This window comes from Lolium perenne, chromosome 1 (genome assembly GCF_019359855.2).
Source record: "Lolium perenne isolate Kyuss_39 chromosome 1, Kyuss_2.0, whole genome shotgun sequence".
NCBI classification, from domain to species: Eukaryota; Viridiplantae; Streptophyta; class Magnoliopsida; order Poales; family Poaceae; genus Lolium; species Lolium perenne.
This window is the reverse complement of record NC_067244.2, coordinates 41,029,575-41,173,753: the sequence shown is the minus strand read 5'-3', so window position 1 is coordinate 41,173,753 and position 144,179 is coordinate 41,029,575. Positions and strand designations below refer to the sequence as shown.

The 144,179-nt window shown below is 45.0% G+C and overlaps 2 protein-coding genes and 1 long non-coding RNA gene across 3 annotated transcripts; all 3 read left to right on the top strand.

Annotated features, from left to right (window-relative positions):
• Positions 1-67,023: 67,023 nt before the first annotated feature.
• LOC127347660 (uncharacterized) lies at positions 67,024-69,423 on the top strand. Its single transcript, XR_007879646.1, has 5 exons — positions 67,024-68,472; positions 68,562-68,654; positions 68,769-68,846; positions 68,951-69,038; positions 69,226-69,423. It is a non-coding gene; the product is annotated as an uncharacterized lncRNA (long non-coding RNA).
• A 3,141-nt stretch (positions 69,424-72,564) lies between these two features.
• LOC127347651 (pentatricopeptide repeat-containing protein At4g35850, mitochondrial) lies at positions 72,565-77,670 on the top strand. Its single transcript, XM_051373822.2, has 13 exons — positions 72,565-72,716; positions 72,794-72,953; positions 73,130-73,292; positions 73,390-73,455; positions 73,559-73,656; positions 74,461-74,578; positions 74,666-74,875; positions 75,034-75,110; positions 75,568-75,658; positions 76,335-76,400; positions 76,480-76,557; positions 76,710-76,811; positions 77,100-77,670. The coding sequence occupies exons 1-13, from the start codon at positions 72,683-72,685 to the stop codon at positions 77,208-77,210; spliced, it is 1,374 nt and encodes a 457-aa protein (XP_051229782.1). The 5' UTR covers positions 72,565-72,682; the 3' UTR covers positions 77,211-77,670.
• A 3,208-nt stretch (positions 77,671-80,878) lies between these two features.
• LOC127330461 (uncharacterized) lies at positions 80,879-136,691 on the top strand. The gene is made up of 5 exons (XM_071821414.1): positions 80,879-81,608; positions 134,033-135,111; positions 135,269-135,430; positions 135,518-135,671; positions 136,390-136,691. The coding sequence occupies exons 1-5, from the start codon at positions 80,879-80,881 to the stop codon at positions 136,401-136,403; spliced, it is 2,139 nt and encodes a 712-aa protein (XP_071677515.1). The 3' UTR covers positions 136,404-136,691.
• The last annotated feature ends 7,488 nt before the right edge of the window (positions 136,692-144,179 follow it).

Genomic DNA, 144,179 nt, shown 5'->3' with positions numbered 1-144,179 from the left:
CTAAGATAAGGAGAGGTTGCTACAGTAGTAAACAACTTCCAAGACACAAAATAAAAACAAAGTACTGTAGGTAAAAAAAACATGGGTTGTCTCCCATAAGCGATTTTCTTTAACGCCTTTCAGCTAGGCGTAGAAAGTGTGTATCAAGTATTATCAAGAGATGGTGCATTGTTATCATAAGCTCCTCCATCTGTAGTGGTACTAAGGGCTTTGTCAATTTTAGGCCTATAATAATATTTCTTTGGTTTGGGCACTTTAGAGGCATACATAAACTTTTGCTCCTTACCCACATAAGCTTTCTCCTTATATTTAAGAGAAGAAAATGTTGAACTCAAGGTTCCCATAGCTTTTTCAAGTTCGCCAATCCTATTGGTTTGATCATCATGGACAACACAAGTTCCTAGGACACTAATTCTTTCATCAATTCCTCCTAAGGATTTATCAAGTTCATCAGTTTTATCAAGTAACATTTCCAATTTAGTTTCAATACTTGGAAAAATTTTCTCTAAGGTTTCCAATTTTTTCATAACATCTTCAAGAGAGATTTCAATTTTAACTTCATCAACAGGTGGTATTCCAAATAGACTCTCAATAATGCAGCTAGCTTCTAATGCAGGAGTACTTAGGAAGTTACCTCCCGCGAGACAATCAAGAACATACCTATTCCAGCTAGAGATACCAACACAAAAATTCCTGAGTAAAATAGTGGTGGAGTGTTTCTTAGTGCACCTATTATGGGCAGTACTAATTCTATACCAAGCATCTCTTAAACATTCTCCCCCTTGTTGCTTAAACGAACGAACTTCAACTTCAGGATTACTCATTTTAGCAGTAGTAAATAATGCAAACTAGATAAAGTAAATGCAAGTAACTAATTTTTTGTGTTTTTGATATAGCAAACAAGATAGCAAATAAAGTAAAACTAGCAACTAATTTTTTTGTATTTTGATTTAGTGCAGCAAACAAAGTAGTAAATAAAACTAAGCAAGACAAAAACAAAGTAAAGAGATTGAGAAGTGGAGACTCCCCTTGCAACGTGTCTTGATCTCCCCGGCAACGGCGCCAGAAAAAGAGCTTGATGGCGTGTAACTCACACGTTCGTTGGGAACCCCAAGAGGAAGGTATGATGCGCACAGCAGCAAGTTTTCCCTCAGAAAGAAACCAAGGTTTATCGAACCAGGAGGAGCCAAGAAGCACGTTGAAGGTTGATGGCGGCGGGATGTAGTGCGGCGCAACACCAGGGATTCCGGCGCCAACGTGGAACCTGCACAACACAACCAAAGTACTTTGCCCCAACGAAACAGTGAGGTTGTCAATCTCACCGGCTTGCTGTAACAAAGGATTAACCGTATTGTGTGGAAGATGATTGTTTGCGTAAAAACAAGAGAACAGTATTGCAGTAGATTGTATTTCAGTATAGAGAATTGGACCGGGGTCCACAGTTCACTAGAGGTGTCTCTCCCATAAGATAAACAGCATGTTGGGTGAACAAATTACAGTTGGGCAATTGACAAATAAACAGGGCATGACCATGCACATACATATTATGATGAGTATAGTGAGATTTAATTGGGCATTACGACAAAGTACATAGACCGCCATCCAGCATGCATCTATGCCTAAAAAGTCCACCTTCGTGTTATCATCCGAACCCTCCGTATTAAGTTGCTAACAACGAGACAATTGCATTAAGTATTGCGCGTAATGTAACTAGTAACTACATCCTTGAACATAGCACTAATGTTTTATCCCTAGTGGCAACAAGACATCCACAACCTTAGAACTTTCTCACATCCTTGTCCCAGATATCAATGGAGGCATGAACCCACTATCGAGCATAAATACTCCCTCTTGGAGTTACAAGCATCTACTTGGCCAGAGCATCTACTAGTAACGGAGAGCATGCAAGATCATAAACAACACATAGACATAACTTTGATAATCAACATAACAAGTATTCTCTATTCATCGGATCCCAACAAACGCAACATATAGAATTACAGATAGATGATCTTGATCATGTTAGGCAGCTCACAAGATCCGACAATGAAGCACAATGGGGAGAAGACAACCATCTAGCTACTGCTATGGACCCATAGTCCAGGGGTAGACTACTCACACATCACTCCGGAGGCGACCATGGCGGCGTAGAGTCCTCCGGGAGATGATTCCCCTCTCCGGCAGGGTGCCGGAGGCGATCTCCTGGATCCCCCGAGATGGGATCGGCGGCGGCGGCGTCTCTGGAAGGTTTTCCGTATCGTGGCTCTCGGTACTGGGGGTTTCGCAACGGAGGCTTTAAGTAGGCGGAAGGGCAGGTCAAGAGGCGGCACGAGGGCCCCACACCACAGGGCCGCGCGGCCAAGGGGGGGGGCACGCCGCCCTAGGGTCTGGGCACCTCGTGGCCCCACTTCGTCTCCTCTTCGGACTTCTGGAAGCTTCGTGGAAAAATAGGACCCTGGGCGTTGATTTCGTCCAATTCCGAGAATATTTCGTTACTAGGATTTCTGAAACCAAAAACAGCAGAAAACAAGAATCGGCACTTCGGCATCTTGTTAATAGGTTAGTTCCAGAAAATGCACGAATATGACATAAAGTGTGCATAAAACATGTAGATAACATCAATAATGTGGCATGGAACATAAGAAATTATCGATACGTCGGAGACGTATCACACCTCCAATGGTAAATACATACCCACTAGTGGCGTAGAGATCAGCTACATCAGAAATCCAATTCGAATCACTATATCTTTCAAGCACAGCTGGATGCCCTGAATAGTGAATTCCATAACTCATTGTACCACATAGGTAGCGCATGACCCTATCAAGTGCATGTCAATGATATCAGTAACCGGGTTTGACATGAACCTACTCAACTTGCTAACAACAAAAGAGATATCTGGTCTAGTCGCGCTCGCTAAGTACATGAGTGAGCCAACAATATGAGAATATCTCAATTGATCTATGGCAATTCTCCGGTTCTTGCGTAATGTCACACTGGGATCATAAGATGTTGGAGAAGACTTGCTATCAATATAGCCGAACCGGCTCAAGATCTTCTCAACATAATGGGATTGCGTTAAAGTAATCCCACTCTCATTCTTAATCAACTTGATGTTAAGAATCACATCAGCTTCTTCTAGATCTTTCATATCAAAGCTCTTTGACAAGAAAGTCTTGATCTCGTTCACTAATTTCATGTTTGTACTAAAGATGAGCATATCATCCACATACAAACACAGTATAATACCTTCACCCCCACCATGGCGATAGTAAACGGACTTGTCTGCGTCATTGACGATGCCAAGCTTGAGCGCCGCCTCCCGCAGCTCGGGCACGATAGATTCGCACCCGGTGACTTCGTCGAAGAGCGCGACCTCGCCACCGTGGTCAGCCTCGTTGAGCGTTCGAGCGCGCGACGCAGACAAGGTCGCCGAATGGAAGCGCATCACCGAGGAGCAGGGTCACGTCTTCGTCGACCTCGGCAGCGACACGAAGTGATGACGATGATCCAACGCGCCGCCGCCACGGCGCATGGCTCCGGTGAGTATCTCGGAGCCGATTTTGCTATTTTAGGTTGCCGTGGCGATGGATTTCAACTCGAATTTAGCTAATTCGATTCTTTTTGCTGTAATGTAGTCGAATCTAGGGTCAATGTACATATGAACTATCCGGATGAATTGCAATTCCGTGTTGCACGCTTTTTAAAAAAAAATTGCAGTTCTATATACCGTAGCTAAACAGTGGTGTGTTTTTTAAACCCAAATCAGTGTTGGGATGTCCCGGATATGCGGATTTGGGATTTGGGTGCTAAGGGCATCTCCAGCGCGGAGACCCAAACCCAAAAACGGAGACCACTTTCGTCCGTTAGGGTAAAAACGCGTCCCAACGCGCAGACCCAAATGCAAAACGGACGGCCATTAAAGTCCGGGGCGACCCAAACCTGACTTAAATTTGGGCGGACTTTGCGTCTGTCCGGCTGGCTCGGGACAGCTCCGCACGTCCGTTTTTATCCGCATGGCCCCACATGTTCTCTCTCCCGTGTCTTCTTTTTCCCACGAATCTGGCCGGAATAGCCACCGGAGTTCGGCTGGCCTGGCCAACTGCAGCCACCGCCCACACATGGAGCACCCTGGTGCCGAGTTCTTCTTTTTTTCATCCCTACCAGAAGTTGCCGCTGCCAAAACGAGCTCCGGCGGAAAAGCACGTCGACGGCGACGCGTAGAGCGACGGGCAAGGGCGCGTGCACGGGCGCCGGTGGCGTCTGCTGCAAGGGGCCGCTGCCAGCTTGAAGTCTGCTGCAAGGGGCCGCGCCCGCGGCGAGGAGCAGGGTCGCGCCCGCGGCGGCGGATGGCCCACGGCGGAAAGGGGCACCGCACCCGCGGACAGGAATCGGGACGCGCCGCGTCGGCAAGGGGCAGCGCCTGCGAAGGTGCGGCGCCCGCGACGACGAACGGGCCGCGCCCGGGCGGCGAACGGCTGCGGGCGAGAGGCCGAGCGGCTGTCCGAGGTGCGGCAGCGAGGCAGAGCTCGCCGGGCGAGCCGTGGCGGGGCGGAGCTCGCCGAGCCGTGGCGGGGTGGGGCGGAGGTCGCCGGGACCGGGGCACGACAGGGCTTGCCGGGCCGTGGCGTGGCGGGCGGAGGTCGCCGGGCCGTGGCTGGGTGGAGGCGGAGGTCGACGGGGCTTGCCGGGGACGTGGCGCGGCGGGGCGGAGGTCGCCAGGGCCGTGGCGCGGCGAGGCGGGGACGGAGGCTGATACGCGTGAAGCACACGTCCGTTGGAAACCCCAAGAGGAAGGTGTGATGCGTACAACAGCAAGTTTTCCCTCAGTAAGAAACCAAGGTTATCAAACCAGTAGGAGTGAAGGACCACGTGAAGGTTGTTAGCGGAGGAGTGTAGTGCGGCGCAACACCAGGGATTCCGGCGCCAACGTGGAACCTGCACAACACAATCAAAATACTTTGCCCCAACTTAACAGTGAGGTTGTCAATCTCACCGGCTTGCTGTAAACAAAGGATTAAATGTATGGTGTGGAAAATGATGTTTGTTTGCGAAGAACAGTAGAGAACAATGTTTGCAGTAGATTGTATTCAGATGTAAAAGAATGGACCGGGGTCCACAGTTCACTAGTGGTGTCTCTCCAATAAGATAAATAGCATGTTGGGTGAACAAATTACAGTTGGGCAATTGACACATAGAGAGGGCATAACAATGCACATACATATCATGATGACTACTATGAGATTTAATTAGGGGATTACGACAAAGTACATAGACCGCTATCCAACATGCATCTATGCCTAAAAAGTCCACCTTCGGGTTAGCATCCGCACCCCTTCCAGTATTAAGTTGCAAACAACAGACAATTGCATTAAGTATGGTGCGTAATGTAATCATCACAAATATCCTTAGACAAAGCATCGATGTTTTATCCCTAGTGGCAACAGCACATCCACAACCTTAGAACTTTCTATCACTGTCCCAGGTTCAATGGAGGCATGAACCCACTATCGAGCATAAATACTCCCTCTTGGAGTTACAAGTATCAACTTGGCCAGAGCCTCTACTAGCAACGGAGATCATGCAAGATCATAAACAACACATATATGATAGATTGATAATCAACTTGACATAGTATTCCATATTCATCGGATCCCAACAAACACAACATGTAGCATTACAAATAGATGATCTTGATCATGATAGGCAGCTCACAAGATCTAAACATGATGACACAAGAGGAGAAGACAACCATCAAGCTACTGCTATGGACCCATAGTCCAAGGATGAACTACTCACACATCAGTCCGGAGGCGATCATGGTGATGAAGAGTCCTCCGGGAGATGATTCCCCTCTCCCGCAGGGTGCCGGAGGCGATCTCCTGAATCCCCCGAGATGGGATTGGCGGCGGCGGCGTCTCTGGAACTATTTCCGTATCGTGGCTCTCAGTAATAGGGTTTTCGCGACGGAGGGTATAAGTAGGCGGAAGGGCAGAGTTGGAGGCGGCGCAGGGGCCCCACACCATAGGTCAGCGCGGGGCCCATACCGGCCGGGCCACCCTATGGTTACGGCCCCTCGTGGCCCCACTTCATATGCTCTTCGGTCTTCTGGAAGCTCCGTGGAAAAATAAGACCCTGGGCGTTGATTTCGTCCAATTCCGAGAATATTTCCTTTGTAGGATTTCTGAAACCAAAAACAGCAGAAAACAGGAACTGGCGCTTCGGCAGCTCGTTAATAGGTTAGTGCCGGAAAATTCATAATAATGACATAAAGTGTGTATAAAACATGTGAGTATCATCATAAAAGTAGCATGGAACATAAGAAATTATAGATACATTTGAGACGTATCAAGCATCCCCAAGCTTAGTTCCTACTCGCCCTCGAGTAGGTAAACGATAACAAGGATAATTTCTGAAGTGACATGCTATCATAATCTTGATCAATACTATTGTAAAGCATGTGAGATGAATGAAGTGATTCGAAGCAATGGTAAAGACAATGATTAAACAGCTGAATCATATAGCAAAGACTTTTCATGAATAATACTTTCAAGACAAGCATCAATAAGACTTGCATGGGAGTAAACTCATGAAGCAATAGATTCTTAGTAGAAAGTTTTGAAGCAGCACAAAGGAAGATATAAGTTTCAGCAGTTGCTTTCAACTTCAACATGTATATCTCATGGATAATTGTCAACACAAAGTAATATGATGAATGCAAATAAGCAAGTATGTAGGAATCAATGCACACAGTTGACACAAGTGTTTGCTTCTAAGATAGAAAGAAGTAGGTAAACTGACTCAACATAAAGTAAAATAAAGGCCCTTCGCATAGGGAAGCAGGGATAAAATCATATGCTAGAGCTTTTCAAGTTTTGAAATCATAAAGAGAGCATAAAAGTAAAGTTTTGAGAAGTGTTTGTTGTTGTCAACGAATGGTAGTGGGCACTCTAACCCCCTCATCAAACAGACTTTCAAAGAGCGGCTCCCATGAAGGACGTTATCTCTACCAGCAAGGTAGATCATCCCTCTTCTCTTTTGTTTACACATGCATTTTAGTTTTTTTATTTATTTATTTATGGATGACACTCCTCCCAACATTTTGCTTTCACAAGCCATGGCTAACCGAATCCTCGGGTGCCTTCCAATCATTCACATACCATGAAGGAGTGTCTATTTGTTTACACATGTATTTTAGTTTTATTTAGATATGACACTCCTCCCAACCTTTTACTTTCACAAGCCATGACTAACCGAATCCTCGGGTGCCTTCCAACATTCACATACCATGGAGGAGTGTCTATTTGCAAAATTAAGTTGCTTACTGATGAATCAGAGCAAAACATGTGAAGAGAATTATTAATGAAAGTTAATTAATTGGGGCTGGGAACCCCATTGTCAGCTCTTTTTGCAAAATTATTGGATAGGCGGATGAAGCCACTAGTTCATTGGTGAAAGTCTGCCCAACAAGATTGAAAGATAAAACACCACATACTTACTCATGAGCTATAAAACATTAACACAAATAAGAGATAATAACTTTTGATTTTTTTAAAGGTAGCACATGAAGTATTTACTTGGAATGGCAGAAAAATACCATGTAGTAGGTAGGTATGGTGGACACAATAGGCATAGGTTTTGGCTCAAGGATTTGGATGCACGAGAAGTATTCCCTCTCAATACAAAGCTTTGGCTAGCAAGGTTGTTTGAAGCAAACACAAGTATGAACCGGTACAGCAAGACTTACATAAGAACATATTGCAAGCATTATAAGAATCTACACTGTCTTCCTTGTTAATCAAACACCTCACCAGAAAATATCTAGACTTTAGAGAGACCAATCATGCAAACCAAATGTCAACAAGCTCTATGGTAGTTCTTCATTAATAGGTGCAAAGTACATGATGCAAGACCTTAAACATGATCTATTTGAGCACAACAATTGCCAAGTATCAAATTATTCAAGACATTATACCAATTACCACATGAAGCATTTTCTGTTTCCAACCATATAACAATGAACGAAGCAGTTTCAACCTTCGCCATGAACATTAAAAGTAAAGCTAAGAACACCAGTGTTCATATGAAACAGCGGAGCGTGTCTCTCTCCCAAACAAGGAATGCTAGTATCCGATTTTATTCAAACAAAAACAAAAATAAAAACATACAGACGCTCCAAGTAAAGCACATAAGATGTGACGGAAAAAAAATATAGTTTCACTAGAGGTGACCTGATAAGTTGTCGATGAAGAAGGGATGCCTTGGGAATCCCAAGATTAGATGCTTGAGTCTTCTTGAAATATGCAGGGATGAACCACGGGGGCATCCCCAAGCTTAGACTTTTCACTCTTCTTGATCATATTGTATCATCCTCCTCTCTTGATCCTTGAAAACTTCCTCCACACTAAACTCAAAATAAACTCATTAGAGGGTTAGTGCATAATCAAAAATTCACATATTCAGAGGTGACATAATGATTCTTAACACTTCTGGACATTGCACAAAGCTACTGAAAGTTAATGGAACAAAGGAATCCATCCAACATAGCAAAACAGGCAATGCGAAATAAAAGGCAGAATCTGTCAAAACAGAATAGTCCGTAAAGACGGATTTTTCTGGGGCCCTTAACTTGCTCAGATGAAAAAGCTCAAATTGAATGAAAGTTGCGTACATATCTGAGGATCACGCACGTAAATTGGCAGATTTTTCTGAGTTACCTACAGACGGGGCTACTCAATTTTGTGACAGCAAGAAATCTGTTTCTGCGCAGTAATCCAAATCTAGTATCAACCCTACTATCAAAGACTTTACTTGGCACAACAATGCAATAAAATAAATATAAGGAGAGGTTGCTACAGTAGTAACAACTTCCAAGACTCAAATATAAAACAAAAGTGCAGAAGTAAAATAATGGGTTGTCTCCATAAGCGTTTTTCTTTAATGTCTTTCAGCTAGGCGCAAAAAGTGTGAATCAAGTAACATCAAGAGATGAAGCATCAACATCATTACCAGGGGCGTTGGGAGTTTTCTCAACTATGCATTGTATCTTATCTATGTAAGTTTCAGAGGCTCCTCTTTCATTACTCTTAGGCTTGCTATTCTCATCAAACAAATTTTCAGGAACAATCCAATCAAAATTCTTTTCTGGTGCCTCGCACATTCCTAAGAGCTTGCAAGGTATTGATGTTTTAATCTCCCCCTCACAATTAACTTTATTAGTGTACTTTAATCTATCTTTTTCCATCTTTTCAATGGTATTTGCAAAATTTGTATAAAAGCCAAGCATCTTATGTTGAATAAAGACTTTTCTAGCTTCTCTTGCTACATCACCAAATTCTTTAAGAAGGGTTTCTAAGACAAAATCTTTCTTTTCTCCTTCTTCCATATCACAGAGGGTAAGAAACATATGTTGCATTACGGGGTTGAGATTAACAAATCTAGCTTCCAACATGTGTACTAAAGCAGCAGTAGCAATTTTACATGGCTATAAAGAAAGAGCTTTATGGGAGACAACCCAATATGTTTATATTTTTGTTATTTACTGCTTTGTTGAGTCTTGGAAGTTATTACTACTGTAATGATCTCTTCTTATCATGTTTGTTTTGTTTTTGTGCCAAGAATTGCCTCTAATGGTAAAAAAGTGGTATTTGGGAGATTTGCAATCTTGTTTACTGTTTCTGGTTTGTCACGAGAAAAATCGCCAAAAATCACCAGAACGTAAGTTTGAGCTGCCAATTTACGAGCATCTTCCCCAGGTATTTATCTAACTTTCATTAGTTCAGAGTTTTTCGAGTTATTCAGCGTAACTATTTTTCAAAAATCAATTTTTACGAACTGTTCTGTTTTGACAGATTCTTGCACTGTTTTGCATTTGCATCTTTTTGCCCACCTTTTTGAGTTCTCTTGATCAAAGAACCTTATTGAAGTTGTGCTACAGTACCTAATGCTTATTAAAATGTTTTTCATATGTGATAACCCACAAGTATAGGCGATCGCAACAGTCTTCGAGGGAAGTAAAACTCAAATTTATTTATTCGACAGAAGGGGAGGTAAAGAATACTTATAAGCCTTAACAACTGAGTTGTCAATTCAGCTGCACCTGGAAAAGCACTAGTAACAGGGGTGATATGAAAGCAGCAGTAATATGAGAGCAATAGTAACAGTAACACAGAAGCAGTAGCAATAACACAGAGGCGATGGCACCAGAAAATAGTTGATACTACTTCCAATGACATATAGAACGAGTATATGATGATGAGATATGGACCGGGGTTCCCAGCGATCTACACTAGTGGTAACTCTCCAATAATAAGTGACAAGTGTTGGGTGAACAAATTACAGTTGGGCAATTGATAGGATTGAAATAGCATTAAGACAGAACATCAAGATTATTAATTATGTAGGCATGTTTTCCATATATAGTCATACGTGCTCGCAATGAGAAACTTGTACAACATCTTTTGTCCTACCAGCCGGTGGCAACCGGACCTCAAGGGAATCTACTGGCTATTAAGGTACTCCTTTTAATAGAGCACCGGAGCAAAGCATTAACACTTGGTGAAAACATGTGATCCTCATATCACAGCCTTCCCCTCCGGTTGTCCCAATTTCTGTCACTTTGGGGCCTCGGGTTCCGGACAGCAATATGTGCAAACAACTTGTAGATACAATCTAAGCAGTAATTATAGAGCTTAAATCTAAGATCATGCCACTCGGGCCCTAGTGACAAGCATTAAGTATAACAAGATTGCAGCAACAATAACTTCACAAACTTTATAGATCCATCGGATCCCAACAAACACAACACCGATTACGTCAGATGGATCTCAATCATGTAAGGCAGCTCATGAGATCATTGTATTGAAGTACATGGGATAGAGAGTACCAACTAGCTACTGCTAGAACCCGTAGTCCATGGGGGAACTACTCACGGAGCATGATGGAGGCGGTGGCGTCGATGGAGATGGCTTCCGGGGGCACTTCCCAGTCCCGGCGGAGTGCCGGAACAGAGATTATGTCCCCCGAATTGGAGTTTCGCGATGGCGACGGCGCCCCTGGAGTCTTTCTGGAGTTTCGTCAATTCGTATCGCGTTTTTAGGTCGAAAGGGGTCTTATAGGCGAAGAGGCAGCGCAGGAGGGGCACCAGGGCGCCCTCCCCATAGGCCGGCGCGGCCCTATGGTGTGGGGGCCCCAGGCCTCCCCTCTGACTCCCCTTCGGTGTCCTGGTCCGTCTCGGTGAATTATGATGTTTGGTCTTTGTTTCGTCGAATTCCGAGAATATTGCCCGAACAGCCTTTCTGGAACCAAAAACAGCAGAAAACAGGAACTGGCACTTCGGCATCTTGTTAATAGGTTAGTTCCGGAAAACGCATAAAAACATTATAAAATGTGAGCAAAACATGTAGGTATTGCCATAAAACAAGCATGGAACATCAGAAATTATAGATACGTTGGAGACGTATCAGCATCCCCAAGCTTAGTTCCTACTCGTCCTCGAGTAGGTAAACGATAAAAAAGAATAATTTCTGTAGTGACATGCTACTTACATAACCTTGATCATACTATTGTAAAGCATATGAGATGAATGCAGTGACTCAAGGCAATGATCTATAGTTGCTAACAAATAGATAACATATATCAAAACTTTTCATGAATAGTACTTTCAAGACAAGCATCAAAAGTCTTGCATAAGAGTTAACTCATAAAGCAATAAATTCAAAGTAAAGGCATTGAAGCAACACAAAGGAAGATTTAAGTTTCATCAATTGCTTTCAACTTTCAACATGTATATCTCATGGATAATTGTCAACACAAAGTAATATAATAAGTGCAAATAAGCAAGTATGTAAGAATCAATGCACAGTTGACACAAGTGTTTGCTTCTAAGATGGAAGGAAGTAGGTAAACTGACTCAACATAAAGTAAAAGAAAGGCCCTTTGCAGAGGGAAGCAGGGATTAAATTGTAGGATAACGTTGCATAGAAAACAAAAAAATTCCTACCGCGAACACGCAATCCAAGCCAAGATGCAATCTAGAAGACGGTAGCAACGAGGGGGTATCGAGTCTCACCCTTTAAGAGATTCCAAAGCCTACAAGATGAGGCTCTTGTTTCTGCGGTAGACGTTCACTTGCCGCTTGCAAAAGCGCGTAGAAGATCTTGATCACGATCGCTTCCGGCGCCATGAACGGGCAGCACCTCCGTACTCGGTCACACGTTCGGTTGTTGATGAAGACGACGTCCACCTCCCGTTCCAGCGGGCAGCGGAAGTAGTAGCTCCTCTTGAATCCGAAAGCACGACGGCGTGGTGTCGGTGGCGGTGGAGAATTCCGGCAGAGCTTCACTATAGCTACGCGGGAGATATGGAGGAGAGGGGGGCGGCTAGGGTTTGGGAGGGGGTGGCCGGCCACTTCAATGGGGCGGCCAGCTTGTGGTCTTGGGGTGGCCGGCCCCCTCCCTTGGCCCCTCATTATATAGGTGGAACCCCAAGTGTTGGACTCCAAATCTTCGAATAAGACCCGAAACCAAAACCTTCCATATGAAAAGGAAACCTACCTAGGGTGGGAATCCCACTTGGGGTGGGATTCCCCCCTTCCATATGGGGGGGTGGCCGGCCCCCTAAGGGGGAGTCCACTTGGGACTCCTCCCCCACTAGGGTTGGCCGGCCATGGAGGTGGAGTCCCACCGGGACTCCACCTTCCTTGGTGGTTTCTTCCGGACTTTTCTAGAACCTTCTAGAACCTTCCATAGAACCTTCCGCATCATTTTAATTCACATAAAATGACATCCTATATATGAATCTTATTCTCCGGACCATTCCGGAACTCCTCGTGATGTCCGGGATCTCATCCGGGACTCCGAACAAATATTCGAACTCCATTCCATATTCAAGTTCTACCATTTCAACATCCAACTTTAAGTGTGTCACCCTACGGTTCGTGAACTATGCGGACATGGTTGAGTACTCACTCCGACCAATAACCAATAGCGGGATCTGGAGATCCATAATGGCTCCCACATATTCAACGATGACTTTAGTGATCGAATGAACCATTCACATACAATACCAATTCCCTTTGTCACGCGATATTTTACTTGTCCGAGGTTTGATCTTCGGTATCACTCTATACCTTGTTCAACCTCGTCTCCTGACAAGTACACTTTACTCGTACCGTGGTATGTGGTCTCTTATGAACTCATTCATGTGCTTGCAAGACATTAGACGACATTCCACCGAGAGGGCCCAGAGTATATCTATCCGTCATCGGGATGGACAAATCCCACTGTTGATCCATATGCCTCAACTCATACTTTCCGGATACTTAATCCCACCTTTATAACCACTCATTTACGCAGTGGCGTTTGGTGTAATCAAAGTACCTTTCCGGTATAAGTGATTTACATGATCTCATGGTCATAAGGACTAGGTAACTATGTATCGAAAGCTTATAGCAAATAACTTAATGACGAGATCTTATGCTACGCTTAATTGGGTGTGTCCATTACATCATTCATACAATGATATAACCTTGTTATTAATAACATCCAGTGTTCATGATTATGAAACTAATCATCCATTAATCAACAAGCTAGTTAAGAGGCATACTAGGGACTTCTTTGTTTGTCTACATATCACACATGTACTAATGTTTCGGTTAATACAATTATAGCATGATATATAAACATTTATCATAAACATAAAGATATAAATAATAACCACTTTATTATTGCCTCTAGGGCATATCTCCTTCAGTCTCCCACTTGCACTAGAGTCAATAATCTAGTTTACTGTAACACCCCAAATTTCAATAAAAAGAAAGTTAGAGGATTCCAGAAATACAAAATTTCAAACCAACAAAAACTTTTCTTTTGCATATAGTACCATGCATAGGACTTGTGCATTTGAGTGATATGCCATGATGATTGTTATTACTGGTATTTGATTGGCTCTAAAACCCTAGGGTGATCATATGAAGATCACCAACCAAATAAATCAAAAAGGAAGAAATTCCCATAATTGAAAAACCCTAAAAACCCTCACATATGCCCTATGGCATTTTTATAAATTTTGACCCTAGACCTATTGAGTCTTCACCATTAGTTGAATAATGTTACTAAACACTTATTACAACTTTTGGAAGCAAGGGTTCACAATTCAAATGAATTTCAAACACTTTTCCCACTCACATGTGATGATGACCAAATCTGCCAATTTTAGCCTGATCACCACTTTGAGCCCCTGCAATTCAATTTTCTCAAACCAATTCTTGCTAACTCTTTGCACCATTTCAAAGTCAACATCAAGGTGAACAACTTTGATGAAGACCACCCTGCCAAATTCATCTTTGATCATTAGCTATGCTCATCCAAAGTTGCAACTTTATAACAAGTTCAACAATCTTCACTTAGCCATTTTGGCCAAATTTTGAAATCTAATTTTTCCACCACCACCTCAATTCATCTCTGGTCATTTACAACTTATCTCCACCTTCACATATCACAAACTTTTCCCTTTTGAATTATTTCCAATTTGGATAATTTTGTATTTTCCAAATTTGAACACTATTCACACACTATAGCAAATAGTGATCTACTCAAACTAACCTACCCCAAATTGCACCAAATGGTTCCCCTGCCCCCTCTAACCCTAAAGGAAACATAGTGGAGCTAAGGAGGAGGAGCTAGATTGCATGGCATGGCCATGCCGGCCATGGCATCACCATGCCGAGCCTCCCCCTCTCCCTTGCTTGCCAACCCCTGGCCCCCTCGCCACAAAGCACGCCACCCCACTGCCTAGCCTCGCCTAGCACAGCCCTGGTCGAGGATGAGCTCGACCGTCGCCGGAACACACGCACCCAGTGGTGGCCGCGCCATGCCGAGGACGTCGCGAGCGAGCGCCGCGGACGCGCCCTGGACACGCGCTGCCTGGCCACCTCGAGCACGCCCTGGACCACCTAGCCGCGAGTTGAGCATCGCCGTGTCGCCACGCAGCCACCAGACACGCCCAAGACCACGACCCGTGCCCGCCGTCGCCGTAGACGACGACGCGATCCCGCGACCAGCACGGCAGACACGGAAGCAATGCGTCGCCTACAGACGCCGCCCGACCACGCCATTGCCACCTACAGATTCGCCTGGACGAGGAGAACGTCGTAGCACCCTTGCCTAGCCCAACACCTCGCCGGAACCGCCGCACCTCGGTCGACTTCTTCACGGCCACGCAGCACCCTTGGCCATCTATAAATACGGCGTTCCCTGGACGAAGTTGAGCACACCGTCTCGTTCACCATCCTCCACTGCTTCTCCTCCACCCAACCACTCGCTCGATTGTCGCCGGAGCTGCCCCAATTTGAGGATCGGAGCCCGCCAGTACCGCACCTCGCCGCCGTCGATTGGAGCCGCCCCAGGACGAGCCGCCGGTGCCAGGAGCTTCGCCGTCGTCCACATCTACATCACGCACACTGCCAGCCACCGCGGGAGCCCTGGTTAGCACTCCCACCCCCTACCCGAGCCGCCGGCGAACCTCTCTCTCGCCGGCGAGACGATGCACCTCAGCCGTTAGATCCCTCTCTAATCCTACGCTCCACGTCGCCTCGTACCGTTTCGGGTTTTAAAGGAGGCTGACAGGCGGACCCCACCCTGTCAGCAGGCCCGTGCGCACTGGATGCGCTGCTGGGCCGTTTTCCTCTATTTAAACCGTTTCGGCCCACGTTGGTTTCCCGCCGGCCTGTTTAATTCAAATTCGATTTAAACTTTTCCAAACATTTTCCAATACTGCACAAACTTTGAAATTCAACCATTTCAAATTGGCTAAACCAAATTTAGTGAATTTTATATTGTTAGAAAGCCACTGAAATTCTCTATCCAATGCCACTGGCCTCATGGTCAAATTCCTTGTAGAATTAATGTGACAAAAATAACAAAGCAGGGACTTTTCCCTATTCAAATAGTTATTAAAAATCAACCAAAATAGATATTAAGTTAATTCCAACTCTAATAGCTCACATTTGCCTTACACTAATTAGTTATGCAATAAAATGGTGTGGTCACTTTGCATGATCATGCCATGGTTTAATGAATGGATATTTTGACTAGTTTAACTAGTTGATATTATCCAAAACTATTAGAATTAAATTGTGTGAAGTATTACACTTCATTTAAACTTGTCTCACATGAATTCATGGGATGTTTGGACCCCTGGTCCCAAACTCTCTTATATGAATTACTTGAGAATTAAATCAAAGGTAGAGTTATTTAAATGGTATGAGGTGATCCACCTCATTTAAATCATTCTCCCAAATGATGATGAAGATGAACATTTGACTTAGGTCAAGATGAGTTCATCCATGATTGTTGGAGAAATTAACTCTTAAGAAGATTTCAATGAGAGGAAATTATTTCTCAAGAACCCTTTGGAAACTATCATTTACATATGGAATACACATTCTATTTAAATCCCACAACCCATGCACCCTAGTTTATTTATGTGTGTGCATAGAGTAGTTTGTGTGTTTATTTGTGATGTGTGGAATAGCCATTGAATTAGTGAGTAATTATACTCGTATTCAAATTTAGACGGTAGCACCGGAGAGTACGCCGAAGAAGAAGGTTGCTACCAGGAGGAGGAAGAGGAACAGTTTGAGAACTACCAAGGCAAGCTAAATTACTATGCAAGCTAACATTCTTGCAAAGTGCAAAGCCTTTGGGCAAGGCACCATGTTCTTACCTTTTCTTATGTGAACCCATCCCAAGTTTTACTTTACAAGTTGTACTTGTTTTCTAAAAGAGTTACTTTTATAGTTAACTTTGGTCAAAGTACAAGTTGGTTAGTAGAGTAGTGAGTTAGTCTTTTCCAAGCAAAGCAAGGTAGCACCCTCATGAATTAGAGCTAGTGCTAATGAACTAAACTTGACTACTCTAGATGGGAACAACATGTTTTTGAAAGGATTTTGAAACCTTGGAATGAAGATGCATTCCATTGAATGATTTTTGAAGGTGAATATGACCAAGAGAAGATGGTGATTTTTGATAAAACATGATGTTGGTTTGAATGCGATACCTTTCCAATTAGTAAGTACCCCCACAATACCTGATTATGGGTAGGGCTTAACTGGAAGTTTATGCGTCTTAGTATGGGTTCCCTCTAAACAAGCGTCATCGGGGTTATGCCGAAAGCTGCCTCTACCACAAAAGAAACGATACGATATGATGCGAAACGAGGTGAATGTCCGGCCCAAGCCTCGTGCGCTCCTGTGCCGACCGACCGTCTTCACTGGGAGGCCAAGCTCATGGGGAGAGGTGCTCATACTAGGGTTCGTAAGTGAAAGGTTATGGTTGATGATCCGCGTCTTCGTGTTACGATTATTCGGGAAATCCCGACGGATGAAATCAAATGTTGTGGCACAAGTGTGCAACCTCTGCAGAGTGTAAACCTATTCGAATAGCCGCGTCCACGGTTACGGACGGTTGGAAAGGCCATACAGTTTCCGATGTCATATCTTTGAAAATGATGTTGAAAAGGTTGATGGTGAAATGACTTGTGGTGAATTGAATTGAAATCACCACTTGAATGGTGGGAATGACACTAATGTTCCCCCTTGAGTTAGTTAGTTCTTGGGTAAGCTTTTTTTTCTCAAAACTTTGTGAACTAAAACTAGCTTTATGCAAAGAAACTAGAGCTTAGCAAACCATACTAGAATGTCTAGCACTTACATTAGTATTAGTTTGCGAGTACTCAACATACTCACGGCTTTGTCCCTGGCTATTCAAATGGCCAGAGTATGAAGATGACCAAGGAGATGACCAGCAGGACGCCTACGACAACTAAGCGCCTTCCGACGTCAAGCGTTGGCCTGTGGACTAGAGAGTCCTTGTATCTTACGCTTCCGCTATGTTGAACTATGAACTTGTGTTGTTCGTTGATCGATAGATCAACTATTCGTGTAAAATGGATCATGTGATTCCAATTTGTAAGACTTATGGTTTGTAATGAATGATGACTGTGATACTTAACTATTATGCCTCGCAACAACAATATTCCTGGGATTGCGATGTATGACATAATAGGCATTCGGACTTAAAAATCCGGGTGTTGACAAGTTGGTATCAGAGCCATTGTTTGACCTTAGAAGACCTTAGTTAGAATGGGCGTTCTGAAAAATTTAACTTTGAAATCAAATGGAAGAAATTATTTGTGAAAATTTACTACATTCTTGCCTTTGAGACTTTGCCAAAATTTGAGGAATCATGTTCGATCTTATTTGAATCAACTTAAAACTTTGCCACACTTTGCACTCTCTAACTTACTCCTCCAATTCTCTTTCAGATGGAGCCGAATGAACCCCTCAACACCAAGTTTTATCAGCTTGGAAACGGAGGAAGCTTGATCTTCGAGCATGACCTCGACTCCCTGTCGGATCACCTTGGCCGCCCACACCCCGAGTTTCACGGGATTCAGGTGGACGACCAGCCGGGAGGGGAACTGCAGTGGATTATCACTGCCGACTTGAGGGGCAAGCTGGAGCCTCCCACCTCGGAGAGGATCCTTTTCTCTTTCAGGAAAGCAACTGCTCGACGGGCTTGCACGTGCTCTTCAGAAGCACTTGCTCGTACGTGTGGACAGAATGCGGAAGCACTTCGTGAGGAACGCTGCGCATCTCGCGAGGCGCAACTACGACGGAAGACCCATGGATGTGCCACTGCACCCCCAGTTGAGGCACCATGTGGATCACTTGGACTTCATGCTCTACCAGACTCAGAGGGACCTCGACGCCTCTCGCGCTTACGCGAACCAGACCCATGCTCACATCATCGAGCAGGGCGAGGCGATCAAGCTACTCAACAACGACCGCAGAAGCCTTCGCCAGCAGCGTGCCAAGAAGGACGCTACGATTCGCCGCCTTCGCGACCGGATCGCGTCACTTGAGGCCACTGTCAAGGCCCAGGAGGATCAGATTCTTCAGCTGGAGGATGACGATGGAGGCATCGATATTCAGGGAGGAGACGCCTTTCTGAGCGATGACGACGACTTTGAGGAGGACGAGAACACCGAGGAGGAGGACTACGAGTTCGTGGAGGCAGGAACTGATGACTACGTCCCGATCGATATAGATGATGAGGAGTAGTTGCACTAATTTCACTTATAGTAGGTGTGAGTTGTATCCCGTCCTTTGTATCGTATCATGAGAATGGTTCTTAAAACCATTGGAGTATGTGTGTAGTGTGTACTATGTGTTGCATGAATGAATGAATGTTATGTTTGTCATGAAAAGTTTGCAAGTTTTCAAGTGTTTTTCAAACTTAACCCAAAATGAACCATAGAATGTTCCCTCTTATCTCATGATCTTCTATATCTTCATATGGCCCCTCCGAATCGCACCAACGACGCGATGATGCAACTTCTGCAAACCCCGCTGCGTGCACCGGGAAACCGAGAGAGCCGAGCGCCAAGCCAACATCATCGCCTTGCAGAACATCGCCAACCAAGGCCATGGAAATCATGACCACCCCGGATCCAAGCTCAAGAACTTCCAGAACACCAACCCTCCGGTGTTTAGCAAGACCGAGGAGCCCCTCGACGCCGATGATTGGCTCCAGACTATGGAGAACAATCTGGAAGTAGCTGGAGTGGAAGCCAACGAGAAGGTGTTGTTCGCCACTCACTATCTCGCTGGACCAGCTCGCGCTTGGTGGACAAGTACCCGTGCCATGAACGGAGGTCAATTCATGACTTGGGAGGATTTCAAACTCAAGTTCAGCAAGTACCATGTACCCCCGGGTCTTATCAAGAAGATGAGGGATGAATTCCGTGAACTGAAACAAGGTCGCATGACGGTGGTTGAGTACCGCGACAAGTTTCTCACCTTGTCAAGGTATGCACCTGATGAGACTGACACCGTTGAGAAGAGGAAGGAGAGATTCCTGAACGGACTGCATGATGAGATGCAGACTGTCCTCATCAACATCCCCTTCGCCGACCTCGAAGCCCTTGTTGACTCCGCCATCCAGATGGAGGGCAAGTTGAACCAAGCCAATGAGAACCGCAAGCGCCGCATGGCGAATCAGAGTGGATCAAGCCACCCCCAAAAGTTTCGCCCTAGCTCAAGCGGAGGATTCACTCCGAGACACAACAAACCCCCGATGCAGAACTCTCGCCCCGGTTATCAGAACCGGAGTGGAGGAAACCCCAAGCCAGGAGGCTACAACACCAACTACAACAACAACAACAATTACAACCGCGCTCCACCCCGAGCCCCTAACACCAACAACACCAACCCCAACACCAACCCCAGAACCGGGAGCAATGCCATTCCCGTTGCGAACAAGCAGACAAGAGCACTATCACTTGTTATGAGTGTGGTGTAGTGGGGCACTACTCCAACGAGTGTCCCAAGCGTCTTGCCAAGCTCGCCGGCAACACCGCTGCCCCTGCTCAGCAGCAACGCCGTGTCTCCACCGGCAAGAAGTTCGTCCCCAACAACCCCAACAACCGCAACGGCCGCCTCTACCACATGAACGCCGAAGACGCCCAGAAGCACCAGATGTTGTGCTGGGTATGTTTTCTGTCAACCACACCCCTGCTAGAGTGTTGTTTGATTTGAGCATCGCATTCCTTTGTCACCGAAGATTTTGCATCAACAAGTAAAATTCAACCCCTCGATTTGAAGCATGTTATGATAGTTCAAATCCCCGGATCAACCACCAAAGCCAGAAAATTTTGCAAAAATGTGCCAATCAAAATCCATGATGTAGATTTCTTTGCAAATCTAATCATACTTGGAACCAAAGGTTTGGAAGTTGTCCTAGGAATGGACTGGATGTCCAAGCACAATGGATTAATAGATCGCGCCAAGAAAGCCATAACCATGACTAGCAGCACCGGTATCGTAGTTGAGCACGTCTCTGAAAAACTACCCGGAAAATTTACCCGCAACCAAAGTGTATCCAAGCCAACTCGGATCAAATCAGGGTCGTTTGTCGCTACCCTGATGTGTTTCCGGATGATCTACCCGGTATGCCCCCGGACCGGGATATCGAGTTTATCATCGAGTTAATCCCCGGAACTGGACCCATCGCCCAGAGAGCCTACAGCATGAACGCAGCCGAACTTGTGGAGCTGAAGAAGCAAATAGATGACATGTTAGCCAAAGGTTTGATTAGACCAAGTGCATCCCCCTGGAGATCCCCAGTCCTGTTTGTCGACAAGAAGGATGGTGCAAATCGTTTATGCACGGACTATCGTAAGCTTAACGATGTCACCATCAAAAACAAATACCCCTTACCCAAGATCGAAGACTTGTTTGACCAACTCACCGGATCCCGAAGTTTTCTCGAAGATTGATCTTAGAACTGGATACCACCAATCAAGATCCGAGCCACCGACATTCCAAAACTGCCTTCACCACCAGATATGGGTTGTATGAGTACAACGTCATGTCGTTTGGATTGACCAATGCCCCTGCTTATTTCATGAATCTCATGAATAAGATCTTCATGAACTTCTTGGACAAATTTGTCGTTGTTTTCATCGATGACATTCTGGTCTACTCCAAGTCCGAAGAGGAACATGAACAGCATTTGGAGATTGTCCTCGAAACCCTTAGACAGCACCAGTTGTACGCCAAGTTTAGCAAGTGTGAGTTTTGGCTGGAAGAAGTTGGATTCCTCGGACACATCTTGTCTGCAGGGGGAATTGCCGTAGATCCCGCCAAGATCAAAACTGTTATGGAATGGAAAGCCCCAACCACACAAACTGAGGTCCGCGCTTTTCTTGGATTAGCCGGATATTACCGCAGATTTGTAGAAGGTTTCTCGAGCATCGCTCGACCAATGACCCAACTGCTGAAAAAGGACAGAAAGTTTGAGTGGACCGACAAGTGCGAAGAGAGTTTTCAACAGCTCAAGAGTAGACTGACAACAGCCCCAATCCTGATCATGCCGTATATCGCAAAGCCCTTTGACGTATATTGCGACGCCTCCAAGATCGGACTTGGATGCGTGCTTATGCAAGAAGGCAAGGTTGTGTCCTATCTTTCAAGACAACTCAAGCAACATGAACAGAATTACCCAACCCACGACCTCGAGCTTGCAGCCGTGGTCTTGGCCCCGAAAGTCCAAGCGTCATTACCTCATGGGTAATCGATGCGAGATCTACTCCGACCACAAAAGCCTCAAATATATTTTCACCCAGAAGGAGTTGAACATGAGACAACGCCGATGGATCGAATTGATCAAGGATTACGACATGGAGATTCACTACCACCCCGGCAAGGCCAATGTGGTAGCGGATGCTTTAAGTCGATCGCCGTGCCGCTTGAACTCCATGCTCGCAACCGAACAGCCCGCTTGCACCAAGAGTTTGAACAGCTTCAGACTTGAACTCGTGAGTGAAGGATTCCTAGCCAAATGCATAGAACCGCAACCCACCTTGGTTAGTCGGATCAAGGAAGCCCGTAAGGACAACGCTAGCATTGACGGAATCAAGAAACAGATAGTCGCAGAAAAGCCCCGGATTCACCATAGACGAAGCCGGAGTGCTTTGGTACAAGGAACGTCTCTGCGTACCATCGGACTCTGACTTGAAACAAGTCATTCTGCAAGAAGCCCATGACACCCTTTACTCAATCCACCCCGGAGGTACCAAGATGTACCAGGACCTGAAAGAACAATTTTGGTGGCACGGAATGAAGAGAGAGATCGGTAGCTATATCGCTAAGTGTGACATCCGTCGTAGAGTCAAGGCAGAGCACCAAAGACCCGCCGGATCGTTGCAACCCCTTCAGATTCCGTAATGGAAATGGGACTCCGTAGGAATGGACTTTATCACCGGACTGCCTAAATCCAGCAAAGGCAATGATTCCATATGGGTAGTGGTCGATAGAATGACCAAAGTCGCCCATTTCATCGCCGTCAAAACCACCTATCAAGGCCCCAAGTTAGCTGAACTCTACATCTCAATAATAGTCTCTTTGCACGGAAACCACAAATCGATAGTGTCGATGCAGAGGATCACGGTTCACCTCAATGTTCTCGCGTAAGGTGCATGAAGGACTAGGCACTCGCCTAAATTTCAGCACCGCCTATCACCCTCGTGACCGACGGACAGATCGAGAGAGTAAACCAGATACTGGAAGACATGCTTAGGGCATGCGTACTGGAATACGGATCCAAGTGGGAAGACTGCCTACCTTACGCCGAATTCTCGTACAACAATAGTTATCAAGCCAGCCTACAGATGGCCCCCTTTGAAGCCTTGTACGGAAGGAAGTGCCGTACCCCCCTGAACTGGTCAGAAGTCGGAGAGAGTCAAGTTTTCGGGCCCAGACGTTCTTCGTGAAGCCGAAGAGAAGGTTCACAAGATCCGCGAGTACCTCAAGACCGCGCAATCCAGACGTAAGAGCTACGCCGACAAGAGACGTCGGGAGATGACCTTGAGATCGGAGATTACGTCTATCTCAAAGTATCCCCCTTGAAAGGGATGCAAAGGTTTCAGCTGAAAGGAAAGCTTGCACCGCGCTATGTGGGACCTTTCCAAGTCCTCAGCCGCCGAGGTGAAGTATCTTATCAACTGGAGTTGCCTGAAGAAATGTCGGCTGTGCACGACGTTTTTCACATCTCACTCCTCCGAAATGTCTTGAAGTCCCCGAGAAGACCGAAGTGTTCAAGAACATCGATCACCGATCGGTAGATATCAACCAGGATCTGACTTACCGCGAAGTGCCGATTCGCATCCTAGAAGAAGCTTACAGAACCACCCGCACCCGAAGCATCAAATTTTTGAAGGTCCAATGGAGCAATCATACCGAGGATGAAGCCACCTGGGAACGCGAAGACTTCATGAAGAAGGAGTACCCAGATCTCTTTAGTACCTAACTTTCGTTTCGATCTCGGGACGAGATCTTTTGTAAGGGGGAAGGGTTTGTAACACCCCAAATTTCAATAAAAAGAAAGTTAGAGGATTCCAGAAATACAAAATTTCAAACCAACAAAAACTTTTCTTTTGCATATAGTACCATGCATAGGACTTGTGCATTTGAGTGATATGCCATGATGATTGTTATTACTGGTATTTGATTGGCTCTAAAACCCTAGGGTGATCATATGAAGATCACCAACCAAATAAATCAAAAAGGAAGAAATTCCCATAATTGAAAAACCCTAAAAACCCTCACATATGCCCTATGGCATTTTTATAAATTTTGACCCTAGACCTATTGAGTCTTCACCATTAGTTGAATAATGTTACTAAACACTTATTACAACTTTTGGAAGCAAGGGTTCACAATTCAAATGAATTTCAAACACTTTTCCCACTCACATGTGATGATGACCAAATCTGCCAATTTTAGCCTGATCACCACTTTGAGCCCCTGCAATTCAATTTTCTCAAACCAATTCTTCTAACTCTTTGCACCATTTCAAAGTCAACATCAAGGTGAACAACTTTGATGAAGACCACCCTGCCAAATTCATCTTTGATCATTAGCTATGCTCATCCAAAGTTGCAACTTTATAACAAGTTCAACAATCTTCACTTAGCCATTTTGGCCAAATTTTGAAATCTAATTTTTCCACCACCACCTCAATTCATCTCTGGTCATTTACAACTTATCTCCACCTTCACATATCACAAACTTTTCCCTTTTGAATTATTTCCAATTTGGATAATTTTGTATTTTCCAAATTTGAACACTATTCACACACTATAGCAAATAGTGATCTACTCAAACTAACCTACCCCAAATTGCACCAAATGGTTCCCCTGCCCCCTCTAACCCTAAAGGAAACATAGTGGAGCTAAGGAGGAGGAGCTAGATTGCATGGCATGGCCATGCCGGCCATGGCATCACCATGCCGAGCCTCCCCCTCTCTCCCTTGCTTGCCAACCCTGGCCCCCTCGCCACAAAGACGCCACCACACCGCCTAGCCTCGCCTAGCACAGCCCTGGTCGAGGATGAGCTCGACCGTCGCCGGAACACACGCGCCCCGTGGTGGCCGCGCCATGCCGAGGACGTCGCGAGCGAGCGCCGCGGACGCGCCCTGGACACGCGCTGCCTGGCCACCTCGAGCACGCCCTGGACCACCTAGCCGCGAGTTGAGCATCGCCGTGTCGCCACGCAGCCACCAGACACGCCCAAGACCACGACCCGTGCCCGCCGTCGCCGTAGACGACGACGCGATCCCGCGACCAGCACGGCAGACACGGAAGCAATGCGTCGCCTACGTACGCCGCCCGACCGCGCCATTGCCACCTGCTGTATTCGACCGGACGAGGAGAACGTCGTAGCACCCTTGCCTAGCCCAACACCTCGCCGGAACCGCCGCACCTCGGTCGACTTCTTCACGGCCACGCAAAGCACCCTTGGCCATCTATAAATACGGCGTTCCCCGGACGGTTGAGCACACCGTCTCGTTCACCATCCTCCACCGCTTCTCCTCCACCCAACCACTCGCTCGATTGTCGCCGGAGCTGCCCCAATTTGAGGATCGGAGCCCGCCAGTACCGCACCTCGCCGCCGTCGATTGGAGCCGCCCCAGGACGAGCCGCCGGTGCCAGGAGCTTCGCCGTCGTCCACATCTACATCACGCACACTGCCAGCCACCGCGGGAGCCCTGGTTAGCACTCCCACCCCCTACCCGAGCCGCCGGCGAACCTCTCTCGCCGGCGAGACGATGCACCTCAGCCGTTAGATCCCTCTCTAATCCTACGCTCCACGTCGCCTCGCACCGCTTCGGGTTTTAAAGGAGGCCGACAGCGGACCCCACCCTGTCAGCAGGCCCGCGCGCACTGGATGCGCTGCTGGGCCGTTTTCCTCTGTTTAAACCGTTTCGGCCCACGTTGGTTTCCCGCCGGCCTGTTTAATTCAAATTCGATTTAAACTTTTCCAAACATTTTCCAATACTGCACAAACTTTGAAATTCAACCATTTCAAATTGGCTAAACCAAATTTAGTGAATTTTATATTGTTAGAAAGCCACTGAAATTCTCTATCCAATGCCACTGGCCTCATGGTCAAATTCCTTGTAGAATTAATGTGACAAAAATAACAAGGCAGGGACTTTTCCCTATTCAAATAGTTATTAAAAATCAACCAAAATAGATATTAAGTTAATTCCAACTCTAATAGCTCACATTTGCCTTACACTAATTAGTTATGCAATAAAATGGTGTGGTCACTTTGCATGATCATGCCATGGTTTAATGAATGGATATTTTGACTAGTTTAACTAGTTGATATTATCCAAAACTATTAGAATTAAATTGTGTGAAGTATTACACTTCATTTAAACTTGTCTCACATGAATTCATGGGATGTTTGGACCCCTGGTCCCAAACTCTCTTATATGAATTACTTGAGAATTAAATCAAAGGTAGAGTTATTTAAATGGTATGAGGTGATCCACCTCATTTAAATCATTCTCCCAAATGATGATGAAGATGAACATTTGACTTAGGTCAAGATGAGTTCATCCATGATTGTTGGAGAAATTAACTCTTAAGAAGATTTCAATGAGAGGAAATTATTTCTCAAGAACCCTTTGGAAACTATCATTTACATATGGAATACACATTCTATTTAAATCCCACAACCCATGCACCCTAGTTTATTTATGTGTGTGCATAGAGTAGTTTGTGTGTTTATTTGTGATGTGTGGAATAGCCATTGAATTAGTGAGTAATTATACTCGTATTCAAATTTAGACGGTAGCACCGGAGAGTACGCCGAAGAAGAAGGTTGCTACCAGGAGGAGGAAGAGGAACAGTTTGAGAACTACCAAGGCAAGCTAAATTACTATGCAAGCTAACATTCTTGCAAAGTGCAAAGCCTTTGGGCAAGGCACCATGTTCTTACCTTTTCTTATGTGAACCCATCCCAAGTTTTACTTTACAAGTTGTACTTGTTTTCTAAAAGAGTTACTTTTATAGTTAACTTTGGTCAAAGTACAAGTTGGTTAGTAGAGTAGTGAGTTAGTCTTTTCCAAGCAAAGCAAGGTAGCACCCCTCATGAATTAGAGCTAGTGCTAATGAACTAAACTTGACTACTCTAGATGGGAACAACATGTTTTTGAAAGGATTTTGAAACCTTGGAATGAAGATGCATTCCATTGAATGATTTTTGAAGGTGAATATGACCAAGAGAAGATGGTGATTTTTGATAAAACATGATGTTGGTTTGAATGCGATACCTTTCCAATTAGTAAGTACCCCCACAATACCTGATTATGGGTAGGGCTTAACTGGAAGTTTATGCGTCTTAGTATGGGTTCCCTCTAAACAAGCGTCATCGGGGTTATGCCGAAAGCTGCCTCTACCACAAAAGAAACGATACGATATGATGCGAAACGAGGTGAATGTCCGGCCCAAGCCTCGTGCAGTTCCTGTGCTGACTGACCGTCTTCACCGGGAGGCCAAGCTCATGGGGAGAGGTGCTCATACTAGGGTTCGTAAGTGAAAGGTTATGGTTGATGATCCGCGCATCGTGTTACGATTATTCGGGAAATCCCGACGGATGAAATCAAATGTTGTGGCACAAGTGTGCAACCTCTGCAGAGTGTAAACCTATTCGAATAGCCGCGTCCACGGTTACGGACGGTTGGAAAGGCCATACAGCTTTCCGATGTCATATCATTGAAAATGATGTTGAAAAGGTTGATGGTGAAATGACTTGTGGTGAATTGAATTGAAATCACCACTTGAATGGTGGGAATGACACTAATGTTCCCCCTTGAGTTAGTTAGTTCTTGGGTAAGCTTTTTTTCTCAAAACTTTGTGAACTAAAACTAGCTTTATGCAAAGAAACTAGAGCTTAGCAAACCATACTAGAATGTCTAGCACTTACATTAGTATTAGTTTGCGAGTACTCAACGTACTCACGGCTTTGTCCCTGGCTATTCAAATGGCCGTAGTATGAAGATGACCAAGGAGATGACCAGCAGGACGCCTACGACAACTAAGCGCCTTCCGACGTCAAGCGTTGGCCCGTGGACTAGAGAGTCCTTGTATCTTACGCTTCCGCTATGTTGAACTATGAACTTGTGTTGTTCGTTGATCGATAGATCAACTATTCGTGTAAAATGGATCATGTGATTCCAATTTGTAAGACTTATGGTTTGTAATGAATGATGACTGTGATACTTAACTATTATGCCTCGCAACAACAATATTCCTGGGATTGCGATGTATGACATAATAGGCATTCGGACTTAAAAATCCGGGTGTTGACAAGTTGGTATCAGAGCCATTGTTTGACCTTAGAAGACCTTAGTTAGAATGGGCGTTCTGAAAAATTTAACTTTGAAATCAAATGGAAGAAATTATTTGTGAAAATTTACTACATTCTTGCCTTTGAGACTTTGCCAAAATTTGAGGAATCATGTTCGATCTTATTTGAATCAACTTAAAACTTTGCCACACTTTGCACTCTCTAACTTACTCCTCCAATTCTCTTTCGTATGGAGCCGAATGAACCCCTCAACACCAAGTTTTATCAGCTTGGAAACGGAGGAAGCTTGATCTTCGAGCATGACCTCGACTCCCTGTCGGATCACCTTGGCCGCCCACACCCCGAGTTTCACGGGATTCAGGTGGACGACCAGCCGGGAGGGGAACTGCAGTGGATTATCACTGCCGACTTGAGGGGCAAGTCGGAGCCTCCCACCTCGGAGAGGATCCTTTTCTCTTTCAGGGAAAGCAACTGGCTCGACGGGCTTGCACGTGCTCTTCAGGAAGCACTTGCTCGTCTGTGTGGACAGAATGCGGAAGCACTTCGTGAGGAACGCTTTGCGCATCTCGCGAGGCGCAACTCTGACGGAAGACCCATGGATGTGCCACTGCACCCCGCTTGAGGCACCATGTGGATCACTTGGACTTCATGCTCTACCAGACTCAGAGGGACCTCGACGCCTCTCGCGCTTACGCGAACCAGACCCATGCTCACATCATCGAGCAGGGCGAGGCGATCAAGCTACTCAACAACGACCGCAGAAGCCTTCGCCAGCAGCGTGCCAAGAAGGACGCTACGATTCGCCGCCTTCGCGACCGGATCGCGTCACTTGAGGCCACTGTCAAGGCCCAGGAGGATCAGATTCTTCAGCTGGAGGATGACGATGGAGGCATCGATATTCAGGGAGGAGACGCCTTTCTGAGCGATGACGACGACTTTGAGGAGGACGAGAACACCGAGGAGGAGGACTACGAGTTCCCCGGAGGCAGAACCGATGACTACGTCCCGATCGATATAGATGATGAGGAGTAGTTGCACTAGTTTCACTTATAGTAGGTGTGAGTTGTATCCCGTCCTTTGTATCGTAGCATGAGAATGGTTCTTAAAACCATTGGAGTATGTGTGTAGTGTGTACTATGTGTTGCATGAATGAATGAATGTTATGTTTGTCATGAAAAGTTTGCAAGTTTTCAAGTGTTTTTCAAACTTAACCCAAAATGAACCATAGAATGTTCCCTCTTATCTCATGATCTTCTATATCTTCGTATGGCCCCTCCGAATCGCACCAACGACGCGATGATGCAACTTCGCAAACCCCCGCTTGGCACCGGGAAACCGAGAGAGCCGAGCGCCAAGCCAACATCATCGCCTTGCGTAACATCGCCAACCAAGGCCATGGAAATCATGACCACCCCGGATCCAAGCTCAAGAACTTCCAGAACACCAACCCTCCGGTGTTTAGCAAGACCGAGGAGCCCCTCGACGCCGATGATTGGCTCCAGACTATGGAGAACAATCTGGAAGTAGCTGGAGTGGAAGCCAACGAGAAGGTGTTGTTCGCCACTCACTATCTCGCCGACCAGCTCGCGCTTGGTGGACAAGTACCCGTGCCATGAACGGAGGTCAATTCATGACTTGGGAGGATTTCAAACTCAAGTTCAGCAAGTACCATGTACCCCCGGGTCTTATCAAGAAGATGAGGGATGAATTCCGTGAATCGAAACAAGGTCGCATGACGGTGGTTGAGTACCGCGACAAGTTTCTCACCTTGTCAAGGTATGCACCCGATGAGACCGACACCGTTGAGAAGAGGAAGGAGAGATTCCTGAACGGACCGCATGATGAGATGCAGACTCGTCCTCGTCAACATCCCCTTCGCCGACCTCGAAGCCCTTGTTGACTCCGCCATCCGCATGGAGGGCAAGTTGAACCAAGCCAATGAGAACCGCAAGCGCCGCATGGCGAATCGTAGTGGATCAAGCCACCCCCAAAAGTTTCGCCCTAGCTCAAGCGGAGGATTCACTCCGAGACACAACAAACCCCGATGCAGAACTCGCCCCTTATCGTAACCGGAGTGGAGGAAACCCCAAGCCAGGAGGCTACAACACCAACTAAAACAACAACAACAATTACAACCGCGCTCCACCCCGAGCCCCTAACACCAACAACACCAACCCCAACACCAACCCCGTAACCGGAGCAATGCCATTCCCATTGCGAACAAGCAGACAAGAGCACTATCACTTGTTATGAGTGTGGTGTAGTGGGGCACTACTCCAACGAGTGTCCCAAGCGTCTTGCCAAGCTCGCCGGCAACACCGCTGCCCCCTCGCTCAGCAAAGAACGCCGTGTCTCCACCGGCAAGAAGTTCGTCCCCAACAACCCCAACAACCGCAACGGCCGCCTCTACCACATGAACGCCGAAGAAGCCCAGAAGCACCAGTATGTTGTGCTGGGTATGTTTTCTGTCAACCACACCCCCGCTAGAGTGTTGTTTGATTTCGGAGCATCGCATTCCTTTGTCACCGAAGATTTTGCATCAACAAGTAAAATTCAACCCCTCGCTTTGAAGCATGTTATGATAGTTCAAATCCCGGATCAACCACCAAAGCCGTAAAATTTTGCAAAAATGTGCCAATCAAAATCCATGATGTAGATTTCTTTGCAAATCTAATCATACTTGGAACCAAAGGTTTGGAAGTTGTCCTAGGAATGGACTGGATGTCCAAGCACAATGGATTAATAGACTGCGCCAAGAAAGCCATAACCATGACTAGCAGCACCGGTATCGTAGTTGAGCACGTCTCTGAAAAACTACCCAGAAAATTTACCTGCAACCAAAGTGTATCCAAGCCAACTCTGGATCAAATCAGGGTCGTTTGTCGCTACCCCGATGTGTTTCCTGGATGATCTACCCGTATGCCCCCGGACCGGGATATCGAGTTTATCATCGAGTTAATCCCCGGAACGGGACCCATCGCCCAGAGAGCCTACAGCATGAACGCCGCCGAACTTGTGGAGCTGAAGAAACACATAGATGACAGGTTAGCCAAAGGTTTGATTAGACCAAGTGCATCCCCCGGAGATCCCCAAATTCCGTTTGTCGACAAGAAGGATGGTGCAAATCGTTTATGCACGGACTATCGTAAGCTTAACGATGTCACCATCAAAAACAAATACCCCTTACCCAAGATCGAAGACTTGTTTGACCAACTCACCGGATCCCGAGTTTTCTCGAAGATTGATCTTAGAACTGGATACCACCAACTGAAGATCCGAGCCACCGACATTCCAAAAACTGCCTTCACCACCAGATATGGGTTGTATGAGTACAACGTCATGTCGTTTGGATTGACCAATGCCCCTGCTTATTTCATGAATCTCATGAATAAGATCTTCATGAACTTCTTGGACAAATTTGTCGTTGTTTTCATCGACGACATTCTGGTCTACTCCAAGTCCGAAGAGGAACATGAACAGCATTTGGAGATTGTCCTCGAAACCCTTAGACAAAGCACCAGTTGTACGCCAAGTTTAGCAAGTGTGAGTTTTGGCTGGAAGAAGTTGGATTCCTCGGACACATCTTGTCTGCAGGGGGAATTGCCGTAGATCCCGCCAAGATCAAAACTGTTATGGAATGGAAAGCCCCAACCACACAAACTGAGGTCCGCGCTTTTCTTGGATTAGCCGGATATTACCGCAGATTTGTAGAAGGTTTCTCGAGCATCGCTCGACCAATGACCCAACTGCTGAAAAAGGACAGAAAGTTTGAGTGGACCGACAAGTGCGAAGAGAGTTTTCAACAGCTCAAGAGTAGACTGACAACAGCCCCAACTCCTGATCATGCCGTATATCGCAAAGCCCTTTGACGTATATTGCGACGCCTCCAAGACTGGACTTGGATGCGTGCTTATGCAAGAAGGCAAGGTTGTGTCCTATCTTTCAAGACAACTCAAGCAACATGAACAGAATTACCCAACCCACGACCTCGAGCTTGCAGCCGTGGTCTTGGCCCTGAAAGTCTGGCGTCATTACCTCATGGGTAATCGATGCGAGATCTACTCCGACCACAAAAGCCTCAAATATATTTTCACCCAGAAGGAGTTGAACATGAGACAACGCCGATGGATCGAATTGATCAAGGATTACGACATGGAGATTCACTACCACCCCGGCAAGGCCAATGTGGTAGCGGATGCTTTAAGTCGACTGCCGTGCCAGTTGAACTCCATGCTCGCAACCGAACAGCCCAGTTTGCACCAAGAGTTTGAACAGTTCAGACTTGAACTCGTGAGTGAAGGATTCCTAGCCAGCATAGAACTGCAACCCACCTTGGTTAGTCAGATCAAGGAAGCCCGTAAGGACAACGCTAGCATTGACGGAATCAAGAAACAGAGATAGTCGCAGGAAAAGCCCCTGATTCACCATAGACGAAGCCGGAGTGCTTTGGTACAAGGAACGTCTCTGCGTACCATCGGACTCTGACTTGAAACAAGTCATTCTGCAAGAAGCCCATGACACCCTTTACTCAATCCACCCCGGAGGTACCAAGATGTACCAGGACCTGAAAGAACAATTTTGGTGGCACGGAATGAAGAGAGAGATCGGTAGCTATATCGCTAAGTGTGACATCTGTCAGAGAGTCAAGGCAGAGCACCAAAGACCCGCCGGACTGTTGCAACCCCTTCAGATTCCGGAATGGAAATGGGACTCCGTAGGAATGGACTTTATCACCGGACTGCCTAAATCCAAAGAAAGGCAATGATTCCATATGGGTAGTGGTCGATAGATTGACCAAAGTCGCCCATTTCATCGCCGTCAAAACCACCTATCAAGGCCCCAAGTTAGCTGAACTCTACATCTCCAGAATAGTCGCTTTGCACGGAACCCCCAAATCGATAGTGTCGAGATGAGGATCACAGTTCACCTCAAGGTTCTCGCGTAAGGTGCATGAAGGACTAGGCACTCGCCTAAATTTCAGCACCGCCTATCACCCTCGGACCGACGGACAGATCGAGAGAGTAAACCAGAGCATCGGAAGACATGCTTAGGGCATGCGTACTGGAATACGGATCCAAGTGGGAAGACTGCCTACCTTACGCCGAATTCTCGTACAACAATAGTTATCAAGCCAGCCTACAGATGGCCCCCTTTGAAGCCTTGTACGGAAGGAAGTGCCGTACCCCCCTGAACTGGTCAGAAGTCGGAGAGAGTCAAGTTTTCGGCCCAGACGTTCTTCGTGAAGCCGAAGAGAAGGTTCACAAGATCCGCGAGTACCTCAAGACTGCGCAATCCAGACAGAAGAGCTACGCCGACAAGAGACGTCGGGAGATGACCTTTGAGATCGGAGATTACGTCTATCTCAAAGTATCCCCCTTGAAAGGGATGCAGCTCTTGCCATCTTTGAAGGAATTGAATCATCAACTGACTTACTTGAGGAATAAAGAAATCTGCAGCTTTCGATTCTTGTCTATCGGATTCTATTGAGAAGAAGGGACAACCATCCATCCTCCCCGAAACTAGTTTAGTGCCTGAACGAGGTTTCAGCTGAAAGGAAAGCTTGCACCGTGCTATGTGGGACCTTTCCAAGTCCTCAGCCGCCGAGGTGAAGTATCTTATCAACTGGAGTTGCCTGAAGAAATGTCGGCTGTGCACGACGTTTTTCACATCTCACTCCTCCGGAAATGTCTTGAAGTCCCTGAGAAGACCGAAGTGTTCAAGAACATCGATCACCGATCGGTAGATATCAACCAGGATCTGACTTACCGCGAAGTGCCGATTCGCATCCTAGAAGAAGCTTACAGAACCACCCGCACCCGAAGCATCAAATTTTTGAAGGTCCAATGGAGCAATCATACCGAGGATGAAGCCACCTGGGAACGCGAAGACTTCATGAAGAAGGAGTACCCAGATCTCTTTAGTACCTAACTTTCGTTTCGATCTCGGGACGAGATCTTTTGTAAGGGGGAAGGGTTTGTAACACCCCAAATTTCAATAAAAAGAAAGTTAGAGGATTCCAGAAATACAAAATTTCAAACCAACAAAAACTTTTCTTTTGCATATAGTACCATGCATAGGACTTGTGCATTTGAGTGATATGCCATGATGATTGTTATTATTGGTATTTGATTGGCTCTAAAACCCTAGGGTGATCATATGAAGATCACCAACCAAATAAATCAAAAAGGAAAAAATTCCCATAATTGAAAAACCCTAAAAACCCTCACATATGCCCTATGGCATTTTTATAAATTTTGACCCTAGACCTATTGAGTCTTCACCATTAGTTGAATAATGTTACTAAACACTTATTACAACTTTTGGAAGCAAGGGTTCACAATTCAAATGAATTTCAAACACTTTTCCCACTCACATGTGATGATGACCAAATCTGCCAATTTTAGCCTGATCACCACTTTGAGCCCCTGCAATTCAATTTTCTCAAACCAATTCTTGCTAACTCTTTGCACCATTTCAAAGTCAACATCAAGGTGAACAACTTTGATGAAGACCACCCTGCCAAATTCATCTTTGATCATTAGCTATGCTCATCCAAAGTTGCAACTTTATAACAAGTTCAACAATCTTCACTTAGCCATTTTGGCCAAATTTTGAAATCTAATTTTTCCACCACCACCTCAATTCATCTCTGGTCATTTACAACTTATCTCCACCTTCACATATCACAAACTTTTCCCTTTTGAATTATTTCCAATTTGGATAATTTTGTATTTTCCAAATTTGAACACTATTCACACACTATAGCAAATAGTGATCTACTCAAACTAACCTACCCCAAATTGCACCAAATGGTTCCCCTGCCCCCTCTAACCCTAAAGGAAACATAGTGGAGCTAAGGAGGAGGAGCTAGATTGCATGGCATGGCCATGCCGGCCATGGCATCACCATGCCGAGCCTCCCCCTCTCCCTTGCTTGCCAACCCCGCCCCTCGCCACAAAGACGCCACCACACCGCCTAGCCTCGCCTAGCACAGCCCTGGTCGAGGATGAGCTCGACCGTCGCCGGAACACACGCGCCCAGTGGTGGCCGCGCCATGCCGAGGACGTCGCGAGCGAGCGCCGCGGACGCGCCTCTCGGACACGCGCTGCCTGGCCACCTCGAGCACGCCCTGGACCACCTAGCCGCGAGTTGAGCATCGCCGTGTCGCCACGCAGCCACCAGACACGCCCAAGACCACGACCCGTGCCCGCCGTCGCCGTAGACGACGACGCGATCCCGCGACCAGCACGGCAGACACGGAAGCAATGCGTCGCCTACAGTCGCCGCCCGACCGCGCCATTGCCACCTCACGTATTCGCTGACGAGGAGAACGTCGTAGCACCCTTGCCTAGCCCAACACCTCGCCGGAACCGCCGCACCTCGGTCGACTTCTTCACGGCCACGCAGCACCCTTGGCCATCTATAAATACGGCGTTCCTCGGACGAAGTTGAGCACACCGTCTCGTTCACCATCCTCCACCGCTTCTCCTCCACCCAACCACTCGCTCGATTGTCGCCGGAGCTGCCCCAATTTGAGGATCGGAGCCCGCCGCACCGCACCTCGCCGCCGTCGATTGGAGCCGCCCAGACGAGCCGCCGGTGCCAGGAGCTTCGCCGTCGTCCACATCTACATCACGCACACTGCCAGCCACCGCGGGAGCCCTGGTTAGCACTCCCACCCCCTACCCGAGCCGCCGGCGAACCTCTCTCTCGCCGGTGAGACGATGCACCTCAGCCGTTAGATCCCTCTCTAATCCTACGCTCCACGTCGCCTCGTACCGTTTCGGGTTTTAAAGGAGGCTGACAGGCGGACCCCACCCTGTCAGCAGGCCCGCGCACCGGATGCGCTGCTGGGCCATTTTCCTCTGTTTAAACCGTTTCGGCCCACGTTGGTTTCCCGCCGGCCTGTTTAATTCAAATTCGATTTAAACTTTTCCAAACATTTTCCAATACTGCACAAACTTTGAAATTCAACCATTTCAAATTGGCTAAACCAAATTTAGTGAATGTTATATTGTTAGAAAGCCACTGAAATTCTCTATCCAATGCCACTGGCCTCATGGTCAAATTCCTTGTAGAATTAATGTGACAAAAATAACAAGGCAGGGACTTTTCCCTATTCAAATAGTTATTAAAAATCAACCAAAATAGATATTAAGTTAATTCCAACTCTAATAGCTCACATTTGCCTTACACTAATTAGTTATGCAATAAAATGGTGTGGTCACTTTGCATGATCATGCCATGGTTTAATGAATGGATATTTTGACTAGTTTAACTAGTTGATATTATCCAAAACTATTAGAATTAAATTGTGTGAAGTATTACACTTCATTTAAACTTGTCTCACATGAATTCATGGGATGTTTGGACCCCTGGTCCCAAACTCTCTTATATGAATTACTTGAGAATTAAATCAAAGGTAGAGTTATTTAAATGGTATGAGGTGATCCACCTCATTTAAATCATTCTCCCAAATGATGATGAAGATGAACATTTGACTTAGGTCAAGATGAGTTCATCCATGATTGTTGGAGAAATTAACTCTTAAGAAGATTTCAATGAGAGGAAATTATTTCTCAAGAACCCTTTGGAAACTATCATTTACATATGGAATACACATTCTATTTAAATCCCACAACCCATGCACCCTAGTTTATTTATGTGTGTGCATAGAGTAGTTTGTGTGTTTATTTGTGATGTGTGGAATAGCCATTGAATTAGTGAGTAATTATACTCGTATTCAAATTTAGACGGTAGCACCGGAGAGTACGCCGAAGAAGAAGGTTGCTACCAGGAGGAGGAAGAGGAACAGTTTGAGAACTACCAAGGCAAGCTAAATTACTATGCAAGCTAACATTCTTGCAAAGTGCAAAGCCTTTGGGCAAGGCACCATGTTCTTACCTTTTCTTATGTGAACCCATCCCAAGTTTTACTTTACAAGTTGTACTTGTTTTCTAAAAGAGTTACTTTTATAGTTAACTTTGGTCAAAGTACAAGTTGGTTAGTAGAGTAGTGAGTTAGTCTTTTCCAAGCAAAGCAAGGTAGCACCCCTCATGAATTAGAGCTAGTGCTAATGAACTAAACTTGACTACTCTAGATGGGAACAACATGTTTTTGAAAGGATTTTGAAACCTTGGAATGAAGATGCATTCCATTGAATGATTTTTGAAGGTGAATATGACCAAGAGAAGATGGTGATTTTTGATAAAACATGATGTTGGTTTGAATGCGATACCTTTCCAATTAGTAAGTACCCCCACAATACCTGATTATGGGTAGGGCTTAACTGGAAGTTTATGCGTCTTAGTATGGGTTCCCTCTAAACAAGCGTCATCGGGGTTATGCCGAAAGCTGCCTCTACCACAAAAGAAACGATACGATATGATGCGAAACGAGGTGAATGTCCGGCCCAAGCCCTGTGCAGTTCCCAGGCTGACTGACTGTCTTCACTGGGAGGCCAAGCTCATGGGGAGAGGTGCTCATACTAGGGTTCGTAAGTGAAAGGTTATGGTTGATGATCCGCGTACTGTGTTACGATTATTCGGGGAAATCCCGACGGATGAAATCAAATGTTGTGGCACAAGTGTGCAACCTCTGCAGAGTGTAAACCTATTCGAATAGCCGCGTCCACGGTTACGGACGGTTGGAAAGGCCATACAGTTTCCGATGTCATATCTTTGAAAATGATGTTGAAAAGGTTGATGGTGAAATGACTTGTGGTGAATTGAATTGAAATCACCACTTGAATGGTGGGAATGACACTAATGTTCCCCCTTGAGTTAGTTAGTTCTTGGGTAAGCTTTTTTTCTCAAAACTTTGTGAACTAAAACTAGCTTTATGCAAAGAAACTAGAGCTTAGCAAACCATACTAGAATGTCTAGCACTTACATTAGTATTAGTTTGCGAGTACTCAACGTACTCACGGCTTTGTCCCTGGCTATTCAAATGGCCAGAGTATGAAGATGACCAAGGAGATGACCAGCAGGACGCCTACGACAACTAAGCGCCTTCCGACGTCAAGCGTTGGCCTGTGGACTAGAGAGTCCTTGTATCTTACGCTTCCGCTATGTTGAACTATGAACTTGTGTTGTTCGTTGATCGATAGATCAACTATTCGTGTAAAATGGATCATGTGATTCCAATTTGTAAGACTTATGGTTTGTAATGAATGATGATCGTGATACTTAACTATTATGCCTCGCAACAACAATATTCCCGGGATTGCGATGTATGACATAATAGGCATTCGGACTTAAAAATCCGGTGTTGACAAGTTGGTATCGTAGCCATTGTTTGACCTTAGAAGACCTTAGTTAGAATGGGCGTTCTGAAAAATTTAACTTTGAAATCAAATGGAAGAAATTATTTGTGAAAATTTACTACATTCTTGCCTTTGAGACTTTGCCAAAATTTGAGGAATCATGTTCGATCTTATTTGAATCAACTTAAAACTTTGCCACACTTTGCACTCTCTAACTTACTCCTCCAATTCTCTTTCGTATGGAGCCGAATGAACCCCTCAACACCAAGTTTTATCAGCTTGGAAACGGAGGAAGCTTGATCTTCGAGCATGACCTCGACTCCTGTCGGATCACCTGGGCCGCCCACACCCCGAGTTTCACGGGATTCAGGTGGACGACCAGCCGGGAGGGGAACTGCAGTGGATTATCACTGCCGACTTGAGGGGCAAGCGGGAGCCTCCCACCTCGGAGAGGATCCTTTTCTCTTTCAGTGGAAAGCAACCGGCTCGACGGGCTTGCACGTGCTCTTCAGAAGCACTTGCTCGTCCGTGTGGACAGAATGCGGAAGCACTTCGTGAGGAACGCTGGCGCATCTCGCGAGGCGCAACTCGACGGAAGACCCATGGATGTGCCACCGCACCCCCGGTTGAGGCACCATGTGGATCACTTGGACTTCATGCTCTACTGCACTCGAGAGGGACCTCGACGCCTCGCGCTTACGCGAACCAGACCCATGCTCACATCATCGAGCAGGCGAGGCGATCAAGCTACTCAACAACGACCGCAGAAGCCTTCGCCAGCAGCGTGCCAAGAAGGACGCTACGATTCGCCGCCTTCGCGACCGGATCGCGTCACTTGAGGCCACTGTCAAGGCCCAGGAGGATCAGATTCTTCAGCTGGAGGATGACGATGGAGGCATCGATATTCGGGGAGGAGACGCCTTTACGAGCGATGACGACGACTTTGAGGAGGACGAGAACACCGAGGAGGAGGACTACGAGTTCCCGGAGGCAGGAACCGATGACTACGTCCCGATCGATATAGATGATGAGGAGTAGTTGCACTAGTTTCACTTATAGTAGGTGTGAGTTGTATCCCGTCCTTTGTATCGTAGCATGAGAATGGTTCTTAAAACCATTGGAGTATGTGTGTAGTGTGTACTATGTGTTGCATGAATGAATGAATGTTATGTTTGTCATGAAAAGTTTGCAAGTTTTCAAGTGTTTTTCAAACTTAACCCAAAATGAACCATAGAATGTTCCCTCTTATCTCATGATCTTCTATATCTTCGTATGGCCCCTCCGAATCGCACCAACGACGCGATGATGCAACTTCGCAAACCCGCTTGCACCGGAAACCGAGAGAGCCGAGCGCCAAGCCAACATCATCGCCTTGCAGAACATCGCCAACCAAGGCCATGGAAATCATGACCACCCCGGATCCAAGCTCAAGAACTTCCAGAACACCAACCCTCCGGTGTTTAGCAAGACCGAGGAGCCCCTCGACGCCGATGATTGGCTCCAGACTATGGAGAACAATCTGGAAGTAGCTGGAGTGGAAGCCAACGAGAAGGTGTTGTTCGCCACTCACTATCTCGCTGGACCAGCTCGCGCTTGGTGGACAAGTACCCGTGCCATGAACGGAGGTCAATTCATGACTTGGGAGGATTTCAAACTCAAGTTCAGCAAGTACCATGTACCCCCGGGTCTTATCAAGAAGATGAGGGATGAATTCCGTGAACTGAAACAAGGTCGCATGACGGTGGTTGAGTACCGCGACAAGTTTCTCACCTTGTCAAGGTATGCACCTGATGAGACTGACACCGTTGAGAAGAGGAAGGAGAGATTCCTGAACGGACTGCATGATGAGATGCAGACTGTCCTCGTCAACATCCCCTTCGCCGACCTCGAAGCCCTTGTTGACTCCGCCATCCAGATGGAGGGCAAGTTGAACCAAGCCAATGAGAACCGCAAGCGCCGCATGGCGAATCAGAGTGGATCAAGCCACCCCCAAAAGTTTCGCCCTAGCTCAAGCGGAGGATTCACTCCGAGACACAACAAACCCCCGATGCAGAACTCTCGCCCCGGTTATCAGAACCGGAGTGGAGGAAACCCCAAGCCAGGAGGCTACAACACCAACTAAAACAACAACAACAATTACAACCGCGCTCCACCCCGAGCCCCTAACACCAACAACACCAACCCCAACACCAACCCCAGAACCGGGAGCAATGCCATTCCCATTGCGAACAAGCAGGACAAGAGCACTATCACTTGTTATGAGTGTGGTGTAGTGGGGCACTACTCCAACGAGTGTCCCAAGCGTCTTGCCAAGCTCGCCGGCAACACCGCTGCCCCTGCTCAGCAGCAACGCCGTGTCTCCACCGGCAAGAAGTTCGTCCCCAACAACCCCAACAACCGCAACGGCCGCCTCTACCACATGAACGCCGAAGAAGCCCAGGAAGCACCAGATGTTGTGCTGGGTATGTTTTCTGTCAACCACACCCCTGCTAGAGTGTTGTTTGATTTCGGAGCATCGCATTCCTTTGTCACCGAAGATTTTGCATCAACAAGTAAAATTCAACCCCTCAGTTTGAAGCATGTTATGATAGTTCAAATCCCCGGATCAACCACCAAAGCCAGAAAATTTTGCAAAAATGTGCCAATCAAAATCCATGATGTAGATTTCTTTGCAAATCTAATCATACTTGGAACCAAAGGTTTGGAAGTTGTCCTAGGAATGGACTGGATGTCCAAGCACAATGGATTAATAGACTGCGCCAAGAAAGCCATAACCATGACTAGCAGCACCGGTATCGTAGTTGAGCACGTCTCTGAAAAACTACCCAGAAAATTTACCTGCAACCAAAGTGTATCCAAGCCAACTCGGATCAAATCAGGGTCGTTTGTCGCTACCCCGATGTGTTTCCGGATGATCTACCCAGATGCCCCCGGACCGGGATATCGAGTTTATCATCGAGTTAATCCCGGAACTGGACCCATCGCCCGTAGAGCCTACATGAACGCAGCCGAACTTGTGGAGCTGAAGAAGCAAATAGATGACATGTTAGCCAAAGGTTTGATTAGACCAAGTGCATCCCCCCGAGATCCCCACCCCGTTTGTCGACAAGAAGGATGGTGCAAATCGTTTATGCACGGACTATCGTAAGCTTAACGATGTCACCATCAAAAACAAATACCCCTTACCCAAGATCGAAGACTTGTTTGACCAACTCACCGGATCCCGAGTTTTCTCGAAGATTGATCTTAGAACTGGATACCACCAATCAAGATCCGAGCCACCGACATTCCAAAAACTGCCTTCACCACCGGATATGGGTTGTATGAGTACAACGTCATGTCGTTTGGATTGACCAATGCCCCTGCTTATTTCATGAATCTCATGAATAAGATCTTCATGAACTTCTTGGACAAATTTGTCGTTGTTTTCATCGACGACATTCTGGTCTACTCCAAGTCCGAAGAGGAACATGAACAGCATTTGGAGATTGTCCTCGAAACCCTTAGACAGCACCAGTTGTACGCCAAGTTTAGCAAGTGTGAGTTTTGGCTGGAAGAAGTTGGATTCCTCGGACACATCTTGTCTGCAGGGGGAATTGCCGTAGATCCCGCCAAGATCAAAACTGTTATGGAATGGAAAGCCCCAACCACACAAACTGAGGTCCGCGCTTTTCTTGGATTAGCCGGATATTACCGCAGATTTGTAGAAGGTTTCTCGAGCATCGCTCGACCAATGACCCAACTGCTGAAAAAGGACAGAAAGTTTGAGTGGACCGACAAGTGCGAAGAGAGTTTTCAACAGCTCAAGAGTAGACTGACAACAGCCCCAATCCTGATCATGCCAGATATCGCAAAGCCCTTTGACGTATATTGCGACGCCTCCAAGACTGGACTTGGATGCGTGCTTATGCAAGAAGGCAAGGTTGTGTCCTATCTTTCAAGACAACTCAAGCAACATGAACAGAATTACCCAACCCACGACCTCGAGCTTGCAGCCGTGGTCTTGGCCCTGAAAGTCTGGCGTCATTACCTCATGGGTAATCGATGCGAGATCTACTCCGACCACAAAAGCCTCAAATATATTTTCACCCAGAAGGAGTTGAACATGAGACAACGCCGATGGATCGAATTGATCAAGGATTACGACATGGAGATTCACTACCACCCCGGCAAGGCCAATGTGGTAGCGGATGCTTTAAGTCGATCGCCGTGCCAGTTGAACTCCATGCTCGCAACCGAACAGCCCAGTTTGCACCAAGAGTTTGAACAGTTCAGACTTGAACTCGTGAGTGAAGGATTCCTAGCCAGCATAGAACTGCAACCCACCTTGGTTAGTCAGATCAAGGAAGCCCAGAAGGACAACGCTAGCATTGACGGAATCAAGAAACAGATAGCCGCAGGAAAAGCCCCCGGATTCACCATAGACGAAGCCGGAGTGCTTTGGTACAAGGAACGTCTCTGCGTACCATCGGACTCTGACTTGAAACAAGTCATTCTGCAAGAAGCCCATGACACCCTTTACTCAATCCACCCCGGAGGTACCAAGATGTACCAGGACCTGAAAGAACAATTTTGGTGGCACGGAATGAAGAGAGAGATCGGTAGCTATATCGCTAAGTGTGACATCTGTCAGAGAGTCAAGGCAGAGCACCAAAGACCCGCCGGACTGTTGCAACCCCTTCAGATTCCGGAATGGAAATGGGACTCCGTAGGAATGGACTTTATCACCGGACTGCCTAAATCCAGCAAAGGCAATGATTCCATATGGGTAGTGGTCGATAGATTGACCAAAGTCGCCCATTTCATCGCCGTCAAAACCACCTATCAAGGCCCCAAGTTAGCTGAACTCTACATCTCCAGAATAGTCGCTTTGCACGGAACCCCCAAATCGATAGTGTCAGACAGAGGATCACAGTTCACCTCAAGGTTCTGGCAGAAGGTGCATGAAGGACTAGGCACTCGCCTAAATTTCAGCACCGCCTATCACCCTCGCATCGACGGAGACAGACTGAGAGAGTAAACCAGATACTGGAAGACATGCTTAGGGCATGCGTACTGGAATACGGATCCAAGTGGGAAGACTGCCTACCTTACGCCGAATTCTCGTACAACAATAGTTATCAAGCCAGCCTACAGATGGCCCCCTTTGAAGCCTTGTACGGAAGGAAGTGCCGTACCCCCCTGAACTGGTCGTAAGTCGAGAGAGTCAAGTTTTCGGCCCAGACGTTCTTCGTGAAGCCGAAGAGAAGGTTCACAAGATCCGCGAGTACCTCAAGACTGCGCAATCCAGACAGAAGAGCTACGCCGACAAGAGACGTCGGGAGATGACCTTTGAGATCGGAGATTACGTCTATCTCAAAGTATCCCCCTTGAAAGGGATGCAGCTCTTGCCATCTTTGAAGGAATTGAATCATCAACTGACTTACTTGAGGAATAAAGAAATCTGCAGCTTTCGATTCTTGTCTATCGGATTCTATTGAGAAGAAGGGACAACCATCCATCCTCCCCGAAACTAGTTTAGTGCCTGAACGAGGTTTCAGCTGAAAGGAAAGCTTGCACCGTGCTATGTGGGACCTTTCCAAGTCCTCAGCCGCCGAGGTGAAGTATCTTATCAACTGAGTTGCTCGAAGAAATGTCGGCTGTGCACGACGTTTTTCACATCTCACTCCTCCGGAAATGTCTTGAAGTCCCTGAGAAGACCGAAGTGTTCAAGAACATCGATCACCGATCGGTAGATATCAACCAGGATCTGACTTACCGCGAAGTGCCGATTCGCATCCTAGAAGAAGCTTACAGAACCACCCGCACCCGAAGCATCAAATTTTTGAAGGTCCAATGGAGCAATCATACCGAGGATGAAGCCACCTGGGAACGCGAAGACTTCATGAAGAAGGAGTACCCAGATCTCTTTAGTACCTAACTTTCGTTTCGATCTCGGGACGAGATCTTTTGTAAGGGGGAAGGGTTTGTAACACCCCAAATTTCAATAAAAAGAAAGTTAGAGGATTCCAGAAATACAAAATTTCAAACCAACAAAAACTTTTCTTTTGCATATAGTACCATGCATAGGACTTGTGCATTTGAGTGATATGCCATGATGATTGTTATTATTGGTATTTGATTGGCTCTAAAACCCTAGGGTGATCATATGAAGATCACCAACCAAATAAATCAAAAAGGAAAAAATTCCCATAATTGAAAAACCCTAAAAACCCTCACATATGCCCTATGGCATTTTTATAAATTTTGACCCTAGACCTATTGAGTCTTCACCATTAGTTGAATAATGTTACTAAACACTTATTACAACTTTTGGAAGCAAGGGTTCACAATTCAAATGAATTTCAAACACTTTTCCCACTCACATGTGATGATGACCAAATCTGCCAATTTTAGCCTGATCACCACTTTGAGCCCCTGCAATTCAATTTTCTCAAACCAATTCTTGCTAACTCTTTGCACCATTTCAAAGTCAACATCAAGGTGAACAACTTTGATGAAGACCACCCTGCCAAATTCATCTTTGATCATTAGCTATGCTCATCCAAAGTTGCAACTTTATAACAAGTTCAACAATCTTCACTTAGCCATTTTGGCCAAATTTTGAAATCTAATTTTTCCACCACCACCTCAATTCATCTCTGGTCATTTACAACTTATCTCCACCTTCACATATCACAAACTTTTCCCTTTTGAATTATTTCCAATTTGGATAATTTTGTATTTTCCAAATTTGAACACTATTCACACACTATAGCAAATAGTGATCTACTCAAACTAACCTACCCCAAATTGCACCAAATGGTTCCCCTGCCCCCTCTAACCCTAAAGGAAACATAGTGGAGCTAAGGAGGAGGAGCTAGATTGCATGGCATGGCCATGCCGGCCATGGCATCACCATGCCGAGCCTCCCTCTCTCCCTTGCTTGCCAACCCTGGCCCCCTCGCCACGACACGCCACCACACCGCCTAGCCTCGCCTAGCACAGCCCGGTCGAGGATGAGCTCGACCGTCGCCGGAACACACGCGCCCGGTGGTGGCCGCGCCATGCCGAGGACGTCGCGAGCGAGCGCCGCGGACGCGCCCTGGACACGCGCTGCCCGGCCACCTCGAGCACGCCCGGACCACCTAGCCGCGAGTTGAGCATCGCCGTGTCGCCACGCAGCCACCAGACACGCCCAAGACCACGACCCGTGCCCGCCGTCGCCAGTGACGACGACGCGATCCCGCGACCAGCACGGCGGAACACGGAAGCAATGCGTCGCCTACAGTCGCCGCCCGACCGCGCCATTGCCACCTACAGATTCGCCTGGACGAGGAGAACGTCGTAGCACCCTTGCCTAGCCCAACACCTCGCCGGAACCGCCGCACCTCGGTCGACTTCTTCACGGCCACGCAGCACCCTTGGCCATCTATAAATACGGCGTTCCTCGGACGAAGTTGAGCACACCGTCTCGTTCACCATCCTCCACCGCTTCTCCTCCACCCAACCACTCGCTCGATTGTCGCCGGAGCTGCCCCAATTTGAGGATCGGAGCGCGCCGGTGCCGCACCTCGCCGCCGTCGATTGGAGCCGCCCCAGACGAGCCGCCGGTGCCAGAGCTTCGCCGTCGTCCACATCTACATCACGCACACTGCCAGCCACCGCGGGAGCCCTGGTTAGCACTCCCACCCCTACCCGAGCCGCCGGCGAACCTCTCTCTCGCCGGTGAGACGATGCACCTCAGCCGTTAGATCCCTCTCTAATCCTACGCTCCACGTCGCCTCGCACCGTTTCGGGTTTTAAAGGAGGCCGACAGCGGACCCCACCCTGTCGGCAGGCCCGCGCGCACCGGATGCGCTGCTGGGCCGTTTTCCTCTGTGTAAACCGTTTCGGCCCCCGTTGGTTTCCCGCCGGCCTGATTAATTCAAATTCGATTTAAACTTTTCCAACCATTTTCCAATAATGCACAAACTTTGAAATTCAACCATTTCAAATTGGCTAAACCAAATTTAGTGAATGTTATATTGTTAGAAAGCCACTGAAATTCTCTATCCAATGCCACTGGCCTCATGGTCAAATTCCTTGTAGAATTAATGTGACAAAAATAACAAGGCAGGGACTTTTCCCTATTCAAATAGTTATTAAAAATCAACCAAAATAGATATTAAGTTAATTCCAACTCTAATAGCTCACATTTGCCTTACACTAATTAGTTATGCAATAAAATGGTGTGGTCACTTTGCATGATCATGCCATGGTTTAATGAATGGATATTTTGACTAGTTTAACTAGTTGATATTATCCAAAACTATTAGAATTAAATTGTGTGAAGTATTACACTTCATTTAAACTTGTCTCACATGAATTCATGGGATGTTTGGACCCCTGGTCCCAAACTCTCTTATATGAATTACTTGAGAATTAAATCAAAGGTAGAGTTATTTAAATGGTATGAGGTGATCCACCTCATTTAAATCATTCTCCCAAATGATGATGAAGATGAACATTTGACTTAGGTCAAGATGAGTTCATCCATGATTGTTGGAGAAATTAACTCTTAAGAAGATTTCAATGAGAGGAAATTATTTCTCAAGAACCCTTTGGAAACTATCATTTACATATGGAATACACATTCTATTTAAATCCCACAACCCATGCACCCTAGTTTATTTATGTGTGTGCATAGAGTAGTTTGTGTGTTTATTTGTGATGTGTGGAATAGCCATTGAATTAGTGAGTAATTATACTCGTATTCAAATTTAGACGGTAGCACCGGAGAGTACGCCGAAGAAGAAGGTTGCTACCAGGAGGAGGAAGAGGAACAGTTTGAGAACTACCAAGGCAAGCTAAATTACTATGCAAGCTAACATTCTTGCAAAGTGCAAAGCCTTTGGGCAAGGCACCATGTTCTTACCTTTTCTTATGTGAACCCATCCCAAGTTTTACTTTACAAGTTGTACTTGTTTTCTAAAAGAGTTACTTTTATAGTTAACTTTGGTCAAAGTACAAGTTGGTTAGTAGAGTAGTGAGTTAGTCTTTTCCAAGCAAAGCAAGGTAGCACCCCTCATGAATTAGAGCTAGTGCTAATGAACTAAACTTGACTACTCTAGATGGGAACAACATGTTTTTGAAAGGATTTTGAAACCTTGGAATGAAGATGCATTCCATTGAATGATTTTTGAAGGTGAATATGACCAAGAGAAGATGGTGATTTTTGATAAAACATGATGTTGGTTTGAATGCGATACCTTTCCAATTAGTAAGTACCCCCACAATACCTGATTATGGGTAGGGCTTAACTGGAAGTTTATGCGTCTTAGTATGGGTTCCCTCTAAACAAGCGTCATCGGGGTTATGCCGAAAGCTGCCTCTACCACAAAAGAAACGATACGATATGATGCGAAACGAGGTGAATGTCCGGCCCAAGCCACTGTGCGGTTCCCGGAGTTGGTGACCGTTGTCTTCACCGGGAGGCCAAGCTCATGGGGAGAGGTGCTCATACTAGGGTTCGTAAGTGAAAGGTTATGGTTGATGATCCGCGTACTGTGTTACGATTATTCGGGGAAATCCCGACGGATGAAATCAAATGTTGTGGCACAAGTGTGCAACCTCTGCAGAGTGTAAACCTATTCGAATAGCCGCGTCCACGGTTACGGACGGTTGGAAAGGCCATACAGTTTCCGATGTCATATCTTTGAAAATGATGTTGAAAAGGTTGATGGTGAAATGACTTGTGGTGAATTGAATTGAAATCACCACTTGAATGGTGGGAATGACACTAATGTTCCCCCTTGAGTTAGTTAGTTCTTGGGTAAGCTTTTTTTTCTCAAAACTTTGTGAACTAAAACTAGCTTTATGCAAAGAAACTAGAGCTTAGCAAACCATACTAGAATGTCTAGCACTTACATTAGTATTAGTTTGCGAGTACTCAACGTACTCACGGCTTTGTCCCTGGCTATTCAAATGGCCAGAGTATGAAGATGACCAAGGAGATGACCAGCAGGACGCCTACGACAACTAAGCGCCTTCCGACGTCAAGCGTTGGCCTGTGGACTAGAGAGTCCTTGTATCTTACGCTTCCGCTATGTTGAACTATGAACTTGTGTTGTTCGTTGATCGATAGATCAACTATTCGTGTAAAATGGATCATGTGATTCCAATTTGTAAGACTTATGGTTTGTAATGAATGATGACTGTGATACTTAACTATTATGCCTCGCAACAACAATATTCCTGGGATTGCGATGTATGACATAATAGGCATTCGGACTTAAAAATCCGGGTGTTGACATTTACATTTGTAAAGATATAACACCTTGGCCTTCCGGTGCTTTATCATGTTTTGCTCACGAGAGAGGTTTTAGTCAACGGATCTGACATGCTCAGAACCGTATGTATTTTGTAATTCATTTGCGTCTCAACGCATCACTCATTTCCAAATGAGTCGGCATTAAATATGTTTGGTCTTCTGGTGGAACCTTAATTCCGCGGTCTGAAATATGTCACTAATATTGTCACACACAATATAGCTTCAAAGTTCTGACTTTGTCGGAACTACACCAAGTTCTAAAAGAACCTCTTGACTTAACATCCTTTGTCATTGTCAAAACAACGACATACTCTGCCTTCTTTTGTAGAATCTGTTACAATATTTAGAACTCTTCTAAATCTAGCATAGACAACTTCTAGCTCATTGTACTACCTTTTAAACAACACTTAGTCTAATTTGAAATTGAAATTTTATTTTCATATGTGACAAAACAAATATCGGTGCAACACTTTACAGCGATTTGTTTATCATTTCTTCATACAAAAACTATATATATATATTCTTGGTTCTTCTTAAGTACTCAAGAATATTCTTACTGTTTTTCAATGATCATCACATGAATCATTCTGGTATATGCTCCTAACTTTTTAGAGCACAAGATATCTGATTATGTACATATTATTCATGATCTAAAATCACTCATGTGTTTTTACTCATCGAGTGTCAGATACACTCAAGTCTTGTTAAACCTTCACATGACAAGAACATTTTCTTAATATTTCTATATTGAACTACTTCAATATCCATTCTATGTACTTTGACTTAAACTTATTATGTGTTTCAATCTATCTTCATAGATCTTGACACTAAATTTGTTTCAGTCCATATCCTTTCATTGAAGTTAATTTCTCAATGAAACATTTTTTAATCAAGTATATAATTACATCATTTATAACCAACTATATGTCATCTACATAAAGTATTATAAATATGTCTCAGCGCTCCCACTTAATTTCTTGCAAATGCAAGTCTCTTCATCGTCTCTGATGAAATCAAAAACTCTTTGACTATTTCATCTGGTGAAGATTCCAACTCCATGATACTTACTTCATCCAATTGAAGTTTGTATACCTATCTAGTATTCCACGGACCAGCAAAACTCTTGGTTGTATCTTGTATACACCTTTAATACACACTTCTGATAAGTAATGTATTTTGCCATCCTACTATCATATCTCATAAAAGAAAAATGTAGTGATTACTAGAATAATCCACATAGACTATAAGCATTGCTACAGAAGATCTAATCTTATTGTATTCAACTCTTTGAACTTTGTCGCAAACAACTTTTCGACAAGTCAAGCTTCATCTATTTTATAGATCCATTTACTTTCAATAAGTATTCATCTATTTTGGATTTCATGGTGTATCACCATTTTAAACGGAGTCAAGGCCCATCATAACTTCTTTGTTTGTAGTTGGTTTATCATTGTTCAAAATCAATCCTTTGTCCACAAATCATTTATTTGATCACAAAGTAAACCATACCTACAAGGTTTAATAAGTACTTCGATCTCCATGGCTAAAACACTTTGTAGTCATGGGAGCTATGATTGTCGTGGCCGCTTCCGGAACCAATTCCGATGCTGCGCTACTCTGATCATTATGCTCAGGTTCATAAACCTTATCAAGTTCTATTGTCCTCCCACTCAAATACTTCGCTAGAAACAATTTCTTGGAAATAAGAAACATTGACAAACACTTTTGTCTTTGTCTACATAGTGGGAAGAATTCCCAATCAATTCTCTGGGATAACCAACAAAGACATTCATCCGATTTTGGTTGTAAACTTATTTACTTATGCTATGCATACCAAAATTTTAAGAAAGGACTATTAGGATTCATACCCATGCCATAACTCGTATGGTGTCATTTCAACGGATCATGATGATGCTCTATTAAGTGTAAAAGCGGTAGTCACTAAAGCATAATCCACAAAAAATATAATGGCATCAATATTTTATCTCATCATTGATCCAACAAGGTTTGGATACATCTCTCGGGTACTATATCATCATTATGATACTCCAAGAAATGTGAGTTTTAGAACAATTTCATGACTCTCTTAGATGTTCGCTAAAACTCGTAATTCAAATATTTTCCCAATGATCCAATCATAAATATTTGATTTTTCTATTACGATGATTTCCACTTAATGCTGAAATTTATTTGAATCCATTCAAATGTTTCAAACTTCTTCCTTATCGAATATATCCACATATATATACTCAATTTATTGTTGGAAGTTTTCATGAAGTAGAAGAATCTCCCGCACACAACTATGCCTAGTGAACCACATATATCATCATGTATGTTTTCACTAAGTTAGTTGCCCGTTCAACTCTTGGCCTATGAACGGTATTTTAATCATTCTCTTTAGAAAAGATTTGCAAGCGCCAAATGATTCAAAAATCAAATGACTCCAAAAATCCATTTGCATGGAGTTCCTTCATGCGTTCCTTTCTAACATGACCTAAATGGCGGTTCCACAAATAAGTGGAATTCAAATCATTTGCCTTATGGAATTTTAGCGTCAGTGTTATGTATGTGTGTTTCACCATTTATAATAACTTATCCATCGTATATGGAGTAATGTCATAATTTGAACAACTCATTGTTTTCATTTGACCAGAGCAAAATAACAATTATTAAGTTCTTTATTATAAATTCTAAGGGCTAGATAGAATGCTAATGACGAACATAATAACACTTTATTTTGTTGCAGTCGTGCATTCCTATCATATTCCTTGTCAGTCACTTAGGCCATTGTATTCTTGTATTGCGTTGTTTTCTATGACACTTCATACCAACCAATATGGTACAAATACCCAAGAATTTCATTGTGTGACCTAACTAGGAATATAACCATAACATGTATATCATTTATATACACCTGAGCTAGACATTCTAGTCTTTTCTTTCTTTCTGCCAATAATCTTTTGTAGTTTCTCTTTTAGCTTTCCTCATTATTCAGAAAAACACATCAACTTCAATAACTTCTCGGTTTGTTAGTCAAATACCAATAACCTTGAGGTTCTTACTTTGAAGTTGATCATCATATGACAAGTGTTCCGGATTTCACTATTAGTAACCTTGTAATATGATGAACAATTTCACTCATAATTTTATCCATTGTATCATGATGACTTTCTGAGACCATGTCTGTACATGCTAGGCTCATAAAGTTTTAACCTTGGTATTCGCATGTGCAAATCTGGCTTGCACCCGTTGTATGCACACGTAGAATCTATAACACCCGATCATCACGTGATGCTTCGATACGACGAGTCTTAGCAACGGTGCATAGTAAGGATGAACACTTCATGGATATGCGAATATTATTAGTGCCCCAATAGTTGGAGGATTGTGACGCCTGGCGTCTTCAACCTTCATACATTCCCATAAAACTTATGAGTTTATGTAGTCTCACCAAATTATATTCTATCATCTTGTAATAAGGTTTTAGATATCATATATATCTCATACCTTGATTATTTCTGAAAACTAAATTTTTAGCTCCTTACTTTTCAAACAGATTTGAACTTCAAGTTTCACGGAGACAAGATAGCTTTAGGTACTAATTGAAACCATAGCTTATTGAATCAACAATATGAGGTTTACTAAAAGTTTGCAATAGGACTTAATCAATTCTTGATTCTTTAACAATACGGTACCAATCCGTAAAGTTTCTTATCAGATTTTAACAGTATTTCTATCTCAATTACAAGACTAGCGCATAGTAGTAAACGGATGCCAATACTACAAAATTAATTCAAAATACTACTCAGACTAAGTTCATGATAAATAGTTCATGTTTTAATCTAATTACTAATGAACTCCTGCTTAATACAACATCCCTCATAGTTGTTAAGTGGTACACGATCCACATCCACTACACCAAAACCGATCATCACGTGAGATGATGTAGCTTCAATGGTGAACATCAACATGTTGATCATATCATCCATATGACTCGTATTCAACCTTTCGGTTTCCGTTGTCCCGAGGCCATGTCTGTACATGCTAGGCTCGTCAAGCAAACCCAAGTATTCCGCGTGTGCAACATGGCTTACACCCATTGTATGTGAACGTTGAGTCTATCACATCCGATCATCACGAGATGCTTCGAAACGACGAACTATACAACGGTGCATACGAGGGTAGAACACTTTATTATCTTGATATTAATGTGAGGGATCATCTTATAATGCTACCGTCGCGATCTAAGCAAAATAAGATGCATAAAGGATTAACATCACATGCAATTCATATGTGATATGATATGGCCCTTTTGTCTTTGCGCCTTTGATCTTCATCTCCAAAGCACGGACATGATCTCCATCATCAACGGGTATGATCTCCATCATCGTCGGCGTAGCATCAAGGTTCATGGCGCCGTCTTCATGGTTGTTCACCTCATGTAGCAACTATTACAACTACTTTGAAATACTACTCAACATGAAATTTAAAGACAACCATAAGGCTCCTGCCGGTTGCCACAATACAATAATGATCATCTCATACATATTCATCATCACATTATGGCCATATCACATCACCAAACCCTGCAAAAACAAGTTAGACGTCTCTAATTTGGTTTGCATATTTTACGTGGTTTAGGGTTTTCGAGTAAGATCTAATCTACCTACGAACATGAACCACAACGGTGATACTAGTGTTGTCAATAGAAGAGTAAATTGAATCTTCACTATAGTAGAAGAGACAGACACCCGCAAAGCCTCTTATGCAATACAAGTTGCATGTCGAACGAGGAACAAGTCTCATGGACGCGGTCATGTAAAGTTAGTCCGAGCCGCTTCATCCCACTATGCCACAAAGATGCAAAGTACTCAAACTAAAGATAACAAGAGCATCAACGCCCACAAAACCATTGTGTTCTACTCGTGCAACCATCTATGCATAGACCTAGCTCTGATACCACTGTAGGATAACGTTGCATAGAAAACAAAAAATTTCCTACCGCGAACACGCAATCCAAGCCAAGATGCAATCTAGAAGACGGTAGCAACGAGGGGGTATCGAGTCTCACCCTTGAAGAGATTCCAAAGCCTACAAGATTAGGCTCTTTTTGCTGCGGTAGACGTTCACTTGCCGCTTGCAAAAGCGCGTAGAAGATCTTGATCACGATCGCTTCCGGCGCCACGAACGGGCAGCACCTTCGTACTCGGTCACACGTTCGGTTGTTGATGAAGACGACGTCCACCTCCCGTTCCAGCGGGCAGCGGAAGTAGTAGCTCCTCTTGAATCCGACAGCACGACGGCGTGGTGTCGGTGGCGGTGGAGAATTCCGGCGGAGCTTCGCTATAGCTACGCGGGAGATATGGAGGAGAGGGTGATGTCTACTTCCCCCTCCTTTTCCTGTAGACAGTGTTGGGCCTCCAAGAGCAGAGGTTTGTAGAACAGCAGCAAGTTTTCCCTTAAGTGGATCACCCAAGGTTTATCGAACTCAGGGAGGAAGAGGTCAAAGATATCCCTCTCATGCAACCCTGCAACCACAAAGCAAGAAGTCTCTTGTGTCCCCAACACACCTAATAGGTGCACTAGTTCGGCGAAGAGATAGTGAAATACATGTGGTATGAATATATATGAGCAGTAGCAACGGTGCCAGAAAATAACTTGCTGGCGTGTAGTTGATGGTGGTAGTATTGCAGCAGTAGTAACACAGTGAAACAGTAAACAAGCAGTAGTAACGCAGCAGTATTTAGGAACAAGGCCTAGGGATTAGACTTTCACTAGTGGACACTCTCAACATTGATCACATAACAGAATAGATAAATGCATACTCTACACTCTTGTTGGATGATGAACACATTGCGTAGGATTACACGAACCCTCAATGCCGGAGTTAACAAGCTCCACAATTCAATGTTCATATTTAAGTAACCTTAGAGTGTAAGATAGATCAATACGACTAAACCAAGTACTAACGTAGCATGCACACTGTCACCTTCATGCTAAGAAAGGAGGAATAGATCACATCAATACTATCATAGCAATAGTTAACTTCGCAATCTACAAGAGATCATGATCATAGCATAAGCCAAGTACTAACACGGATGCACACACTGTCACCATTACACCGTGTAGGAGGAATAAAACTACATTAATAACATTGCTAGAGTAGCACATAGATAAATTGTGATACAAAACACATTGCAATCATAAAGAGATATAAATAAGCACTTCACTATGCCATTCATAACAGTGAATAAGTATTCTGTGAAATATAGCCTAAGAGACCCACACGGTGCACACACTGTCACCTTTACACACGTGGGACAAGGAGTCTCCGGAGATCACATAAGTAAAACTCACTTGACTAGCATAATGACATCTAGATTACAAGCATCATCATATGAATCTCAATCATGTAAGGCAGCTCATGAGATTATTGTATTGAAGTACATAGGAGAGAGATGAACCACATAGCTACCGGTACAGCCCCGAGCCTCGATGGAGAACTACTCCCTCTTCATGGGAGCAGCAGCGGTGATGAAGATGGCGGTGGAGATGGCAGCGGTGTCGATGGAGAAGCCTTCCGGGGGCACTTCCCCGTTCCGGCGGCGTGCCGGAACAGAGACTCCTGTCCCCCAGATCTTGGCTTCGCGATGGCGGCGGCTCTGGAAGGTTTCTATGGGTTTCGTCGAACGTATCAGGGTTTTCGCGACGGAGGCTTTAAATAGGCGAAGAGGCGGCGCCAGAGGGTCGAAGGGGTTCCCACACCATAGGGTGGCGCGGGCCCCCCCCTGGCCGCGCCGGCCTAGGGTTTGGAGGGCCTGTGCCCCCTCTCTGGCGGCTCTCGGGTGTTCTGGATGCTTCCGGGCAAAATAGGAACCTGGGCGTTGATTTCGTCCGATTCCGAGAATATTTCGTTACTAGGATTTCTGAAACCAAAAACAGCGTAAAACAAAGAATCGGCACTTCGGCATCTTGTTAATAGGTTAGTTCCAGAAAATGCACGAATATGACATAAAGTGTGCATAAAACATGTAGATAACATCAATAATGTGGCATGGAACACAAGAAATTATCGATACGTCGGAGACGTATCAGCATCCCCAAGCTTAGTTCTGCTCGTCCCGAGCAGGTAAAACGATAACAAAGATAATTTCTGGAGTGACATGCCATCATAACCTTGATCATACTATTTGTAAAGCATATGTAGTGAATGCAGCGATCAAAACAATGTATATGACATGAGTAAACAAGTGAATCATATAGCAAAGACTTTTCATGAATAGTACTTCAAGACAAGCATCAATAAGTCTTACATAAGAGTTAACTCATAAAGCAATAATTCATAGTAAAGGCATTGAAGCAACACAATGGAAGATTAAGTTTCAGCGGTTGCTTTCAACTTGTAACATGTATATCTCATGGATAGTTGTCAATGCAAAGCAATATAACAAATGCAATAAGCAAGTATGTAGGAATCAATGCACAGTTCACACAAGTGTTTGCTTCTTGAGGTGGAGAGAAATAGGTGAACTGACTCAACATAAAAGTAAAAGAATGGTCCTCCATAGAGGAAAGCATCGATTGCTATATTTGTGCTAGAGCTTTTATTTTGAAAACATAAAGAGAGCATAAAAATAAAGTTTTGAGAGGTGTATGTTGTTGTCAACGAATGGTAGCGGGTACTCTAACCCCCTTGCCAGACAAACCTTCAAAGAGCGGCTCCCATTTTATTTTATTTTGGGTGGCACTCCTTCCAACCTTTCTTTCACAAAACATGGCTAACCGAATCCTCGGGTGCCTGCCAACAATCTCATACCATGAAGGAGTGCCTTTTTATTTTAGTTTTATTATGATGACACTCCTCCCAACCTTTGCTTACACAAGCCATGGCTAACCGAATCCTTCGGGTGCCGTCCAACAATCACATACCATGGAGGAGTGTCTATTTTTGTTAATTAATTTGGGACTGGGAATCCCATTGCCAGCTCTTTTTGCAAAATTATTGGATAAGCGGATGAAGCCACTAGTCCATTGGTGAAAGTTGCCCAACAAGATTGAAAGATAAACACCACATACTTCCTCATGAGCTATAAAACATTGACACAAATCAGAGGTGATAAATTTTGAATTGTTTAAAGGTAGCACTCAAGCAATTTACTTTGGAATGGCGGAGAAATACCATGTAGTAGGTAGGTATGGTGGACACAAATGGCATAGTGGTTGGCTCAAGTATTTTGGATGCATGAGAAGTATTCCCTCTCGATACAAGGTTTAGGCTAGCAAGGTTATTTGAAACAAACACAAGGATGAACCGGTGCAGCAAAACTTACATAAAAGACATATTGTAAACATTATAAGACTCCACACCGTCTTCCTTGTTGTTCAAACTCAATACTAGAAATTATCTAGACCTTAGAGAGACCAAATATGCAAACCAAATTTTAGCATGCTCTATGTATTTCTTCATTAATGGGTGCAAAGTATATGATGCAAGAGCTTAAACATGAGCACAACAATTGCCAAGTATCACATTACCCAAGACATTTATAGCAATTACTACATGTATCATTTTCCAATTCCAACCATATAACAATTTAACGAAGAAGAAACTTCGCCATGAATACTATGAGTAGAAACTAAGGACATACTTGTCCATATGCTACAGCGGAGCGTGTCTCTCTCCCACACAAGTATGATGTAATCCAATTTATTCAAACACAAACAAAAATAAGAAACATACAGACGCTCCAAGCAAAGCACATAAGATGTGACCGAATAAAAATATAGTTTCAAGAGAAGGAACCTGATAAATTGTCGATGAAGAAGGGGATGCCTTGGGCATCCCCAAGCTTAGATGCTTGAGTCTTCTTGAAATATGCAGGGATGAACCACCGGGGCATCCCCAAGCTTAGACTTTTCACTCTTCTTGATCGTAGTATATCATCCTCCTCTCTTGACCCTTGAAAACTTCCTTCACACCAAACTTCTCATAAACTTCATTAGAGGGGTTAGTACATAATCAAAAACTCACATGTTCAGAGGTGACACAATCATTCTTAACACTTCTGGACATTGCTCAAAGCTACTGGAAGGTAATGGAACAAAGAAATCCACCCAACATAGCGAAAGAAGCAATGCGAAATAAAAGGCAGAATCTGTCAAAACAGAACAATCCGTAAAGAAGAATTTCTAATAAATACTTCCGTTGCTCAGATCAGAAAACTCAAAACTAATGAAAGTTGCGTACATATCTGAGGAACACGCACGTAAATTGGCATATTTTTCGGATTTTTCTACAGAGAAAACAGCCCAGATTCGTGATAGATAGAAATCTGTTTCTGCGCAGAAATCCAAATCTAGTATCAACCTTCGATTAGAGGCTTCACTTGGCACAACAAAACACAAAACTAAGATAAGGAGAGGTTGCTACAGTAGTAAACAACTTCCAAGACACAAAATAAAATAGAGGTACTGTAGCAAAATAAACACATGGGTTATCTCCCAAGAAGTTCTTTCTTTATAGCCATTAAGATGGGCTCAGCAGTTTTAATGATGCACTCGCAAGAAATTGTATTTGAAGCAAAAGAGAGCATCAAGAGGCAAATTAGAAACACATTTAAGTCTAACATGCTTCCTATGCATAGGAATCTTGTAAATAAACAAGTTCATTAAGAGCAAAGTAACAAGCATAGGAAGATAAAACAAGTGTAGCTTCAAAAATTTCAGCACATAGAGAGGCATTTTAGTAACATGAAAATTTCTACAACCATATTTTCCTCTCTCATAATAACTTTCAGTAGCATCATGAGCAAACTCAACAATATAACTATCACATAAAGCATTCTTATCATGAGTCTCATGCATAAAATTATTACTCTCCACATGAGCATAATCAATTTTATTAGTTGTAGTGGGAGCAAATTCAACAAAGTAGCTATCATTATTATTCTCATCAAGTGTAGGAGGCATAGTATAATCACAACAAAATTTACTCTCCATAGTAGGTGTCACCAAAAGACCACTATCATTATAATCATCATATATGGGAGGCAAAGTATCATCAAAGAAAATTTTCTCCTCAATGCTTGGGGGACTAAAAAGATCATGAAAACCAGCTTCCCCAAGCTTAGAACTTTCTATATCATTATCAATAATGGTGTTCAAAGCGTTCATACTAATATTACTACCAGCATGCAAATAAGATTCCATAGGTTTTTTAATTTTCGCATCAAACAATCCATGTTTTAAATCAGGAAATAGCATAAGAAGCTCATTCTTGTCCATTATGCCAAACTAGTGTAAACAAGAAACAAAAAGATGCAATTGCAGGATCTAAAGGAAATAGCTTTGAGTACTTACAACGGCGAAAATAGCTTAGTAGCCGAGGTCTGGAGTGTGAGTACCTTTTACCTTTCCTCCCCGAGCAGCGAGCGCCGAGAAAATAGCTTGATGTCTAATTCCCCCTCCTTTTCCTGTAGACAGTGTTGGGCCTCCAAGAGCAGAGGTTTGTAGAACAGCAGCAAGTTTTCCCTTAAGTGGATCACCCAAGGTTTATCGAACTCAGGGAGGAAGAGGTCAAAGATATCCCTCTCATGCAACCCTGCAACCACAAAGCAAGAAGTCTCTTGTGTCCCCAACACACCTAATAGGTGCACTAGTTCGGCGAAGAGATAGTGAAATACATGTGGTATGAATATATATGAGCAAAGAGCAACGGTGCCGTAAAATAGCTTCTTTGGCGTGTAGTTGATGGTGGTAGTATTGCAGCAGTAGTAACACAGTGAAACAGTAAACAAGTAGTAGTAACGCAGCAGTATTTAGGAACAAGGCCTAGGGATTAGACTTTCACTAGTGGACACTCTCAACATTGATCACATAACAGAATAGATAAATGCATACTCTACACTCTTGTTGGATGATGAACACATTGCGTAGGATTACACGAACCCTCAATGCCGGAGTTAACAAGCTCCACAATTCAATGTTCATATTTAAGTAACCTTAGAGTGTAAGATAGATCAATACGACTAAACCAAGTACTAACGTAGCATGCACACTGTCACCTTCATGCTAAGAAAGGAGGAATAGATCACATCAATACTATCATAGCAATAGTTAACTTCGCAATCTACAAGAGATCATGATCATAGCATAAACCAAGTACTAACACGGATGCACACACTGTCACCATTACACCGTGTAGGAGGAATAAAACTACTTTAATAACATTGCTAGAGTAGCACATAGATAAATTGTGATACAAAACACATTGCAATCATAAAGAGATATAAATAAGCACTTCACTATGCCATTCATAACAGTGAATAAGTATTCTGTGAAATATAGCCTAAGAGACCCACACGGTGCACACACTGTCACCTTTACACACGTGGGACAAGGAGTCTCCGGAGATCACATAAGTAAAACTCACTTGACTAGCATAATGATATCTAGATTACAAGCATCATCATATGAATCTCAATCATGTAAGGCAGCTCATGAGATTATTGTATTGAAGTACATAGGAGAGAGATGAACCACATAGCTACCGGTACAGCCCCGAGCCTCGATGGAGAACTACTCCCTCTTCATGGGAGCGGCGGTGATGAAGATGGCGGTGGAGATGGCAGCGGTGTCGATGGAGAAGCCTTCCGGGGGCACTTCCCCGTTCCGGCGGCGTGCCGGAACAGAGACTCCTGTCCCCCAGATCTTGGCTTCGCGATGGCGGCGGCTCTAGAAGGTTTCTGTGGGTTTCGTCAAACGTATCAGGGTTTTCGCGACGGTGGCTTTAAATAGGCGAAGAGGCGGCGCCAGAGGGTCGAAGGGGTGCCCACACCATAGGGTGGCACGGGCCCCCCTGGCCGCGCCGGCCTAGGGTTTGGTGGGCCTGTGCCCCCTCTCTGGCGGCTCTCGGGTGTTCTGGATGCTTCCGGGCAAAATAGGAACCTGGGCGTTGATTTCGTCCGATTCCGAGAATATTTCGTTACTAGGATTTCTGAAACCAAAAACAGCAGAAACAAAGAATCGGCACTTCGGCATCTTGTTAATAGGTTAGTTCCAGAAAATGCACGAATATGACATAAAGTGTGCATAAAACATGTAGATAACATCAATAATGTGGCATGGAACACAAGAAATTATCGATACGTCGGAGACGTATCAGAGGGGGGCGGCTAGGGTTTGGGAGGGGGTGGCCGGCCACTTCAATGGGGCGGCCAGCTTGTGGTCTTGGGGTGGCCGGCCCCCTCCCTTGGCCCCTCATTATATAGGTGGAACCCCAAGTGTTGGACTCCAAATCTTCGAATAAGACCCGAAACCAAAACCTTCCATATGAAAAGGAAACCTACCTAGGGTGGGAATCCCACTTGGGGTGGGATTCCCCCCTTCCATATGGGGGGTGGCCGGCCCCCTAAGGGGGAGTCCACTTGGGACTCCTCCCCCACTAGGGTTGGCCGGCCATGGAGGTGGAGTCCCACCGGGACTCCACCTTCCTTGGTGGTTTCTTCCGGACTTTTCTAGAACCTTCTAGAACCTTCCATAGAACCTTCCGCATCATTTTAATTCACATAAAATGACATCCTATATATGAATCTTATTCTCCGGACCATTCCGGAACTCCTCGTGATGTCCGGGATCTCATCCGGGACTCCGAACAAATATTCGAACTCCATTCCATATTCAAGTTCTACCATTTCAACATCCAACTTTAAGTGTGTCACCCTACGGTTCGTGAACTATGCGGACATGGTTGAGTACTCACTCCGACCAATAACCAATAGCGGGATCTGGAGATCCATAATGGCTCCCACATATTCAACGATGACTTTAGTGATCGAATGAACCATTCACATACAATACCAATTCCCTTTGTCACGCGATATTTTACTTGTCCGAGGTTTGATCTTCGGTATCACTCTATACCTTGTTCAACCTCGTCTCCTGACAAGTACTCTTTACTCGTACCGTGGTATGTGGTCTCTTATGAACTCATTCATATGCTTGCAAGACATTAGACGACATTCCACCGAGAGGGCCCAGAGTATATCTATCCGTCATCGGGATGGACAAATCCCACTGTTGATCCATATGCCTCAACTCATACTTTCCGGATACTTAATCCCACCTTTATAACCACCCATTTACGCAGTGGCATTTGGTGTAATCAAATTACCTTTCCGGTATAAGTGATTTACATGATCTCATGGTCATAAGGACTAGGTAACTATGTATCGAAAGCTTATAGCAAATAACTTAATGACGAGATCTTATGCTACGCTTAATTGGGTGTGTCCATTACATCATTCATACAATGATATAACCTTGTTATTAATAACATCCAATGTTCATGATTATGAAACTAATCATCCATTAATCAACAAGCTAGTTAAGAGGCATACTAGGGACTTCTTTGTTTGTCTACATATCACACATGTACTAATGTTTCGGTTAATACAATTATAGCATGATATATAAACATTTATCATAAACATAAAGATATAAATGATAACCACTTTATTATTGCCTCTAGGGCATATCTCCTTCATAAATCATGTGCTAGAGCTTTTTAAGTTTTGAAATCATATAGAGAGCATAAAAAGTAAAGTTTTGAGAGGTGTTTGTTGTTGTCAACGAATGGTAGTGGGCACTCTAACCCCCTTGCCAGACAGACCTTCGAAGAGCGGCTCCCATGATGTAGTTTATTTTTATTTTTGGGTGACACTCCTTCCAACCTTTGCTTTCACAAGCCATGGCTAACCGAATCCTCGGGTGCCTTCCAACAATCACATACCATGAAGGAGTATCTATTTATTTTAGTTTTATTTAGATGACACTCCTCCCCACCTTTGCTTTCTCAAGCCATGGCTAACCGAATCCTCGGGTGCCTTCCAACATTTCACATACCATGGAGGAGTGTCTATTTGTGATTAATTGGGGCTGGAACCCCGTTGCCAGCTCTTTTTTGCAAAATTATTGGATAAGCGGATGAAGCCACTGGTCCATTGGTGAAAGCTGCCCAACAAGATTGAAAGATAAAACACCACATACTTCCTCATGAGCTATAAAACATTGACACAAATTGAGAAGCATTTTGAAGATTTAAAGGTAGCACATGAAGTATTTACTTGGAATGGCAGGAAATACCACATAGTAGGTAGGTATGGTGGACACAAATGGCATAGGTTTTGGCTCAAGGTTTTGGATGTACGAGAAGCATTCCCTCTCAGTACAAGGCTTTGGCTAGCAAGGTTGTTTAAAGCAAACACAAATATGAACCGGTACACACCCAACCCCGTAAAATAACCGCTAAAATACGGGGTAGGACTCTACCCGGCCGTCTAGCAGGCCCCGTAAATTAGCCCCCCGTCTTGAATTTTTACAGTTTCGGCTATGGGGCGGCTCCTCGCCCCTTACAAGTACAGGGTGGGAGGCCAAATACAGGGCCAACCCCTCACTCGTGGCGGGCTGAAGTTTCAGAAAATCTAACCGCTTTCGCGATTCGCCTCACCGGAATCCGGCTAAATTCCGGTGAGCTGCAGCTGGGGCGGGCGGCGCGGCTGGTAGCAAGGCGGCGCGAGCACGGCCGGGGACTGGGCGGCGCGAGCATAGCCAGGAGCAGGGCGGCGCGAGCATGGCCGGAGCACGGCCGGAGCGGGGTTGGGCGAGCACGACCGGAGCACGGCCGGGCGGGGCTGGGGAGCACCGCCGGGGCCGACGCGAGCACGGCCGGAGCGGGGTGGGGCTAGCCGGAGCGAGGCGGGGCTGAGCGAGCACCGCGTGGGCCGGGGCAGCGCGGTCGGGAGCGGGGCGGGGCGAGGGCGGCCGGGGCGGGGCGAGGAGAGGGCGGTCGGGGGCGGCGCAGCCATGGCCGGGGCGGGGAGCACGGTGGCCAGGCCAGCAGTTGGCTAGAGGAGGAAGATGGGAGGAGATTTTTTTTTCATTTGGCATATTCTAGGAATATTTCATTTTACAGGGTGAGTTTACAGGTTCTGCTAGCTTGGACGCATTTTTGGCCGATGGAAAACGAATACAGGGCCCTCTACTCGCTAGATACGAGACATAAATTTAAGCGGTCTGTTAGACATGCTCTTAGAGTAACTCCATTTGGTGCCATGCTCTCTTATACAAAATCTAGTGCAGAACGATTATTCAGTCCAAATGAGATGGGTCGATCTTGAGGCATTGCTTAAATACATTGAACTATGTTAGTTTGCCGCATACAGATGAGCAAATGAAATTCCTTCTTTTATGTATGACGAATAATGGCTACCCAAAGCAGTACTGAAAATTCTTAAATTGCAAAGTGTGTCTCACTTCCAGAGGATGAAACTTGAAAGTTGAAACCCAGTACTTGTCAAATTAAGCTCACAAAGGCCGTGAGATGGGACATCATCTTTACTATTATATGCTAGTGTTATAGTTGTGATGTGTGTCACATCACTTATATCCTGACGGTCCTTTCGCAAAAAAAAAATTTATAACGTGACGGGAATACCGCAGGTGAATGGATGGAGGCCTGGGCACAACTTAAACAATTCTAGCCGTCCTGTGGGCGGGGCACCAAATTACTTAACGTTTCCACCGACTTCGACCCTCAAAAACAAAGCGCTTCTAACCTCTACACTTCGAAAAAAAAAACTCTACACTTTGTTCTTCCGGAATCCGAAGAAAACATAGACGCGCACGATGATGACCCGATCGAGAACAGGAAGGCGGCGGCCCAGGTCGCCGGAACCCCCTCCAACCCCCAGGAAGAAGACGAGCACGACCTCCGCTGCCGCATCCATGCCCACGGCTACGACGGCACAGCCCAGAGCATGCCCACGGAATCCGGCTGTAGAGGCAGCGCCATCGGATCAACCCAGTAAGCGACCTAGCACGGTATCCAAGAAAGCAAAGATGGCCTGGGTCGACGAGTGGATCAACAACGGAGATTAGGAGCAGAAGATGAACCATAACGCCTCTGAGGAGGAGGATGAGGAGCAGCTGAAGGATGACGATGTCGTCGCCGTAGATGAGGAGGAGGAGGAAGCGGTCTCCTCTGCACCCAGCTCTCCGCTCTGCGAGCCGTACATCCCCAGCGAGATCAGAGGACTTGGCTCTGACAATGAGACATACATGGCCTATAAGCAGGCCCTCGAGCCTGCAAGATCCAAATACAACGCGAAAAGAGGTTTGCTATAATCTACGAAAGTACTTAATTTATGCCCATCAATCAATTTCACCATGAGGCCATGCATCTTAGGTCTTCTAATTAATTGCAGCTCGCCAGAATAAACTACCAACGCTTGATCTTGACACACCCGGATGCGGCATGCGTCTCGGGTTTGAGGGTGGGGATAGAAAGCATATTCCCGCCTATGGGGCTGAGGCGAGGAAGGCGGTGAATGCCGCCGCTAGATTTGTACTAGGAGTTTCAGCCTCCATTGGTATAATATATATATACCACCGATCTATCTAACTTAAAAGTATGCCATAAAAATGTGGTTTTATTTGCTATTATTAATTTGCGTGAGTTTGTTTGTACTTACAGGTGTTAAGCATGGTGTTAAGCGGATAGGACGGGGCACTTGTTTCTGGATTGATTGGGATGAGCACGAAAAAACCGGTATTGTTTTGACAACGGCCCGTTTAATTCTTACAGAATCCATATTATCAATTTTCGGCACAGAAGGCCATCCCGACGATGTTGATGAGTATGCAGATGATGCCGAGGTGAGAGTTCCTAAGGACACCTCAACTGACAATTTTCGTTTATTTGGTCATTACTTTGCCAATGACAAATGAGTTATGCGAATGTAGTCTTCCCAGTTGGTTATAGGTTTGTAGCCACACTGGCAAAAAAAAAGTAACATCATTCTTTTTGAAACGATCTTTTCAGGTTATCGTTCACTTGCGGGATAAAACCACGGCAAAAGCCCAGTTGCTCTACTACCAAAAGCATTATAATCTTGCTTTATTCAGGGTTAAGGTGGACCAACCTGTTCAATTACCCTCTTTTAATGATAAAGTGCAATGGGGTCAACACATTTTTCAGCTTGGAAGAGAAAAGTATATGAGTCTAACGATACACCAAGGTAGAGTAGAATATTCAGATCCACACTTGATTGAAAAATATCATTGCTTGTCTATCACTGGCGGACAAGTAGATTTTAAGGTACACCTTTTTTGTGGCATTGCATTAGTTTTATATATTATTCTCATCTGATTTGTGTAATGATTTTTTTATTTTGCTAAGTAACTCTATATATTACTCACAAATTCTAACATAAAAAATACAACTATTTTAGGATGGCCATGGAGGTCCAGTCATTGACTTTGATGGAAATGTTGTGGGAATGGTCGATACACAGGGAACTTTTGTACCATCTGCTATTTTACTCAAGTGTTTTCATTTGTGGAGGAATTATAGGTATGTTTTTTTTCTCCTTTCGGGGTTATCTTAGTGCTGCTAAACTAATTTTCCCTACTGTTTTTGATTGTTTATGGGAGTCAAACTATGTATATTACCTGATACAAAGTAACAAAACTAGAAATAATTGTGACATCATTCTCATTTATCATGTTGATAAATTTATACGCTTGTATATTTTATTGTTTTGTAGTTAACTCATTTCATTCTCTTACCTCGGTTGATTAAATGACTACAGGGATAAATTTATTTTTTGGGGGCTCTAATTATATTTAAGTTCGTAGGCACATATTTGAGAAAAAAAGTCATAACAAGACTAAGGTTAGGGGTGGTTTGTATGCAACTTGATGGAGCCAAGGTCCACACAAGGCATGAAGCGAAACAAACATGTTGACTAAAGCCACAAAATGATTCACCATAATATTTTTATTTTTATGGGAAAATGGGTGATTAGTCTCGGTACCTCAGTTCTACTGAAAGTTGTTGTATTTGAAGAATGAAGATAGACCCATATCACATACTTCATCAGGCTTTAAAATCTTTACTCTAGCTAAAGTATATAGTATGGGTTAGTTTTTAACTTGCTACCTGAATTGGGAACATGATCATTTTTACTTTTTAGAATGCACTAGGAAACATACCCGTGCGTTGCACCGGAACAATTTTTTACAAAACCATGAGAACATCGTCAGTGGAAGGGGCTTATGTCACATGTACAGTTGTTGAACGAACGTCTACCCATCATAAAAAATATCTTGACTCATCCAGCTTGAACCCGCTTACCCTCCTATGATTAGCCGCCTTTCGACCAATGTCTTGCTTACCACCAACAAGGTTTCGGTGTCGTGCCCTCCCTTGGATCCTCCACGCGGTTGTCTCCCATGTGCCTCCATCGTGCGGGCACCTGTTCGGTAAAAATTAATTATAATTTCTAATTTTTATTTTGGTATATTGAAAATAATATTATGTTGGAAATACTCGATGCAAAATGAGGAAGAATAAATGGAACTTTCTAGTGTGGGGCATCGTGTTTAACAAAAGAAGCATGCCCCACATGTCACTAAAACGTTTTATGTGTATTTATGGAAATACTTGCTGAAAAATGAGAATGAAAAAATTTCTGTAGTGTGATGGAACATGTAAAGCAGAAGAAGCAGGTGTGAATAACACGTGCTATGGCAAATTAAAAAAGAGATCCGTATGACCTGTGGTGTAGAGGAAAGGATAAGGCTTCCTTGCAAAGGCAAAGGGGATCGATGCTCCCCATTCCATTTCTCTGAATTCTATCGCACCTGCGGCTCCCGGTGCTTTGGGCGTGTATTCTCTCCATCGCGCCGCGCGACGCTCGCACCTTTTTCCTCCTTCCTGGTAAATTTCCTTCTCTGAATTTCTAGCGCGCCGCGCGGCTCCCGGTGGTTTGGGCGTGTTCTTCTCTGCTCCATCGTTCTACTGCCCCCATCTATCGCTCAAGCGCCGCGCCTGCGCTCACCTTTTTTCTTTGGTCCTCTCCAACGGATCAATTCCCGCAGGTATATTTTTCAATCCTTCCTTTTCCTCTCTTTAATTTATGTAGGCAGCAGATTTCACAGCATTGTGAGAGCGGGAGTACTTGATTCACCTTGCTGATATTTCAAGCAAAATCCAACGTATATAAACCGGTGGCACCCATTGTAAGGAAACGATGTGGGACTATTCGAATCTGAGTATCGATGCTATGTTTGCTGGATGGATTTGATCGGATTGTTTGTGAATCTCTCTTATGGGCCTGATTTGAGAAAAAGTCGTGGTCGCATGGCCGCGCGACCCGCGTGGGTCAGCTGGTTTGTTTGGTTCGTGCGGAACCAGGGACAATCGCGGGGCATTGTAATTCCAACCGAAAAATTGGGGAAATTTCAAAGCGGTAAAGCGCCCAGGAGGAGCACCGACGGCGCGGGCCTGGCCAGTGGCGTGATGCGCGCGGCTCGTATCTTTTGGGCAGAGCAGCTCTCTCTCGGCTAGAGAAGAAGAAAAGAAAAAAACGAAACGAACCGGTACATGCCAATTTGATGTATTATGTATGTTGGTGGGAGGGTAAAACGGTCCTAAAAATTGTTGGACGAAAATTTTGGCAGAAACCTTAGCTCCTTTATTATTAGGTATAGATTAAATTCATTTTTTTTTTGTACAGATGCATACCTCGCCCCCACCTTGGATTGGAGCTTTGTGCCATCAGTCTTTTAGACATTTCTCATATTGATAAGATATTGCATAAATGTAAGATTGATACAGGTCTAATTGTGAAAGAGGTATACCATGCTTATGGCCTCTTATTAGTAGAATTGTGTTAGCTATCTTGAAGGTGTTTATGTTATGCATAACTTCAAGTGAACCTTAGGTGTCAGGAGGATCTTATGCCGAGAAAATTGGAATAAGAGTTGGAGATGTTATTGAATGCTCAAATGGAGAGGATATCCGAACCATCTTTGAGGTAAGGGTACTATTTCTTATATATTGTATTTGTTCATTTATTAAGTACCAGATTAACGTGAAAGTTTATTTCTGTATCTCTTGACTTTGTTGATTTTTTTGTTTATGTTATTAGTTGGAGAACATGTTATTGAGCATATGCAAGGAGCATTTTGACAGAGGAAATGACCTTAATTCCAAAGTGGATGTTGCGGTATGTTAATTTTGCAGAGTGTTAGCTATTGTTTTTGCCTTTATGCAAACTTTAATCGATTATTGAACTTTTGACACAAAAACTATATTGCATTGACCTTATAGATTAGGGTATTTCATACGCGCAAAGGTCTCAGAAGCATCAAGACATTGTCTGCAAACTTATCTGAACGCAAAGAAGTGGTTCAACGAGGTCTATATCCCCTTTCAACCTATTTCTGTTTAACTATAAGCCCTTTAAATCACATTTTGATTAATATTTGAGCCTCTTGTCTTGTGCTATACTAATACGTAGAGTTGTAGGTTGATCACTAGACACTACTCTAGTGCTAGTGAATACATAACATTTTTCTTAACTTAGTTATTTTTCGTTTTTGTAGCCCGTTATCCTATTACTATTGGAGAAGGGCTTTTGTATTAGGTGCCACATGACCATGCTTGACAAATGGGCCCATGCAAGTGGCATTTGATGTACTTTCACTAATTGATGCAACATATGGGGACGGTTGATGTCTTTCAAGTTGCATTTGTACAATCCATGTACTTCATGTTGCAGATTAAACGAAAATCGTATGCCACTTCATGAGCTATCGATATAGAGAAAGGGAATCATTTGTACATATACTCTGCATATGCAGTCTCGATGTACACTACCGGATGTGGTTCTGTTCTTATTTTCTATTTTATACCCGATTAAACCTTTTTTTTGCTTGGATGTTGCACTATGCCATGCAGGATCAGTGGGGCTTTGCTTTTGCCCTTGCTACATGCCATCTTTTGACAAGCCAGCACACTCACCATATGATTGAATTAATTGGATGCAATGTTAACTTAATAGTAGCCTCTCCCTTGCATGCCATAGAAGGTGTTTCATTTCATTTTGGTAGCTTAACTCTGTAGTGATTATTAATTCGGTAGCTATATCGACACTGCAAATTTGTAATTCATTCATTGATGATAATGCAAATGGGAATCTCGATCATCAAATTTTGTCACTGAAACTCGATCATTAAACTACCTTTGCTCAGCCGACGCATGGATGCATTACTGGAGTGTGAACTCCTCCACTGGTAGCTATAGACAGGACACCATGAGTTTCCTAGCCGTAATCTTGACACGGTATATAGAGGAACTCTATGTAACTTAGTGTGGACGGTCCCACTTAGAAAGCATTTTCATGTGACCCATGTGTGGACGGTGATGGGATTCGTAGCATAGAAAACAAAAAAAAATTCCTACCGCAAGAACGAAAACCAAGCCAAGATGCAATCTAGAAGATGGTAACAACGAGGGGATCACGAGACTAACCCTTGAAGATTTCCAAAGCCTACGAGATTAGATCTCGTTGTTGCTGTAGTCGATCACTTGCCGCTTTCGAAAGCGCGTAGAAGATCTTGACGGTGCCACAGTCGGACAACACCTCCATACTCGGTTTTCGGTGTTGATGAAGACGTCCTTCTCCCCGTTCCAGCGGGCAGCGGAAGTAGTAGATCCTCCTCGGAATCCCGGCAGCACGATGGCGTGGTGGCGGTGGTGGTGGAGAACTCCGGCAGGGCTTCGCCTATGCGCTGTGGGAGTAGTATGTGGAGGAGGGGCGCTAGGGTTTGAAAGAGAGGGAGGTAGGGGCGCCGGCCAGGGGCCCCTATGGGTGGTGCGGCCAAGTCATGGGGCTGCCCCCTCCCTCTCCTCCTCATTATATAGGTGGAACCCAAGGGTTTGCCCAAAGTTTTCGAATAAGACCCCAACAGAAAAACTGCCTTATGGACGAAACCTAGAGGGACAGGGACTCTCCCCTTCCCCCTTTGTTGGCCGGGCAAGGAGGTGGAGTCCACCATGGACTCCACCATCCCACTTGGTTGGCTGGTTTGGGTTGGTGGAGTCCAACCGAGACTCGTCCTTCCATAGTGATTTATTCCGGATAATTCTAGAAACCACCTTCTATAAATTCACCGGATCATTTCCAAACTTGGAAAGTGACTTCCTATATATGAATCTTATTCTCCGGACCATTCCGGAACTCCTCGTGATGTCCTGGATCCCATCCGAGACTCCGAACAAAACTTCGAACTCCATTCCATATTCCAAATCTACTTAAATGACATCAAACCTTAAGTGTGTCACCCTACGGTTCGTGAACTATGCAGACATGGTTGAGACTTCTCTCCGACCAATAACCAATAGCGGGATCTGGAGATCCATAATGGCTTCCACATATTCAACGATGACTTAGTGATCGATTGAACCATTTACATACGATACCGATTCCTTTTGTCACGCGATATTTTACTTGTCCGAGGTTTGATCATCGGTATCTCTATACCTCGTTCAATCTCGTCTCTGACAAGTACTCTTTACTCGTACCGTGGTATGTCATCTCTTATGAACCATTCATATGCTTGCAAGCTAATTAGACGACATTCCACCGAGAGGGTCCAGAGTATATCTATCCGTCATCGGGATGGACAATATCCCACTCTTGATCCATATGCCTCAACTCATACTTTCCGAATACTTAATCCCACCTATATAACCACCCATTTACGCAGTGGCGTTTGATGTAATCAAAGTACCCTTCCGGTATAAGTGATTTACATGATCTCATGGTCGAAGGACTAGGTAACTATGTATCGAAAGCTTATAGAAAATGAACTTAATTACGTGATCTTATGCTACGCTTAATTGGGTGTGTCCATTACATCATTCATCAATGACATAACCTTGTTATTAATAACATCCAATGTTCATGATCACGAAACCATGATCATCTATTAATCAACAAGCTAGTTATACAAGAGGCTTACTAGGGACTCCTTGTTGTTTACATAACACACATGTATCAATGTTTCGATTAATATAATTATAGCATGGTATGTAAACATTATCATAAACTCAAAGATATATTATAATAACCATTTTATTATTGCCTCTTGGGCATATCTCCAACAGACGGTCCCACGCAAGTTCAAGATCTCCCGGCTAGTGAGAATCGACCAGAGAGCAGTCAGATTGACAAGTTAGCTGAACGCTACTGCCTGGCCATTTCCAAATTTCGATGTCCATAGTGCTAGAGGTGGACATATTGTACGAATCGTTCATTGCCCGAGTACGCTCACGAGTGCCCAAGAGATTCCGATCCCCGCAGTTATATCGAGCACGACCGCGTAGCATTCAACTGTTTAGAGAAGTTGTCTTCCCTTGTTCAGTTGGGATCATACCATATCTTACCAGGAGATCAAAGACCTGGAGACCTTCATCAAGATCAATCCCATTTTTTCACAAATGAAGATCAACCCCATCTTCCTCGGAATTCGGAAGAACACCCATGTTAATAATAATGACGTAGCAGGACGTTGGAATATTACTCATTGAATAACTTGAATCGGAATAAACCACAGATGTTATCTCCGACATGATCCCCTCGTGCTTTCTTAGTTCTTACCTCTCTCTCTACTCCCTTTTATATCATAATCAGATATTCAGATGAAACTCATGCTCCAACCTTTTCTAAAAATTCAAAGGTAAATTAAAAAATATTTTTTGCAGGTAAGAATGTTACTTACTACTTATTTTGGAATAATACTATGCAAATACTGTTTTTGAGCATTTGGGATAAAATCTGGAAACCAGTGTAGAAAGAATATGCAAAATTGTAACATTGGCCCATGAGACAGAACCAAAACCTGGTTACCTGACCATCGAATGAAATGTGCTTCAGGCCCATCGGCCTCAGTCCATACCCATCTCGGCCATCTTCTCAGTAACTCCTAAACCCTCCTCCCCTTTCGTCTCGCCTCTTCCTCAGTCGACGCAGCGCCACCACCTCCCCCCATCGTCGCCATGGGCCTCCTCAAGAGCTCCCTCCTGCTGCAAGGTCTCCCTCCCCTCCTCTCCCAAGATCCCGTATCCTGCGCCAATTCGCGGGGCTAACCTCTGGATCTGGTGGTGCAGGGCAGCTGCGCCACGCTACGGCGGCCGCGGCCGCGGGGGTGGGGCGGCGCGGCGTGGCGACGGCGACGGCGACGTCGACGGAGGAGTACATGCGCCGCAACTACGCCAACAATGTCTCCGAGTACAACACCGTCATCGGCTCCCTCGTCCAGCAGCGCAGGCACGTCGTTTCCGGTTCTTGCACACCACCTGTTCGACGCACTTCCTAGCAGTGCCATTTCCTGTTTACCCGTAGTTTCGTCGAGCCCTTGTTGCGTTGGTGATCTAGTGTGGCAACGAACGGTACCGTGCTAACCTCCGCCGGGTCTGAATGAATGTTCTCGCAACTGTTTCCAGGCCCTACCTGCTCCGTGACGCCTACGAGGACATGCTACTCGACGGGGTGCAGCCTGTGCGGGACACCTTCCACAACCTCATTGTTGGTACCATGAAAGGCAGCCGGCTACAAGATGCTTTCTACTTCCGTGATCAGATGAGGGAAATGGGCTTGCAGCCTGATGTGAGACCACTCTCTTCTTCACATCCATTCATCTTTTCCTGTGGCAAATTCCTTTTTTTCTGTCGGTCCCGTTAGCGTAAGGCCTTAATTTTTGCAGGTTAACCTTTACAACTTCTTGATCTCTACTTGCGGGAAGTGCAAGAACTCGGATGCAGCGATCATGGTCAGTTATTTTCCGACATATAGTTGTGATTTTGTCATTACAGTGCCATTCCCATCTTTATGGTGTGCTCACTAATGCTCCAATTCTTGTTACCTTAACGAAGCTTTTAGAAGAAATGAAAGCACATGGCGTTAAGTTGAAAGGGGAAACATACATTTGTCTTCTGAATGCACTTGCCGCAACTGGGCGTACTGATCAAGTGTAAGGGCTCCTTCTGATCGACTTTATTGTTTCTCTGATTGTAGAATAATACAGCCTTTATACTGCAATACTGAGTTACATTGTGGCTGGCTATCTTTAGCATGAGGCCGTGACTGGTGAACTGGAGAATAGGGCAAATAAGCCAAGGCCTAACAGATTGTGCATAATTTATTTCATTGTTTTCTTCGGTAAACTACCATTTAAACCACTAAATACTGGATAAGTAACTACTAGTCTCACAGATTTGAAGACTACACTAAATGGGACGTGTTGGTATATGTATCCAGAGTTATAAGAGCCTCTGGAGTGCAAGGTTGTTGAGTATGATTGTCAGTTTTATTTGAGGAATGTGGATACATTATCTAATACACCAATTCCATCAGTGCCTACATTGTCTCTTCAGCTTGTGGCAAGTATTTATGTAGAATAATACTCCCCCTGTTCCTTTTTGTTAGGTGTATTTGTTTTTAGGTAAATTCTGAACTGTTACGTGTATTTCCTTTTTGTCACAGTAGATGCCTATTCTACCCCTCCCAAACTGGAAGGGCCATTAATTAGCTGCTGGCAGTTACTCCTCTAACCAGCGATGTAACCAGGGGCCTTTCTGTCCCAAACTATCCTCAAATTAGTGTCTTGGTCACCTTGCACAAAAATAAATAGATCTAATCAAATGTGTACGGAGGGAGTATTATGCTAGTTAAGCATGTCTTTCCAATTTAATTTATACCTTACAGTCAAGTCTTTCCAGCGTTTCAATGTCGCTCTCTATGTCGGGAGAAACTCTTAATGTAATTCTTTTAACAGTTATGCTATAGTTAATGATATGACTGCTGCTGGACTTGGATTAAACAAGTATTGTTATGCTGGACTAATAACTGCATTCAAGAACAAGGCACCGGCCAGTGAGGATACTATGGCGAAAGTATGTTATGCATTTAAGAAAATTTATTATGGGGTCGTATCTAACATGACTGTACTAATTTTTTTCTTTGCTTTACTATTTTACCAGATTCTTGAGTTTGTACAGCAGTCAAAAGGTTGGCAGTATGTTGAAAGAATAGCAAATGACAGCGCTGAGAATATAATGATGAATGTCTCAGAGGAAGAGCTATACAATCTGCCGACAGCAGAATATGTACACAGACGAGGATTTGTCTTTAAGCAGCTGACGATTTATCATGTTGCTGTCCATGCTTGTGCAGACTTGCAGAGCAAAGAGGTTTGCTATGTTATGTTGCATTTGCATTGCCTTCTTTACTGCCCAGAGTTGACTGTTGACATGACCATAATTGTGTTATCTTTCATATCCTAGTTTGCATGTCATTAAAGTTGAGCTTTTACCTCTTATGAAATTTAATCTTCTGTACCATTTTACAGACACTTGAAGCACTTCTTGAAATGTTCACTAAAGAGGGATTTACTTATGATGCCTTCACTGTGATGCATGCTGTAAGGTAATCTGTGGTTCTGCATGCTGAACAGTTTGGTCTAATGATCCATTTCATGGTTATTAGGAAGTTTTAATGATCAGTTACTCCCGATTTTTTCAATTTGGAACTATGTCCCAGTGATAACTCATTATTTTAGACTATCAAGGAATCTTCATCTTTTAGAGATACAATGATATAAGCTTTGCCATACAAATTTGTATGCCTGTGCATTATACTTACTGGAAAGCCTCTTGATTACGTATTATTGAATTAACAATCTTATGAAGTGGACATCACAAATCACATCATGTACCCCCATTTTAGTGGTAACTATACATAGTATTTGTGAATTCCATTTTTGTCTACTTTTGCAATCCCTGTGGTTGTATTTTGGCAACCTCCCATGTGTGTCCTTTTTTATGGTCATGCTTTCTAGCAACTTCTCGATTTATTTGTTAATTTATTGTCCTTCAATTGAAAGGTGTTATCTTCGATGTGGAGATATTGATTCTGCTGTTAAGATGTTCGAAGAGTTCTCAAGCTCAAAACCCACACCAGCGGAGTTGTATGTGGTGAGTATCTTGTTGAAATTATAAAGTGAAATTTAATAATGTGGTTGATAGCAACATAAGTTTACGAATTTTCTAATCCCATAAATGAACATGTTTAACTGTAAAAATAGGGCCATGTGCCGTGGACTATTTTGAACTGAAACTTTAGTTTGGTCTTCAGATATCTTTCGATTGTTCCTTGTTAGCCACTACAAGCTTTACTGTTTCCTTATTTGTCAAAGGCTCTATATTACTATTATACTGCTGCCTACTGACTTTAAGCTCACTGCCACCTTCTGATTAGAGAGCATATTTCAGTAGTAGATCCTAATTGCAGTGATGTCTGTTGGATTTCATAGATCACAATTGCTGGTCACTGTATTTAAAGACAGGAAACCCTCGAAGTTTGAATTTGGTACCACTTACGATAACATTTTTCCTATGCTGGAACAAAAGTTAGCCACATACCCAGAACTGAGTATGTAAGGATAATGCTTCATACTATGTAAGGATAATGCTTCATACTGAATAATGTAGATAACTTTACCACAATGGAGCTAATAAAGACTTAAATAGAACTAGTGTAATGATAATCCTTATCTGTGAGAAATCTGTGTACCTCTCTCTTATTCCACACTATGAGTTCTCAATTTCTCATATACTTTTACTATATTATATCAATATCAATGGCATTCAGACCCTTGCCGAGGGAGCTATGATTGGGCATACTCCAACAGGAATGCAAGTTGCTCAAGAAACCTTGGTAATTCTTTCCTTCTGGTTTTGTTGCATAGTTTGACTAACTCGGGAGTTCACAACTTATAGGTTATGATATTTTTCAGGAGAAAATGACTTCAAGAAATTTCTTCTTGAATCCCAAGATGGGAACCGATCTTCTTCTTGCAGCCTCTGGTGAAAAGGTAAGGGGCAACGACTACTGCTTTCCAGTACTCAACTTACAGAAAGACAAATGCATTAAAAGTGCACATTTTTTTACCTACTCAAGTCAGCTTCTTGAATTAAATCCAAACTGCACCCCAAATGACTGTTGCAATTCCGTGGGTTTTTACAGACTGGTGGATATACAACTGCAAACTATGTATGGGATCTCCTGCAAACCCGTAATATAGTTCCAGCACTTCCTGCTGTTGAAGCATACCACAGGGGATTGAAGGTAAGCTTCACTATCATAATTATGCCATCACCTTGGAGCCCTGCGTGATTTTTTCTTGTACCATTGGATTTTGTTAAGTTTTCTGAGATTGTTTGAGATCATTGAAATGATTAGCTTGCAGCCATTATGTTATTAGCAACAGAATATAGTTTTCCTATTCTGATCAAGGCTTGCTTCCATATATATCAGCGTGCTTGCCTGAACTAACGAGAATAAAGTTGTCCATACGGGAACCTTTTGAATTGTTGTTTCTGATTCTAATAATTGTCCTCTCTATTCCTAATATAGGACCGAGAAATTCCTTCAGACGATCCACGGCTTCTGAACGTTGCCCGTGTTTTGGACAACCTGCAGCTCCGGTCTGGACCAAGGAGATTTGCCCAGAACACACAGCAGTAGTCCCTGAGCCAATAATACAAGTTGGAACATGCTTTTGGTGAGGCTGCTGGCTGCATCAGTACGCATACACTCAAGAAAACCAAATAATTCTTTAGGATGGTGCAAAGCGAAGGAGGAACCATCAAGAATGTGCATCTTCGGCAACCACGGCTTGAGAGGAATGGACTGGATACAACTGGAACAGAAGTGGATTGTTCTTACAATGTGGAAGCATTTTTTTTTCACCGCCATCGCTAAAATCATAGTAGTCGAGTTCTGTTTTACAATCATCATTTCAGTCTGTCGCATGTTATATTACCTACCGTCGTCAGAACTTCCTCACAAACTTCGTGGTTTTGAGATTCTGTAGTGATTGTATCCAAATCTGGCATTGCTTAGCTGCCACCTGTTAATTCCTTGTTGTTTGTACGAGGATGATATTCCGTGGTTTTCAAACTAAGAGGTGGTTTTTCCTGCTTCAGGCATATTGCTCCACATCTTTCCTCATTTTCCAACACCGGCAACGCCTGATTCCGAGCGCTACTCAGGAGCAATCTCCAGTGGCATGGCGTATTGGCATGCAGGTGTTGTTCTGTGGCCGCTCATGGGTAAGGGAGAACATATGCTCTTCACCTGGAGTTGTAATCTATGCAACTATTTTTTTTGGAGACCCAAGCTAAATTTTGTTTCGATTTTTGTGTGGAGAATTCTGAGTTACATAGACATAGCAAGCATCTATCCAAAAAAGACATAGCAAGCATCTAACATATCGCAAGCCTCAGTAGCAAGCATCTCTTAGTCTGGAAACAACAATAACAAATTTAACGGGCCTCATTCGTAATGCCACTCTTTATACCGGTTTATAGGTCTTGCATGTATCCTATAAACTGGTAGTAAGTACTCTGGATAAATATTTTCATTAAATCTGTTCATTTCTTTCAAAAACAATATTTATGGAATTGTAGGCACGAAAGATGGTGATAAAAGAATTGCATTCCGTTATTTCATCAGATTTTGCAATGGCGGGCTCATGTCTTTCAATCAAATGATCAATACCTTCATTATTTTAGCCTTGCAATCTGGCTTTATCATATGGTAGTATCTGTCTTTCTTAATAATAATTCAATAATGTGAAACATGATAAAGATCCATTCACCACATGGTGTATGTGGTGAGCAACCTAAACAAACAAATATCAAGATAAAGATCCATTTCTCAGATGAATGAAAAAATTCTATTGAAGTACATCTTAGGATTCTTAGGATAGAAGTAAGAAATCTTGGTTTTAATATTATTCTACTGAAATAGAAGTAAGAAATCATGTTTTTTTTACAACTTGAAAGTACATGGGCTTAGCCCACATACGTTTCCCGAAAGAAGAAAGTCCACTTTTGGTCCTTGAATTTTAGTGAAAGTTCACTTTCGGTCCTAGAACTTCTGTCTGGTTCAAAATGAACCTTGAACTCTCAGAATCATTCACTTTTAGTCCTTACCCCGATTGAGCTAGGCAAATATCTGCCATAGGTGCCCAAAAACTCAAGGTAACGGTGCAAGGGTAGAGAGACGGGACAATATTGATAAGCAAACAAGGAGAACTTTGTGGCGCAACGCTTCACGTGAATTAAAAGAGAGAGAAATCAAGCGAGAGACTGGTTCAGGGACCCAAGGGTTTGGTTGTTTTTTGCATTGTGACATTTGGTTTAACATCAGGTAGTTTGGGCTTGGTCTGGTTCTAAACCAATTTGGTTGGTTCCCTATTTTTTCTTTCCACGCCAGTAATTTTCTCAACTCAATTGCAAAGGGATGAAAAATGAACTATTATGAGAGTTCAAGGTTCATTCTAGACTAAATTTTTTTTTTTGGAACTGAACTTTCCCAAGAGTTCAAGGATGAGAATTGGACTTTCTTCTTCCCGAAATGCCACCAACTCCTCTCGTTTCTTTTTTTGTTGATTGAAAGATGAAAGAACAGAAAAGAAAATGGGAAGTGCTAGCCGTCGGGCGACTGACCCCGGGACTGAAAATCGGTTGTTGTTCCCACCATTAGATTAATATCGTACGTTCCGTAATTAGTACCGAGCTCCCGTCGCTTTCAATCATGTTGTACGTTGCACATGGCATTTCTGTCGCATGTGGCTTTCGTGCTGTTCCGCTGCATGCACACTTCCAGTGTGGCTAGGAGCCCACCACCATGTGCCACCGTTGGATATTTACAACAAAACTAATCCAACAAAATAAGATATTTACAACAGGTTTTGGCACTAAAATAATTACTGTGCCAAATTATCTTTACAACAAATCATTAATATATTTACAACAAATAATTAACAGCAAAACCTACATTTTTTATTCGGGTCTTCACAAAAGTACTTATGCCGAAAATTATTTACAACAAATCGATAATATATTTACAATATTAATTAACAATAAAAACAATAATTAATTTGGGTGTTTACAACAATAGCCAGCAACAATTTTAACAGAAAAACAATAATTCCCGTGCTAAAAAATATATTTACAACAAATAGACAATACATTTACAATATTTATTAACAATAAAAACAATAACTAATTTAGGTGTTTACAACAATAGCAAACGACAATGTTAACAAAAAGCCAACAGTTCTCGTGCCAAAACAAATATTTACAACAAATAGAACATATATTTACAACATTAATTAGGGAAAAAAGCTACAAAAAACTACCATACCTGCGCCCGAAACGTGATCGGCGCCCGGTTGTGCGCTTCGCCGGAGAAGGCGCTGGGGCGACGAAGCGCTCGCCTGTGGAGGATTTGGGGCGGCGCGCTCGTCGGGCCACATGCTCGCAGGGGCGGAGCTGGGGTGGCGATGTGCTCTCCGGTGGTGGAGCAGGGCGGTGACGTGCTCTCCGGCGAATGAGCATGGCGGCGAAGTGCTCGCCTGTGGAGCAGCATGGTGGCGCGCTCACCGGAGGGTGCACTGGGGCGGCGACGTGCTCGAGCATCTGGGCGGCGCGCTCGCCGGGCCACGTGCTCGCCGGGGTAGGAGCTGGGGCGGCGACGTGCTCTCCGGGGAAGGAGGAGGAGCGAAGCGACGTGCTCGCCGAGGGACTGGGGGAGGAGCAAGGAGGCGCGCTCGATCTCTTGGCGGAAACCACGGCGAAGTAGGATTTGGAATTTTGGATAACTAGAAGAGGAAGGAGAGCTTGGCCAGCCTTAAAATAAGGAATGGTGGGCCCATCCACTATGCGGGTCGGACGGACGACCGATTTTTCCATCGATGATCGGTCGGCTGATCTGCAGCGTTTCCCAAAGAAAAACTCCTCTGGTTCCTGAGATTGGATCCCCACCGGCGACCATGGCGAAGGTCGCAAGTGCAGGAGGAGCGACGCCTCTCCGCAGCGGTCTCCCGGAGGAGGTCATCGTCTGGGAGATCCTCGTCCACCTGCCCCTAAATCCCTCCTCCGCTGCCGCTCCGTCTGTCGCGCCTGGCGACGCGCCACCTCCGCCCGCGACTTTCTCCTGGCTCACCACGGCCGGCAGCCCAGCCTCCCCATCGTCTCCGGCTACGAATACCGAGGCAGCGGCTGTGAAAACATCCACCTTTTCGATCACCGGCCGCCGACGCCCAGCTCCAACCCGTCGTCAGGCTTGGCGGCTCATGTCTGGAGGCCTCCTGCGACGGCCACCTCATCCTCTCCAAACGTGGCATGGCTCGCACCTGCTACTCCTTCTGTAACCCAACCACGCGTCAGCATGCTCCCCTGCCGCAATTGTCGGGCTACCGTTTCCTGGGGATGTATCAACATCGCCCAAGTGGTGAGTACCGGCTATTACTGCGCTGGACTCTATCAGATTGGCATCAAATCTCCACGTTGGGCTGCTATGTCTTCACGTTGGGCTCCGACCAGCCGCCGAGGTACATCGAGGGGCTAAAGGTGGAAGTTTCAGCATACCTACACACGCCTGCCCTAGTCCGCGATAGCCTGCATTGGTACCTAGGTCAGAAGGCAAGCAAACTGGTAATTGTATTTGACAACACATCCGAGTCGTTCCGGCAGATGCGTGCTCCAGCTGTTCCCACCTACTCATACATCTTTGAGATGGATGCCACGCTCGGCATCTATAGCTATAGCCATTACGGGAGAAATGCTGATATATGGGTGCTGCAGAACTACGAGAGCGAGGTCTGGGAACACGAGTACCGCGTCCAATTGCCGGTCACGAAGCTTGACAGGTTGAATGAAAGTTGGACTGTCAGCGTGGTGTCGGTGGACGATGCCATCCTCTTGCTGGTTAGTCATGGCGGGTGGATGTTTTACGTCAACACTGACGGTAAACTGGTTGACAGCTTCCATCGTGATGGCCAGGCCTTCTATGCTTGTGGACTTCGGCTGAAACAGACCCTTGTTCCGCATACCGTCTTCACTGCACCAGAAAGTTATGATGCGAACGCTTCGCCTTTCGTTTGAGTGAGGTGGTTCTTCTCAAGGGCCTAGCTGTCGTATCCTCATGAGTTTGCTAGGAATTGGATCAAGTATGAGCCTTAGAAGCTCTGACTGTTTTGTGGCTGCATCAAATATATGCTTGTTTCGGTGCCTGCTCGGGCTGAAGTGTCTAATACATGTATTCAAGCATCCTAAAATTACCAACTCATTTTGCTCTGCTTTTGAAATATTTGCCAACTATCCTGCCTTGTTTCTCTGTTTATTGTTCGGCTGAGGAACTGACTTTTTTTTTGTCTTGTAGTCAACTGTTAGCAATCTATATGCCTCTAGTCCTTGAACTGAAGAACGGAACTTACCTTATTATCTTGTGGTTTCTTATAATAGTCAATATTTTGTCGTGTCTCCTGTTTCCACCCTTTGTAGCTGATGATAAAAAGAGGCAGATTTTCCTCTCTCTTGACTTGCAGGCTGCATGAAATCTATCAGCCTCGGAAGCTCTGCCTGTTTTGTGGTTGCATGAAATCTATGTTTTGTGGTTGCATGAAATCTATGCTTGTTTCAATACCTGTTCGGGCTGAAGTGTCTACTGTGAGTATTGAAGTATTCTAAGATTACCAAGTCATTTTGGTCTGCTTTTGAAATTTTTGCCAACTGTTCTGCATCGTTTCTCTATTTATTCTTGGGTTGAGGATTTGACTTGGCTTTATTTGTTTATCCAGTGTTTCCGCTTAGTAGTCAACTGTTAGCAATATATATGCATCAAGTCCTTGAACTGAAGAATTGAACTTACCTTTTTATCTAGTGGTTTTCTTTATAGACAATCTTTTGGGGTGTCTCCTGTTTCCATCCTTTGTTGTAGGTGTTGATAAAAAGAGGCAGATTTTCCTTTTTATTGACTTGCAGGCTACATCTGATTTCTAGAAGGTCTTCGGTTTGTGTGTCCTTGTGAGGTGTTGTACTCCCTCCGTTCTCCGTTCCAAATTAATTCACTCAGTGGAATGGAGGCAGTAGTATTCTAGAATAGACTGGCACTGCAACCTGAAAACTTTTTGTGCTACCATCCTGACAGCTTTTGTGTCGCATTGTTTGGAGAAGATCTCTTGTTATTTTCTTCACCTGCTAACCAGTTAAGGATTATTGCTTCATGGGATGTTCGATCTTAACATAAGTCTGGGAAAGAAAACATGTACTATTGTGCATATTCTGTGCTTGCCTGCTTGGAAGTTTCCTCTGCACTGGGTGCGCTGAATCTTGGTTCGAAGGAGTTGGTCACTGTAGGGATTTGGTACATCTGGTGGGAGAGACGGTGATTTGTTAGAGGCAAGCAAGTCTTTCAAGCCGGCTCAGCCTGCTGCTCCGGCCATCCATCCATTCAGTCCGTAGTGGCAAACCATGGACAGGGCAAAGAGGATGGGAAAGGGGATGAGCAAAGTAAAGTGCCTGCCTTCGGCAACGTGAAGCTAAACGTTGATGTTGGGTTTGATCTGGGTACGCGGAGACTGACGGTGGGAGCGGTTGTCTGAGATGAGCGGGGGCACCTTTGCTGCTGCAGCAAACTGGACAAGTGATCAGGTGGTCGATGTTCAAAGCTGCTGTACTCTCCGATAGGCTGGATTTAGTAGAATATATTGGCGCCAGCTATGTTGAGGTTGATTATGAGTTTATGGCTGTTATCGGGTGATTGAAAAGGTGGAGAACTGGGGATGAAGGTCACATTGGCTGCTAAATTTCCTGCGAAAACCCCTCCTAGAGAATGTACTTCTGTTTAAAACAGTACAGGAATGGAGCCATACGCCAACGGCCGGAGTCTACGCCGAGGCTTTTTATCGGGGCCGTCAGCGTACGGCCTCGCCGGGGCAGCTCGGAACGCCGGCCGTCGGCGTAGACATACCGTCGGCGTAGAGGTTGCTACGCCGAGGGCAGCCGTCGGCGTCTACCTGGCCCTCGGTGTAGGTACCAGTATAGGGCCTGCTCCATCCACGCCGTCACTGCCCTCTCACGGCGTCAGGTAAGACGTCGAGGGCTACCCTCGGCATAGGGCATGGCCCCCCTATGCCGACGGCCACCCTCGGCATATAGCTTATTTTTATTTTTTCCTTTTTTCTCTCTCTCATATTACTTTATATTATGTTTCTATTATTTATTTACTAGTATGAATTATGTAAAAAAGGTTCTATTTTTTAAGAATTCGTAGATGGCATATATGTAGGTCCCACGGGTGACGCTCTTCGCAGACGGGTCTACCGGAGCCACTAGGCCCAACTTCTGCTATCGATGTACATATGTCCTTAAACATTTAGGAACAATTCCATTGCTAACCCTAACTCCAACCCTAACCCTAACCGAGGCCATTCCCGCCCTAGGGTTTCCCGCTTCTGCGGGCCAACTTTCTATTTTGCGAATATTTTGGTAACCCTAAACCTCACCCGATCCTATCTCTAACCCTAACCCTAGGGGTAGATCTGCAGGGTCCCCGCCCTAGGGTTTGGCTAACCTTGCCTGTACCCGGCATTGACGATTTCCACATACATGGGCTAGCACTTGGTAAAATCCAGGATCTGTATGTCGAAACTCCCGCCACGGCTCAAACGGAGCCTATTTTATGGTAAAGTATGTCCAACCTATGGTTTCCATGTACATATGTCCTAAACAAAGCAAAACAAATAAAAAAGTCCACTGGTAAACCCTCGCACGGAGAAAGCTATAGGGGTAGACCTGCGGGGTCCCCGCCCTAGGGTTTTCCAAGATACAGACCACCGGAGCGTCGGAATCACTGGAAAACTTGTGTGTGTCCACATGGCATGCACAAAAGTGATTTGAGATGGTTTTATATCCAAGGCTACCCCCAAGGTGTGTCCGGCTTCTCGGACAGGGGGTTCCTACACTTAGGCAGATTCTGGATGTATAGGGGGAAACTCCCTCGGAGGTGAACTAGAGAGAAAAGTGATACATTTAAGAACTTAAGACCCACACACGATACAAAACACTTAAATAACTAGACCCACACACATACCAAAGCGCTTAAAGAACTAGACCCACACACGAACCGAAACACTTAAAGAACTACACCCACACACATGAACCAAAACACTTAAAGAAACTACACCCACACAGGAATCAAAACACTTAAAGAACTAGACCCACACACAAACCAAAACATTTAAAGAACTACACCCACACACGAACAAAGCACTTAACACTGGGTCGACGCATGACCCGCTAGACACACGGACTCGACACGCACCATATTAATCAGAGAAGTCGAAATCAGGCAGGTTCCACACTGTTTACTTTTAGAACTCAGGCAGTACAGCACCAGCCCAACAATTGTAGAAGCACTCAGACACTTATCACTGCGTACACTCCGCTGCTCACTTTCATGCAGTGTCAATTTTTTGTGACTGGAATGTCCTGCTTTCATGTCCCTACTAGAGAAATAAACAGTATATTCTTGCCTGACCACATTCTTTCTGATCCTTCAACAAAGCATTATTTCCCCTAACCTTCATCCTGCTCAAGTACATGGCAGTTCTATTGCTTGCTTTCAAGGCTTTGTTTGCTACTACCCCCGCCTCAGTTCCAAAAATGTAAGACCTTTTAGAAAGCTATAAATTTTAAAGCGTAGGTAATATATACAAGAGGTTTTGCATTTGGCTCAGTGGTACAACATTGCATGTTATTGCGGAGTTGTGAGAGAGAGAGAGAGATGCTGTCAAAATGGATGTTTAGGTTCCCACTCCGTGCCCTGATGAGAAGAGCATTTTGCTTGCCTGTGCATTTGGGCTTTGCGGTTTTACATCGAGCACTTTTCACTAGTGGAGAAGAGGCCTTTGGTCCCAAGCAAATGTCCCACTGCTGAACCAAACCGGGTCCAATGTCCCCATTGGACCCGGTTCGTTTCTGCCCAGGACGACCCCACCCGCTGGCGCCTGTCCTGTAGCGGCCTTTGGACCCGGTTTGTCATACAAACCGGGACTAAAGGGTCCACCGCAGGGCGCGGCAGGCCGTGTCAGTCGTGGGGAACCCTTTAGTCCCGGTTTGTATGACAAACCGGGTCCAAAGGCCCCCCTCTGGCTATATAACCTTGCCCCTGCCCAAGTGTGAGCCACACTTAGCCATTTTTTCACTATCTTCACAAGAGGGGTGTATTGCTTTCCTCTCTTCTTCACATGCACAAGAGGTGTTCGATGAAATGCTTAAGAGGATTTGCCACTTGAGTTTACACAAATCAAGCCACACTTAACTTGCTTTTTTCTTCTTCATCGAGGTTAACAACTTTATCCTTTTCATCTGCAATTGATAAAATGCATGTGTATATATACATCGTGATGTTCTGTAATGGTTTTGATCAGCTTAATTATATCATGCAGATGAATCGGCAATGGATGTACATTGACCGACGGTTTGACGAGTTCACTGCGGGCCTGGATAATTTTATGGCCGTGGCGGAGGCAAACAAACATGGTGGCTTCATGTATTGTCCATGTGTGGACTGCAAGAATACCGTAAATTACGCTCACTCGAGTCTCATTCACAGCCACCTTCTGCGATCCGGTTTCATGCCCAGTTACTATTGTTGGACCAAGCACGGAGAAAGAGGGGTTATGATGGAAGACAATGACGAAGAGGAAGAGGATGATGACGGTTATCCCAATTTCCCTGAATACGATGATACTGCAGAAGGCAATGAAGACAATGAAGTAGAAGATCAAGAGGCACCAGATGAGCCTGCGATGATGATCTTGGCCGGGCCATTGCTGATGCAAGGAGAGAATGTGAAACTGAAAAGGAAAGGTTGGCCTTCGACAAGATGATAGAAGATCACAACAAATTGTTATACCCAACTTGCGAAGATGGCCATAAAAAGCTAGGCAGCACACTGGAATTGTTGCAATGGAAGGCAGAGAACGGTGTCACTGACTCAGGATTTGGAAAGTTGCTGACAATAATTAAGAGGAAGCTTCCAAGGGGTAACGAATTGCCCGCCAGTACGTACGAAGCGAAGAAGATTGTCTGCCCTCTAGGATTAGATGTGCAAAAGATACATGCATGCATTAATGACGGCATCCTCTACCGCGATGAGTACGAGAATTTGGATGCATGTCCGGTGTGCACTTTGCATTGCGGTATAAGATCAGACGAGATGACCCTGGTGATGTTGAGGGCGAGCGCCCCAGAAGAGGGTTCCTGCCAAGGTTATGTGGTATGCTCCTATAATACCACGGCTGAAACGCTTGTTCGTAAATAAAGAGCATGCTAGGTTGTTGCGATGGCACAAAGAAGACCGTAAGAAAGACGTGATGTTGAGGCACCACTGCTGATGGCTCCCAATGGAGAAAAATCGATAGAGAGTTCCCAAACTTTGCACAGGATGCAAGGAACTTACGGTTTGGTCTCGGTCTGAGATGGCATGAATCCTTTTGGAGAGCAGAGCTGCAGCCATAGCACCTGGCCCGTGACTCTTTGTATATATAACCTTCCTCCTTGGTTGTGCATGAAGCGGAAGTTCATTATGATGCCAGTGCTCATACAAGGCCCGAAGCAACCCGGGAACGACATTGATGTGTACACTGAAGCCATTAGTCGAAGAACTTCTACAGCTGTGGTCCCTAGCAGGTGTACGTGTGTGGGACGAGCACAAGCAGGAGGAATTTGACCTAAGAGCGATGCTTTTCGTAACCATCAATGACTGGCCTGCTCTTGGTAACATTTCAGGACAGTCAAACAAGAGATACAATGCATGCACACACTGTTTACATGAGCTCGAAGGTGATTATTTGGAAAAAGGTCGAAGGTCGTGTGCACGGGCATCGTCGATTTCTTAGGCTTACCCATCCCGTAAGAAAGAAAGGCAAGCATTACAACGGTGAGGCTGATCACCGGAGGAAGCCTCCCCATCGTGATGGTGTTGATATATTTGGTATGGTCAAGGATCTAGATGTAATATTTGGAAAGGGTCCTGGCGGACGGTCTGTTCCGAATGACGATGCCGGACACGCGCCCATGTGGAAGAAGAAATCTATATTTTTGGATCTACCCTATTGGGAAGTCTTAGAGGTCCGCTCTTCAATCGATGTGATGCACGTGACGAAGAATCTTTGCGTGAACCTGCTAGGCTTTACGGGTGTGTACGGAAGACAAAAGATACACCGTGAAGCACGGGAGGACCAGCAACGTTGGAAAGACCCCAAAAAGCTGCATGAGAGAGTTAAAGGACGTCATTTATTCAGCTACGCTCTTACAAAAGCAGAGAAGGAAATATTTTTTGAATGTCTTAGCAAAGATTGCAAGGTCCCGTCTGGCTTCTCCTCCAATATAAAGGGAATAATAAATATGGAGAAGAAAACATTCCAGAACTTGAAGTCTCATGACTGTCACGTGATAATGACACAGTTGCTTCCGATTGCATTGAGGGGGCTTCTACCGGAAAATGTTCGACCGCCCATTCTCAAGCTATGTGCATTCCTCAATGCAATTTCTCGAGAAGGTAATAAATCCAGAAATTCTACCGAGGTTGCAGAATGATGTGGTCCAATGTCTCGTTAGTTTTGAGCTGGTGTTCCCACCATCCTTCTTCAATATTATGACACATCTCCTCGTTCACCTCGGTCGATGAGATTTCCATTCTCGGTCCTGTGTTTCTACACAATATGTTCCCCTTCGAGAGGTTCATGGGAGTCTTGAAGAAATATGTTCATAACCGTGCTAGGCCAGAAGGAAGCATCTCCAAGGGCTATGGAACCGAGGTGGTCATTGAATTCTGTGTTGACTTTATTCCTGACCTTAAGCCGATTGCTGGTCCAGAATCGCGGCATGAAGGGAGACTAAGTGGAAAAGGCACGCTAGGAAGGAAATCAATGATATGTAGGGACGGGATTTCTTTGACTCAAGCACACTACACAGTCCTACAAAGTTCCACCTTGGTGGCTCCGTATATCGGTGACCACAAGAACTTTCTACGCTCCCCGAACCCGGCGGTCGAACGATTGGATTAGACGTGAACACATGTCGACTTTCGGCGGTTGGTTGCAAAAACATCTCCTGAATAACAAACATATTGAAGATCAGTTGTACTTGCTGGCCCAGACACCATCTTCGACTGTAGTGACTTTCCAAGGGTACGAGATAAATGGGAATACATTTTACACGATCGCCCAAGATAAAAAGAGCACCAACCAAAACAGTGGTGTCCGGTTTGATGCAATAATGAATGAAGGCCCAAATGACACATATTATGGTTACATAGAGGATATATGGGAACTTGACTATGGACCTTCTTTTAAGGTCCCTTTGTTTAGGTGCAAATGGGTCAACAAAACAGAGGCGGGGTTCGTAGACAAGTTGTATGGAATGACAACAGTGGATCTCAACAATCTTGGGTATAGAGACGAACCATTCGTCCTAGCCAAGGATGTGGCCCAGGTTTTCTATGTGAAGGATATGTCTACCAAACCAAGAAAAAGGAAACATAAGGAAACAAATACATCAAACGATGAGCCAAAGCGCCACATAGTTCTTTCTGGAAAAAGAAACATCGTGGGAGTGGAGGACAAGACAGACATGTCAGAAGATTATAATCAGTTTGATGAAATTCCACCCTTCAGAGTGAACATTGATCCAAGCATCAAGTTAAATGATGAAGATGCTCCATGGTTACGGCCGAAGAAGATTAATTAAATGATGAAGATGCTCCATCATCAAGTTAATTGAAGAATGTTCATGGCACAAATGAGTATCTCAACATGGCAATCAATTTCCCATTTATTTTTGTTTAATTATGTATTTTTATGTAAGATATTAAAAGTGGAGATGCGCCACGGGAGATTTCCCAACCCTTTCCCCAACACTGTTAGATGAGATGTAGTCGTTCAGGGGCTTGGCAAGGCGTATCGATGCTCCTTTTATAGGCACGGCACCTCTTCTACTTTGTCTTGTTCCTTCGACAGGGCGCGGCGTCGTGCGCTACATGCTTTATCTCATCGAGTAGTGCGTCCACCCATGCGTTCTTATCCTGCCGACATCTTTAGTCCCGGTTGTACCCACCAGCCGGGACTAAAGGTTACCCACACGTCCTTATCCCACCGACAGTTTTGTTAGATGACACAAAAAAGGATCTTTAGTCCCGGTTGTACCCACCAGCCGGGACTAAAGGTTACCCACACGTCCTTATCCCACCGACAGTTTTTGGCGCCACTGCGTTCCCGCCTATTTTTCTTCCCGCGCTTTCCACTGCTTCCCGCCTCCGTCCTCCCGCCATTTTTTCACTATATATATGTTGGCTTGGCCTCCATTTACATATCACATCTAGACTCATATCTGCAAACCTCATCACCAGGTCACATGGCTTCCATCGTATCTCTAACCCTCCGGGAGGCGGAGGCGCTTTGCGCGTCGAACTACCCCTGCCCGCCGGGCTACCGCGTCCCTACCGGCTGGTTGCTGAGCGTCGGAGGGGTACCGGTCCCTCCTGTCCCTCTAGGTGTGGCGCGCGAGATGGCCATCACGAACCACTACTACTTCGAGCTCACGCCAGAGCAGCGGAGGAATCCCCAGTGGCATCCCGACTACAGCCCGACTTGGGAGAGCTTCTTCATCAATCGGCGTGAGAGGGCGCTCGCCAGGCACGAGGACGGCGGCCCGCCTCCTTCGAACTTCAACGAGGCCGGCCGTCGGCTGTGGTGGCGCGACCGAACTCTCCAGGGCGTCATGGCCCACCGTGGCCCCCGCCTGCGCTACCCTCAGTCCCAGCCCACGCGTGCTCTCCCGCCGAGGTTTGACTACCGCGACCCCGATGCCAGCGACGATGATGACGGCGACTACGACGACTACAGTGGCGAGTACTATAGGGCTAGGCACGAGTATGACTGAATGACTCGAACAGTCGAATCTGGCCATGTATCTTAATTAATTTTCAGTTGAGCTAGGCACGAGTACTATAGGGCTAGGCACGAGTACTATCTGGCCATGTATCTTAATTAATTTTCAGTTGAGTTCTGTACTTTAATTCCACATGTAATCTGGCGGGAAACTTTTCTCATCATCAGCGTCTGCCACAACGACTTTATTGAAAATACAATAAAATAGATAAACAACTAGTCTAGTCGATCTACTCGTCGTCGGAGGTTGTCTCGGTCCAAATGTCGTCCCACCGAGGGTCGTTGTCGGCCCAAGTTGTATTCGGGTTATCGAGCTCGAACACGGCGACGGCCCGACGATGGCGCCTGTTGGACCTGCGTTGTGCCCGGAGGTCAGCGAAGAACGCGGCGGTGTTGTCGATGTCATTGGGGAACTGCGCCCTCCACTGGCGCATCAACTCCTCGTCGTGCTCGGCGATTGCGATCCGGCGCTGCACCTGGCGGTGGCGGCGACGGTCCTCGTCGTCGACGAGGCACAGCATCGGCGCGAGGAACTCCGCCTCCTCTAGCGATTCGACGTCTGGGAAGTTCATGTCGCACCGTGGCTGCCGAAATCACCATGCGGCCGCGTCGTAAGCGCGCGCCGCCAGCTCCGGGGTGTTGTACGTGCCGAGGGTCAGCCGGAAGCCACCGGCACGCATCTCAGCGTAGAACCTACCGTTCGGCCGCGCTCGGACGCCACGGAAACCGGACGAGCCGCGACGGCGCGGCGGCATCCCGGCGACGAATGAACGGAGGCGACGGCGACGTGTGGTTCCGCGCGCACGCGGCGCTTTATAGCACAGCGATGCGGCAAGTTTGGCGACAGGTGGCGCGGGGAAGCGGCGGGGCGTGGCACGTGGAAGCGGCGGCGACAGGTGGCGCGGGGAAGCGGCGGGCCGTGGCACGTGGAAGCGGGATCTACACGTCGCACGGTGGTGGCGGCGGGGCGAGGCACGTGGAAGCGGCGGCGACACGTGGCACGGGGAAGGGACACGTTTGGCGGTGGCGGTGGTGGGCAGTACACGGCGGTGGCCCGTACATGGCGGTGACGGTGGTGGCCAGGCGGTGGCGGTGGCGGTGGTGGGCAGTACACGGCGGTGCCGACGGTGGCCAGTACACGGCGGTGGCGGTGGTGGGCAGTACACGGCGGTGGCCCGTACATGGCGGTGACGGCGGGGCGAGGCACGTGGAAGCGGCGGCGACACGTGGCACGGGGAAGGGACACGTGTGGCGGTGGCGGTGATGGCGACATGGCGGTGGCGGTGGTGGGCAGTACACGGCGGTGGCCCGTACATGGCGGTGACGGCGGGGCGAGGCACGTGGAAGCGGCGGCGACACGTGGCACGGGGAAGGGACACGTGTGGCGGTGGCGGTGGTGGCCAGTACATGGCGGTGGCGGTGGTGGGCAGTACACGGCGGTGGCCCGTACATGGCGGTGACGGCGGGGCGAGGCACGTGGAAGCGGCGGCGACACGTGGCACGGGGAAGGGACACGTGTGGCGGTGGCGGTGGTGGCCAGTACATGGCGGTGGCGGTGGCGGTGGTGGGCAGTACACGGCGGTGGCCCGTACATGGCGGTGACGGTGGTGGCCAGGTGGTGGCGGTGGCGACAGTGGCCACTACACGGCGGTGGCGGCGGTGGACACGTGTGGCAGTGCGGTGGCTTTTTTTCATTTGAAATAAGGCGGGAATGAAATTTTTTAAAAAAAGTGGCCTTTGGACCCGGTTTGTAATACAAACCGGGACTAAAGGCCTTTTTGCGCGCAGCGAAAAAAACGCAGCAAAAATGGCCTTTAGTCCCGGTTTGTATTACAAACCGGGTCCAAAGGGGGGTCTTTGGACCCGGTTTGTAACACGCACCGGGTCCAAAGGGGGGGGCACTATAACTGCAACTCCTTCGTCTCCGCGGAGATCAATCCCGCGGAGACGAACGAGCGCACGCCGCCAGGCCGCCCAATCGCCGCGCGCGCCGTAGCCGTCGCCGTCGCCGTCCACCGCGCTGCCGCGCCGCCGCCCGCCGCCCGCGTCACCGCCACCGCCGCGCGCACGTCACACGCCGCCCGCCCCGCGCCTCTTCTCTCCCGCGCGCGTGCGGCGCGGGCCCTCGACCGCCGCCGGCCGCCACTCCGCTCTCCGCCGCCACTCCTCCACCGCCGGCGCCGCTTCCTCCACGCCCGCCGCCGCCTCCTCTCTCCTCCACCGCCGCGCGCCTCCTCTCCGCCGGCAAGCAATCAAGGTGAGAGCCCCGGCCGGCCACCCGGCCTTTTTTTTTTTCTTTCTTTTTTAGTCTTTTTTTTTTAGATTAGTTTGTTAATTAGTTAGAAAAATTAGATTAGTTTGTTAAGTTAGAAAAATTAGTTTAGTTTGTTAATTAGTTAGAAAAATTAGATTAGTTTGTTAAGTTAGAAAAATTAGTTAAAACAATATAGTTAGAAAATTAATTAGTAAAATTAGTTAGTAAAATATTTAGTTAGTGTGTTAGTGAAAAATAGTTAGAACTTTAGTTAAAACAATAGTTAGTGTGTTAGTGTAAAATAGTTAGCGCGCAAAAACGCCGGCACCCCCCCAAATAGAGATGTACGCCGGCGCCCCCTAGAGATGTACGCCGCGCGGTGCCCCCTTACGCGGTAGTGCCGGCGCCCCCCAAATAGAGATGTACGCCGGCGCCCCCTTACGCGGTAGTGCCGGCGCCCCCCAAATAGAGGATGTACGCCGGCGCCCCCTTACGCGGTAGTGCCGGCGCCCCCCAAATAGAGGATGTTGTGCCGGCGCCCCCTTACGTGGTGTGCTGACGCTCTTGCCGGCGCCCCCAAATAGAAGCAGTGGTGCCGGTGCCCTCTTACGCGGTAGTGCCGGCGCCCCTGCCGGCGCCCCCAGAATAGAGTATGTAGTGCCGGCGCCCCCCAAATGGTAGTGCCGGCGCCGACTAACATATAGTGAAGTTATTTTTTAATTTATGTTAACGTTGGTACATATATATATGATTTGTTTTCGTAGCTACGATGCCGCGACAGCCGCCGTGCCGTGGTCTGACTCTTCTAGAGGAGATGGAGCAGATGGGGGAGGTCCGGGACTGGGCTCCACCGGGGTGGCACTGGGAGGTCTTAGCTTCCGGGTCGCGCACCTTGGTGCGGAATCCGGGTCCCGTTGTCGACCCGGATATTCTTTGGTGGAGGTCTTATGGGCTACGGTCGTTTCAGAGGGAGCCAGCCCCGCCGGAGGAGGTAGCTCAGCGCATTGAAGCGGAGGACCAGCACGTTCGCCGTTACATGTACGCGTTAGACAACATGTATAGGACCGGATGGAGCGTTATGCGGGGATCTCATGTTAGCTATGCTCCCGTTGTTGTTCCGTGGCTTTGGGGGCACACCCAGCGCGGCTCAGGACCCGGTCGGCGCCCTTTAGGACCCGGTCTGCGCGGTTGAGTGGTTGTAGTAGTGATTGATATGTATTAGGGTTAAATAAACATGAACCCGATCTATGTATGCATGTAATCAGATTCTGCTTTCAGCACTATATTATCGATCCTTAGTTAAGAACTACACATATGTAACTCCATTTTCAGTTTTCTGCATTATCCTTAATTTGATCATATGATGGTTCCTATGTATAGCTTGCAGGTCGTTGTAGAAAGCATGGACAGAGATGAAATTCAAGAAAATTTCATGGAGGAACTCATAGCAAACGGTACTCTGGATGATCGCGACGACGACGTTATTCCAGATGATGGCGGTGACGATGTCACCGCAACTTATTTGAATGACTCCGGTGAGGGAGCGGAGGATATTGAGGAAGAAGATCCTAGTGGCGCCGGTGAGGAACAAGATCATCATAATGGCTCCCGAACTGTAGTTATCACCGAGGTATATAAATTAATTAAGCCGCTGTTGATCGACTAGATGCATTAACTAATGAAATTGTACCGACTATGAACTATTTCTTTTTAGCCCTCCGGATCGAGCACTTCTTCTGTAAAGTCGAGGAAGCGAGGCCCGGCCAAAAAGTTGGATGACGGTGTTAGGCACGACATCACCCACATCGAGAAGGATGGTAAACCGATTGCTCCAGAGAAAGGTGCAAAGTCATTTATAGCTCAATGCGGAGTGCTTGTTAGGGACCACGTCCCGATCACCGTTCGAGAATGGCACAAGCCGAAGGGACTAGTGCTGTCTGCAGAGGAAGAAGCTCAAGGTCTTTATATCGATGATGTAGCCAAAAACAGCATTATGAACAAGCTCATGTCACATTTCAACATAGTACCCGAAGAGGGGGGTGACGCTGAAAAGGCCAGGATGGAGCAGGCCCTCCGCGAGTTTGGCAAGAAGAAGATGGCCGAACTATTCAAGAGCCACAAGAAAAGATTGCGCCGCCTTATCAAGTTAAAGAAGACTCGGACAAAGTGAGAAGGTAAAAAATCACCGGGACGAATTCGTGAAGTACAAAGACGGAGTCGAAGAATTTTTGAGAAGGTCGGAAATAAATAAGGCAAATGCTGCGTTGAAGCTATATCACCAAATTCTGGGTCCAGGTGGATACAGGGCTAACCGTCCTAAGTGGCGTAGCTGAGGCGGAACCGACCAAGAAAGGGATCAGATTAGGGACACACGGTTGGATCGAACGGTGCAAGGAGTGGTTCTACGGGATTGGGGGAATGTTGGATCCAGAAACAGGGAAGTGCATCTATAAGAAAGCTCATCTGAAGGTTCCCATTGATGCCCTGGAAAAAGCACATAGGGACGTGGAGGCGGGGTTGTTCCAGCCCGAAAGAGAGAACGATGAGCTGACACGCGCCCTTGGGAACAAAGAACACGGCGGACGAACACGAGGCACAGCAGGCTCCGTTCCGTGGAAGTATGGCTTTCCTGCGGAAAGGAAGAGATTTCCTGATAAAAGCCATGAGAGGAGGAAGGCAAGGGAAACAGACCGCCTGGCTAACTTAGAGGAGGGTATGAGCACCATGCAAGCCCAATTAACCATGGTAACCCAAGTACTTACATCTCAGATGGCTCGGGGGCAGGCTGTAGATCCTGCACTGCTCAATGCCCTCGCCCGCCGCAATCTCAACCACACCGGAAAAGCAGCGTGGCTTCCTCTCGACAGTGGATAATGATGATGATGATGACCAGGTGGTCGAGCCTCCTCGCTACCCCCCCGTGGATGATCTCACTGAGAGCCGTCCTTGTGAGCTGCATGTTAAAGTTTTCAACCTATCCTTCAAGGCGGCGGTCGGCATCCTCTTACCTACAAGGTCTTACCATTGCCGTCCGGTCCAAGACGACTTTGTTGTTGTGAGGGTGGATGATGGGTTGAGAGAGTATGAGGGGTTGGTGCTTGAGCACCCCGCAGGTGAAGATGGGGAAATCAAAGAACCGGGAGAAGCCCGTAGAACCACCGTGCAATGGCGGAAGGAGAACATTGTGTTTCCGGGTGAGAAGCCAACAAGCGTGCCACCTCCGCCTCCTCCGCCACCTCGTGCAGGCTCCTCCGCGTGATGATTCTCCTCTGCGCGATGATGATTCCCCTATCCATGACCAGTCTCCTCCGCGTGAAAATACTCCGCCGCCTCCTCCTCCTCGTCAGGAGACTCCGCCGCTTCCACCTAAGCAAAAGAGGAAGCGGTCCGCGGCACCTCCTACAGCTCCGAAGAGATCATCAACTCCAGTGAGGGCACAGACTCCAGAGTTGTTACCACATGAGCAGACTGAAGAGCAAAAGGCGTTTCTTGCGCCGAAGAAGATGTTTATTCCACCGCAGACAGTGAAGCACTTTGCCGAGACGAGAATGAAGAGACCTGAGCTGAGAGCTGATTATGACCGCTCTCTTGGACAGTCCTCTAGAGCGAGGAAAGAAGCAAAAAGTCGCCCACCTTGGACAGCAGACATTCAGGCCGCACCCCACTTCATCGTGGAGCCATATCATGATCCAGAGACGGCATCGATGATCGAACGGGCGGCTAGAGCTCAGGAGCATCGGTTGAGTACGAAGATTACTATCCAACGGCTCAAGTGGTAAACAAGTATAGATACGGATCTGATCTCATCAAACTCACAGCGAGCTCGCGCGTCTAGGGACTCGGATGCGAAGGTTGCATGACTGGTACCTGAAAGCCTGTCGAAGATGTGAAAGCTACATCACGGTGTATCTTAGAGATGAGCATTACTTCCTGGGAAGACGAGATAAACCTTGAGTTAGAAGAACTGCTTCGCTTATTCAATCAAGACGCCTCGACAAAGCTGTCATCCGCTTGCTACCGCTCGTAAGTGATTTATTTGTGTAATTAAGTTTGTAGCTCATTCATTTGCACTAACAATTATCCTCATTATATTCTTTGTGTACGCTATACATTTAATTATGCAGAATGAAGAAGCTGGAATACAAAAGAGGCAAGCTCCTACCGCTGGGGTTCATAGACCCAAACACAGTTCATGAAGTTACGGTTCGACGGTACCCCAAGGACACAGAGGACAACATCGTAATGTTTTTAGAGAAGCAAGCAGACAAAGAGGATATATTCTTTCCCTACAACTTCAAGTGAGTGTTATATATAATATACATTATGCTTGTGCACCTTCCACTTTATTCTCGTAATCATTAAGCTATGCTTGTGCAGTTTCCACTTTATTCTCCTAATCATTGATCTTCACCTTGGAGTCGTAAACGTCATGGACTCGAAACGTAAAGAATATGCGGAATGGGCGGACATGGCTGCCATCCTCCAGAGGTAGTTTCAATCAATTTCGTATTGGCATCTTCATCTGCTCTAATTCGAAGATATCATCAACTAATCAATTACTCATTTACTCATTATTTTTTGTCGGGCAGGGCTTGGAAACGGTTCATCAATACTGTTCCGGGTGAATGGAAACCGGAGCTTACATTTAGAGATTACCCTGTAAGTAGTACTATATATATAGCTATGTCCGTGAAACTTTATATATGATATTTACTTTCAATACGATGCTTGATTATTAGTTTGATCGAACTATTTTTTCGTAAAGTGTATGAGGCAGGAACAAGGGAATAACTTATGTGGATACTACGTCTGCACCTTCATGTGTGACATGTCCTGTCCCAAGGGTGGGGATGCCCAAATACACCACACTCGTGTACGATAACAAATTTTCACAATTAATATTAATTAGTACCATCTATTGTATTGAGTTCCATTCATATATTGATCTCCTTTTTTAAATATAGATGACACGCCTGTGGGACACTCTCATAACAGCGGATCAAATAAAAGCAATTCAAGAGGAAATCGCGGGATTCTTTATTACCGAGGTCCTTACCCCAGGTGGAGAGCACTATCGGAAGATCGTGACGGTGGAGGATATTCGTTCAGGAGATGTTGTATTGTAAATATGCATGCATTACGTGTACTGTGTTGACTATGTCGTGTACTGTTGACGATGTCTATATATATTCATGACGATTTTTTGTGGTTTCTTGAATGATATATATATGCATTGCTGAAACTCTGCCGCGGCAGAGAAACGCCCTGTTTCTCTGCCGCGGCAGAGAAACGCTGGTACAGCCTAAATCTGTGCCGCGGCAGAGAAATAGCAATTCTCTGCCGCGGCAGAGAAACATAGGCCCGGTTCGTACCACGAACCGGGACCAAAGCCCTTCCACCGCGAGCTCCCTGGCCGCACCACGTGTCGAGGCCTTTAGGCCCGGTTTATCTTTGAACCGGGACTAAAGGGTACCCCCTTTAGTCCCGCCTAGTTGGTCCCGGTTCGGGAACCGGGTCTAAAGGCCCAAATGGACCGGGCCTATTGCCCCGTTTTCCACTAGTGTTTGGTGCATGGTGAATTTTGGTCGGGGCTGGCCGCCGCGGCCGCCTTTCGCTTTTCCTCCAATGCCGTGGTTGTTCGTCGGCCGGACAAGATGCCCACCGGCTGCTCTTCCGAGCTTTTTTTTAGGGTAAGACATAGCTCTTTATTACTCAATATTGTTCATGATACAAAGACCATCAGGTGGCTGAAGGAGCCACAGCTGACGTCCCAAACTAGAAGAAGTAGCAAAACGAGCTAATTTATGAGCTTCTGAATTTGAAGCCCTATTTTCATGTCTGAACAAGACTTGCACGAAGGAAGCTTTCTGCGCCGCTATTTCATGCAACACCGTGCAGTACCTCCCCGCATAGGGTCTCGTCATATTGTTAACTACCTCGAGGCAGTCTGTGGCAACTGTGATTCTCTGAAGAGAAAGGTCCCGAGCAAGCGTCAGTGCTTCTCTGCACGCGATCGCCTCCAAGGTACCCGGATCGGAGACCCCGCCGATTCTCAGCATTGAGGCTCCCAGGAAAACGCCCTCCGCTGATCTGTAGACAACTCCCACCGCTCCACCTCCCGTAGACTTTGACACCGCCGCATCTACGTTCAGCTTCGCACATCCCTCAGCAGGAGGGATCCATCATCGATGAACAGGTTTTGGCCCTACTGACACCGATGCTTTGTGTGGAGATGTGACCGCCAAATCTTGAAGGTAACGTTGGATGAACGCATGGGTCGACAACGGCGATTGGAACTCATCCTCGTGGATGATCTTTCGATGCGCAAACCAAATCGCCCATAAGCTAACAACCACTTTAGCAAACTCATCTCGTGGCATGGACTTCATCATTGCAAACAGCCAGCGCTTTGCAGATGGATCATCACTGGAGCAGATGTGTTCCGTGCTCCCCTCCTCTGCTAGGGCCCACACGCATCTGGCAACGCGAGTGCCTCCAAGAATCCTCTGCTCCGCATATAGAACACGCTTTGTCTCTGCCATCCTCCTATGACACCGAACATCAGCAGTAGGAAGAGAATGGTGAGCGAGGCGCCAAAGAAAGACTCGCACTTTGGTAGGAACCTGAGACCTCCAAAGGCGAAGCCATGCTTTCCCCTCTCCCTCCGTATTTGAGCCTGCTGCGCGCTCCTCTACCCAGTCCTCTCGCTGCTTCTTGGTTCGAACTAGCATGCGATAGACGGACTTGACAGATAGTAAACCATTTTTCTCACAGTGCCACGCCCAGAAATCCTCCACCCTGCGAGTACTTAAGGGAGTTGAGCAAATGGCATCCACATCCATACGGTAGAACCACTCCTCCAGGTGATCCATCCGCCAAGTTGCAGTGGTATGGTCAATAAAGTAGGCCACGTTCATAGGTGGATCTGCCTTCAAGCAAGTCAGGGGGCGTAGCATGAAATCACGTGGGATCCAGTTTTGGTTCCACGCGTGTGTGCTCGCTCCCATCCCAATTCTTCTCACTAGGCCTTGCTTCATGATGTCGCGGCCTTCCACCAAGGCTCTCCATACTTGAGAGGGAGCCGAGCCCAGTGTTGCATCAATGAAATCAGCTGCTGGAAAATATACTGCCTTAAGAATTCTTGAGCTGAGAGCCTCCGGATTTTGTAAGATCCTCCATGCTTGACGGGCTAACATCGACAGGTTGAATAGCTCGATGTCTCTGAAATCCATCCCGCCACAGAACTTGGGAGAGCACATTGTCTCCCAGGAGACCCAGCAGGTTTTCCTCTTCCCAACTTTACTCCCCCACCAAAAGTTTCAGAGTATTGTATTGATGGCCCGACATAAACCTGCCGGCAGCTTAAAACACGACATAGAGAAGGTGGGTATAGCTTGTGCCACAGACTTGATCAGGACCTCCTTCCTTGCCGAGGCAAGCAGCTTCTCGAGCCACCCATGAACTTTCCTCCACACACTATCCTTAAGGTATTTACAAGCCCCATTAGTGGACCTCCCCACATCTGAAGGCATACCTAAGTATTTTTCCTTCAAAGTTTCATTTGGAACATTTAGGATGCCCTTGATTGCCAGGCGGTGACTCTCCGGGCAGCCTTTGCTGAAGAACACTGACGAATTATCTAGGTTTATTCTCTGGCCTAAAGCGTTGCAATACTTGTTTAATAGACTGACAACCTCCATAGACCCTTCTTCACTAGCTTTCACGAACAGCAGGCTATCATCAGTGAAGAGGAGGTGATTGACAGCAGGAGCTGTGGGATGAGATGCAGACTGTGCTGGTAAACATTCCCTTTGCCGATCTAGAAGCTCTGGTGGACTCAGCCATCCAGATGGAGGGAAAACTCCACCAAGCTAATGAGAACCGCAAGCGTCGGATGATGCACCAGAGTGGGCCCAACAATACCCCAAGGTATCGCCCCAACTCAAGTGGAGGATTTGCCCCAAGAAACAACAAGCCCCCAATGTCGATGTCACGTCCCAGTTTCCCCAACATGAGTGGAGGACACCCAAGGCCAGGAGGCCACAACAACAACAACAACAACAACAACAACAACAACAACAACAACAACAACAACCACAACACCAACAATCACTTCAACCGTGCCCCGATGAGAGCCCCCGGCAACCACAATAACACCAGCACTGCTCCAAGGACTGGGAGTAACGCTGTTCCCATCACCCCCAAGGACAAGTCAACTGTGACTTGTTATGAATGCGGAGTTGTGGGACACTACTCCAATGAGTGCCCCAAGAAGCTAGCCAAGACTGCCCCCAACACCTCTGCGCCTGCTCAGCAGCAACGACGTGTCTCAACCGGCAGGAAGTTTGCCCCGAACAACCCAAACAACCGCAGCGGCCGCCTCTTTCACATGAGTGCCGAAGAAGCCCAGGAAGCTCTAGATGTCGTGCTGGGTATGTTTTCTGTTAATTCAGTACCTGCAAGAGTGTTGTTTGATTCTGGAGCATCGCATTCGTTTGTTACTGAAGATTTTGCATGCACTAGTAAGATTCAACCAATCAGTTTGAAGCATGTCATGATAGTTCAAATCCCTGGTTCAACTACAAAAGCTAGAAAAATTTGCAAAAATGTGCCTATAAGAATACATGAAATAGAGTTTTTTGCAAATCTGATTGTTCTGGGAACAAAAGGATTGGAAGTAGTACTGTGTATGGATTGGATGTCAAAACATCATGGATTGATTGATTGTGCCAAGAAGGCCATCACCATGACTAGTAGCACCGGTGTGTTAGTAGAACACGTGTCTGAAAGGCTGCCCAGGAAGTTCACCTGCAACCAGAGTTTAGCTAAGCCAACTTTGGATCAGATTAGGGTAGTCTGTAGATACCCCGATGTGTTTCCTGATTATCTACCCGGTATGCCCCCAGATCGGGATATCGAGTTTATCATTGAGTTAATCCCTGGAACATGACCCATAGCTCAGAGAGCCTATAGCATGAAACCAGTTGAGTTAGTGGAATTGAAGAAGCAATTGGATGACATGCTGCATAAAGGTCTGATTCGACCAAGTGTGTCGCCTTGGAAATCCCCAGTTTTGTTTGTAGATAAGAAGGACGGTGCCACTCGTTTATGTACGGATTACCGTAAGTTGAACGATGTCACCATCAAGAACAAATACCCCTTGCCAAAGATAGAAGACCTGTTTGACCAGCTGACTGGTGCCAAAGTGTTCGCTAAGATTGATCTTAGGACTGGTTACCATCAACTGAAGGTTCGTGCAACGGATATCCCCAAAACTGCCTTCACCACCAGATATGGATTGTATGAGTACAATGTCATATCATTTGGATTGACCAATGCCCCAGCTTATTTCATGAATCTCATGAATAAGATCTTTATGAACTTTTTGGATAAGTTTGTCGTTGTCTTCATCGACGACATTCTAATCTACTCCAAGTCAGAAGAAGAACATGAGCAACATTTGGAAGTTATCCTAGAGACCCTTAGGAGGCATCAGTTGTATGCAAAGTTTAGCAAATGTGAGTTTTGGTTAAAGGAAGTAGGATTCCTGGGACATATCTTGTCTGCAGGAGGAATTGTTGTGGATCCCGCAAAGATCAAGACCGTTGAAGAATGGAAAGCCCCAACCACTCAGACTGAAGTCCGTGCATTTCTTGGATTAACGGGATATTACCGCAGGTTTGTTAAAGGATTTTCTAGCATAGCAAGACCAATGACCCAACTATTGGAGAAGGACAAGAAGTTTGAATGGACTGATAAATGTGAATAGAGTTTCCAGAAACTCAACAGCAGACTGACCACAACCCCAATATTGATCATGCCGGACATCACTAAGCCATTTGACATCTATTGTGACACCTCCAAGATTGGTCTTGGATGTGTGTTGATGCAAGAAGGCAAAGTGATATCATATCTGTCTAGGCAACTGAAGCAACATGAGCAGAATTATCCAACCCACGACTTGGAGCTAGCAGCAGTAGTTTTAGCCTTGAAAGTATGGCGTCATTACCTCATGGGTAATCGATGCGAGATCTATTCAGATCACAAGAGCCTGAAATACATTTTCACCCAGAAGGAGCTGAATATGAGGCAAAGAAGATGGATTGAGTTAATCAAAGATTACGATATGGAAATTCACTACCACCCCGGCAAGGCCAATGTGGTAGCGGATGCCTGAGTAGACTGTCGTGTAAACTGAACTCCATGATCGCAGAAGAGCAACCTAGTTTGCATCAAGAATTTGAGCAATTTAGACTAGAGCTAGTTAGTGAAGGATTCCTAGCAAGCATTGAGCTCCAGCCTACCTTGATTAGTCAGATAAAGGAAGCACGGAAAGGAAATGCTAGCATTGATGGAATCAAGAGCCAAATAGCTGCAGGAAAGGTGCCTGGATTTACCGAAGATGAAGAAGGAGTTCTTTGGTACAATGGACGCTTATGTGTGCCGGCAGATTCGGAGTTGAAGCAAGTCATTTTGAAGGAATCCCATGACACCCTTTACTCCATTCATCCCGGAGGAACCAAGATGTACCAAGAATTGAAGAAACAATTTTGGTGGCATGGAATGAAGAGAGAAATTGGCAGCTACATAGCCAAGTGTGATATCTGTCAAAGAGTCAAAGCAGAACATCAGCGACCCACCGGATTACTGCAGCCATTACAGATCCCTGAATGGAAATGGGATTCTATAGGAATGGACTTCATCACGGGATTGCCCAAGTCAAGTAGAGGAAATGATTCTATTTGGGTAGTGGTCGATAGATTAACCAAGGTAGCCCATTTCATACCAGTCAAGACCACATATCAAGGCCCTAAGTTAGTAGAGTTATACATCTCCAGAATAGTGAGCCTGCATGGAACACCAAAGTCAATTGTATCAGATAGAGGATCCCAATTTACCTCAAGATTTTGGCAGAAGGTACACGAAGGACTCGAACCCGTCTGAATTTCAGTACAACTTATCACCCGCAGACTGACGGACAGACCGAAAGAGTCAACCAGATACTGGAAGATATGTTGAGAGCCTGTGTGCTCGAATATGGATCTAAATGGGAAGACTGCCTGCCTTACGCAGAATTCTCATACAACAACAGTTATCAAGCCAGTTTGCAAATGGCCCCCTTTGAAGCATTGTACGGAAGGAAGTGCCGTACCCCTCTGAACTGGTCAGAAGTCGGAGATAGTCAAGTCTTTGGACCCGATATTCTCCGAGAAGCGGAAGAGAAAGTTCACAAGATCCGTGAATACCTCCAGACTGCTCAATCAAGACAGAAGAGTTATGCCGACAAGAGACGCCGAGAAATGACTTTCAATATCGGAGATTTTGTGTATCTCAAAGTATCACCCCTCAAAGGAATGGAGAGATTCCAACTCAGAGGAAAGTTTGCACCTAGATATGTTGGACCCTTCAAGGTTCCGAGTCACCGAGGAGAAGTATCATATTAGCTTGAACTGCCAGTGGAAATGTCAGCTGTGCATAATGTGTTTCACATATCATTACTTCGGAAGTGTTTAGAAGTTCCTGAGAAGACGGAGGTGTTCAAAAACATCGATCACAGATCGGTGGATATCAACAAGGACTTGACCTATCGTGAAGTACCCATTCGTATCTTGGAGGAGGCATTCCGAACCACCCGCACCAGAAGTATCAAGTTCCTGAAGATTCAGTGGAGCAATCATACTGAAGAGGAAGCCACTTGGGAGCGAGAAGAGGATATGAAGACTGAATTCCCATATCTCTTTAGTTCTTAATTTTCTTTAAGATCTCGGGACGAGATCTTTTGTAAGGGGGAAGGGTTTGTAACATCCCAAGTTTTCAAGTAATGAATAAAATAGAATTCCCTTTCCCAAATTTGAGAACCAATAAAAACTTTTATAGAATTAATATGTGTGAATAGTGTTAATGCATGATCCGTGTGTTATTGCCATGATGAGTGTTTGAAATACTTGACATTGGGCTAAAACCCTAAATCATGAGGTTTGTGATCAAAGAGAGAGCAAAGGAGAAAAAGAGAAGATGCAAATAAACCTCACATGTGTGCTTATGGCCATTTTTGCCAAATCATAACCTAGGCCATTTGAACTTGTGTCAATGGTTTGGAAAGGTTATTAAACACTTAAGAACCACTTTTGAATCAAAGAAACTCAAATCCAACCAAAGGAAAATTCAAAATCCACTCACATGTGATAATGGTCATTTTTTACTTTCACACCAGGGTACCAACTTTGAGCCCCTGGATTAAGAAATTTCTAAACTAAACACTCCCAACTCTTTGCACCTCATCCAAGACCTCACCAAGATGAACAACTTTGGTAAAGACCAACCCTGCAAATTCTTCCTAAATTTATTATTTTCATCAAGCAAAGATGCAACATCCAAACATATTTAAGATTAGGTCAAATTTGGATTTTCACAAACCACCTACAATTTTCAAACCAAGACCACCATTATGTTTCAAACATTATTTGAATCATCTCCATAAATTATTTTTGCAAAATTCAAAAATTTACCTCATGCGGCCATTGTGTCGAACACTTGGCAGGCAGGAATTTGCTTTTTAAACACATGCTATTACCCACTGGTTTTTGGCCTAAACCAGAGACAAAACTGAAGGAGATATGCCCTAGAGGCAATAATGAAGTGGTTATTATTTATATCTTTATGTTTATGATAAATGTTTATATATCATGCTATAATTGTATTAACCGAAACATTAGTACATGCGTGATGTGTAGACAACAAAGAGTCCCTAGTATGCCTCTTAACTAGCTTGTTGATTAATGGATGATTATGAAGGAGATATGCCCTAGAGGCAATAATAAAGTGGTTATTATTTATATCTTTATGTTTATGATAAATGTTTATATATCATGCTATATTTGTATTAACCGAAACATTAGTACATGTGTGATATGTAGACAAACAAAGAGTACCTAGTATGCCTCTTAACTAGCTTGTTGATTAATAGATGATTAGTTTCATAATCATGAACATTGGATGTTATTAATAACAAGGTTATATCATTGTATGAATGATGTAATGGACACACCCAATTAAGCGTAGCATAAGATCTCGTCATTAAGTTATTTGCTATAAGCTTTCGATACATAGTTACCTAGTCCTTATGACCGTGAGATCATGTAAATCATTTATACCGGAAAGGTACTTTGATTACACCAAACGCCACTGCGTAAATGGGTGGTTAGAAAGGTGGGATTAAGTATCCGGAAAGTATGAGTTGAGGCATATGGATCAACAGTGGGATTTGTCCATCCCGATGACGGATAGATATACTCTGGGCCCTCTCGGTGGAATGTTGTCTAATGTCTTGCAAGCATATGAATAAGTTCATAAGAGACCACATACCACGGTACAAGTAAAGAGTACTTGTCAGGAGACGAGGTTGAACAAGGTATAGAGTGATACCGAAGATCAAACCTCGGACAAGTAAAATATCGCGTGACAAAGGGAATTGGTATCGTATGTGAATGGTTCATTCGATCACTAAAGTCATCGTTGAATATGTGGGAGCCATTATGGATCTCCAGATCCCGCTATTGGGTATTGGTCGGAGTGAGTACTCAACCATGTCCGCATAGTTCGCGAACCGTAGGGTGACACACTTAAAGTTGGATGTTGAAATGGTAGAACTTGAATATGGAATGGAGTTCGAATATTTGTTCGAAGTCCCGGATGAGATCCCGGACATCACGAGGAGTTCCGGAATGGTCCGGAGAATAAGGACTCCACCTCCATGGCCGGCCAACCCTAGTGAGGGAGGAGTCCGAAGTGGACTCCCCCTATGGGGGCCGGCCACCCCCCACATGGAAGGGGGGAATCCCACCCCAAGTGGGATTCCCACCTTGGGTAGGTTTCCCTATCACATGGAAAGTTTTGGGTTCGGGTCTTATTCGGAGACTTGTAGTCCAACACTTGGGGCTTCCACCTATATAATGAGGGGCCAAGGGGAGGGGGCCGGCCACCCCAAGACCACAACCTGGCCGCCCCCCTTGAGTGGCCGGCCACCCCCTCCCAAACCCTAGCCGCCCCCCTCTCCTCCATAAGCTCCCGCACGCTTAGCGAAGCTCCGCCGGAGTTCTCCACCGCCACCGACACCACGCCGTCGTGCTGTCGGATTCAAGAGGAGCTACTACTTCCGCTGCCCGCTGGAACGGGAGGTGGACGTCGTCTTCATCAACAACCGAACGTGTGACCGAGTACGGAGGTGCTGCCCGTTCGTGGCGCCGGTGATCAAGATCTTCTACGCGCTTTTGCAAGCGGCAAGTGAACGTCTACCGCAGCAACAAGAGCCTCATCTTGTAGGCTTTGGAATCTCTTCAAGGGTGAGACTCGATAAACCCCTCGTTGCTACCGTCTTCTAGATTGCATCTTGGCTTGGATTGCGTGTTCGCAGTAGGAAAATTTTTGTTTTCTATGAAACGTTATCCTACAGATTAGTTTCATAATCATGAACATTGGATGTTATTAATAACAAGGTTATGTCATTGTATGAATGATGTAATGGACACACCCAATTAAGCGTAGCATAAGATCTCGTTATTAAGTTATTTGCTATAAGCTTTCGATACATAGTTACCCTAGTCCTTATGACCATGAGATCATGTAAATCACTTATACCGGAAAGGTATTTTGATTACACCAAATGCCACTGCGTAAATGGGTGGTTATAAAGGTGGGATTAAGTATCCGGAAAGTATGAGTTGAGGCATATGGATCAACAGTGGGATTTGTCCATCCCGATGACGGATAGATATACTCTGGGCCCTCTCGGTGGAATGTCGTCTAATGTCTTGCAAGCATATGAATGAGTTCATAAGAGACCACATACCACGGTACGAGTAAAGAGTACTTGTCAGGAGACGAGGTTGAACAAGGTATAGAGTGATACCGAAGATCAAACCTCGGACAAGTAAAATATCGCGTGACAAAGGGAATTGGTATCGTATGTGAATGGTTCATTCGATCACTAAAGTCATCGTTGAATATGTGGGAGCCATTATGGATCTCCAGATCCCGCTATTGGTTATTGGTCGGAGTGAGTACTCAACCATGTCCGCATAGTTCGCGAACCGTAGGGTGACACACTTAAAGTTGGATGTTGAAATGGTAGAACTTGAATATGGAATGGAGTTCGAATATTTGTTTGGAGTCCCGGATGAGATCCCGGACATCACGAGGAGTTCCGGAATGGTCCGGAGAATAAGATTCATATATAGGATGTCATTTTATGTGATTTAAAATGATTTGGAAGGTTCTATGGAAGGTTTTAGAAGGTTCTAGAAAAGTCCGGAAGAAACCACCAAGGAAGGCGGAGTCCCGGTGGGACTCCACCTCCCATGGCCGGCCAACCCTAAGGGGGAGGAGTCCCAAGTGGACTCCCCAAGGGGGGCCGGCCACCCCCTCCCAAGGAAGGTGGAACTCCCACCTCTAGTGGGAGTCCTAGCTTGGGTAGGTTTCATGAGTTATGGAAGGTTTTGGTTTGGGGTCTTATTCGAAGACTTGTAGACCAACTTTTGGGTGTTCCACCTATATAATGAGGGCCAAGGGGAGGGGGCCGGGCACCCCAAGACCATAGCCTGGCCGCACCCCCTAAGTGGCCGGCCACCCCCTCCCAAACCCTAGCCGCCCCCTCTCCTCCATAGCTCCCGCACGCTTAGCGAAGCTCCGCCGGAGTTCTCCACCGCCATCGACACCACGCCGTCGTGATGTCGGATTCAAGAGGAGCTACTACTTCCGCTGCCCGCTGGAACGGGAGGTGGACGTCGTCTTCATCAACAACCGAACGTGTGACCGAGTACGGAGGTGCTGCCCGTTCGTGGCGCCGTGATCAAGATCTTCTACGCGCTTTTGCAAGCGGCAAGTGAACGTCTACTGCAGCAACAAGAGCCTCATCTTGTAGGCTTTGGAATCTCTTCAAGGGTGAGACTCGATAATCCCCTCGTTGCTACCGTCTTCTAGATTGCATCTTGGCTTGGATTGCGTGTTCGCGGTAGGAAAAATTTTGTTTTCTATGCAACGTTATCCTACAGTGGTATCAGAGCCGTGTCTATGCATAGATGGTTGCACGAGTAGAACACAATGGTTTTGTGGGCGTTGATGCTCTTGTTATCTTTAGTTTGAGTACTTTGCATCTTTGTGGCATAGTAGGATGAAGCGGCTCGGACTAACTTTACATGACAGCGTTCATGAGACTTGTTCCTCGTTCGACATGCAACTTGTATTGCATAAGAGGCTTTGCGGGTGTCTGTCTCTCCTACTATAGTGAAGATTCAATTTACTCTTCTATTGAAAACATTAGTATCAACGTTGTGGTTCATGTTCGTAGGTAGATTAGATCTCTCTCGAAAACCCTAAACCACGTAAAATATGCAAACCAAATTAGAGACGTCTAACTTGTTTTTGCAGGGTTTGGTGATGTGATATGGCCATAATGTGATGATGAATATGTATGAGATGATCATTATTGTATTGTGGCAACCGGCAGGAGCCTTATGGTTGTCTTTAAATTTCATGTTGAGTAGTATTTCAAAGTAGTTGTAATAGTTGCTACATGGAGGACAATCATGAAGACGGCGCCATTGACCTTGACGCTACGCCGACGATGATGGAGATCATGCCCGAAGATGATGGAGATCATGTCCGTGCTTTGGAGATGAAGATCAAAGGCGCAAAGACAAAAGGGCCATATCATATCACATATGAACTGCATGTGATGTTAATCCTTTTATGCATCTTATTTTGCTTAGATCGCGACGGTAGCATTATAAGATGATCCCTCACTAAAATCTCAAGATAATGAAGTGTTCATCCTTAGTAGCACCGTTGCCAAGACTTGTCGTTTCGATGCATCTCGTGATGATCGGGTGTGATAGAATCAACAAGTGCATACAACGGGTGCAAGACAGTTTTGCACATGTGGATACTAAGGTGGCCTTGACGAGCCTAGCATGTACCGACATGGTCTCGGAACACGTGATACCGAAAGGTAGAGCATGAATCATATGGTTGATATGATGAACACTTTGAGTGTTCGCCATTGAAATCACACCTTGTCTCGTGATGATCGGACTTAGGTGCGGTGGATTTGGTTCGTGTGATCACTAAGACAATGCGAGGGATATTGTTTTCAGTGGGAGTTCACCTAGATTTTTAATTATGTTGAATTAAAATTTGAACTCAATTTGTCATAAACTTAGTCTAAACTTTTGCAAATATATGTTGTAGAGATGGCGTCCCCAATCAATTTTAACCAGTTCCTAGAGAAAGAAAAACTTAAGAGCAACGGTAGCAACTTCACCGACTGGTTCCGTCATGTGAGGATCTTCCTCTCTGGCGGAAATCTGCAATATGTGCTTGATGCACCGCTAGGTGACCCTCCTGCAGGAACTGAAACCGATGAAGTAAAAGCTGTTTACGAGACTCGGAAAACTCGGTACTCTCAAGTTCAGTGTGCCATCCTGTGCAGTCTGGAATCCGATCTTCAAAAACGTTTTGAGCACCAGTATCGTCATGAGTTGATGAAAGAGCTGAAAGCTATTTTTGAGACTCATGCGGCCGTGGAGTGCTATGAAGCATCGAAACATTTCTTCAGCTGCATGATGGAAGAAGGCAGCTCCGTTAGTGAGCACATGCTCGCCATGACCGGGCATGCGAAGAAACTCAGTGACTTGGGAATAGTGATTCCTAACAGACTGGGGATTAATCGTGTCCTTCAATCACTGCCACCAAGTTACAAGAACTTTGTGATGAACTACAATATGCAGAACATGAACAAGGAGTTACCTGAACTCTTTGGCATGCTAAAAGCTGCTGAGATTGAGATCAAGAAAGAGCACCAAGTGTTGATGGTCAACAAGACCACCAGTTTCAAGAAACAGGGCAAGTCTAAGGGAAAATTCAAGAAGGGTGGCAAGAAAGCTGCCACGTCTCCTATGAAACCTAAGAATGGCCCTAAGCCTGATGCTGAATGCTATTACTGCAAGGAGAAGGGACACTGGAAGCGTAATTGCTCCAAGTATCTGGCTGCTCTGAAGAGCGGCCTTGTCAAGAAGAAGAAAGAAGGTATATCTGATATACATGTTATAGATGTTTATCTCACTGGTTCTCGTTCTAGTACCTGGGTATTTGATACTGGTTCGGTTGCTCATATTTGTAACTCGAAACAGGAACTAAAGAATAAACGAAGACTACTGAAAGATGAAGTGACGATGCGCGTTGGAAACGGATCCAACGTCGATGTGATCGCTGTCGGCACACTTCCTCTACATCTACCTTCGGGATTAGTTTTAAGCCTAAATAATTGTTATTTTGTACCCGCGTTGAGCATGAACATTATATCTGGATCTTGTTTAATGCAAGACGGTTATTCATTCAAGTCTGAGAATAATGGTTGTTCTATTTTTATGAATAATATCTTTTATGGTCGAGCACCTAAAAAGAATGGCTTATTTCTGTTAGATCTCGATAGTAGTGATACGCATATACATAACATTGATGCTAAGCGAATTAAATTGAATGATAATTCGACTTATATGTGGCACTGTCGTCATGGTCATATTGGAGTGAAACGCATGAAGAAACTCCATACTGATGGATTACTTGAATCACTTGACTTTGAGTCACTTGATAGATGCGAAGCATCTCTGATGGGAAAAATGACTAAGACTCCATTTTCTGGTATGATGGAGCGAGCTATTGACTTATTGGAAATCATACATACTGATGTGTGCAGACCAATGAGCGTAGCATCGCGCGGTGGTTATCGTTATGTTCTAACCTTCACAGATGATCTGAGTAGATATGGGTATATCTATTTCATGAAACATAAATCCGAAACTTTCGAGAAGTTTAAGGAATTCCAAAGTGAAGTAGAAAATCAACGTAACAAGAAGATTAAATTTCTATGATCTGATCGTGGAGGTGAATATCTGAGTTATGAGTTTGGCATGCATTTAAAGAAGTGCGGAATACTTTCACAATTGACACCGCCGGGAACACCACAACGAAACGGTGTGTCCGAACGTCGTAATCGAAATCTCTTAGATATGGTTCGTTCTATGATGTCTCTTACTGATTTGCCATTATCATTTTGGAGTTATGCATTAGAGACAGCCGCATTCACTTTAAATAGAGCACCATCAAAATCCGTAGAAATGACACCGTATGAATTATGGTTTAATAAGAAACCTAAGCTGTCGTTCCTGAAAGTTTGGGGTTGCGAAGCCTATGTAAAGAAGTTACAACCGGACAAGCTAGAACCCAAAGCGGAGAAATGTGTCTTCATAGGATAGCCTAAGGAAACTATAGGGTACACTTTCTATCACAGATCCGAAGGCAAAATCTTTGTTGCTAAGAACGGAACCTTTCTTGAGAAAGAATTTCTCACTAAGGAAGTGACTGGAAGAAAAGTAGAACTCGATGAGATTGATGAATCTATACTCGTTGATCAGAGTAGCGCGATCGAAGTTGTACCTGTACCGCCTACACCGGCAACAGAGGAAGCTAATGATAATGATCATGAAACTTCGAACGAGGAAACTACTGAACCTCACAGATCGACAAGGGAGCGTGCCACTCCTGATTGGTATGATCCTTGTCTAAATGTCATGATTGTGGATAACAATGATGAGGACCCTGCGACGTATGAAGAAGCGATGATGAGCCCAGATTCCAACAAATGGCAAGAAGCCATGAAATCCGAAATGGGATCCATGTATGATAACAAAGTATGGACTTTGGTAGACTTACCTGATAGCCGAAAGGCTGTCGAGAATAAATGGATCTTCAAGAGAAAAACAGATGCTGATGGTAATATTACTGTCTATAAAGCTCGACTTGTCGCAAAGGGTTTCCGACAAATTCAAGGAGTTGACTATGATGAGACTTTCTCACCTGTAGTGAAGCTAAAATCTGTGAGGATTTTGTTAGCAATAGCTGCATTTTTCGATTATGAGATTTGGCAGATGGATGTCAAAACGGCGTTCCTTAATGGAGACATTGAGGAAGAGTTGTATATGGTACAACCCAAAGGTTTTGTCGATCCTAAAAATGCTGACAAAGTATGCAAACTTCAGCGTTCAATCTATGGACTGAAGCAAGCATCAAGAAGTTGGAACCGACGCTTTGATAAGGTGATCACAGACTTCGGGTTTATACAGTGTCATGGAGAGGCCTGTATTTACAAGAAAGTGAGTGGGAGCTCTGTAGCATTCCTGATATTATATGTTGATGATATATTATTGATCGGGAATGATATAGAACTATTAAGCAGTGTAAAAGGTTATTTGAATAATAGTTTTTCAATGAAAGACCTTGGTGAGGCATCGTATATATTAGGCATCAAGATTTATAGAGATAGATCAAGACGCCTAATAGGGCTATCACAGAGTACATACCTGGACAAGATTATAAAGAAGTTTAGAATGGACGAAAGTAAGAAAGGGTTCTTACCTATGTTACCAGGCAAGGTCTTGAGTAAGACTCAAGGACCGGCTACGGCAGAAGAAAGAGAAAGGATGAGTAATATCCCCTATGCCTCGGCAGTAGGATCTATCATGTATCATGCTATGTACTAGACCGGATATAGCACATGCTGTTAGTTTGACTAGCAGATATCAAAGTGATCCAGGAATGGAACACTAGACAGCGGTCAAGAATATCCTGAAGTACTTGAAAAGAACTAAGGATATGTTTCTTTGTTATGGAGGTGACCAAGAGCTCGTTGTAAGTGGTTACACCGATGCAAGTTGGAACACTGATCCTGACGACTCTAAGTCACGGTGCAGGTACGTGTTTATATTGAATGGTGCTGCGATGGCTGGGCAAGCTCGAAGCAGTGCACGGTGGCGAAGTCTTCAACAGAATTAGAGTACATAGCGGCTTCAGAGGCTTCATCAGAAGCGGTATGGATGAAGAGGTTCATTGTAGAGCTCGGTGTGGTTCCTAGTGCATTGGACCCATTAATCATCTACTGTGATAACATGGGTGCCATCGCCAATGCACAAGAGCCAAGGTCACACAAGAGGCTGAAGCATATCAAGCTGCGTTACCACTCGATTCGCGAGTACATCGAAGATGGAGAAGTAAAGATTTGCAAAGTTCACACTGATCTGAATGTAGCAGATCCGTTGACTAAAGCTCTCCCTAGGGCAAAGCATGACCAACACCAGAATGCCATGGGTGTTAGGTATATTACAATGTAATCTAGATTATTGACTCTAGTGCAAGTGGGAGAGTGAAGGATATATGCCCTAGAGGCAATAATAAAGTGGTTATTATTTATATCTTTATGTTTATGATAAATGTTTATATATCATGCTATAATTGTATTAACCGAAACATTAGTACATGTGTGATGTGTAGACAACAAAGAGTCCCTAGTATGCCTCTTAACTAGCTTGTTGATTAATGGATGATTAGTTTCATAATCACGAACATTGGATGTTATTAATAACAAGGTTATGTCATTGTATGAATGATGTAATGGACACACCCAATTAAGCGTAGCATAAGATCTCGTCATTAAGTTATTTGCTATAAGCTTTCGATACATAGTTACCTAGTCCTTATGACCATGAGATCATGTAAATCACTTATACCGGAAAGGTATTTTGATTACACCAAATGCCACTGCGTAAATGGGTGGTTATAAAGGTGGGATTAAGTATCCGGAAATTATGAGTTGAGGCATATGGATCAACAGTGGGATTTGTCCATCCCGATGATGGATAGATATACTCTGGGCCCTCTCGGTGGAATGTCGTCTAATGTCTTGCAAGCATATGAATAAGTTCATAAGAGACCACATACCACGGTACGAGTAAAGAGTACTTGTCAGGAGACGAGGTTGAACAAGGTATAGAGTGATACCGAAGATCAAACCTCGGACAAGTAAAATATCGCGTGACAAAGGGAATTGGTATCGTATGTGAATGGTTCATTCGATCACTAAAGTCATCGTTGAATATGTGGGAGCCATTATGGATCTCCAGATCCCGCTATTGGTTATTGGTCGGAGTGAGTACTCAACCATGTCCGCATAGTTCGCGAACCGTAGGGTGACACACTTAAAGTTGGATGTTGAAATGGTAGAACTTGAATATGGAATGGAGTTCGAATATTTGTTCGGAGTCCCGGATGAGATCCCGGACATCACGAGGAGTTCCGGAATGGTCCAGAGAATAAGATTCATATATAGGATGTCATTTTATGTGATTTAAAATGATTCGGAAGGTTCTATGGAAGGTTCTAGAAGGTTCTAGAAAAGTCCGGAAGAAACCACCAAGGAAGGCGGAGTCCCGGTGGGACTCCACCTCCCATGGCCGGCCAACCCTAAGGGGGAGGAGTCCCAAGTGGACTCCCCAAGGGGGGCCGGCCACCCCCTCCCAAGGAAGGTGGAACTCCCACCTCTAGTGGGAGTCCTAGCTTGGGTAGGTTTCACGAGTTATGGAAGGTTTTGGTTTGGGGTCTTATTCGAAGACTTGTAGACCAACTCTTGGGTGTTCCACCTATATAATGAGGGCCAAGGGGAGGGGGCCGGGCACCCCAAGACCATAGCCTGGCCGCACCCCCTAAGTGGCCGGCCACCCCCTCCCAAACCCTAGCCGCCCCCCTCTCCTCCATAGCTCCCGCACGCTTAGCGAAGCTCCGCCGGAGTTCTCCACCGCCATCGACACCACGCCGTCGTGCTGTCGGATTCAAGAGGAGCTACTACTTCTGCTGCCCGCTGGAACGGGAGGTGGACGTCGTCTTCATCAACAACCGAACGTGTGACCGAGTACGGAGGTGCTGCCCGTTCGTGGCGCCGTGATCAAGATCTTCTACGCGCTTTTGCAAGCGGCAAGTGAACGTCTACTGCAGCAACAAGAGCCTCATCTTGTAGGCTTTGGAATCTCTTCAAGGGTGAGACTCGATAATCCCCTCGTTGCTACCGTCTTCTAGATTGCATCTTGGCTTGGATTGCGTGTTCGCGGTAGGAAATTTTTTGTTTTCTATGCAACGTTATCCTACAAAAACCTGATGATTACTGTACTTCTATGACTGCTGGACCAAACCATGCCAATTCCTTTGATGATTAAAGGGAGGAGAGGACCAGATCATCTCCATGCCGTGCACCATGCCATCCTCCATGCCATCTCTCCTCTCTGCCCCCTCTTTGCACTTTAAACATGTCTAGCAGCATCCCCTGGTATCACTGAGCAGGACCATGCCAGCCCTTGGCACGGGAGAGGCCAGCATTGCCCAACCCCGTACGTGCCCAGAGCGCCTAGGTATGCCAGTCGTGCACGCTCACCACGCCCTGGACGCGCAAGAGCACGGGCAAGCCCCGTCGCTTCAGTCCTCCCCTACCTCTCTGCCTCTGCACACATCATCAACATGAAGGAGATATGCCCTAGAGGCAATAATAAAGTGGTTATTATTTATATCTTTATGTTTATGATAAATGTTTATATATCATGCTATAATTGTATTAACCGAAACATTAGTACATGTGTGATATATAGACAAACAAGAAGTCCCTAGTGTGCCTCTTAAACTAGCTTGTTGATTAATGGATGATTAGTTTCATAATCATGAACATTGGATGTTATTAATAACAAGGTTATGTCATTGTATGAATGATATAATGGACACACCCAATTAAGCGTAGCATAAGATCTCGTCATTAAGTTATTTGCTATAAGCTTTCGATACATAGTTACCTAGTCCTTATGACCATGAGATCATGTAAATCACTTATACCGGAAAGGTACTTTGATTACACCAAACACCACTGCGTAAATGGGTGGCTATAAAGGTGGGATTAAGTATCCGGAAAGTATGAGTTGAGGCATATGGATCAACAGTGGGATTTGTCCATCCCGATGACGGATAGATATACTCTGGGCCCTCTCGGTGGAATGTCGTCTAATGTCTTGCAAGCATATGAATGAGTTCATAAGAGACCACATACCACGGTACGAGTAAAGAGTACTTGTCAGGAGACGAGGTTGAACAAGGTATAGAGTGATACCGAAGATCAAACCTCGGACAAGTAAAATATCGCGAGACAAAGGGAATTGGTATTGTATGTGAATGGTTCATTCGATCACTAAAGTCATCGTTGAATATGTGGGAGCCATTATGGATCTCCAGATCCCGCTATTGGTTATTGGTCGGAGTGAGTACTCAACCATGTCCGCATAGTTCACGAACCGTAGGGTGACACACTTAAAGTTGGATGTTGAAATGGTAGTACTTGAATATGGAATGGAGTTCGAATATTTGTTCGGAGTCCCGGATGAGATCCCGGACATCACGAGGAGTTCTGGAATGGTCCGGAGAATAAGATTCATATATAGGATGTCATTTTATGTGAAATAAAATGTCGCGGAAGGTTCTATGGAAGGTTCTAGAAGGTTCTAGAAAAGTCCGGAAGAAACCACCAAGGAAGGTGGAGTCCACATGGGACTCCACCTCCATGGCCGGCCAACCCTAGTGGGGGAGGAGTCCCAAGTGGACTCCCCCTTAGGGGGCCGGCCACCCCCCATATGGGAGGTGGAACTCCCACCTTTGGTGGGAGTCCTAGCTTGGCTAGGTTTCCCCCTCTTATGGAAGGTTTTTTGGTTCGGGTCTTATTCGAAGACTTGGACACCAACACTTGGGGATCCACCTATATAATGAGGGGCCAAGGGAGGGGGCTGACCACCCCAAGACCACAAGCTGGCCGTCCCCCTTGAAGTGGCCGGCCACCCCCTCCCAAACCCTAGCCGCCCCCCTCTCCTCCATATCTCCCGCGTAGCTTAGCGAAGCTCCGCCGGACTTCTCCACCGCCACCGACACCACGCCGTCGTGCTGTCGGATTCAAGAGGAGCTACTACTTCCGCTGCCCGCTGGAACGGGGAGGTGGACGTCGTCTTCATCAACAACCGAACGTGTGACCGAGTACGGAGGTGCTGCCCGTTCGTGGCGCCGGAACCGATCGTGATCAAGATCTTCTACGCGCTTTTGCAAGCGGCAAGTGAACATCTACCGCAGCAACAAGAGCCTCATCTTGTAGGCTTTGGAATCTCTTCAAGGGTGAGACTCGATAATCCCCTCGTTGCTACCGTCTTCTAGATTGCATCTTGGCTTGGATTTCGTGTTTGCGGTAGGAAAATTTTTGTTTTCTATGCAACGTTATCCTACAGTGGTATCAGAGCCGTGTCTATGCATAGATGGTTGCACGAGTAGAACACAATGGTTTGTGGGCGTTGATGCTTTTGTTATCTTTAATTGAGTACGTTGCATCTTTGTGGCATAGTGGGATGAAGCGGCTCGGGCTAACTTTACATGACCGCGTTCATGAGATTTGCTCCACGCTCGACATGCAACTTGTATTGCATAAGTGGCTTTGCGGGTGTCTGTCTCTCCTACTATAGTAAAGATTCAATTTACTCTTCTATTGACAACACTAGTATCACCGTTGTGGTTCATGTTCGTAGGTAGATTGGATCTTACTCGAAAACCCTAAACCACGTAAAATATGCAAACCAAATTAGAGAACGTCTAACTTGTTTTTGCAGGGTTTGGTGATGTGATATGGCCATAATGTGATGATGAATATGTATGAGATGATCATTATTGTATTGTGGCAACCGGCAGGAGCCTTATGGTTGTCTTTAAATTTCATGTTGAGTAGTATTTCAAAGGAGTTGTAATAGTTGCTACATGGAGGACAATCATGAAGACGGCGCCATTGACCTTGGTGCTTTGCCGACGATGATGGAGATCATGCCCGTTGATGATGGAGATCATGTCCGTGCTTTGGAGATGAAGATCAAAGGCGCAAAGACAAAAGGGCCATATCATATCACATATGAACTGCATGTGATGTTAATCCTTTTATGCATCTTATTTTGCTTAGATCACGACGGTAGCATTATAAGATGATCCCTCTCACTAAAATCTCAAGATAATAAAGTGTTCATCCTTAGTAGCACCGTTGCCAAGACTTGTCATTTCGAAGCATCTCGTGATGATCGGGTGTGATAGAATCAACAAGTGCATACAACGGGTGCAAGCCAGTTTTGCACATGCGGATACTAAGGTGGCCTTGACGAGCCTAGCATGTACAGACATGGTCTCGGAACACGTGATACCGAAAGGTAGAGCATGAATCATATGATTGATATGATGAACACTTTGAGTGTTCGCCATTGAAGTTACATCTTGTCTCGTGATGATCGGACTTGGTGTGGTGGATTTGGTTCGTGTGATCACTAAGACAATGTGAGGGATATTGTTTTGAGTGGGAGTTCACCTAGTTTTTAATTATGTTGAATTAAAATTTGAACTCAATTTGTCATAAACATTAGTCTAAACTATTGCAAATATGTTGTAGATATGGCGTCCCCAATCAATTTTAACCAGTTCCTAGAGAAAGAAAAGCTTAAGAGCAACGGTAGCAACTTCACCGACTGGTTCCGTCATGTGAGGATTTTCCTCAATGGCGGAAATCTGCAATATGTGCTTGATGCACCGCTAGGTGACCCTCCTGCAGAAACTGAAACCGATGAAGTAAAAGCTGTTTATGCAACTCGGAAAACTCGGTACTCTCAAGTTCAGTGTGCCATCTTATGCAGTCTGGAAGCCGATCTTCAAAAACGTTTTGAGCACCACGATCCACATGAGTTAATCAATGAGTTGAAGACTATATTTGAGACTCATGCGGCCGTGGAATGCTATGAAGCATCGAAACACTTCTTCAGTTGCATGATGGAAGAAGATAGCTCCGTTAGTGAGCACATGCTCGTTATGATCGGGCATGCGAAGAAACTCAGTGACTTGGAAATAGTTATTCCTAACAGACTGGGGATTAATCGTATCCTTCAATCACTGCCACCTAGTTACAAGAACTTTGTGATGAACTACAATATGCAGAACATGAATAAAGAGTTACCTGAACTCTTCTCCATGCTTAAAGCTGCTGAGATTGAGATCAAGAAAGAGCACCAAGTGTTGATGGTCAACAAAACCACCAGTTTCAAGAAACAGGTCAAGTCTAAAGGCAAATTCAAGAAGGGTGGCAAGAAAGCTGCTACGCCTCCTGTGAAACCTAAGACTGGCCCTAAACCTGATGCTGAGTGCTATTACTGCAAGGAGAAGGGACACTGGAAGCGTAATTGCTCCAAGTATTTGGCGGATCTGAAGAGCGGCCTTGTCAAGAAGAAGAAAGAAGGTATATCTGATATACATGTTATAGATGTTTATCTTACTGGTTCTCGTACTAGTACACAGGTATTTGATAATGGTTCGGTTGCTCATATTTGTAACTCGAAACAGGAACTAAAGAATAAACGAAGACTACTAAAGGATGAAGTGACCATGCGCGTTGGAAATGGATCCAAAGTCGATGTGATCGCTGTCGGCACACTTCCTCTACATCTACCTTCGGGATTAGTTTTAAGCCTCAATAATTGTTATTTTGTACCCGCGTTGAGCATGAACATTATATCTGGATCTTGTTTAATGCAAGACGGTTATTCATTCAAGTCTGAGAATAATGGTTGTTCTATTTTTATGAATAATATCTTTTATGGTCGAGCACCACAAAAGAATGGCTTATTTCTGTTAGATCTCGATAGTAGTGATACACATATACATAACATTGATGCTAAGCGAATTAAATTGAATGATAATTCTACTTATATGTGGCACTGTCGTCTTGGTCATATTGGAGTGAAACGCATGAAGAAACTCCATACTGATGGATTACTTGAATCACTTGATTTTGAATCACTTGATAGATGCGAAGCATGTCTGATGGGAAAAATGACTAAGACTCCATTTTCTGGTATGATGGAGCGAGCTACTGACTTATTGGAAATCATACATACCGATGTGTGCGGACCAATGAGTGTAGCATCGCGCGGTGGTTATCGTTATGTTCTAACCTTCACAGATGATCTGAGTAGATATGGGTATATCTATTTCATGAAACATAAATCCGAGACTTTTGAGAAGTTTAAGGAATTCCAAAGTGAAGTAGAAAATCAACGTAACAAGAAGATTAAATTTCTACGATCTGATCGTGGAGGTGAATATCTGAGTTATGAGTTTGGCATGCATTTAAAGAAATGCGGAATACTTTCACAATTGACACCGCCGGGAACACCACAACGAAACGGTGTGTCCGAACGTCGTAATCGAACTCTCTTAGATATGGTTCGTTCTATGATGTCTCTTACTGATTTGCCGTTATCATTTTGGAGTTATGCATTAGAGACAGCCGCATTCACTTTAAATAGAGCACCATCGAAATCCGTAGAAATGACACCGTATGAATTATGGTTTAATAAGAAACCTAAGCTGTCGTTCCTGAAAGTTTGGGGTTGCGAAGCCTATGTAAAGAAGTTACAACCGGACAAGCTAGAACCCAAAGCGGAGAAATGCGTCTTCATAGGATACCCTAAGGAAACTATAGGGTACACTTTCTATCACAGATCCGAAGGCAAAATCTTTGTTGCTAAGAACGGAACCTTTCTTGAGAAAGAATTTCTCACTAAAGAAGTGACTGGAAGAAAAGTAGAACTCGATGAGATTGATGAATCTATACTCATTGATCAGAGTAGCGCAGTACTGGAAGTTGTACCAGTACCGCCTACACCAACAACAGAGGAAGCTAATGATAATGATCATGAAACTTCAAACGAGATAGCTACTGAACCTCGCAGATCGACAAGGGAACGTGCCACTCCTGATTGGTATGATCCTTGTCTAAATGTCATGATTGTGGACAACAATGATGAGGACCCTGCGACGTATGAAGAAGCGATGATGAGCCCAGATTCCAACAAATGGCAAGAAGCCATGAAATCCGAAATGGGATCCATGTATGATAACAAAGTATGGACTTTGGTAGACTTACCTGATAGCCGCAAGGCTGTCGAGAATAAATGGATCTTCAAGAGAAAAACAGACGCTGATGGTAATATTACTGTCTATAAAGCTCGACTTGTCGCAAAGGGTTTCCGACAAATTCAAGGAGTTGACTACGATGAGACTTTCTCACCTGTAGCAAAGCTAAAAGCTGTAAGGATTTTGTTAGCAATAGCTGCATTTTTCGATTATGAGATTTGGCAGATGGATGTCAAAACGGCGTTCCTTAATGGAGACATTGAGGAAGAGTTGTATATGGTACAACCCAAAGGTTTTGTCGATCCTAAAAATGCTGACAAAGTATGCAAACTTCAGCGTTCAATTTATGGACTGAAGCAAGCATCAAGAAGTTGGAACCGACGCTTTGATAAGGTGATCAAAGACTTCGGGTTTATACAAAAGGTCATGGAGAGGCCTGTATTTACAAGAAAGTGAGTGGGAGCTCTGTAGCATTCCTGATATTATATGTAGATGACATATTATTGATCGGGAATGATATAAAACTATTAAGCAGTGTAAAAGGTTATTTGAATAATAGTTTTTCAATGAAAGACCTTGGTGAAGCATCGTATATATTAGGCATCAAGATTTATAGAGATAGATCAAGACGTCTAATAGGGCTATCACAGAGTACATACCTGGACAAGATTCTAAAGAAATTTAGAATGGACGAAAGTAAGAAAGGATTCTTACCTATGTTACCAGGCAAGGTCTTGAGTAAGACTCAAGGTCCGGCTACGGCAGAAGAAAGAGAAAGGATGAGTCAGATCCCCTATGCCTCGGCAGTAGGCTCTATCATGTATGCCATGCTATGTACAAGACCGGATATAGCACATGCTGTTAGTTTGACTAGCAGATATCAAAGTGATCCAGGAATGGAACACTGGACAGCGGTCAAGAATATCCTGAAGTACTTGAAAAGAACTAAGGATATGTTTCTTTGTTATGGAGGTGACCAAGAGCTCGTTGTAACTAGTTACACCGATGCAAGTTGGAACACTGATCCTGATGACTCTAAGTCACGGTGCAGGTACGTGTTTATATTGAATGGTGCTGCGATGGTGGGCAAGCTCGAAGCAGTGCACGGTGGCGAAATCCTCAACAGAATCGGAGTACATAGCGGCTTCAGAGGCTTCATCAGAAGCGGTATGGATGAAGAGGTTCATTGTAGAGCTCGGTGTGGTTCCTAGTGCATTGGACCCATGAATCATTTACTGTGATAACATGGGTGCCATCGCCAATGCACAAGAGCCAAGGTCACACAAGAGGCTGAAGCATTTCAAGCTGCGTTACCACTCGATTCGCGAGTACATCGAAGATGGAGAAGTAAAGATTTGCAAAGTACACACTGATCTGAATGTAGCAGATCCATTGACTAAAGCTCTCCCTAGGGCTAAGCATGACCAACACCAGAATGCCATGGGTGTTAGGTACATTACAATGTAATCTAGATTATTGACTCTAGTGCAAGTGGGAGACTGAAGGAGATATGCCCTAGAGGCAATAATAAAGTGGTTATTATTTATATCTTTATGTTTATGATAAATGTTTATATATCATGCTATAATTGTATTAACCCAAACATTAGTACATGTGTGATATATAGACAAACAAGAAGTCCCTAGTGTGCCTCTTAAACTAGCTTGTTGATTAATGGATGATTAGTTTCATAATCATGAACATTCGATGTTATTAATAACAAGGTTATGTCATTGTATGAATGATATAATGGACACACCCAATTAAGCGTAGCATAAGATCTCGTCATTAAGTTATTTGCTATAAGCTTTCGATACATAGTTACCTAGTCCTTATGACCATGAGATCATGTAAATCACTTATACCGGAAAGGTACTTTGATTACACCAAACACCACTGCGTAAATGGGTGGCTATAAAGGTGGGATTAAGTATCCGGAAAGTATGAGTTGAGGCATATGGATCAACAGTGGGATTTGTCCATCCCGATGACGGATAGATATACTCTGGGCCCTCTCGGTGGAATGTCGTCTAATATCTTGCAAGCATATGAATGAGTTCATAAGAGACCACATACCACGGTACGAGTAAAGAGTACTTGTCAGGAGACGAGGTTGAACAAGGTATAGAGTGATGCCAAAGATCAAACCTCGGACAAGTAAAATATCGCGAGACAAAGGGAATTGGTATTGTATGTGAATGGTTCATTCGATCACTAAAGTCATCGTTGAATATGTGGGAGCCATTATGGATCTCCAGATCCCGCTATTGGTTATTGGTCGGAGTGAGTACTCAACCATGTCCGCATAGTTCACGAACCGTAGGGTGACACACTTAAAGTTGGATGTTGAAATGGTAGTACTTGAATATGGAATGGAGTTCGAATATTTGTTCGGAGTCCCGGATGAGATCCCGGACATCACGAGGAGTTCCGGAATGGTCCGGAGAATAAGATTCATATATAGGATGTCATTTTATGTGAAATAAAATGTCGCGGAAGGTTCTATGGAAGGTTCTAGAAGGTTCTAGAAAAGTCCGGAAGAAACCACCAAGGAAGGTGGAGTCCACATGGGACTCCACCTCCATGGCCGGCCAACCCTAGTGGGGGAGGAGTCCCAAGTGGACTCCCCCTTAGGGGGCTGGCCACCCCCCCATATGGGAGGTGGAACTCCCACCTTTGGTGGGAGTCCTAGCTTGGCTAGGTTTCCCCCTCTTATGGAAGGTTTTTTGGTTCGGGTCTTATTCGAAGACTTGGACACCAACACTTGGGGATCCACCTATATAATGAGGGGCCAAGGGAGGGGGCCGACCACCCCAAGACCACAAGTTGGCCGCCCCCCTTGAAGTGGCCGGCCACCCCCTCCCAAACCCTAGCTGCCCCCCTCTCCTCCATATCTCCCGCGTAGCTTAGCGAAGCTCCGTCGGACTTCTCCACCGCCACCGACACCACACCGTCGTGCTGTCGGATTCAAGAGGAGCTACTACTTCCGCTGCCCGCTGGAACGGGGAGGTGGACGTCGTCTTCATCAACAACCGAACGTGTGACCGAGTACGGAGGTGCTGCCCGTTCGTGGCGCCGGAACCGATCGTGATCAAGATCTTCTACGCGCTTTTGCAAGCGGCAAGTGAACATCTACCGCAGCAACAAGAGCCTCATCTTGTAGGCTTTGGAATCTCTTCAAGGGTGAGACTCGATAATCCCCTCGTTGCTACCGTCTTCTAGATTGCATCTTGGCTTGGATTTCGTGTTTGCGGTAGGAAATTTTTTGTTTTCTATGCAACGTTATCCTACACAACACGCCAACGGCTAGCACCTAGACACGCTCAATCGCCTGCGCAAGCCCTGTCGCCGCCGCCCGCGCCGAAAGTCTTCGCCGGACCCGTAGCAGATGCCGCATCATCCCGAGCGATCCCATCTCCCTTTCTCTGCTCCAGCACGCTCCCGAGCATCGCCATGATGCTAGCAAGCCCACGCTGTCCTCGCCTTGCCCTTTCGCGGCCCAGAGAAGCCACGCCATGGACGACCTCCCGGACACCCGCAGCACCCTCGCCCGCTATAAATAGGGGCCTCCCCTTCTCAAATTCTTCACACCAGCAGCTTCTCCTCCCATCTCTGATTCTCCTCGAGCACAGCCCAGCACCAATTTGATCCACAGAGCTCCAATCGTGCGCTGGAGTGCCGTATAGCCGCCGCGGAAGAAGACGACGCTAGGCGCCACCCCCGGAGCTGCCGCTTGTACCTGGAGCTTCACCGTCGACCACAACTTCACCGCAGCACCTCGCCGACGAGCGCCGGACCGCCGGTGAGCCTCTGACCCCTACCCTCGCCGCGCCAGTGAGCCATGCTCGTCGTCGACGACGATGCACGAGGGCCGTTGGATGGCCATCTAATCCTGCGGCTCTGGTTAGAACTTACCGTTTCGGCGTTTAAACATCGCTGACGAGTGGACCCCGCTGTTAGGCCGCCCCGTCGTGCGAGACACGCAGCTAGGCCGGCCCTTTTCTTATTTCTCTCGCTGGCCCGTTAATTTTCCCGTGCGAGCCCACCCATTCAAATTGGAGTTAATGAATTTAGTTTGAATTCAATACTGGAGTCAAATTCAAATTTAAAATTAGGAAGATCTACTGAGCCAAATTTTATGAAATTGGTATTGTTGGAAAGCTTATGAAAAGCTCTAACCAACCACACTGGTTTCAACCCTATACCTATTGTAGAATTAGTATAGCAAAAACAACAAGTCAGTACCTTTTTCAAATTCAAACATTTATTAAAAATCAACCATAAGTGTTTTTGAGTTGATTCCAACTCACATAAATCACATTTCACATACTCTACATAAATATGTAAAAACATAACTTAGTTGTTTGAAAGATCATGGGCTAGAGAAAAATAGTGGCTATGTGGCCATTTCTAGTCCATTTAAATTACCCAAGGTTATTTCTTAAATAGTATTAGAGGTTCCCTCTCATTTAAATCATGGTCCTAAGTAATTCAATAGGAGGTAATGACTTTGGTCTATAGCACCTCATAGTTGATTACTTAGTGATGTTAAATTTTGCTTAGTAGTGTTTAAATGGCGTGAGGTTTAGTACCTCATTTAAATCCTTTTTCTCAAATGATAAAGGTGAAGTGTTGACCTTGGTCAACATAATCCCACACTTATTATTTGAGGAAATTAAATCTTAATAAGATTCAATGAGAGGAAATTATTTCTCTTACAAGTTTCCTTGAAAACAAATCCAACCCCCTTGTGATTAATGTTGTGATGATATGATGGCTTGTGTGACCCACTTGGGTGTTAAGATTAGCACTTAAGCCTTGTGTGGTAATTGTATACCTCGTATCCATTTATAGACGCTAGTACTAGGAGGAGGAGGTATTCTACCAAGAAGAAGAAAGCTTTGATCACTGTACCAATCAAGGCAAGCTATACTCTTGCAAGTTACCCAAGTGCAAGCTCTACTTGAGCAAGGCACCAATACATACTACTTTGTGTTTTACTTTCCAAGTCCCAGTTTTTATCTTACAAAGCTTTTACTTTGATTATCAAGGTTTACCGTTATAGTTAACTTAAATCTAGATATGGAGTAGTACAAGAACATCAAGGTTAGCCTAGAGAGCTACAAGCTAGTTAGAACCCCTCATGACTAGTTGCTAGTGCTAAAACTAAAATTGACTACTCTAGATGGGAACATGTGAATCTTTGATTTTGAAAAACCTTGGAATGATGAGTCATTCTATTGAAAGAGTTTGAAAGTGAAGGTGACTGGAATGACTTGGTGATTTTGATAAAAACTGATGATTGGGTTCGGATGCGATACCATTCCAATTCTTGAGTACTCTCACAATACCTTATTATGGGTAAGGCTTTCGCTGGAAACTTATGTGTCTTAGTATGGGTTCCCTCTGAACAAGCGTCATAGAGGTTATGCCGATGCTGCTTTCGTTGAAAGTGAAATGACGTGAAAAGAGTTGAATGTCCTACCCAAGCCCTGTGCAGTTCCCGGGATAGTGGATTGTTATCACCGGGAGGTCAAACTCATGGGGAGAGGTGCCTATACTAGGATTTGTAATTGAAAGGTTAAGGGTTGATGATCCGCATACTGAGTTATGATTATTCAGGGTTATCCCTGACAGATGTAATCAAATGTTATGGCACAAGTGTGCAACCTCTGCAGAGTGTAAACCTATTCGAATAGTCGTGTCAGCGGTTATGGACGGTTGGATGGCCATACTGTTCTGTTGTCAGATGATTTCTAAAAGATGAAAGATGGCTTGAAAGGTGATTTTTACCTGATCACAACAAAGTTGTGGGAATGACACTAATGTTCCCACTTGAGTTAAGTTAGGCAAATGAAGAGTCTTTGTTTACTAAATGCTTATGAACTAAAACTGGCTTTATCCAAACAAACCAAGAACTTAGAACCCCTTAAGCTAATAGATAGTGTTTACACTAGTATTAGTTTGCGAGTACTTTAAAGTACTCATGGCTGTGTCCCTGGCTATTCAAATGCCAGACTATGAAGAGGAGCAACAGTACCAGGATGACGGACAACAGGACGTCGATGATAACTAGGATCGTCTTCTAGCGTCAAGCGTTGCCTGTGGATTAGATGGACTACTACTACTTCGCTTCCGCTATGTGTTTTGTTTGTTGATCATTAGATCCACTATTATTGTAAGGGTGGATCATGTGATCTATTGTTGTAAGACGACTATGGTTTGTAATGAATGATGACTCTATGATATCAACTGTTATGTCTCGCAAAAATAATCTTCCTAGGATTGCGATGTATGGCATAATAGGCATCTGGACTGAAAAATCCGGGTGTTGACACCCAGCGAGCAAAAACCCTCCACCGGCGACATTAGCGCCCCGGTGACAGTTTTACTCACTCCGGGGACTAAATCTAGCTTAATTAGGTCCCTAGTTCGTAATGTAGGTGAAATTTGCATTTATTTTGCCCTAGTATTGTAAATATTTTGAGCGAATTCAGTTTGATTCGATGAACTCGATTGCGATCGCAAATTTCTATTTCCCGCGACGTTTGATTTCACCGAGTTCGGTTCAAATTTTCGGTTTCTGTTCTGCGCCGTCGCTAAATCCGCAACCAAATGATTTTTTGGAAGACTGAACTCGTTTTTTTCGGTTCCGAGAAATAGGGGCTCTGTTAGAGATGCTCTAAGCACCTGTAAGCCGAATTGAATTTATGTGCGGGTTTCTTGGCTTCAATTTGCTACGAATGCTTACATAAAAATTTCGGTAATCACCGTGTAAAAATAATCACGAAGCAGAGTAGAGAACAGTCGGCTGCTTACATAAAATTTTTGGTAATCGCCGTGTAAAAATAATAACGAAGCAGAGTAGAGAAATGGACATGTACTTCTCACAGAAAAAACGTAGATCAGAGAAAATTGAGGCGTTATTGCATGGCTTAGACAAAAGAATTTGAGAAAGAAAAAAAACACAGCTACATCTCCCCACTTGTAATTGGGTGAAGGGCCGACACGACCGGGCCCAGACACCAGCTGTGGTACCGCTCCCCACTTGTAATTGGGCTAGGGCCGACACGACCGGGCCAGCAGTGTGCCCCCTCATCATCTGGGTTACAAGTTCGTGCCACCGAACTCGGCGAACCAGTTTTCCAAACTTCGCTATATAAACTGGCCGTAATGCTCGTAGCGTTCCGAGGTGGGACTATTTCCGTTGAACGACCAGCACCAAAGGGGCTGAGAGAGAATATTTACCGGGCCTGAACACAGGCCGTCCTCGTCGTCGAAAGAAACGGGTTCGTATAAATTGGCGACCACCGGAACTGCCCCCGCCTCCTCCCGGCGATGTGTAGCTCGACGGCGACCCCTCCCCTTTCCCTGCGGCCGTGACTCCCCTCCTTCATCTCCCTGGATCCTCCCCCCACTCTGCTTCTCTGTCTTGGTGGATCTTGATTTCCTGATGAACACACCCAGGACGTTCAGTACCCTTTCTCGTTGCTGCAGCCACCTCGCTCCACCAGCAGCATCAGCTAGAGCCAACAGACAAGAACCAGCGTCGGCGGCAAGAAGAGGTCGCTGCTCCTAGATTTCGCACCTACGCAAGCTGCAGGTGAGAGCAAACACCCCACCTCTCCTTCGCTCCCTAAACGACGACTGGATTTTCAACTGTTTTTGGCATATTTTTCAGTTGCTCTTGTCCTATTAGTACTTCTGGCACTTCACATGTAGTAGTTCATCATTTGCGGATTATTTGAATTTCTTCCGGAAGTTTAGAGATATATTTGATATAGATATATTTGATTTGATAGTATATGATTTGTAGTCTTTACCTTCTACATTACCATAGTCTTCTTAGCCTTCAAATCGGGAAACTCTCATTTGCAACTAGTTGCGTCCGCACCCCATTTTTTGTTGTGACATTTCTAAGTTTCCAAAAAATGCAAACTAAAATTCTAGACATACATTATGTTGTGTCTTGTGCATCTGTGAAGTTTCATCCAAAAATATATCAAAATGTGACCTGTGTAAAAAAGAGAAGACATACGAAAATAGTGTCACGTACTATTTACAGATCATTTGTTCTTTTTGTGTAGGCCACATTTTGACATATTTTTGGATGAAATTTCACAGATGAACAAGATACAATAGAATGTATGTCTAGAATTTTAGTTTACATTTTTTGGAAACTTGAAAATGTCAGAACAAAAATGGGGTGCGGGCGCAACTAGTTGCGGAATATCCCCTCTCCTTCAAATCTGTACTTCTATATATACTTGCCCCATAGGCTTAATATAACATCCATCACATTCCATCCTTCTACATGGTATCAGCCGCAAGATCCTAGACCTAGCCGCTGCCACACGCGCTTCCGCTCGCCCCGCACCGCCCCGGGAGGTCGATCTTCATGATCTCCGCCGAGGGCCACGCGGACTGTAGCAGGATTCGTACGTTGATCCGTCATCTACTGCATTGGTGAGTCTTTTTCCGATCTCCATGATAGGTTTTTCTCGCCGCCGGTCGCTTGGCCGGTTCTTCCTTTTTGGTTTATCGATCTATGATGATTGGATTGAGTCGCCGACCATCGTCGTCATCACACGCCTCTATTATGACAGCAGCATCGACAGTCCACACCCACGAATCCCTGCCTCCCTCGGCAGGCTGCCGCGGTCTCTACGTCGGGGTGTCGTAGCCCTCGGCGGCTGTTGCGCCTACCTCGATAGGCTATCGCAGTCATCATGTTGCGTCTGTCCTTGTCGTCATCGCCCGGGACATCACCAACAACGTCGTCAACGACTCCGATCTCCGGCGCGTCGTCCCCGCCATGGCACGTCCAACACCACCGTCGGTCTGGTCAACCGATCTCACGCACATCTCTACCAAGCACGTTTCCGAGCACGCGATTACCTCCGATCGAGCATTGGGCTGCCGCTGTGTCGTCCCTTCGGGCCGCAGAGCCGCCGCCTTTTGGTCCATGCTACCGGCCTCTGACGCGCCTTCCGCCGCTGCACCGACTCGCGCCCTGCAGCTACGTCGTCCCCTTGGGTCATGATGCCGCCGCATGCATCGTACTTTGCCACCCCACGCCGCCTCCCTTGGCCCGGGTCGCCGTCGTCCGCACGTGGTCTTCTTTAAGTAAAGAAAGACTACCAGATGTTTTCATGAACAAAAACATTTAAAGTAAAGAAAGACCACTAGATGGAAAGAGTTTTAATTCCCTTTGCTTTGTTCACATCTTTAAAACTTAATCTAGATAGTAGTTATTGTTTTACTTCCATGCATCTACAACATAAAATAGGTAATGTAAATCTCAAGTAGGCAGAGCATGCTTCAAACTTTGTTTCAACGTAGCCATAGACTAATAGACTAATATAGTGCTTCATGTCTCACTAAATTGGAATTGGTATTGCTAAAGGACAATTAAATGCATCTATGCATGTCTCTGTAATACTCAAAGACCATTGGTAGCATGATTGACCAATCTACTTAGATCAAAGCTTCTTGTTAGCACTTCATGTTCCTGCTTAGATCAAAGCTGACAAGGTACACTACTTGTTCTGGTTTAGGTGGGCTTTTCTTCTGACAAAGTACAGTACCCACGCCACGCGCGGTTGGCGGAAGCTGAGGTTACCGCCGGTGAGTGTGGCGGGGTTTCCGCTACTATTGGAGCTGCCGGCGAGAAGTGGGGCATGGCCGGAGATAACGTCTTGACGCCCCGCGTGCGCAGAGCAGCTAGTTGGATCGCTAGATCTCCGACTAGGAGCTTGTGCAGGGCGCGTAATCTCTAGCGAGGAGCTGAACTTTTTTTTTGTAAACATTGTAATATATTGTAAACATTGCTTTTGTAATATAATAGTAGAAAGCAACAGCCGTTAATTTTCTTTTGATAAACATTGTAATGTGTTGTAAACATTGCTTTTGTAATATAATAGTAGCTAGCAGGCAGCAGGCGTGAACTTTTTTTTTGTTTTACCAAATTAATAGCGGTACAACTTTAGAGTGGTATAACTTCCCTATGATTCAAATACGGAGAAAAGCAAATATAGAGTATTAAACTTTAAGCCATCGTCTTCCCATAATTTTTGTTTTTTGGGAAACCGCAGGACTCAGCTGCGAGTTTTATTAATTAAATAATAGATACATCGTCAGTTAACAAGAAAATGATTAAAATAGGCGGATCATCTACCCAAACACTGACGAGAGTGAATCCGTCTCTCTCTGGATAAGCAATCAGCAACAAAGTTTACTTCCCTATTAAAGAAACTAAATTCACAACTAGAAAATAGTAGAAGCTTGGATGTAAATATCATCAAAAAGAGAAGCCGCCACTGTTGAAGGAAACTTCCCGTCTGGAAGAGTTCTAGTCACCTGTAAACAATCGGATTGAATAATAGACGCGAAAAGCCCACCTTATTGGCTAATGCAATGTCTGTGCTGATCGTTTAAGCTTCTAAGATATTTGCATCGATGGCATATTGAACCGGATTATTACATGCGGTGACAAATCGCCCGTGATCATCTCGGATGACCGCCTGTTCCACCGATAAGATTTTCTAGATTGAAACTTGCATCAACATTGATCATAACGTGTCCTTCTTTTGCTTTTGTCCATACACTTTTCTTATTCACTGAATTCTTTTTCATTGCTCTTATATTATTTGGTGTAATTACTTAAATGGACATCGCGATAATTGAACTTGTAGGTACTTTCTCACCATGAACAAGTTGGCGACGCATCCACCATATATAACAGGATCCTGTAAGAATCAACCGCCTATCAATTCTTCAAGAACAACACTACCAGCTAGCATTGTATCTTCTATCTTACAAGCTAGTACAAGTTTCCTCCAAACTTCCAAAGCATGATCACAGCCAAATTGTGTAGGGGATTTTCAACCATTAACCTTTTTATCCTTTATTTTTCGATAGGGACTAAAACATGTTGTCATACTTGCTAAATCATGAGGTATTACCAACAAATCCGCACATGAATCGAATATGTCTTTAGTCCAGGTTCTGCACATTTCGATGTGGAAAACAACCAAAAACTTTACATGTCCTGGTCATATAGATTTCCCCGAAGAAACCAAGGAGGCTGCTTCTAACCCATTCCGGGTTTGGACAGTCCCCCACCCCACCCCCCCCCCATGCATCGAGCAACTTCTCAGTTCATCTGCTCAAGAAAATCTGAACAACATGATGATGCGAATCCCATAAGATGATTTCTACAATTCAGTATAACATTTAATTCAAAGAAACAAGTGGCAGCACAAAGGGATCGCAACGATGCTACAGCCTACACGCAGCTTCTGGAGGTGCTTACAACTGCTATCACCAAATAAGGATCCGTGATGTCTCACAAAATCAGTATAGGGCTATTTATTTTCTGACTTGAATGTCACAACCTTACATGCTCATATGCGACATCATGTTGTCTCCATGGCCTTTTGAGTATGCTTGATTGTACTTCACGACTTTGTTCTCTTGCTTGCTATCTAGACACTGTATACCTATTTTCATTTTAAAAAAAAGACATCGTAAACCTGACCAGTAAAATTGTTTCAGAAAAAAAGAGTAAAATCAGGATAATAAGAAGAATTTCTGATACTTTGAGCAAGAAATCTAAACTCTGACAAAATGGTATAAGTACGGGTGGAGATTTCTGTTATGTAGTTTTTGAGAGGAGAAGCACGCTTCCGGTTCAGAAATACAGTTACAACATAATCATGATATCAAGTTACTAACGCTAAAGCTTCCAAAAACATACACAGTTTGTATGGCAGCAGTGCCAATTCTGCATCTCAATACATAGGTAGACGGAGAGTTTATTGCATGCTCGATTTTAGATGGCAGAAAATAAACACAAACAATACTTTTCTGAAAATAAAATAAAGCACTTCTAACTGGACACTTATAAAACACTCCCTATAGATTTGAAGGCATCTTGATTTTTTTTCTCCCCAAAAATAACTGTTTCCAAGAAAATAAGGCTTATCGTCAGTACATACAAAATTGATCTCTAACAACAGTCACATGCTCGGCCAGAATCATAACTGGAGGGATCAGGCTATGAGCCTATGAGAAAGCACATGAAAGGAATGACAGGGCTTTAGCACCTGCTGCGGTAGCACTACGGATTGAAGTGCAAAAGGGAATAAAGTGGCTAGGTTGGTTTAAAGCGATGTTATGGAACGTGAAGATGTACGTGCGAACTTTTAATTTCAATTTTTTAAAATTTAAAATGTATGTAAGATGCATTTCGAAATATAGAGAGCATATGGACCCATGTTCCAAAACACCGCTCCCACACTATTTAGCTTATACAGTGCGCGCTCACTGTGTATCTACGTCCATAATTATATCGCAGATCTTTATCGTGATCCGGTGTTCTCTATGTAGTCATTCCTCTGATTCTCGTCTTCCTCGCGACTGGACTTGTCGGCAGCCAGGTGAGGTGGGGGTCCGGTGCTCCACTGCCGCAAGGCATCGATCTGTTCTTTCGGTCCCATCCAATTCTCTCCACCCTTGCGTCGTCTGACCATTTGTTGCCTCGCAGCCCCGACCACGCCCGTCACCTGTTCGACGGAATGCCTCGTATGAAGAAGCGCCAGAGTGCACCACCGGTGAGCGTCGCCGACCGCATCGGCACCCTCCCCGATAGTCTCCTCCACCACGTGCTCTCATTCCTCCCAGTGCAGGCCGTCGTGCGGACTTGCGTGCTCGCCAGGCGGTGGCGCCATCTTTGGAGGTCAACCACAAGCCTGCGCATCGTCGGCCTTGACGATAATTACTATGTTGATGTCGTAGAACTCCGGAAGTTCGTGGACCATTTTCTGTTACTGCGTGAGCGCACCGACCTAGACCTTGTCGAGATCAAATTCAATGAATTCTGTGAAGAAGACCAACCCTATGTGAAAACGTGGGTCCGTTTCGCCTTGATGTGCAAAGTCCGCAGGCTCACCCTTCATGTTCGTGGATCTCAATATCTCTACCTAGACCCGTCTCTTGTCTCTCGGCATCTGAGAACATTAGACCTTGATGGTGTAGGCCTACAAGAGACCTTTCTTGATTTTGGTAGCTGCCCAGTATTGGAGGATCTGAAGATAAGTCATTGCATTATAAATGCTTGTAGGATGTTGTCCCATTCCCTAAAGCATTTGAGCATCTATTGCTGCCACAACGAATTCACTTGCCGGATCCATGTTTCTACTCCGTGCCTTGTCTCTCTGAAACTTGATCATTTTATTGGTAGAACACCGTTACTTGAAAACATGGCGTTGCTAGAGAGTGCAGATGTGTATCTTAGTGATTACTGCAAAGATGTCTGTTTGAATTATGACTCTGGTGTGCTCTGTGGATCTAATAATAATGCATGTCAGAATTGTGTTCCTATTGAAGACGATTGCAGCAGAGAATGTGTTCTTCTGGGTGGTATCTCAAATGCTAAATACCTGAAGTTGCTACCTGGGAGTAAAACGGTATGGCACCCATCTTAAATCCTTTATTTTATGTCCCTTTTGTGTTCCAATTTCTACATTGTTGCTGGACATCAGCGAAAAAACAGGTTAGATGTGCATCATTCACATTGTGAGTATTGTTTACTTGATTTTCTGACTTTTCGTGTTTTCTTTCCAGTTCGTTTTCACAAGAGATTTGAAACACTGCCCCACATTTATCAAGTTAAAGACTTTATTGCTCAACGAGTACTGGTACGAGGCTCCTGATTTGGATCCACTAGCTTGCATTCTGAAAAACTCACCAGTTCTAGAGAAGCTCACGCTTCAACTTTTTTCCGAGGTATAAATCTTCTAATTGGACAATTGCTGCAATGTTAAAGTTATTATTAATTATCCATCCATGTTAAATGTTCTTTTCTTACCATAGGGACCAAATCATAAAGTGGAAATTAAAGGACGCTACAGTTCAATGGAGCGACCGTCTGCAATATCTGAGCACCTTAACATAGTTGAAGTCAAGTGCAGTGTGGTCGACGAGAGAATTCTCAAAGTTTTGAAGTTCCTGTCTGCACTTAACATCTGTAAGCTAACCATAACACGTTCCATGCTCCCTGTATTCTGAAATTAGTTTTCATGTGTGGGGAAGAAACTAAGAAAGCAAGTAGTGAAGACGAAAATTCTGAATTATGTAGCAAGGACAGTTCATAGGGACACCAAGCTATTTTACTCATGATTTGTTTTTTGCCCACTTCTGGTGAGACACCAAAAGAAAAAAAAGAAGATTATAAGACATTTATTTGCTGTGGAAAAAATTCCTTATTGTTTTGTTTGATATAATAGGCTGACTAGATTTTGAACAGCTCCTTTCCCTTATGGGTTGACTTATGTGGCACTCAGTTTGCTTATCGTTCCAGCACTAAATTATTTGCCATTTTTAGACTTGCCTGGGAAGTCTTCACAGCTTGCATAACACATAACATATATAGTAATGTAGGTTGTCATTGCTTGTTTCACATTTTGTTTATATATATGAAGTAACTGATAACATTTTCTGCAGTCTCTCTTTGGAGCAGTTCAGTTAGATCTTTTTTGTTAGATTACCATCCAGAAATGTCCATAGCAATTATAAACAAAGTGTGTGTCCAAATTCATGTTTCTATAAGTTGCACTTGGCAAAGTGAATCTGCTTCATATTTACTGAACTCTTTACTAGTATCTTCATTTTCATTGTTGTAACTGAGATTTCTTTCTCAATGCAAATACACCAGACTCTTATAGTGTCTTTTCATTTGTGTACAGGCTTCATTTTCTGAGTAAGTGTGACAAGATGCCTGTGGATCTGCCATCCCTCCTTGGCTATTCAGAGATCCAAGGCTTAAGCGTATATGCTGTGTGGATGTTTCTATCTTGTTTTTTTTTCTTGTGCATCTTATGCTGATTTGAGGTACGGTGTAGAATCCGTGATGCATACAACTTATGAACTCTAGAGAGTGAAGACTGCAGACCATCTGGCTAGACTTCGCTTTACCGTATCCTGTAATATCTATTGCACTTTCGGTTCATGCTTAATTTACTTAGCTCTGAAGGCTGGTTAGTACTCTCTTTGCTTTAGTGCATAACTCATTCTGTTATGGTGTTATGCGTTTTTTTTTCCGCGTGTCAAGATTTTGATGTTTGGAAAAGTGAAACAGAGGTGTTAGGTTCCATTTGGGCTGGATACCAAATCTGTTGTTTGTTCGATGTTTCTCCTATGCAGAGAAAACTGAAAACGAGCTGCAGTTCTAAACATATGTTACCAGCAGGGGAAAGGGGGATACCCTGTAGTTGCTAGAGAAAATTACATGTACCAATAACTCTTGGGGCAAGTTTTGCACACACCAGTGACTTAAATCTCCTTTTGCACAGACCAACAACTCTAGACGCGATTCATTGCAACGAGCTGTTAATGATCCAATTGCAGAGTTTAACAGCATATCTGACAAGAAGCCCACTATGAGGTGACCTGGCTGCCAACTTGGAGAGGGATCTCTCGGGCTGGTACTCGTACACGGACGACGCAAATTGAATCCTAAAATCGACCGGTTGCATTTGTTTGTGTCGACTCGTGGACACGAAAATGATCAATTTTTACCGCGCGCCGGTTTGCGTGTGGGTGTGCCTCCAACCACTCGACGCATATTATTTTTCCAACATTTTTTTATTCAACTGAAAAGCATAATTTAGATACGAAGTAAAGGAAAACAAGAAGGAGCGAGGCCTCTAGACTACTTGTCGCCCTTCGGGGCGGTTGACGGCCCGGCCCTGCTGTTGCCTCCCTCCCTCCTCGACTTCTCCACCGTCCACAGCTCCATCCACCGTGCGGTCGCTAGAGTTCAGTGGGCAGCCGCGTCCTCAAGTAGCCGCTGCCGCATGGCCTCGTTGGCGTCATCTTTAGCCTTCCTTAGCGTCTCGAAGGACACGAGTGGCGTCTCGACGCGACTAAGGCCCTCTACTCCGCCGCCTTATCCTTCGGGCCAAGCCCGCTTCAGTCAAAGGCGGCGGCATCGTTTGAATCCTCTTGTGCGGCCGCCGCCTCCCTGCAGTGTTGCTGCTCTGCGTCACATTAACATGGCACAGACCTGGTCAGTATGCTCCCAAGCTTGCAGTCAAACCTATGTGTCCCTTCAACATATCAGATTATAACCATCAAATTTTGGTTCTATTAGCCCATTATAATATCCACAAATTTGTGCCGCTTCGGTCTACTAGCGGAAAGATTGGAATGAGATAAGGAACTCCTTGCCCAACTCTACTACGTGGACCAGTGCCATCTCAAGCCTTCTTCCACCGCCCCGTCGTCTTCGGTGGTCGCATCGGGGCCCCGCCACTGCTTGGGCTCAAAGGGAAAGGGTTAGTTTTCTTTCTCATTTTCCTAAAGGGCATCTCCAAGTACCCAACGCAAATGGACACTTAGCGACCGCGCGGTCGAAAAATGCGCGTACACCTAGGCCCAGCGGCCACATGCCAACGAGGCGCTGCCGGCAGCGGCTACTCGAGAATGTGGCTGCCCACTGAGCTCTGGCGACCGCACGGCAGATGGAGCGGTGAGCGGTGGAGAAGTTGAGGAGGGAGGGAGACAACGGCGGGGCTGGGCCATCAACCGCCCCGAGGGGCGAACAAGTAGTCTAGGGATCTTGTTCCTTCTTGTTTTTCCTTTATTTCGTATGTAAATTATGCTTTTCAGTTGAATGAAAAAATATTGAAAAAATAATATACGTCGGGTGGCTGGAGGCACACCCACGCGCGAACGGTCACGCGGTAAAAATTGACCATTTTCGTATCTACGTACCAATGCAAACGAACTCGCAATCGGTCGATTTTAAAATTCAATTCGCGTCGTCCATGTACCAGCCTGAGAGATTCCTCTCCAAGTTGGCAGCCAGGTTTTTTTTTGAAATGGGGCATAACCCAGCCTCTGCATCAGATTGATGCAGATGGCTTTTGTAGATATGCTGTTAAACTCTATAATTGGATCATTAACAGCTTGTTGCAATGAATCGCGTCTAGAGTTGCTGGTCTATGCAAAAGGGGATTTGCCAAAACTTGCTCCAATAGTTACTGGTACATGCAATTTTCTCTAGTTGCTACTTCCAGGGTAATATCAGGACTTGTTCAGAACCTCTTGTTTCACTTACAAGTACCAACCTTTCCAGGTTTTCAATATTAGGCAAATTTTACATGATTTAATTTTTTACCTGCTTTTTTTCGAAACGGAGGCAAAAGCTTTGCCTCAATGTATTAATTAAGAAGAAAGTGTCCAATTTTTAGGAGAAAATTGAGCGAAAACCAACAACACACACCTAGCACCCCGCCAACCTGGCTACCCACATGAAGCACAGACGCCATCGAGGAGAAAGACCATCGTTGAGGATGTCATCGAGCGTCATCGTCGTCACTCCTCCACGAGACAGTGATTCCGACTTCACCTTAGACATCCGCCATCGAGACCCTCGCCGCAAACGACATCGGAGCCCAAGTGAGCCTATGCCAAACAGTCGACCCCCAAGCACGTCGAGGAGGAGGCAGCTCCGACTTCAACCGTGACCTTCATAGGAGAAGTTGCACGCCTTGCACCGACGCAAGCACCAATCAAGTGGCATCGTTGCCACAAGTCGCCTCGCAGCTCCGACTTCACCATCATGGCAGGGGTGACGAAGAACATGCCGCAACTCCGATCCGCTCACCATTGTCATCGTCGCCACGCAATCCATGACGCCAACACTATCCAACTTCCACGGGTCCCTCCGACCTAAGCAACTCCAAATCGATGCCCTTGATGGCGTGTAACTCACACGTTCGTTGGGAACCCCAAGAGGAAGGTATGATGCGCACAGCAGCAAGTTTTCCCTCAGAAAGAAACCAAGGTTTATCGAACCAGGAGGAGCCAAGAAGCACGTTGAAGGTTGATGGCGGCGGGATGTAGTGCGGCGCAACACCAGGGATTCCGGCGCCAACGTGGAACCTGCACAACACAACCAAAGTACTTTGCCCCAACGAAACAGTGAGGTTGTCAATCTCACCGGCTTGCTGTAACAAAGGATTAACCGTATTATGTGGAAGATGATTGTTTGCAGAAAACAGTAGAACAAGTATTGCGATGGGTGTATTTCAGTAAAGAGAATTGGACCGGGGTCCACAGTTCACTAGAGGTGTCTCTCCCATAAGATAAACAGCATGTTGGGTGAACAAATTACAGTTGGGCAATTGACAAATAAAGAGAGCATGACCATGCACATACATATCATGATGAGTATAGTGAGATTTAATTGGGCATTACGACAAAGTACATAGACCGCCATCCAACTGCATCTATACCTAAAAAGTCCACCTACAGGTTATCATCCGAACCCCCTCCAGTATTAAGTTGCAAAGCAACAGACAATTGCATTAAGTATGGTGCGTAATGTAATCAACAACTACATCCTTAGACATAGCATCAATGTTTTATCCCTAGTGGCAACAGCACAACACAACCTTAGAACTTTCTGTCACTGTCCCAGGTGTCAATGCAGGCATGAACCCACTATCGAGCATAAATACTTCCTCTTGGAGTTACAAGCATCTACTTGGCCAGAGCATCTACTAGTAACGGAGAGCATGCAAGATCATAAACAACACATAGATATAACTTTGATAATCAACATAACAAGTATTCTCTATTCATCGGATCCCAACAAACGCAACATATAGAATTACAGATAGATGATCTTGATCATGTTAGGCAGCTCACAAGATCTGACAATGAAGCACAATGGGGAGAAGACAACCATCTAGCTACTGCTATGGACCCATAGTCCAGGGGTAGACTACTCACACATCACACCGGAGGCGACCATGGCGGCGTAGAGTCCTCCGGGAGATGATTCCCCTCTCCGGCAGGGTGCCGGAGGCGATCTCCTGGATCCCCCGAGATGGGATCGGCGGCGGCGGCATCTCTGGAAGGTTTTCCGTATCGTGGCTCTCGGTACTGGGGGTTTCGTCACGGAGGCTTTAAGTAGGCGGAAGGGCAAGTCAGGAGGGGGCACGGGGGCCCCACACCACAGGCCGGCGCGGCCAAGGGGGGGGGCCGCGCCGCCCTAGGGTTTGGGCACCCCGTGGCCCCACTTCGTTTCGTCTTCGGACTTCTGGAAGCTTCGTGGCAAAATAGGACCCTGGGCGTTGATTTCGTCCAATTCCGAGAATATTTCGTTACTAGGATTTCTGAAACCAAAAACAGCAACTGGCACTTCGGCATCTTGTTAATAGGTTAGTTCCAGAAAATGCACGAATATGACATAAAGTGTGCATAAAACATGTAGATAACATCAATAATGTGGTATGGAACATAAGAAATTATCGATACATTGGAGACGTATCAGCATCCCCAAGCTTAGTTCTGCTCGTCCCGAGCAGGTAAAACGATAACACAGATAATTTCTGGAGTGACATGCCATCATAACCTTGATCATACTATTTGTAAAGCATATGTAGTGAATGCAGCGATCAAAACAATGTATATGACATGAGTAAACAAGTGAATCATAAAGCAAAGACTTTTCATGAATAGCACTTCAAGACAAGCATCAATTAAGTCTTGCATAAGAGTTAACTCATAAAGCAATAATTCAAAGTAAAGGCATTGAAGCAACACAAAAAAAGATTAAGTTTCAGCGGTTGCTTTCAACTTGTAACATGTATATCTCATGGATATTGTCAACATAGAGTAATATAATAAGTGCAATAAGCAAATATGTAGGAATCAATGCACAGTTCACACAAGTGTTTGCTTCTTGAGGTGGAGAGAAATAGGTGAACTGACTCAACATTGAAAATAAAAGAATGGTCCTCCATAGAGGAAAAGCATCGATTGCTATATTTGTGCTAGAGCTTTGATTTTGAAAACATGAAACAATTTTGTCAACGGTAGTAATAAAGCATATGTATCATGTAAATTATATCTTACAAATTGCAAGCCTCATGCATAGTATACTAATAGTGCCCGCACCTTGTCCTAATTAGCTTGGACTACCGAATCATCACAATGCACATGTTTTTACCAAGTGTCACAAAGGGGTACCTCTATGCTTTGTACAAAGGTCTAAGGAGAAAGCTCGCATTGGATTTCTCGCTATTGATTATTCTTCAACTTAGACATCCATACCGGGACAACATAGACAACAGATAATGGACTCCTCTTTTATGCATAAGCATGTAACAACAATTAATAATTTTCTCATTTGAGATTGAGGATATATGTCCAAAACTGAAACTTCCACCATGGATCATGGCTTTAGTTAGCGGCCCAATGTTCTTCTCTAACATTATGCATGCTTAACCATAAGGTGGTAGATCGCTCTTACTTCAGACAAGACGGACATGCATAGCAACTCACATGAAATTCAACAATGAATAGTTGATGGCGTCCCCAGTGAACATGGTTATCGCACAACAAGCAACTTAATAAGAGATAAAGTGCATAATTGCATATTCAATACCACAATAGTTTTTAAGCTATTTGTCCCATGAGCTATATATTGCAAAGGTGAATGATGGAATTTTAAAGGTAGCACTCAAGCAATTTACTTTGGAATGGCGGAAAATACCATGTAGTAGGTAGGTATGGTGGACACAAATGGCATAGTGGTTGGCTCAAGTATTTTGGATGCATGAGAAGTATTCCCTCTCGATACAAGGTTTAGGCTAGCAAGGCTTATTTGAAACAAACACAAGGATGAACCGGTGCAGCAAAACTCACATAAAAGACATATTGAAAGCATTATAAGACTCTACACCGTCTTCCTTGTTGTTCAAACTCAATACTAGAAATTATCTAGACCTTAGAGAAACCAAATATGCAAACCAAATTTTAGCATGCTCTATGTATTTCTTCATTAATGGGTGCAAAGCATATGATGCAAGAGCTTAATCATGAGCACAACAATTGCCAAGTATCACATTACCCAAGACATTAATAGCAATTACTACATGTATCATTTTCCAATTCCAACCATATAACAATTTAACGAAGGAGAAACTTCGCCATGAATACTATGAGTAGAAACCAAGGACATACTTGTCCATATGCTACAGCGGAGCGTGTCTCTCTCCCATAAAGTGAATGCTAGGATCCATTTTATTCAAACAAAACAAAAAACAAAAACAAACCGACGCTCCAAGAAAAGCACATAAGATGTGATGGAATAAAAATATAGTTTCAGGGGAGGAACCTGATAATGTTGTCGATGAAGAAGGGGATGCCTTGGGCATCCCCAAGCTTAGACGCTTGAGTCTTCTTAGAATATGCAGGGGTGAACCACCGGGGCATCCCCAAGCTTAGAGTTTTCACTCTCCTTGATCATGTTGCATCATACTCCTCTCTTGATCCTTGAAAACTTCCTCCACACCAAACTCGAAACAACTCATTAGAGGGTTAGTACACAATAAAAATTAACATATTCAGAGGTGACACAATCATTCTTAACACTTCTGGACATTGCATAATGCTACTGGACATTAGTGGATCAAAGAAATTCATCCAACATAGCAAAAGAGGCAATGCGAAATAAAAGGCAGAATCTGTCAAAACAGAACAGTTCGTATTGACGAATTTTAAAATGGCACCAGACTTGCTCAAATGAAAATGCTCAAATTGAATGAAAGTTGCGTACATATCTGAGGATCACTAACATAAATTGGCTTAATTTTCTGAGCTACCTACAGGGAGGTGGACCCAGATTCGTGACAGCAAAGAAATCTGGAACTGCGCAGTAATCCAAATCTAGTACTTACTTTTCTATCAACGGCTTTACTTGGCACAACAAAACACTAAACTAAGATAAGGAGAGGTTGCTACAGTAGTAAACAACTTCCAAGACACAAAATAAAAACAAAGTACTGTAGGTAAAAACATGGGTTGTCTCCCATAAGCGCTTTTCTTTAACGCCTTTCAGCTAGGCGCAGAAAGTGTGTATCAAGTATTATCAAGAGACGAAGTGTCAACATCATAATTGGTTCTCATAATAGAATCAAAAGGTACCTTCATTCTCTTTCTAGGGAAGTGTTCCATACCTTTCTTGAGAGGAAATTGATATTTTATATTACCTTCCTTCATATCAATGATAGCACCAACAGTTCGAAGAAAAGGTCTTCCCAATATAATGGGACAAGATGCATTGCATTCAATATCCAAGACAACAAAATCAACGGGAACAAGGTTATTGTTAACGGTAATGCGAACATTATCAACTTTCCCCAAAGGTTTCTTTGTAGAATGATCAGCAAGATTAACATCCAAATAACAATTTTTCAGCGGTGGCAAGTCAAGCATATCATAAATTTTCTTAGGCATAACAGAAATACTTGCACCAAGATCACATAAAGCATTACAATCAAAATCTTTAACCTTCATCTTAATGATGGGCTCCCAACCATCTCTAGCTTTTTAGGAATAGAGGCTTCGCGCTCTAGTTTCTCTTCTCTAGCTTTTATGAGAGTATTTGTAATATGATGTGTAAAAGCCAAATTTATAGCACTAGCATTAGGACTTTTAGCAAGTTTTTGCAAGAACTTTA

Coding starts and splice junctions, on each gene's coding strand:
- LOC127347651 (XM_051373822.2), top strand. CDS start 72,683: ATGGGCCTCCTCAAGAGCTCCCTCCTGCTGCAAG. Junction 75,659..76,334: donor CACCAGCGGAGTTGTATGTG/GTGAGTATCTTG, acceptor AATGGCATTCAG/ACCCTTGCCGAGGGAGCTAT. Junction 76,401..76,479: donor AAGTTGCTCAAGAAACCTTG/GTAATTCTTTCC, acceptor GATATTTTTCAG/GAGAAAATGACTTCAAGAAA.
- LOC127330461 (XM_071821414.1), top strand. CDS start 80,879: ATGGCTCGCACCTGCTACTCCTTCTGTAACCCAACCACGCGTCAGCAT. Junction 81,609..134,032: donor CGTCTTCACTGCACCAGAAA/GTTATGATGCGA, acceptor TTCTCTATGTAG/TCATTCCTCTGATTCTCGTC. Junction 135,431..135,517: donor CGCTTCAACTTTTTTCCGAG/GTATAAATCTTC, acceptor TTCTTACCATAG/GGACCAAATCATAAAGTGGA.